Below are 140,697 nucleotides of genomic sequence, written 5' to 3' on the forward strand. Positions count from 1 at the left end.
TCGTATTGAGAAACAATATTTTAATAATGGTGATAGTCCAATTATTCCGTTTAAAAAGCAACCAAATGTTAGGATATGTAAGCAGGTTGCTGTTGGTATTTTTACTTAGTCTGATTTAGTCTGTCTTCCAAAAAATGACCTCCGTTTATGCACTGAGAAAAGAACCAACTCCCTCCCTCAAATAACAAGACCATACTCATAATTTGTTATTAATTTTCATAATTTTATTTAATATAATTGTTGAATTTAAGTTTTATTTAGATCTGTTTTTGGTTTTTGCTTCGGCTTAGTGTTCCTGATCCTCAAATAAAATGTTTAATTACATTTATTTATTTTATTACAAAGAACTCTCATTGGTTGTTTTTGTTTTTAATATTGCACAAAATGTTGGTTTAATTTCTATATATTTGAAATATGCGGGGATCTTGGCTAAATTATACACATAGTTTCGGTAATTCTTTGTGTTTTTTTTTTTTATTTCCTGTGGTATACATCAATTACATTTTACTTCGATCCTGTTAGTTAGCATGTGTATATTATATATATACTATATATAATATATATAAATATATATATTAAAGAATGTGCTATCTTGGACATGTCTAAACGATTCCTTAACTCTAGTTACCGTTCGCGTAGTATAGTGTTTAATTTGCTGCTGCCTTTTACCACTTACGAGCTAACAAAAAAAAGAATTACAATATAAGTTTCAAGTGTCATAGATTGCGGTTGCGGGTGTGCGGTCTACCATTTAGTATACAGATATCTCGTTATATATGCATATATATATATTTATATATTAGTGTTTTTTTTATGGTTAGCTTAGATTGCACATGTTTATACACATTCAAAGGACACGCAGATCGAAGCACATGAAATGAACAGTAAACAAATTCACGAACATGGATTACGGCTTAGGAACTCAGACATACATCGGCTCTACGACCCGCCCAATTAAAATATATCCCGCCCCCGGAATTACAATACCCCCTTTTCCATCCACTTACCATTCCCAACACTCATATCCTACACAAAAAACAGGAAAAATCACTAAAAATCAACTTGACTTTGGCTTCACAATGTTTACGACTAGTTTAAAGTTTCTATGTATTTCCATGAATTTTTGGTATTTTTGGTATTTCGGTAATTACTTATCGCTAATATGACTAGTTTTATGGCTCGGGCTTACCACGGGCCTGGAAAAAATACAAAAAAAAAAAGAGTAACTTGATACAATGCTGTTTAAAATTTACGTTTATTTCTTGTGTTCTTCTTTTTTTATATCTTAAAAACTCACAGAAACGTGTTCAAAGGGGCTGGCCTTTCTGCCCTCAAATTTGCTAAGTATTTCTGCCTTAATCCCTAGATTATATTCTTGGCTCTGTATTTAACTATATGCTATATGGAGGGCCTTGAAGCTCTCCAACAAATTCTACTAAAAGTTGATCGTTTTGGTTTCGTTTATATGCTCATAGGGTTATGAAAAAAAAACACACACACACATGCACTCGCAAAATTCTAGAGATTTAAAAACAATGCTTTAGATGCCTATTAGTGAGTTATGCAATATCTTATCTCCCCCAAAACTATGTACAAGATTAATATTCTCATCGAATTGCAGATTTCTAATATTTCACTTCTGGACATCCAAGCTGGTTTATTTAAACTCGAAAGGTTTCTGGTTTGCCCCAGGTATATACAATATCTTGACAAACTTCCTATCTTCTCATCTTCCAGTTGTCGATAACCGATTGATATTTTCTAAATTAAAAATTAACTTGAAGGAATCTTCTGCATTATTATTCCTGAAAAACTTTGTAGAAACAACACTTCATGTTTTAGTAAGCCCTCTCTCCCATTGCACTTGAAATCTTCTATCGATAACTTGTTTATAAGATGCCTTCATTAGTTTGATAACTTCGATAACATATTATAAACTTGAAACTTCTGAAGGGAATTTTTATACACAATAATTATAAATTTTCGAAGTCAAGGTCACAAGATTTTTCTAATCCTTTATCGCTTGAAATATCAATGGTATGGAATCACCCTCAGTTAATCGATTATCTCCAACTGAAACTAGCTCTTACACCCCCTTCTATGTACAGATTAGAAGCCCCCAAAGCAATTCATGCCCCCACCCATGCCCATGCCCAGACCCATTCCCGCACCCATTCCCACGCCCACCCCCGCCTCGTGCTGCGGCCCGCCCCCCTCGCACTATAGAACCGCCGAGCCGCACCACAGAACCTGACCTCAATAGGGCCTCCAAACGCTGCCCCCATTGTCGGTGGGATTGTGGTGGCCGCGATGGGCAGCTAAGGCGGCCACCTGCCGATTGCTATTCCCGTCCTCGATATTTCTCACAGAGGCGCCACAGTTGCCGATCAGGGTCAGATCACCCGGATGGGTTACGCCCCCGCCGGCCATTATGTTGTGCTGCTGCCGTACGCCCACATTGCTGATATGATCCATGACACTCTGGAGTTCCCCGTGAACGGAGGAGTTCGGCGAAGCGTGGGCGGGCAAAGTGTGCGAATGGAATCCATGGGCGGACTGATTGGCAGCGGTATAGAGTTGGGAGTACAACAGACTGGCGGGCAGTACGGGATACAGCGAGCCATTGCATCCGGCGGCAGCGGCGGCGGCACTGCCATGACCTCCTCCTACCACTCCGGAACCACCACCATAGGCCGAGGCAGCCGAATGCTGCGCCTGGTTGACAATGCCCGGGAAATTCTGATTGGCACCCAGCATCGAGGGATTACCCACCGCCGAAGAGGCACCGGCTCCTCCGGCACCACTGCCCGCCGCTCCACTTCCCGCATTTGCGCCCGCACCATTGGCCGCTCCACCGCCCGCCGTGCTGCCAAGGTTTGGTGTATTGGTGGTCAGCAGATCCTCCTGCACCGGCGATTCCGCTTGGGAACTATCCGATAAGCTTCGCGGTCCATTCTGACTTGAGTGCACATTGTACTCGTTGCTGGCATTCGTGTGATAACGCGGCACCAGGATGGAGTTCCCGCCGGCACCACCGCCTGCACCACCACCGCTGCCCGCACCACCGCCGGCGGCTCCGGCTCCGGCACTTCCGCCTCCGCTCGCCCCGTTCACGGTGGAAGAGATCGAGGTCTGGCCGCCGGCGCCCAGCAGGCTGTGGTGCGTCATCTGGCCACTGGTCGAACCCACCAGGCTGCTTAGGTGCTGATCGAGATCGCTAGCCGTCGAGTCGGGCAGCACTGCAAGAAAAAAGTGCGTTGAAGGATTGTTATTTAATAAAATCAAAATAAAATGCATTTTAGCTTTCTTATTACATATATATGTATGTATTTGTGTACTTAACTTTACTTTGTTTACTTATGGTTTTGAGATGAGTGGCAACGACAGACTCTACGATTGTTATGAATACGATGGAAAGTAATCGATAGGAAGCTAGGCAGTCAACCAGGGAGGGAGATCATGTGTTGCCAACTGCATTCAATTTTCAATAAAGCTTTAAATTAAGCAAACTTTAAGAATAAAATTCAAACTTCTTCGTTTTCCATTATACTGGATTAATCGATTATAACACGGTATAGACATGTTTAAGTATAAATATTATCTTTTAGACTTTAGTAAGATCGCATGATTCCTTAGGATTAAGCCATAAAAATAGTTTAAACTACCTGCAACTCTATTATTAACTCTGGTTTGTATATATTCATATATAAATTTTTAAACTAATCTTTAACACTTGACAAAACATTTACCTAAATTTGTTATCATATTAAAACTCATTCTTAGTCCTTAAGTTTGTTAAGTAACAAAGACTTACTCGGCACGCAGTCGCGATTGGTGGCTCCTCCGAAGTCCTGGTTGTTGGTCTGATCGTTCGAGGAGCAGGTGAAGCCCAGGGCTGGATTGTTGAACTGGGCGGAAGTGGGCGTGGTGCAAGATGATAGTCCGCTACTAGCCAAGTACGGCGAATACGCTGAGGCCGCTGATCCATAGCCCCAGTGAGTGTTGCTGGCACCTGAAAGTGATGTAAAATATTAAAGAAAATTTATCAGAATATTTTTAAAATTTATAGTAAATAGAGAGTAAGAGAGTAAATCTAAAAATAAACTTTAAAAATCTAGAAACCCTAGAAAAAGATATATCTTAATCGTATTTAAACCCAAAATAAATACTAGATAATTGGGGATTAGCCCCGATAGAAGGTCTTGTCCAGTCGAATTTATGTCCATGTGGGCCGCTAATTGGAGGTCACCTCATCATCCACCGATTTGCCCACATTATGCGGGACCTTTGCCGCCATTTTGCGGAGACAGGATGTGGAACAAAAAATATAAACGACAAACAAATCAATGGAATGGACCGGACCCCTTAGACCCCATTGCCGAAAAACCAGCTCAGTTTGGTCCATTTGGACAGCGGGGCTGTCGGGGGTTAAACAGAAGCCGGGGGAGGAGGGAGGAAAGGAGAGGCAACATTTTGCGGGTCGCCGGGACCCATGCACAGATAATTAGGCTTAATTAATAGCCCATTCGGAAATTATTAATTAGTTTTTATAGGCGACGGGCGCGTTTTCGTAGCCGGATATTGATTTTGTGGTGGCTTTATTAATGCTATTGGCTTAAATGTTTCTACCTCCATTAATTACGTGGCTTTTTGTGTACAATTTTCTCTGTGGGATGTGGGCTACTCTACACGGTGTCTGTCATTATTCGCGCCAGTGTGCGTGTGGCTGTCCTTGTATCTGTGTGGCTGTATCTGTGTGCGAGAGTGGTTAGTCCTGCCTGTTTGTTGTCACACTGATTGACTTTATTTGCGCATATTTTCGGGCCCTGAATTATTAACAAGGCACCGGACGGCCGACCATTTTCGGACCATTTTCCATTTTCCGCTAGGAGATGGAATGGGGATGGGGCAAAATAAATGCAAATATTTTATTAACAAAGCTTTTTACAACAACAACAACAACAACCAAATAACAAGATATACAAGTTTAAACTTAAGTTAAAAATTTCCATTTAATGCCACCCGTTTTACTACAACAATACAAACTAATTTTCACGCTCCTCTTAACCCTAGATAAATCCTTTAAATCCCTTAAAAATTCACATCAAGCCCTTGCCCCTCGTCTTTCCGGTTGGGTTTCATGATTTCATTTTTTGTGTGTGTGTTTTTTTTTTTTTTTTTTTGCGAAATTAATAAAATATATGCCAGTAATTAAGTCAAGCAGCGACTGTCAATAAAATTTGTTAATAAATAATTCAGGATACTTTGCTTTTTGCATATTTACAATTAATTTATGGGTAATCAGTATCAACAGACGCTTTCAGTAATCATTATTTACTTGTATGGCTCGGCTCGGCTCCCCTGTTCCCCTGTTCTCCTGTTCTCCGCATACTCGCACATATTTATGTGTGTTATATAATGTGGATTGCCTTTTCAGAATCCTGTAAATCGTGCAATTTGCATTTTGATTTGTGCACTGGGCTAGACGGTAAAATATTGACACAAAGTGGGCGAGTCGGGCGTAGGAGAAATGCTCGAAATTGGCAGGCAATTTGCGCATTGATTGAGTTGCATTTTATATTTATGGCGGCTTTTTTTATTCGCATACCGGATTTTAAGTTCACCGGAATCACTCTGGTCAGGTGCGGTAATGAAGGATAAGTGGCAAGTGCAACGATTAATGAATTGCTAAAATACTTACATTAAAAGCCAAGCAAGAAGTGATTAGAGTTCTTAGAAGCCAAGCCAAGTGGTTTTCACATCAATGGCACTCTGCTCGGCTTTTTATGTAAATTAAAATTGCATTTTAACAGCAAAGAATCACAGTTTTCAGTTTGACTTAAGCCCATATTAAATTTAAACACACTTCAGGGAGAAAAATTTATTAATTGATTACCAAAAAAAAAAAGAAAAAAAGAAAGGAAAAGCAAATATTTTTAATGCACTCGAGCCGAATTCTTTCATAATTATTTTCCACATCGAATATATACACTGCTTAAATATCGCCCAACTCTTTGTCTTTGCCTTTCTCTACTTTAACATTGTTAATATGTTAATTTCATTATTTTCAGCTTTTTTAATAGCATCAAGCTCTAAAGAGAAAATCACATTTGTAGCCGTTGCCGTTTTTGTGTGTTTTTTAGCCTCGGGCAGCTAGTTTTTCGGGGGGCGAAAGGGGACCATGTCTAGTCCGGCTTTTGTTGCTGATGTTGTTGTAATGCAATTAATTGTCAATTTAAATTGAAACATCAAATTTAATATAAATGCATTTTAAAATGTACAATTAAATTTATTTCACCTACGCGAGCGCATCAGCAAAAACAGCAAGAAAAATTTGTCTCCCGCAATATTAATTATTGATTTTGTTATGAATATTCTATGAATGGAGACTGGAGGGCGGATGGATATATAATAGGGAATAGAATACAAAATAATATGAAATTATAAAATATATAATGTAATATTTTAAGTACAATAACTATATCAACTTGAAAGTCCTCCATCAGTTTTAAATTTAAACTTTCCCTTAAGGGATATCAAAGCCTTCGAATCTTGCCTTAACACCATCTCACCCAGCCTAGTATTTGAGCTGTCAAAATTGGTTTATATTCGCTTCGTTAAATGCATTAAATTTATGTGACTGCGTAGTTTTTCATTTAAATCATAATTCGCATGCCAGCCTCTGATTTAAAAGCACTTTTTTAGGCGTTGACTTTTTTCACCCCTTCTGCCGCTTTTCCTCGGTTGCGTGTGGGTGTGCTTGTGTTTGACCAACGTTTATTTGTTTGTATAGTAAACTTTGGTTAAATAAAGTGGCCAACAGTTTAACAGCAACAATAACAACGAACCCACTTAGCCCAGAAAAAAAGCCTATATGGCAAGGTGACCCGCAATTTTACCACATTCAAATGGTTGTCCAGCGGCAATAATACGAAAAAAAAAAAAGTATGACAGAGCCAGTTTTTAAAGTTATTTTTTATCTCATTAATAGGCGACATATACGTTGCCATTTTTGTCCGTCACTTCGTGTATTTGCTGGCCAATAAAATTGTAAAATAATTAATTAGTGTCTTGGCTGGTTGAGAGGAAAAGGCTGACTTGAAATATTGCAGGAGAGAGAGAGGACTTTCCGAATGAGATTTGAGATTTGAGATTTCTATTGTTACTTAACCGCGTTTCTAAAGCTGCTTAAACAAATTGGAAATGGGATTTCCTTTTAAGAATATTTATTTATCATTTTTCCCCTCTAAAAAGTCTCCTATGTCAGCGACCTTATGGCTGTGGTTAAAGTACAAAAACAAACTAAAATTATTTAATAAATTTGATTAAGGATTAAGGATTAAGGATTACTTACTCTGACAATTGCCAATGGGCGGCATCCGGAAGCCGGAAAGTGGATCCGTGGAGAAGTGGAAGGGTCGTTGGCCAAAAGCGAAGTGGAACTGCTGTTGCTGTCCTAAAAGGGATAACACTAAGTTTTTTTCAGTTATATTTTTCTGTCCTTAACTAAATGGTTTCATTGCACTAGAACAGTGATCGATGGCACATTGCATAGACTTTTTGAGCAGTGTACTAAGTTCTTTTCTATTAAAAGCAATTATGTTTGTATTTTAAGGATAATTTTTAGCATATTTAAACCAAAAAGTCTTCAATTTACGATCGATCACTGTACTATTTAAGTGTCTTTGTGTAAATGACTGTAATCGTGTCTCTCTGTCTTAGTGAAAACTTGAATGGCAAACAGTAGATGAGTGACATTTTGTTGCTTTCGAATCACTTAAGATGTAAAGACGGGCTCTTCCCCCCGCCCAAGTTCCAAGACCACCAACAACGAACTATCGACAATGGATTTTGTGTGTATGTGAAAGTGAAATGACAATGGCCCAAAAAAGTTTCTGCCAACCGGCGACACTTTCAGCTAAATTTTTGGCCCGCACTAAAATCCTGCGGCGGTTGCAGTTATCTGCCAGCTTGTATTCATTATAAAATAATAACCTTTTGTCTGCAGCTTAAAGCTCCCCGTGTGCCGCCCTCTCCACCACCCCTTTCTCTCTTTTGGACCCTGTCTGGCGTTCGGGCATATAAATCATTTCATGGATTTGAATTCGGACCGAAGCCAGATTACACAGACCAGCAAAACTTTACGGCTCCACCTCTCTCGTATTGCCCGCTTGCCTCTGTCTGAATCCTGGAACATATGCAAAGTAAAATGTATTTGCATCCTTATAAATATGTAACTGGCAGGCAGGCGGCAGGCAGGCAGAGTGTGTGATAGAGCTGTCTAATGAATATTCCTTCAAGATATTCGGCATTCTGAAGTGAAGTGAAATGAAGTGAAGTATTAGCAAGGAAGTGTCCTTGCTGCATCTGCAAAATCCCCAGCAAGGACTTCGGCAGAGTGGGATTGTAATATTTCGGAAGTGTTCTTAAGTTTTCTTCTTTCAGTGATGAGCTTTCAGCTTTTTGTTTAAGGAATCTAAGGGTTATAAAATGTTTATAGATCTTTCTTTTTTGATATTTTAACGGTGAAACTTTAACATTTTAGGCAACTCTGTAATACAGTTTGCATTTCAGCTTATGAAACCTGAAAAATGTCCAAAAAAGGTAAACATTTTGGTTTATAAAAGTTTTATAACAAACACTAAAGATTTCTTAGTACTTCTAATGGTAAAAACTAACCGCATTTCAAGCATATTTCTCTCAAAAAATGAAGTTAAATGTCCAAGAACTTAACTTCCATTTCAGCCAACTTCCCCCAGCACTGACATTAATGAAATCCGAATGCCTGGACCCCGAAACTCCTTCCAGTCCTGGCAAAAATCTATCTCGTCTGCATCTCTGAGAGCTGCCTGCTGCTGCTGTAGAGCAATTTATCTATTTGGCAACTAATAAATTGTTATGCATTGTCCTGCAAATGAAATAGCCGAGAACCAAAGGGCTTCTGGTCTTGGAAACTGGGAGGGAAGCAACCCATCCTGCTCTAGATTTAGCATAGAATATAGACTATACTTACTTGTCTTGGAACGGGGTTCGCGTGGCCCATCGACAGTCACTTTGATCGCCTTGTTGTAGGTGGCTATGTGCGGTGGATTCGTTGACACGGTGATGGTTAGCGTGAAGCTTTTCCCTGCAAAGTGGAAAAACAAGGAAAATGAAATAAACAAATTTATGAGATTTTCTCAGCCTAATGTCTGCCAGTCATGCAAATCAATAAACATGTTTTTTTGGGGTTTTCTTTCGTTGTTTTTTGGGGGTATTGTCACATCGTAAATGTGTTGGCCATAAAAATATAATGGTATAGGAAGGGAGGAGGCTGAACTACTTTTGCAAAAGGAAAACATTTTGTTAATCGATTTCTATGGTTTCTATTTTTGTTACGCGATCTTAAAGTTAACTTTTAAGCATTTATTTCAAGTTCTGAATAGTCTTAAGTCTTCCCTGTGACATCCCTTGTTCAGATTCCCATTCACCTTCCGTTTCTCGAAATAAAGAATTAATTACAATTTAAACTGATTTAGTCTGCAGCCTCCCCCCCGAAAGAACCCTTCACATATGCCTCGTTCGCGCCCCAAGATTTATTTCGTTTGCGCCGCAGTTTTCTTTTAATTAACTTGTTTCAGCCAGTCATTGTCAAGTGTTGCCAAGGCCTTTTTGTCCGCAGCTCCTGCCATTTTTTGTCGCCCGGGATTCAATTAAAAGCATTTCAGGCTCCTTGAGCCGCGCCGCCTTCCTGCCTGTGTCTTCCTGCCTGTCTTGTCTATGACAACGCGGCGTATGTGCGACTTTCGTGGGGGGGGGCTGGAGGTTTGCTTTTTAAGTTGACAAACAAAGCGTAAATCATTTCGGCACATACAAATAAACCGCCGACGCCCCCAAACTCCATAACAGATATATATATATATGCGCTATGTATCAAGGCAGACGGAGAGGCTTACACATGTCCTGGGCACACTCCACTGAACCAGGACAATATCTTCCTCTCGACTTGCTTAAAAAATGAAGTCTCAAGTGGCAACCCGAAGATGGGAAAACACTTTTGTGTTCATTTGCCATCAAGTGCAGTTCATTGTTGGGCAATTTTTTGACACTTTTCGTGGTGTTTTCCTGGGCGAGAAGTGGGTTTGCCGGAAAAGTTCTGAGATTGCCAATGGATAATCGATCATTAAAGCGAGTAATTTGGGGGCGAATGGAGAGGGTGTAGTTTTTTTTGACCATGGGAAAAGCCAACTGCGGGATTTTTTAGATGCCTTTCTTTATATTTGTAGTTTAGATTATCTTATTAACTGTACTTTCTTCGCTGATTAAACTCTATTTTCTTAGCAGACTATCTGAAAATCTTCAAGTAACTTCGCATTTCAAGACTTTTAATGTTTACAGAATTTTAGGGGAAAATTCAACCCTTTTTCGAGGGGCAGGCAATTCAATTATAATCAGAGCACGCCGCCTTTGACCCAATTGATTGATAATCCCACAATAATTCCCACCCATCCGACCCAAAAGGCATTCATCTTAATCTCCGCCGAAAGTGCGACAAATGGGAATGTCAACACTTGAGGAGCAAAACATTTCCGTGTGGGTGTGGCGGCATTTAAAATCAAATCCTGTTGACAAATAACCTGAAATCCTAGCTGGCAAATCCCCGGCAATTTACCGTTGCACAGGCGTCATAAATCAATTTGGGGGTAATGAAAGCACACACACACACACACACAAACACAACCACACTCGTTCACTCCGCCCAAGGTACACAGATGCAAACGCACACACAAAGACGTTTGTCAATAGTCGAAGAAAAGGAAATGTATATTATTTAAAAGGATAATGGACAGGGAGACGTTCTCTGACACAAAAATTATATTTTAAAGCAGATTTTATAGATTTGAAAAAACATAAAAAAAGAAGTTTTATAATTTTATACCCCTAAAATTTGTAATATTCAGCTTAGATTGGGAAATAAAAGAATCATAAAAGGTTGAGCCTCTTTGTCTGAGATTTGGTAAGTTTTTCCCGCCCAAGTAGCTTTCCTCTAAGTCTTTCTTCCACTTCACTTCTTGGCCAAAAAATGGCTAAGCCCTTGAAAGCCCCGAAAGCCCGCCAGTAAGTCGCTCCAACACCAAAATAAAAACATTTTGCGGCTTCTTTGGTTTTCATCTTTTTTGTTTGCTTATTTTGATTGCTTGTTGATTTCTTGTTTGTGTTTACCTGAGGGTGGCCCTCTGCTCGAATGATTGATTGCAGGTGTGTGAAGTCTCATATAAGGAAAGGCCATATAAGGAAACAGGGTTATGTCTTATAGGGGAGGGGCGAAAATAAAATATATTTGTATTAGGGAGGATTAAAACCCGAAGAATTATTAAAAAATGTTGTGAAAGAAATATACCAATGGGAACTTATGTAAATTTTACAAATTTCAAGTTCGACTTTTTGTCATTCATTCAGAATGTCTCTAGAAAGGTTTCCATTACGAACATTCTGAGAGGTTTCACTTTTATCATTCGATCTGTTACTTTGCTAACCCATTTCCAACATTGATGACACGTGCACGTGTTTTACTCGCCATGTTAAGCCTTATTACCTTAACTTCTCAATAAAATATTATTGAAAAAGGTTTACTATATAGGTTTACCCCCAAACCAATTACAGTTTTTCCAAATTTTGTGGATAGAAGACTAGGCATCCCCATAGTACTCAAACTTTATACCAACTTTCTGGCTCTTACAGTTTCAGAGACCTAATAGCTCATGCGAACGGATGGGCAGACCTACAGATAAACAGACATGTCTAAACCTACTCAGCTATTGATCCTGATTAAGAACATATAATATATACCTTACAGTACCGAAGTCACTTCCTCCTCCCCGTTACATACTTCCCAACGAAACGGTATACCCCTTTACCCTTCCCCGTAGAGGGCATAATTATTGTTATATTTCGAAATAGTTTTCAGCACTTTGTAAGCGCATCGGAAATGGCCGTATGGGCCAAGTTTAATAGGTTTAATTGCATTTGGGCCCTGGCCTGGCTGCCTTTTTCCCGGTTCTAAGTTGTATTAAATCTGCACCTCACCCATGGGGCGTATGAGTGATTTACATTTCATTCGCCACCGTGGCCGTTGACGCCATTTTGTTTCGCTGCCAGTTTGCCGCTGCTTCTGTCTAATTACAATAACAAATGCATAGGCCATAGGTAGTTCGTCAGACCCCTCCACCATCCCCTCTTTTCAACGCCCCTTGCCCTCACGCCCTCACGCCCTCACGCCCTCACGCCCCTGTCATGCAATTTAATTACCCGGCCATCGATTTATTTGGCCCAACGCTAGGCTACACTTTTAATTAGCAAAGTGCCATGCACATGCACGCATGACGATGATGATGATGATGACGACAACGACGATGATGTTGATTGGAGGGGGTTAACACAGCGGACTTAAGGGGGGGCTTAAAGGGGTTAAAGTCGGTGCCAGTTTCCGCCAGTTACGAGAATAAAACACCCAGCCCCCTTTACCGTTCCGTTGTTCTTGGCCAGGAAAAAAGGCAAACCCTTAATCGAGCGCCATCCCCTTTGAGGTTTTTATTTACACAATTCTCGAGCCATTTAATACGGCCAAAAACAGCCGCAAAATGAACTGAGCCAAGAACTCCAGAAATCCCAAACCTCTTCACCTCCCGCCAAAGCAAAGATAAACATTCCCCAAAATCTTGGGGACAAAAGCGACAACAACCCCTGAAGCAAGGAGAATAAACCAAAAAAAAATATCCCCCTCAAAGATAAATGCCTAGCAGAAGTCGAGGCGTTAAAAAGGCAAAGAAAAAAGGCAACTTTCTGGCAGCAACTGACACCTTGCCCTGTGAAAAGGACACGCCTGTCTGTGGAAAAGGAAAAACAAGGAAATCCTCCGGAGCGGGGGAAGTCATGCCAAATTGTGCACAATTTGCTTTTGGCCTGCCTTCTGTTCTTTTCAATTTTTATCCCCACTTCCTCGATTGGGCTTTGTTTCTCGCCCGAACTTTGGTAATTGTGCGAGCCGAGGACGGAGATTTTCCCAGAGGCCTTGGGAAAGTGTCGGGCCAAGCAACAGGCTGACAATTGTCAACATTTTCAGTTATCATAATTTGAGTGCATGAGGCATGAGGCTTTTGATGGGTTAAATGAAAAATGACGGACACAAAGAGAGGGCTAAGTAGCAAGAACAAGCCTTGACATTTGTTTTCCTAAGTGGATAAGTTTGAAGTGAGAAGATTTCCCTTGCCTGCAGATGGATCTAAACTTAAAGTGCCTTGACAAACTGGTTAAAGAAAATCAGCGCGGAAAACGCATGTACGGCTTTCAATCTGCATTCCGCAGGCGGCCCAAATGAATGGGAAATTCCCAATTAAGGCGGCGCAAGGCAGGAAAACGCAGGGGCGGGAAATGTGCAGCGGGAAATGTTAAAGTGAAAGGCGAAAGGAAAGATGGAGCAGGAAACGACAGGGAATGGTAGACGAGAACGAGGACGCGGACACGCATCCATTTGGCATTGGCCGAATGATGACAATGAATGAATCCTCGGCGAGACACAGACACGCCCCCATACCATCGCCGCCGCCCCCAAAAACCGCTTATGTCCCCCTTTCGCTGGTCGAGGCTTTGGTTTTTGCGGTTCCACCGCAGCGGATGCGTAACGGCCGCACCCCCCACCCCCCTTTTTACAGACCAGGCCAAAATGACCAGCGGAATTGGGCTTAGTCCTTCCACGGCCGCAGAAAAACCTGCACCCAGGGCGAAAATCTTTTTTGGCCAGTCTTTGCTGATTGAATTATGGCTTGTGTGATTGATGGCAGGCCGTTGATTTTTATCGTGGCATGAGGCCAGCACTAAGAGCCTTTCTTTAATGATCATTTAAGGGGATTGCGATTAACAAAAATGTTCTTAAAAGGTTTCAGATTTAGCCATTAAATGTACAAAACTTAACTTAACTTAATAAGTTGAAAATAATTTAGCCCCCCCTTTAAGCACCCTTAAAAAGAACTCCCCATTTATGTCTGACAACCATGTCCGCCAGTTAACTTCACTTCCGTTTCGACAGTTTATTAAACACTTCAAGACAAAAAGCCCACACAAATGCTGACAGCAAAAAACGGCAAAACCTACCGAGTAATCCGCTTCTATTCGGTGAATGGAAGCGATGACGATGATGATGGTTACTGCTGATGAACTGCTGACAATTTGTGCAGCGCTTAACAAGCGGTTGAAAGGATACAAAAGGATTCGACTGGGCACCAAAAAAATGAACCGAAAAAAGGATGACAGCAATGCAAAAAGTTCCCCCCTTCAAAATAATACAAAGGCCAAACGGCCAAAGGGCTAAAGGGCTAAAGGGAACACGAGAAGAGCTGGCAAAACTTTTGGGCGATAATTGAACAAATTGTTTCGAGTGCAGTCGACGGTGTGAAAGTGGGAGGTCGTTGGGGCTTTTCAAGGGCCAATAAGAGGCGCCACTTGCCGGAGAAACTTTTAAGGACTGAGATTAACTGAAGATGGCCAGGGTCTCGCCGGGAATTCGACTTGATCGGGGTAAATATAAGACTACTTTTCCTAATTCAGAGTGTTTTACCTAAGCAACTTACAACTTTCTTTATGTTAACTAATATCTTTATCTTCGGAAAGCTGATTTTTATGCAAGTCAAGTAGTGCCTATCTAGGTCTGAACTCACCTCTGCCGCTCCTTCCAACGAACCGTAGATCATTGAACTTGGCCACCTGGTTCTTCATCACCGCCGTGCAGTTGCGCAGCTCCGCACAGTAGTTCTCATCGTTGCCCGCCCGCACGGTGACCATCGTTCCGTCCATGATGTCGCCCAGCGAGACGACCTTGAAGGCCACCGGCAGCGTCTTGTTGCTACGCCAGTGCGGCGGCAGGACTGTGCAGACGAAGAGCGGACTGCTGGTGCGGATCAGCTCGCCCGGATGTTCGGTGAGGAAGTCGCCCAGCGTTCGCTCAGCCAATATGTCAGAGGTCATCTTTGTGTATGCCTCATTTAAGAGTTGCGCGGGCGTTGGCGGTGTATTTTGCTCTGTGTTGTTGCTGTTGTTGTTGCCGCTGCTGTTGTTGTTGTTGCCGCTTGTGTTGTTGCTGCTGCCATTTGTGTTGCTTGAGTTGTTGTTGTTGTTGTTGCTGCTGGTGTTGTTGTTGTTGTTGTTGGTTGTGTTGTTGTTATTGTTATTGGCATTAGATGCCGTCGAATTGCTCGATGTGGTAGTTAAATGCATTTTGTAATTATTGCTATTGGCGCTGTAGTTGTGATAGTGTTGTTGTTGTTGTTGTTGTTGTTGTTGCTGATGTTGCAACAGTTGATGCTGTTGCTGCTGCTGCTGTTGTTGTTGTTGCAGATGAAGTTGTTGTTGCTCCTGCTGTGGCTGCTGCTCGAACTGCTCCAGTTGCCCTTGAGCGTGAGCCTGCACTTTTTTTAGCCGCACAATTTTGTCGTCCTTTAATCGCACCGCCTTGGAAAACAATCAAAAATCAGTTTGTACCCACAGCAGTACCAAATATCCTGTAAGCACAAATATTTAAAAACAAATTAGATACTTAAATCATTAATATTCGTAATTTTAAAGAACTTAAATTGTTATCTTATCTTATCTTTATATTAAAACAAAAACACCTTTAGAAGGGGTCACATAGGGAAAACCCCCATTAAATAAGAAACATTTTGAGCTTAAAAATTCCACTTAAATTCCAGCAAACTTGAGAAAGTATTCCTTTACGAACTGAATCACCCACTATCAAGTCCAGGCACCCGATTAGGTCATCAATCTGCTCCAGCTGAGGGCGGTAACTTCAATGGCAACCTTGCTCCGGCGACACCATAAAATTTCCCATTTGGCCTGGGCCTGTTAATGTCTTTAAATCACGGCCCCAAAATGGCATATTACATGGGTCCACCGAAATGGGGTGCAGTGAAATGCAGGACTGCAGTATGGCAGTATGGCAGGATGCAGGCATGTCCATGGGCATGGCCACCATAAACACAAATCAATTGTCAACCACTCGACGGGGGAAGGACTTCAGACGACTGGCAGGACTCGTATTGGTAGGGATTGGGGATGGTGATGTGAATGTGAATGTGAATGTGAACTCACATCCCAGCGGAACGCAATTTGCGTTGCACTTTTCAATTTCCGGCAAAGGACTTCATCGCCACCACTCTCGACGGCCATGCAACACTATCCAAATCTAGTCGCTGCTGTGCGGCATGTGCGAGGTATCCAGGACGATGGCTGGAGTATGGAGGACAGAGGACGAAGGACGAAGGACCCTGCACTCGTCACCGTAACCAGTGTCAAAATGATTGTGGACTCACGGGTGAGAATTTGTGGTTTGATACTTGCATATTTTGTCACTTGTCGACATTCGTGCAGCTTCCAAATATCACAAGGATCAGGGCCATATCCAGGATACAGACCCCTTTCAAAATAACCTAGTTCACCTGACTAGTTTTTTTTTTTAACATTTTTGTTCTAAGCAATTATTATTCAACTACTTTGATATTGTTACGGAATATTTAGTAGGGTAACTTGGTTTTTCTTTGACTTTTTCCGCACTTTTCAGCGATAGAATCTTAACAAAATGAGTCACAAAGCATTTGAAATCTAATGGAATGGACTTTCTCATACGTTATCCAGACCTTCTTTATAAAACATCGAATTTAAGTAAATTAAACAAATGTTATTCAAATAAGAGCTCCTTATAACATTTTCTAGGATGCGCTGAAACCCTTCACCAAAATCCGATACATTTTTACATTCTTAGGATAAAATTTGTAAGAAAATTAATACAGCGCCAAGCTGCCTGGGAAGAATGCCATCTGTACAGACTTCCTTTCCTCAGTTACCGTGATTCTTAACCACGATAACCATTCTCATTATCCACTTCCCAAAAATCAAACTTATCTGGATCCCCAGTCACACGGGCATTGCAGGTAACGAAAAAGCTGACTTTGCAGCAAAACACGCTGCCAAATTCCCCTTAACCTACACCCCTAACCTAAGCCCCAGTGATACATCCCGTTTCTTAAAATCTCTCCTACATGCAAAACAAACACAACTGCGTACCTTCGTTTGGTATCAAGAAATACTCAAGTTATCAACGTTTACCCAGCCCCTCAAAAACTCCCTCCTAAACAGAAGAGAACAAACCATCATCACCCGCCTCAGACTAGGACACTCATTCTTAACAAACGCCCACTACCTCGACAGAACAAGGAACAACGTGTGCCCATTATGCAACATCTCCCAGATTGACATCTACCACATTATTTGCTCCTGCCCCTCCCTTTCCACGCAAAGATCCTTATTCCTCAATAATCCCGATCCAATTACCACGATAGCTAACCCCAGAGATACAAACTCTTTAAACATCCTCAAATTCCTAAACAACTCCCAAATCACCTCCCAAATCTAACTAAATCAAAGTTTTTGTAAATAAAATGTAAAAAGTAATCCCTAGTAAGATCTTTTATATACTCATAAGCCAAACATTCACATTCAACATCCATATTCTAACTTAAGCCGAGCTGAAGGCCCTAGCTGCTAGCTGCTATTGCTCCTAGCCTAAGAGTTAGCTCTTAGTTTTAACTAATTGTTAGCCTTAGATAAATAAATAAATAAATAAAATAAATTAATACAAAATTTCCTGAAAAAAATGTTTAAAATTTTCTTAAATGTATGAGTTTGACCCTCCTTAAGAGGGGAATATCTGTGGACTTAACCATCTTGAAAATATGACAATCTGCCATGAAATAATAGGTTAATAGGAAATAATCCAATATCGATGGTTTTTGTGTCAATCAGACTGGTTTCTATTGAAATCAAAACTGACATTTTTTACAGATTTTATAAACATTTTTAGCTCTACTTTGTTGAAAAAATCTAAAAATTTTCCTACTCAAATTTAATTCAGAGAACTGATCGAAATGTATGAAAAAACTTCCATTAGATGGTTAATATAAACAGAAGAGCAGATCAATATTCTGTAAATTAAATCCATCAACTGGACTTTATTTCCAGTGTGAGACCCCATCGCGTGAGACCCGCATGGTCCTCTTCCCCACAATCCCCCCACATTGCTGACCGATAAAAATTACTTAAAAATGCCACAGCTCATGGGTTGACTTTTGGCCAACGAACAAAAAGGAAAAAAATGAACGCTGAACAGAAGAAAAGGCACGAAAAAATACTGTACACAAAATAACCGTCGACTGTCACACAAAGGGAAATGGTGGAAAATCTAGGGAAGTGGGAAAACGGGAAAATGGGAAAATGGGGCTGGGGGTTAACAAGCAGCAACGGCAACAACAACAAGGAGGCGCGATGCCAAAGAGGAAATCGCGGCAGAAATCCAACGGAAGCCAAACGTGTCGTCACGAGTCCAGACAACACACCAACACACACACACACACACTGGAAAATGGGCGGAGAAAAGCGCGGAAAATGCAAAAGCGGCATGGGTTAATGGTGCTTGTTTCAGTTCCAACGTCATTTGCCTTTCATTTCGTTGGCCTGCCTTTTATTGTAAATTTACTTTATAAAGGTTATTACCGAGCTCGAGATAAAAAACGAGAAGGAGCCAAGAAAAAACGGGAGGAAGTAGGTGAGATAAGCGGCAAAAGGGGGTTAAAACTGGGCCAGACCGGACTCTCAAATTAAGTTGAGGAGCCAGCTGTGGCGGGTTAATCGATGCCCTTTACTTTGCCACTTCGAGAAGCTTGCAGAAAGGCGGTTCCTTTGGTTTAAGTTTATAAAAAAAAGTAAGGAAAAACTTTTTAAACAAAAGAAAATGCAGAAGTGAAAGTCTTATTCAGTTTTGCTTTTATCTTAATGTACTAACATATATGATAATCTTATCATATTTAACCTTTTCTATCAACTTATAGAAAACTTTCAAGATTACAGGGTATTCGACAGCAGTGGCAGCTCAAGTGGAAAATATTGACGGCCAGAGAGGAGTGAAAAAATCAGCGACAAGTGCTCGACAAACGCGCCATAATCCGCGCTCGCCGTCACCGAAAGGTTGGCAGAACTGGCAGGACTCACAGGACTCACAGGACATGGACACGCGCGGTTTGTCACCTCGTTGTTGTTGTTGGAGAGATACACTTTTTTTTTTTTTGTGCTCACTACTATTGCTGCAGACTGAGAGCGGACGACGGAGGGGCTAAATCAAAATTCATGGTTGCTGTTAAAACCGGGTATCAATAGACGGGCGAGGACCCCTGGGTTACACGCAAGTTTAACCCTTTGATGGCTCGCGTTCACCCGTTGGACCCATTAACCACCCTGGGCACCCTGAACACCCTGAACACCCTGAACACCCTGGCCACCCATCACCCAGCCGACACATGTACGACATGTAAATTGTTTCAATTTGCGGCATTTGCCGTAAAGCTGCGCAATTTTCGACATGCCATGGATACCCATGGACCTGTCCATCCAGCAACAAACCCATTTTGTGTGCGTGAGTGGGTGGCTTTGACCATTTTTTGTATTTGCCATCCCACACCTCGCCTCTCCCCAAACGTTCAGTTTTTTCCACCCATAGTTTGCCACGTCCATCTGTTGGACTCCCATGGCGGAATGCCAGCGGAAGGGGCAGCAAAAAATGGCAAACCCAAATACTAAACTTGTTAAATGTTATAGCTATATATGTATGCTCAGATATATATATGTATATATAGATCGGGTGGTGTGCAGATGGGCTACTGGCGCTGCTACTTTGATGTAGTTAAATTTTAATTGGACTTTGGGTTTTTGCTGCCCCGTCTGTGGTATTTTAGCCAGCAGCAACAGCAGCATCAGCAGCAGCAACAATGTCAAGCATGTGTGTGTTAGTTGTTATTATGGCATTCGAATATTTCGCATGCTAAGTCCACAAAAAAGCTTCTGATCCGGCTAATAGGGGTTAAGAAAAGTCAATGGAATCTTTGGGGGACTTTTGCAAATGGGCTTAAAGAAGTGAGTGATTAGCCAAGGGCCTGTAGTTTCATCTTTCAAAAGCAAGATCTATCCAATCTCTGATTTAGCAACCATAATTCAGCTGGAAAGTAAGCCGCAAACACCTGTCTAATAAGAGCCTAGCTTACAAAGAGACCTACAGAGAGAGTGGCCAATAAATCCCCGTTTTAATTTCCCCACCTCACCAATCAATTTATCTTTTCCACTCGGTGCCAGCAGCAGCAGCAGCAGCAGCAGAGGGAACAGCAGAGGAAACAGCAGGGAACATGGCCAGAAATTAACAACATTTGCTAACTGAGAACAAATTAAGTCATACATTGTTTATAAGTGCTCAAAGTGCGGCACCACAGAAGCCCCAGGATTCGGGAATCTCGACTTCGGGTGTCTGTGTGTTCGCTTTAATGCCTAAATCAACTAAATTTGCGGGCAGCAAACTTATTTCCGGCATGCCCAGAACACTTACCCCAAACAAACCAGTCGCACCCAGACCCGGACCCGGACCCGGACCCGGAATCAAGAGTCCAAGAAGGAGTGGACACCAAAATTCAACCATAAATTGATGCAGTAACACGCCCTCCAGACCTCCACAGAACTCCACTCGGAGAACTGCAGTTCCCAGCCAAACAACAACTACAGCAGCAGTCAAACAAAAGAAAAAAAAAAAAGGAAAAAAAAAAGCAAAGGCTGCAGTCTTGCTGCAATCCAATGCAGTGCAATGCAATCCTTTCGTCCTGTTGGATCCTGTCCGTCCCAAGCCCCAAAAAGCGAGCAACCAACAATGCCAAGTTTTCGGTCAACTTTCGGCCAAAACAATGCCCAATCCTGTGTGTTAACCCCTTCCCCCTACCTTAACCCATGTCCGCAAAGGCCCCCCCCCTTCACACCGAAAAAACACACACGGGCCACGCATCTTGTGCTCGTCCTTGGTCCTGGCTCCTCACTTTTTCAGTGCGTGTGCACTGAGAGAAATTGACGGTTAAGGGATTCCAATCGAGAAACGATACAGTAATAGGCGCCCTGTTATTTCTGGCAGTGCAAGTGTGCAGGCTCCGGGTCCTTGCATCCTGCGAGTGCATCCTGCAACTGCAGCTGCAACTGGAGATGGAGAACTGGTGATGGCGATGGCGATGGTAATGGAGATACAGATGCAGGAGGAGATGGATGCAGAAACAGAGACAGAGACAGAGACGGAGCTGGAGCTGGAGAGCCTGGGACTTTCTCTGGTCAATTCGCGGTTTTGCTTGTCACTTAGCCGACGGCCGGCGGCGCAGCGTTGGCCATTTGATAAACGACAAACGACGAGGAGACGACAAGGACATTTCCCAGGGAAAAGCGGAAAAGCGGAGTGGGTGTCCTTTTGAGGCGACAATGTGACGACATTTGAGCCCAAACGCAAGGGGCGCTGCTAACGGAGTGATACTGTACTGCGGCCAGGGCGAACAGTACAGGGGGCACTCGACTGCCCAGCACCGCATTGAATTATCCCACCGAGGTGCGTGGCAGTTTGTCAGCCTGGGGTTAAACTTGCCCCGGGGCCAGGATTAAGTCGTGAATTTGCTTGGTGAGTTAGTAAGTTAGTTAGGACCCAGGAATGTTAGTGGTACTTTAAGGTGATGTTGGGAGCCAAGAAGCACAAATTCTAAAAGTAATAATAATTATATCAAACAGAGTTTATTAGGATTTTGGTATCTTCCTGGGAAAACTGATAACAAACTTATAATTTCATTGATTAGGAAACTAGAACTTAAAGACGGTAACTCAAGGTGTTTAGCTCATCAGGTCTTTAGTTAATACCTTAAGATATTTAGAATGCAATTAAGTTGTTTCCTAGGGTATTGTGAATTCGCCTTGGGATATCCAAGAGCTTCCTATGACTCCTGCTCTCCATTTGCGGACGTCTGCCTGTGTGTTATGCTTAAGCTTTAAGTGGCGTAATAAGTCCAGATTGCAGCCTGTTCTGGCCGTTGTCCTGAGGTCCCCGGGTCCTCAACTCAACATCCTTGGCCTGCCGGTTGTCCTTGTTTGTTTGCCTGTGCCCGCAGAGCTGGCCGTTGGCTTTTGCTTTTAAGCCAGAAAGGACTAGGCCCGAAAATGGGTGGCCAGAAACTGTTGGAGGCGTTTAACATTTTTGAGGCTTGATTGGATTTGGCACTGGCCTGTGCGTAAAGTGAAAAATTGCATTTTGAGCAGCTGCTGATGCTGCTGCTGCTGTAGTTGCACTTGCAACATGCAGCAAGTGTTGCAAGTTGCTGGCGCTTTTGCTTTTGTTTTTATTGTTGATGAAGTCGGCTTTGGTTTTGGTTTCATTTGGTTTTGCTGGTCAGCCCCGGCTGCGGCTGTCTGTTATTTTGAAATACTCGTTGAGTGGCTCGTTTGCGGTGAAATGCATGTGGCCACGCCCCCCCATTACACCCGAGCCCCCACCCTGGCCGCCTATTTTCACTATTTCCAACACCCCCAAAGAGTTAACACAATTGTTTTTGTACTCATCCTTCGATTTTCTTGGGCACTTTAAGCCGCTTTAAGTCGCCGTCAGCGGACCTTCGGTCACGCTTTATTCGGCACCGCCTTAAGTGCAATATTGCATTTCAACGGCAATTAAAATGCATTTTCCGGTTACTTGACACATAACATAATTTGCATTTCCGTAGGCATGCATTTAACCCCTCGTTGCCGCCCGGGGCGTTAGATTGTTTAAATGCAGAACCGATGCCAGGGGCAGATATTGTAATTGCAAAACAGCAGCAGCAGGAGCAGCAGCAGCAGTAACCGCAGACGCAGCCTCATCGACCATCACCCTAGCAACTTGCAACATGCAACATACAACTTGCAAGGCTGCCAGCCGGATGACGTTCCCCATCCACCATCCTCTTGTCCTCCTGTCTGAGTGTCACCTTCAGACAACACTGTCCATCCGGCGATTCTCCAATTCGATTGTCAGCTCTGTCAGAAATTGTCATCGCATTGCCCAGGATTTTTAAGAATTTCATCGTGATCATAAATTATTTTAAAATATTTTTTTATTCCAAAAATATTATCCCGAATGGTTTTTATTATTCTTATTAGCAAACTTGGAAATTTATTTTCCCAAAAATATATCATCTTATTTCTTGAGTTAGGTTTCCAACCGGTCAAGATCAGATCATTCAAATGCTGCTCTTAAAATGTTTGAATTTATTAAATGCTTTAAAACAATATTTAAATAATAAAAAAAAGACTAAAAAGTTTTTATCAGAATGATAGCTCAGCTGGGTTACATCTCTATAAATGATATATCGATATATCGCCGCACTAATACTCAAGTCAACTCACCGAAAGAACTAATGTCAGCTTGAAATCTGTCTGAAAATTGCACTTTCACTATTCATTTGGCATTCATCCTTATAAGTCAGAAGAAAAAATTTTTAGAATGAATAACCAGTCTGAAAATAAGGGTTCGGGGTCTCCAGTGGCCGAGGGTGCCTCCACATTGTCGAATGACTTGATTGTTACCGCTCCCTCTGGTGACCACGTGGCAGGAACTTCCTCACATGGACGCATTAGCCTTGGAGGATCTGGTGATCAGGCTGAAGACCCTAAGCCTCATATCACTGAGTTGTTTGAGACTATTGAATGTGAGTCAACGGTTTTTTTCCATAAAGATGATGTATCTAACGGTGGAGATTCCAAAGATGTTCCACCTAAGTTGCACAACAATGCTAATGTTGAGACCTCCAAAGACGTTGTTCCTAAGAGTACAGTTTTTTTGTTTACAGATGATGATTCTACCGACGATGATGATTTTATAGATGTTCCGAAGACTGCTGATCCTAAGACTAGTAAATCTGAAGGTGTCGATCCCGAAGCAGGGAAATCTACTGGGAATAGGGCTTGCCGCAGAGCACACTCCGAAGATGGACATTACAATCCGTACTCCGTGAAGAGGGCCTGTCAAGTTCTCTCACCTGAAGCTTTTGAACAGCTTTTGAGGTGCCTAGTATATACTCCTGAGAAAGAAGAGGATGCTCAAGAAGAAACCGATGCAAATCGCGGTGCTGAAGTTGACAATAAGGAGAATGCTCCCCCGACTGAAGTCGAGCAACGCGAGGAAGATGAAGTCGGTGAGGACCAGAAGAAGAGTGATTAACGTGAGCCCTAAAAACCCGATTAAGGGGTTCGAAACCAACTATGAACACCTACGAATATTAAATTGAACACAAATTTAATATAATATAGTTGGTTCCGAATAATTCAAAAACATACAAAATAAATATAAAATATTCACATATTATGACCGTGTACCGAGCTAAAGAGGAGAATGATCTAGCCGGTGAATGAGTTCCAATTCATATCCAAAATATGTAAAATAAAAATAAAGAAAAATTTGAACCTAAAATGTTTCAATTTTTATTCATTTAAAATCAATATAAAAGTTCTCTTGCCGGCTGGCTAGTGAAATATGTTAACGCCAATGTATGGCATGTTTCACATTCAACAAACGTAAAAGCTTTATTAAAATATTGTTGGTAAAATATCGATTACAATGTTGATATCAAACTTACAACTCTGCTGAGTTAGTCCTTTAACAGCGATATATCGATATATCACCGGAAAATAATGTCATATCTGCCTGAAAAGTGCAGACTCACTATATATTCGGAATTCATTCTTATAGGACATAAAAACGAATTTCAGGATGAATAATAAGTGTGAAAATAATGATTCGGGATCTCTAGTGCCCGAGGATGCCTCCGAATTAGTAGAAAGTTCCTCACATGGACGCATTAGCCCTGGAGGATCTGGTGGTCAGACGGAAGACCCTAAGCTTCACGACCCTGAGACCAACGACACCAAACTAGGTGAGACCACGGTGTTTGTGCATTAAGATGATGATTATAACTTTGGTGATTTGAAAGATGTACCGAAGAGTGAAGCTTCTAATGGCAGTGACTCTGCAAGGGAAGATGCTTCTAACGTTGGTGACTCCAAAGATGTTGTACCTAAGAGCGATGCTTCTAACGGCGGTGGGTCTACAGTTGTTTTGCCTAAAAATTATGATTCTAACGATTGTGATTTTATAGATGTACCGAAGACTGGTGATCCTAAGACTTGTGGATCTAAAGGTGGCGACCCCGAGGTAGAGAAACCTACTGCTCAGCCAAGGAGCGGGGAAGGGGTTTTGCGTAGCACCCAAAACCAAACTGGAAATTACGATCCGTATCGGGAACCTCCACCAGCAAAGAGGGCCCGTCGTGATCTCCCACCTAGAGCTATCGAACAGATTTTGAAGAACCTAGCCAACGACACTCCTGCTCAAGGGGAAACCGATGTAATTCGTGGTGCTGAAGTTGACAATAAGGAGAATGCTCCGCCGACTGAAGTCGAGCAACGCAATGAAGGAGAAGTCGGTGAGGATCAGAAGAAGAGTGATTAACGCGAACTCTAAAAACCCGATTGAGGGGTTCGAAACCAACTATGAATACCTAAGAATATTAAATTCAATTTAATATAGTTGGTTCCGAATAATTCAGAAAACATACAAAGCAAACATAAACTGTACACATATTATGACCGTGTACCGAGCAATAAAAACTGCTAAGGTGGAGCAGCCGATTCTGCGCTTCAAATCCTTCCATTATTAAACACAATATTTCAAGAAAGTTCTTGCCTGCTGACCAGTGTAATATGTTATCGCCAATGTATGGCATGTGTCGCATTCAGCAAACATCGCACAGCCACCCTGCTACCTTAACCCTTTGGCAAAACAATTGACAAGCCAGCACTCAGGGCGGGTGAGAGGCGGTTGTAGGTGATAAGAAAGAGAGGGCTGTATGTCCCCCCCTTTGCACAGAGTTTGTCCAAATCACCGAGTTTAACAAATTAAATGACTTCTAGTGCGTACATTGTTTTGACACGGATGTGACCCAAGGACCCCCCTTAAGCCCCAGCCCCCTCGATTTTCCGAAAACCCCCTTGAATCCCACATTTGCCCCTTTGGCAAAAGGGGTGTTAAGCCAGCGTCTGGACTTTGCCAAATTGCTGTTGATTGCTCGACACTCTTGGGAGTGCGAAAAACCCACCTGCAATGTGAAGCATTTGACAAGCCTCCGCCCACACCCTCACTCCCGGAATGATGGGGGGAAATTGCACTTTGCATGACATCTTGTCAACTGCAGTCAACAGTCCGGTTAGCTACGGCTTTCGGTTCGTTTTCGGTTTAATTATGGCGCAAACTGGAGCCTCAAATATGTATGTTTCCCTTCCTCTATTTTGAAGCAAAAAAAAAACAGAAGATGATGGAAAATACGAAATAGATGTTTCTTAAATAAAGGAGGGGCCTGTTTTCTGGGTGGTCTCTGTCGCCGCCTTTGATACATTTCATATTTTTAACGATCTCCACGCTTTATGTCTTTATAAATACACAAAATTATGAGCAATGATCTCTGGCCGCTGCGCTTGTTTTGTTTATAAGTTTATGGCAATTAAATTCCCTGCAATAACAAACAACAAATGCACTTGATCGTCGTGGAAAACTGGGGATGTTTCTGGAGGTAGGAAATTGTTTATGCCTTTGTTTTGTTGCCCCAACCAGATCGGCCATAAAAAGTGTGGCACAACAGCCGTGGAGTCGGAGATTACTCATGGGCTCAATGATAAATTGTCGGGGCAGAATGGGATATGTCATAGGGTTGGGTTAGGCAATATTTTAGAGGGTTAAATAGTTGTAAAATTGGAAAACTTAAAAAACAAAGAATGAAGATTTGGATATGTCATGGATTTAAGCAATATTTTAAAGGGTCAAATAGGGATTAAGAATATTATTAAATCAAAGTAAACTGAGCTATTGGAAATGCAATTGGCAACACATTGGTCTCCCTCCCTGGTAGACTGCATAACTACCTATCGATTACTTAATATCGCAAGTCACTAGCAAGTCCCTTCTCAGTCAGTCCTTGCCACACATCTCTATTGTCAAGAATGAAAATATGCTTTTATCTTTGTAAACAATATTCTTAAATAAAACTATTCGCGTTATCCAACCTAAAACTCCAAAAGGTTATGGGCCCTGCTCTCTTCCACTGCTTTCACTCCAAGATAAGGATCTTATATATATATAATTTGTGTCTTAGATTGTAAATTTAAATATTTTTAATATTTATAATGAGGAGGTTTATTAAAGATCATATGTACATACATATGTAAAATACCGTATGTGTGGCTTATTCACTTTTTTCACTTATTTTTTAGAATATTAATATTACAATTTACCTTGGACAGTAAATAATATTTTTTATATTATGATAAAATCATTTCTGTGTTTACTTTGAATTATTTTGCATTTTCTTTTTATACACTTTATTTTTCTCCTCCCAGGAATAATCACTTTGAATAAATCGCAGATGATATTTAAAACACTTTAAAAAAATTTTAAATATATATTTAATCTACTTTGACTTTGATTCTGCCTCTGTCTTTTTTAATAAATATATGTTCAGAGGGAGGAGCCTTTGAAAGGGGGGTTTTGAGGGGCGACCGCAGTGTCTGAGTCGGAATCTTCGACTAATTCCGAGTTGAGTTGAGAAACGCTGAGACATTTCGGTTGCCGTGGCTAAGCAAATCCCATTGGATCCCATTTCAGGCAGAGGAACATCCCAGGGGTGGTGTTGGGGTGAGTGCTCCTTCATTTGCCGCCTTTGATGATGTTAAAAATAAAATAAAACCGAATTAAGTCGCCCCCTTTTTTTGTGCTGTTTTTTTTCTTTGTTGAGTTACTTTGGCGTTGCCACATTTTGCACTCAACTCGACCGGCTGAGTTCCCACTCAGCTTGCCACTTTGTCCTCAGTGTAATGCGCCGTTGCAGGCTCTCAATTAGCAAATTAAGGACTCGCACTCGCACTCGCACACATGGAGCCCACCCACACGAACAGAAACTCAGGGGAACTCACTCAACAACACACACACACACTCGCACGTGCAGGCGACAAGGGTTGAACTCCGTGTGGAGCCTTGTTCTCTCGCAAAAAGTCCTTTCTCCACTCGAAAGTCCTTTCTGCAGCGACCCCGCCCCCCAAATAAAATGCAGGCCATTGCAGTCCAGCATTTCGATGTGTTTGTTCGGGTGGGGGTGTGTGGATGGTGTCTGTGTGTGAGTGTATGGGTGTGGGTGTGTATGAGTGAGTGGTCAGTTGTTGCTATTCCTGGATGGGGGATGGTCTGGCTATTCAGTTCTATTTAGATAATTCCAATCCTTAGCTTGATAACCATAATAGAACAAGGTAGAACTTTTATATTGAAAGTTTATTTATTTAATTTAATTTAAAAATTTTTAATTTATTTATATTATATATTAATTTTGTATTCTATAAATATTTTATTTTATGTACATAGGTATTTTATCTTATCGAAAAATAAGTATTTTTGGTATGAATTCATAACGAAATCGAAATAATAATAAAGGTCTGTATTAACTGTTCTATATACTGTTTTCTTTTTTATCTGTATAAATATTTTTACCATGAGAAACTATAATTTGTTGATGGTAATGATAATAATAATAATCATAATAATAATTAATACTAAGTGCTAATAATTATAACTTTTTCAAAAGCTAAAATATCGATTACAATGTTGGTTACAACTCTGCTAAGTTAATCTTTAAATGATATATCGATATATCGCCGCACTAATACTTAAGTCAATTCACCGAAAGAACTAATGTGAGCTTGTAATCTGCCTGAAAATTTCATTTTCACTATTCATTTGGCATTCATCCTTATAAGTCAGAAGAAAAAATTTTTAGAATGAATAACCAGTCTGAAAATAATGATTCGGGGTCTCCAGTGGCCGAGGGTGCCTCCACATTGTCGAATGACTTGATTATTACCGCTCCCTCTGGTGACCACGTGGCAGGAACTTCCTCACATGGACGCATTAGCCTTGGAGGATCTGGTGATCAGGCTGAAGACCCTAAGCCTCATATCACTGAGTTGTTTGAGACTATTGAATGTGAGTCAACGGTTTTTTTCCATAAAGATGATGTATCTAACGGTGGAGATTCCAAAGATGTTCCACCTAAGTTGCCCAACAATGCTAATGTTGAGACCTCCAAACACATTGTTCCTAAGAGTACAGTTTTTTTGTTTACAGATGATGATTCTACCGACGATGATGATTTCATAGATGTTCCGAAGACTGCTGATCCTAAGACTAGTAAATCTGAAGGTGTCGATCCCGAAGCAGGGAAACCTACTGCCCAGCCAAAGAACAAGAATAGGGCTTGCCGCAGAGCACACTCCGAAGATGGATATTACAATCCGCACTTCCAACCTCCTCCAGCAAGGAGGGCATGTCGAGTTTTCCCACCTGAATCTTTAGAACGGCTTTTGAGGTGCGTTGAAGATACTCCTGAGAAAGAAGAGGCTGCTCAAGGAGAAACCAATGTAAATCGCGGTGCTAAAGTTGACAATAAGGAGAATTGCTCCCCCGACTGAAGTCGAGCAACGCGAGGAAGATGAAGTCGTTGAGGACCAGAAGAAGAGTGATTAACGCGAACCCTAAAAACCCGATTAAGGGGTTCGAAACCAACTATGAATACATAAGAATATTAAATTGAATACAAATTGAATATAATATAGTTGGTTCCGAATAATTCAAACACATTTAAAATAAATATAAAATATTCACATATTATGACCGTGCACCGAGCTAAACAGGAGAATGATCTAGCCGGTGAATGAGTTCCAATTCATATCGAAAATATGTAAAATAAAAATAAAGAAAAATTTTAACCTAAAATGTTTCAATTTTTATTCATAAAAAACAATATAAAAGCCTTGCCTGCTGGCCAATGAAACATGTTAACGCCAATGTATGGCTTGTTTCACATTCAACAAACGTAAAAGCTTTATTAAAATATTGTTGGTAAAATATCGATTAAAATATTGATATCAAACTTACAACTCTGCTGAGTTAATCCTTTAACAGCGATATATCGATATATGACCGGAAAATAATGTCATATCTGCCTGAAAAGTGCAGACTCACTATACATTCGGAAATCATTCTTATAGGACATAAAAACGAATTTCAGGATGAATAATAAATGTGAAAATAATGATTTGGGATCTCCAGTGGCCGAGGATGCCTCCGAATTAGTAGGAAGTTCCTCACATGGACGCATTAGCCCTGGAGGATCTGGTGGTCAGACGGAAGACCCTAAGCCTGATATCACTGAGTCGAATGGCACTAATGAAGGTGAGTTATTGTACCTAAAGATGTTGATTCTAACGGTGGAGATTCCAAAGATGTTCCACCTGTTCCAGATGATGATTCTAACGATGATGATTTTATAGATGTTCCTAAGACTGCTGATCCTAATACTAGTAAATCTGAAGGTGTCGATCCCGAAGCAGGGAAATTTACTGCCCAGCCAAGGAACGAGAATAGAGCTCGCCGCAGAGCACACTCCGAAGATCTAAATTACGATCCGTACCCCATGAGGAGGGCCTGTCAAGATCTCCCACCTGAAGCTTTTGAACAGCTTTTGAGGCATTTAGAAAATTATCTTAAGAAAGAAGAGGCTGCTCAAGAAGAAACCGATGTAAATCGCGGTGCTGAAGTTGACAATAAGGAGAATGCTCCCCCGACTGAAGTCGAGCAACGCGAGGAAGATGAAGTCGATGAGGATCCGAAGACGAGTGATTAACGCGAACCCCAAAAACCCGATTAAGGGGTTCGAAACCAACTATGAATACCTACGAATATTAAATTGAATACAAATTTGATATAAAATAGTTGGTTCCGAATGATAACTTACAAAATATACACATGCCATGACTATGCACCAAGCAATAAAATCGTCCTTTCTATGTTTGGGCGTCTATAAAATTCCCTTTTCACATGAATTTTTATGTAAGAAACAAAATATGTATGCGGAAAAGCAATGCAAAATATCAATTGGGATCTTAATTAATTAGTAACCAATTTGAATTTTCCAAAGTATTTTTCCGGGGCCTGCACACATTTTGCTCCCTTGTTGCACATTTTTGCGGCCCTGATTTTATTAGGCCTGCGTTATATTTTACGCACCTCTGGATGTTGGGAGGCGCAGCCCCGCCCACACACACACAAACATTTTGCGGTGACTGTGTGTGAGGGATATTTGTGTGCAATTTTTAGTTAAATTATTTTTACACCCCGAATGGCAGACCAGAAACCAAAACACAAAAAAAAAAAAAAAAATCAGGAAAACCTGAACGCAAAATTCGATGCCATTTGAAATTTTTAGGGCCCGTGGGAGGCCTTCTGTGTGGCTATATATCCATATATGGGTATATATATATGCGTTGCACTTTGGGGATAGAACTGCACCCACATTTCTGCCGCCCACCCATTTTCCACACACACAAAGTGGCAAGTGCAGATTTGAAGTTATTACGAAAAACTAACCAACATTTTGTGGGTTTGAAGTTGTGTGGAATAATATTGGTAGACCCAAAAAGCCTTTGCTATGATTGTTGTTGTAAATATTTTTATTGCCCAGTCTACGGCAGATATATGTGTGTGCATTCTATATATATATATATATACAAATATCAGATGATGGAGTTGCAGCTGCAATGGCAATTGATGTATTGAGTTTTGTTGCAGGGAAAAACTAACCATTTGACAGGAAATAATTAACTGGCAGACCGGGGCAGGAACTCTATTTGAAAATGACACATGTATAGAGAGGCTTTCTTGGCCGGAACTTTAGCAATTACATTTTTTGTTTTTATATTTTACTAGAACTTCAAACATGTCGAAGGATACATTTATGATATGGGGTTGGGAAAGACTTCTGTTGGGAAAAGATAAGTTTTATTCACATTTCAAGGGTTCAAGTGTTAAAGGGTTTTATAAAGAGTTCATTATTTAATAAATGTATATAATTATTATCAAAAATGCGCACCTCTTTCCTTTTAGTTTTAAGTCGCTTAAAGTTAAGCAACTTAAAGAAGAACCTTTATTATTAGTTCACTTTTCCCTATTTACTGGCCATAATAAAGGTTCTTTAAGTATTTTAACAATCTCCCTTCAAGCTATATGAACTCAACCCTCTGCAATTTATGGCCATTGAAAATCGCAACCAATCAACAGCCAAAAACCGAAAAAAAAGCGTAAAAGGAAACTCGGGCTTAAACAACTCGCTATAATTTGTAGAGCCGAAACGAGAGGGGGGAAAAATGGCGAAAAAGAAGAAGGTGAAAAACCGCCAAACACACACGCAAACAAAAACAAGGTCCAAACAAATGCAACAACAATTGCCGCTGTTGCATTGTGGGTAGGAAAAATTACGAAACCAAAAATCAGCAACCAAATATGTGGTTGCCACCAACAAAAGGCCCAAAACAGAGAAAACATACAGCCCCCAGGGAACAGGGCGGGGCGGGACGGTGGGGCAGGTGAGTTGTTTGGTGGTCAATTTCTCTTTTTCCCCCCCACTGTCTGTCTGTCTGTCTGTCTGTCAAAGAAGCGAATGCAACAATGCAACAATTGTGAGGGGGTTAAGGGGTCCTTTTTTTCGTAACCCCCCTCGCACCACTATCAATTTGTTGCTGCAATAATAAACATGAGAGAACACGCGTGTTCCGTCCGCTTTTCCCTCCTTTTTTTTTCGGGATTTTTCCTGTTTTTTATATTTATTTTTTACACATATATATTTCGCCGTGAAGAGTGACTCTTTTATTATGCCTTTTTGGGCAACAACCCATTGCAACCAGAGGTTGTCTGACAGCTGTACAAACGCAGACCGACAAACAAGGGTTAAGGGGTCGGGCACAGTGCGAGGGGCAAGAGGTGGTCTCTGCTTTTCAGGACGCGTTTGGTCAGTTGGCTGGTTTCCGTTGCACACGCGGCGTATGCGTAATATGCGCACATGCAAAAAAGCAGGCAAAGGAAAATCAATATAAAAAAAATCGAGTAGAGAAGCGGAAAGGCAAACAAACTGCAAGGTCCATCTTGTGGACCTCCCCTGCTACTTCTTCCCACCCTGGTTTTTCCAAGCCATTGCAGTCAAACTTGTTGACAATCACGTGCAAGGCTTTTCCACTCTTGCACTTTGCTCCTTTTTGGGGTTTTGCATTTTGAGGCCAACATTGAGGCCACGAACTGCGGAATGGGTGCCACCTCATCCCCTGGTTTTCCCACTCACACACACACACACGCACTTCATCTCCATCTCCTTGGCTTTCCTTCCTTCGCCCCATGGCCATTGGGCTCTTAATTTTTTTGGGGGGCTTGTTTGTTCGGCTGGCGTGTAAATTTATGACGCTGGTTAAGTAGTTGCATGATAAAGCGATACCCTCGATGCGGTCAGGGATCTGGCTGTTTTCCCATAGATCTTACGGGGTATGATCAAGAATTAACTTTCTTATTAAAAGGAAATATTTTTTGAAAATGCCTCATTTTATAAGAAAAACTGAGAAATAAAGCTCAATTAACAAACTTAAAAATAACAAAACTTACATATTTTGAAGTACAGACATTGAGCTTTCTTTTCATTTGACATAATCATAGTTATTTTGGAAAATAGTTGGGAAAATATCACCTTCTTTTAAAGGTATAAAATATTCTACAAACATAGCAGACTTCCCAAAAGTAACTTAAGAACAAATGCCGAAACCATTCTGTATACCTTACTCATCATAATTAGCAAAATTTTTGTAAACATTTCAGAAACATTTCCGATCAATCCGATTTCCCCATTTCCTATCCATCTGCAGGTCATTCCACAGTCGGTGCTCCTTGCTCGCAGGATCCTCATTTACTTTTGGCCTGCTGTCCGAACTCGTTTGGTTTATCGGCCGTTCGGGAAGGTGGAGAAAGTGGTTGAGAAAGGGGGGAGAGCGGTAAAGCGGTGGCTGAGGTGTGTTGAGGGCCTTTCTCTGGTTACGCATTCTGGCCTGTTTGCCAATTTTTCAACAGCTTGTTAACATTTTGTCGCCCATCAATGCGAAATGTGCAGGACACACATGCACTCATCGAAAAAAAGGAGTGTAACTTATCTTGACAGGGAAATTAAAGGGGTGGGGAAAATGTGAAAATGGTAAATGGGGAGGCGAAGAAAACGCGTTAATGAAGTGTTGCTTGAGAGCTCATTATGCATTTTGCTCACGTTTTTAATTTTTAATTGCATTGCAGGCCGGCCGAACGCGAGTGTGTCCTGGTTTTCGTCCTTTCATTAAACGGCACCGCACGACGGCAAACGATTAAAATGACCGCCGAGCAGCAAATCGAATTAATTTTTGTAACGTGCAAATGGCCGGACAGCAAAAGTTTCCCGCACAAGGGAAAATCGCCGGAAAAGTGAAGGGTACAGCGGGGTAAGCTGGGCAAAATGAACAGGAAGGTGGCTGAAAGGGGGGGTATGCATTAAATCCTTGCTGCCACACGACACATTTAAGTTGCTGATTAAGCTTATGTACTCCGCACATTATGTACTCAAGCACATAAAGATGTAATGAGACGGGACCATGTTGCACCTGGCCCTTGGCCACAGAAACCAGCAGCAACATCGCATCTGCACGGCAGCGAAAATGTTCTGGCTTCGCTTTTAAATGGCTTTAATTGAAAATAATACACACATTACGGGGCACGGCAGTAATGAAATCACTAGGATCCCTTTAAAAACTTATTAAAACTTTCGAAAGAAATATGTAATCTTTAAGCTATAAGTCAGTCTGTAAGAGAAAACTAATTTTAAATACGCAAACTTAACTTTTTTAGAAGCAAGTATTTGTATTCAAAGTGGGCATCACCGGAATATACCTATATTTTGTCATAGCTTCCAAGATCACAACTTGCTTATAAGCAGATCGCCATTAAAAGACAGAACTCAGCTAGTCATGAGTATAGAGGGATGTCCTTATATGCAATGTAGAGTAGCAAGTATTGTTATTAACCTCAAAGAATATATTTGAAATATTTTAATATATTCTGTAAAAAGTTCCTTAAACCTTTTGCAAGTATTAAAAATATATCAAACTAATGTAGAAAGTTGAAATAAAATGAAGATTTTCAGAATGTCTTTGAAAATATAGCCAAATATTTTTTATAATAAGTTTAATATTATAAAACCAGGAATATTTCGAGTTCTTTTTGCAAGTAACTAGTAATGAATATTAATACAGCCAGCTGCAGCACGAAGACTTAACAAGAAAAGCCAGATCAGCAGCAACTTCGGCCAATGCAACGGCAACATCAATAACACGGCAGCAACATCATGAGGTCGGCTCATATTTTTTAATGAATATTGAGGATTAAAGGAATTTCAGCAGGATTTTCATTGAATTATGCATTTATTTTTTTTTTTTTTTTTTTTTTGTCGATTTTTTGGTCCAATCACAACCTCAGCAATGCCCAAACCATCGGCTCTTCCTGGCTGCGGTTGTTGATGCTGGGGAGCGAGCGACCGACCAGGAACATATATCCCATATATTTCTTTGTCGCACGCGATGATTTATTAAGTCATTAGCACTTGTGCGGCTGTTGTTGCTGTTGCTGATGTTGTTGCTGTTGCTGATGTTGTTGCTGTTGCTGATGTTGCTGCTGCCACGCCCCCACATGCAGGATGCAGGATTCAGGATGCAGGATGCGGATAAGCCCGCACAAACAGACGCACGCACACACAAGAGAACATACACACACACACACACACACCATACACTGGGCAGGACAGGACGGGCCAGCCAACCAACCAACCAACCAACCAGCCACCCCCTCATCATCATACAACTTGTAATTCTTATTAATTGTGTGCGCTGTTGCCGCTCATATATAAATATACACATGCCCGCACATACTTATGTATTTTTCAGGAGCCCTCCTGCAATGGCGGCCAGGACATTAATGCATTCGATCCAGGACATAGCATTAACTCTTTCAGTTTGCGCATTTTTAAATAGAACATCACAGATTGCAGGTCGCCCTGAATGTTTAATGCCGCCGATATCGACGGTGGATGTTTTGGATATAGCTACCTATATTATCCACGAACACAAGGGATAAAGTTGTTTTCTAAAATCATGGCATCTTGGCTAATCAAACTAAAAGAAAATCCTTCATCTGAGGAGAAAAACGAAACGAACTTTATAACGCGATTTCAGAACTATTAGACAAACATATTCTGTTCTGTGAATGATTTATAAGCTAGCTATATCACAGCAATATCATCTTTATGTTTGTAAATATTATTTAAAGGTTTCCCATTCACTGAAACACTTTGCCGAGACACCGTGGCGTATACGCAACACCTCGCAGCACTTCATAAAATGCCAACGGAAGTAAATCAAATAAGAAAAGCCGAGTTCTCATCGAAGTGGTCCTTTATTCGATGCGATGCAACACGACCGCAGATCGAACGACTTTAAGCCAATTTGCGTGAGATGCCGAAGAATTGGCCAGAATGGCTGAATGGCAGAATGGCAGAGCGGGAGAGCGGGAGAACGGCAGTCTTCGATGGATTCTTCGCTCTCGAAGGACCAAGGATGGGCCGTCGGGGGATGTCAGAAATGCGTGTGAAAAATAAACGAGATTTTCGCGACGCGCTTTTGATATTTTTGCCTGACAGAAGCCAAATGAGAAAATGCGATTTTCCGCATTGCCCCGGCCAATGACATGGACATGGACATGGACGTGGCCGTGGACATGGCGGTGTGGAAAGGGGTTTTGGGGCTGGGGCCAGGGACAGGGACAGGATGCTGTCCAACAACACGGCCTACCAACTTAATGTGCCGGCGCTTCCTGGCACACAAACACACACACACGCGCACACACACACGCTCACACACAAACAGGCAGGACGATGGGGAAAATGCAGCGAGACAGACAGTCGGAAAATCGGACAGACGCACACAATAATTTTTACAATTTGCAGCAATGCGTTTTTAATTTAAATCGATAAAAGTTGCACTTGCACAAAAACAAAAACAAAAAATAGCCCGGCGTCCAGACGAAGGACAACAACAGCACAATGCACAATATAATTGCAAGCAACCCTCATAAATATATACATATATCTCGCCGATCCTACAGATTCCACACCCTCGCGCTGATTTCACCGTTTTTTAAAATGGTCGGCACTTTTTAATTAAGACACAGCACTGGCTATAGTAAAGGTTAATGTTGAAGGGAAGGAAAAGGAAAGGATATTAGAAGGAGTAATATTTTGATATTCATTTTTCTTAATTTATTTCTGGAATTTTTGTAAGAAGATAAGGCTAAGATTATCATTATTAATAAAATTACTAACAAAAATGGCAAATAAAGTTAGAATGAAAGGGAATTTAGCTTCTTGGCACTTTTATAATTCCGTTTAAATTACAGAAATCAAAGTTTTTAGCATTCTATTTCAACCCAACGACCAACCAAATATTTGAATAAAATTGCAATTTATTTCACTTTTCCCTACTGGAACTTATACTTTTATCATAAATTCCCTTAAGCCTGCTTATTAAATATTTCGCCAACAGCAGGCCAATCGGAATGTTCAATTTAGTCGCTTATTTTGTCAAGCTGTCAATAATTCCGGCAAATTAAAATAAATCATTAACTTTGGCAAAAAATTGGCGACTTTCAAATTGGCCAATCGCCGCGGCGACTGGAAAAAACTAAACATTTTCCAATAAATATAAATTAAATTAAACATTATAAAATGAAACGTTCAACTGTCGCATTGCATTAGCAGAGCCAAGCAAAAAAAAACAAAAAAATAGTTAAACAAAATGCAAACAGGAAAATATGAAAGGTGGGGGGTAGAAATAATTCCATTGCCTACATTTGAGCGCCGGCTGTAGGAATTATTGTTGGCATTGTTGTTTGTTTTGTTTGTGATTTGACTGCCAGGCCGCATATATACATTTACATATCTCCGTATATGTATTCTCGCTTCACATATGCATTTATCTGTCCTATCTGTCTGCGTGTGTTTATTTCATTTTATTATTTTTTCTCTTTTGCGGTCAACGAGTTGGTTGACCACTTTCAAATACCGCCCACCTCCAACCCTTTTAGTACCTCAGTGCCTGCCTGCCCAGCGCCTGACCCTTGACTTGACCGCCTGCCATGCCATGCCACGCCCACCAGACCCATATTCCGGGGCAGTCTGAATCCGAATCTCTGTTGATTATGCACAATATTTGTTGTCTGCTATTTTTATATATTTTTCTATCCCCTCAAAAGGGGTTTGTTTTTGGCTGGGATTTGGCTGCATCTTGGTGGATTGTTGCATATTTCTATATAATTTTTAATAATATTTTATTCGTTATTTTAAGTACTTCTTTAAGCTAAGTAAATTATTCCAAACATAAGGTTTTTAGACAACCTTCTTCTTGTTAAAAGCAGTTTCCTATAGCAATCAGGAATGTGTAACCCTGGACAAGTTGCATAATTTACATATATTTTACCACATTTTTTGTACTATTTGTTATATTAGGAATACATGTATTTGTTTCTAAGATAAAACATTTTGTAAATTAAGTCCAACAACGCTTAAGGTAAGGCTAAAGGTAATTAGAAACTTAAAATTTTACTTTTTCAGTGAAATCAATTTAAAACTAAGGTAAGTGACTGCCAAAAAGGCAGTTCCTTAGTCATGTTTCTAAAAACTCTAACAAAATAATAGCCTTTCTCAGCCATTTTCCTAGTGCATCCAAAGTCCTCAACTTGCCGCCCTGCGATTTCAATTTTTGTTTACATTTCTGCCCAGTCTGTGGGTAGTTTTTTTCACCAGATTCCCACTGTTAAGTTGATTTAAAGCGTTTAACACTCGCTGGAGCACGGCTCGTGCTTTTTTTTACCCCAGTTTGCCTTGTTTTTTGTTTTAACTTTATTTTTTGTTAGTTGTTGGCCCGTTTGGTTAACCGTTGAATTATCAATTTCGCGGTAGAACTTGTGGTACATAAGTGCGGTTCGCCAATGAGTTTTCCAAGGTATCATATTATACGCACTCGCGTATGTGGACACAGCCATGGCTGTCTTTGTTCGCACTTCCACAATGACATTTGTCCAGCTCGGAATTAATACGTTAAATTTTAATTAATTACATTAAGTAAAAATTGCTCACTGCCCGTTTTTGACACGTCAAGTGGGTCATTAAATTCTCTTTGCATGGATTTCTCTTCTTTTTTTATGTTTAACAGGAATTGCTTTTACTTTTTGAAGACTATAAAGATATATCCAAAAGGCTGTGCAAGATCGCTTTATTGCAGATGAAATTCCTTTACTTGATTAAGGAATGATTTTAGATTGCATAAAACCATATTGCTGAGACATTAGTCCTAGATTGAATGTGATATCCTAACACCATGACTTTTTAAGAACATTTCTTAAATGGGAAAGCCAACCATATAACCATATAAGTCAGATGTTAAACCTATCAGTATAAGCTTAAGATAGATTAAAATAGATTCCAAATTCTTAACAATTTCCATTCTTTATTAAACTATCTTTTGATCTCTGGGAAATCAGTAAGAACTAACTTAGTGAAATGCCTGACTTGGGCAACTGTTTCTGGTCAAGCTCTTCCGAATTAAAAGACTTTCAAGAAGCTAAGAAACATTTTAATGTTCTAATTTAGAAAAAGTATACTAAGGAGCTTATTGTCTTTTTAGTTTCCATATATCCCTTTGCTTACTAAGCAGTCTGTTTAGGAATCTCTCATTTTGTAAGGATATTTCAGTCATAAACCAACTCACCTTTCCAATCTGTTGGATGCAGCTCGTGCACTTTGTCGACTGATGATGTCCCAAATGTATTTAGCTTGTGCACTTTCTATATATATATATATCTTAGATCTCTTCACTGTTTGCAAACTTTCGATCTTTTATAGCCCGACTGAGGCACACTCAAAAAAACAAATAACTTGCACGAATGCTGGCGCCAACATTGTACCAACGATCTTTGTGTTTGAGAAACTTGGTTTCGGGATCTCTATTTATAGGCCAGATAGCAGCCAGCGGTTATCTCTAAAGACAGTTTTGAAGATCTTTTTGTTGTTTTACGGTTTTATGATGATTACGGATTAAGCTGACCGAAAGTCAGCCACGATTATTGCCACGATTTTGGCCACGTAACGATTAATACGGTTTAACGGATAAACAGAACGTAACGACGTAACGGATCGAATCGAATCGTATGGGATCACAACGGAACGCAACGGAAGCACAGCCGGCGCGTTAGTGGTCAAAATGCAGAGTGACACATTCGGGGGCACCTGACCAGCTCCAGAGCTGCCTTCTCTGCCTCGCTGCCTGGCTGCGATATTGCTGCCGGGATGCAATTCGGTTTTTGGCCCGAACACGGACGATTATTGGGGCCCGAGAGCCTTTGAGCGCACCCGATTTGCAGTTTGCACTTGCCGAGCACACCGAGGGGTCTTACGAATCGCAATCGGAATGGCAATCGAAGGGTCGACGAGTGCGTTGCGACTCGGATGTTGACGCTGCTGTGCTGCTGTTGTGCTGTTGTGCTGCTGCTGAACCGGTTAACGGCACAATTGCAAATGATAACAACGCACACGAATTTTCGAAATTTTCACACAAAAAACTTTTCAAATTTCAAACGAGTGGGCATACATATGAGCGACGACACCGACACGAGGCGAGACGAAACGCCGCCGCCGCCGCCGTTGCCGTTGCCGTTGCCGTTGCCGTTGCCGCTCTCCAAAAAACACACACATGTGTGTGCGGCCTGGCCTTAAATAACTCAAACGGAAATTGAGTTTCGGCTCAAAAGCGGCGACGCCGCCGCAGCAGCAGCAGCAACAGCAGCAGGAGCAGCAACAATTAAAAGCGAAGAAGAGCTCAGCAGAGTCTGTGGAAATGGGCAAGTGGGCAAGTGGGGAACTGGGAAATTAAACCATCCACCCCATTCCTCTTTGGGGGCGCCACAAGTTTAGTAGAAAATGACCCACCCCCATGGGCCAATACCCCGCCGAATGGTCAGTCTCCGTCCGTACTTTTCACTCGTTTGGAAATCAGGTTTTATTTCTACACAAAATACATAAATTTAGCATCATTATCTGAACGGGTTTTCAACCCTTTTGGGGGTCTCTTTTCCTCCCATATACATATATATATATATATATATATATATATGTGTGAGTGTGTGTATGCATGTCCTACGTACACATGAGCGAAATGCTCATTATCATAAACAACAACAAGTTGGTGGGGGTGGTGTTTTTTGAGCAGGAAAATGCAACATTTTACATAATATACACTAGATTTATACATATGCCGTACATATAATATATGGTTAGAGTTCGCTCACAATTATATGTACGGCTCAACTGGGTGGAGGTGGGGGGGGGTTTACCGTCGAGTGCCAGAGCGAGATGGTTAACAGAATGAGCAAAAGGGATAGCCAAACAGCCAGTTGAGTAGTTTTCACTCGTTTCATATACATATATAATGAATTTTAAACTATTTTCCTTTGACGGGGGCAACTATCGTTAGTTTGTTGCTGACTTCGAATCCGATTCTCTCTGCCGTGCCCAAAGTCGTCTTCCTCTTTTTCTTTCTTCTTCTTCTTCTTCTCCGTTTGGCAAACAAAAGTTTTCCAAAGGGGGGGCACGCATTAGTGTCTAACTGTAAATTAGTGTGGGTTTCCCAGCGGGACTGTACTTGCTATAAACTTCCACTTCGAATTGATTGTTTTTTATACACTTTTTTACACACATTACAAATAAGACAAGGCACAGTGGTAACACAGCTGCGATTGAAAATGTTTTTTAAAATTTAACTTATTTTTATAAGTTAAAATAATTCAAAATTTACCACAAATAAATCATGAATAAAGTTAAACGTACAGTAGAGTAATTATTTTTACAAAACATTGAAATCTTTAAGATGTTTCAATGACTTTCGAAATTGTTTTTTACAAATATCTATTAAAAATGCGTTAGTTAACCAATCTAAGGGTTAAAATAGCAAATTAGGGAAAGTTTGTTAATATTACTCTCATAATAAAAGGCTGTTAACCTTATTTGCTAAGCAGCTTTAAGAACTTTTCAACTATTTTGTATCCTAAATTTAAAAATCTACCTTAAAGTGGTTATACCATAGTTTATCATAACCTAACCTATGACACCTGATAATACCTTTCATATAGAACGATAGAAAGTCACCTAAGAACACTCTTTTTCAAGCTTTTCAAGCTTCTTAGCTTATAACCTTTAACCCCCTTTTGATCAACTCTTGACCCACTGTGCAGCTTGTGAGTGCTCGCATGTGCAGTTTTTGTGTCGCTTTCTCCTCGCCAGGACATCATCGGCATTATCCTTACAACGGCCATCTGAGCGACCTTTTGCAACTTGTCTGCATGGGGCGTGGCATGTGGGCGGCAGGCAGTAGGCGGGGCATTTGACGGACATTTCTAATTTGCAAATGTGTGTGCGTGTGTGTGTGTGTGTGTGTGTGTGTGTGTAATGGCAGGCAAACAAAACAAACTCGATGGCGATGGCAACTGTGTTAATGATTAGAAAAACCTTTGGCCCGGGCTACCCCCATTTTGCAAAGAGACCGCCGGCCCCTGCCCCCCCCTGCTCCCACAGTTTTCTCCTTTCTGCACAACGCCCATCCACCCACAACGTATCTACTTCCTGGCAATTAATGTGTGCAACATACGCGTTTTAATTTAACGCAACGCAACGCAACGCAAACGCGACTTTCCCCCAGCCAGTATTCCTTTCACCCCCACACCCGACTTTCATCCTTCAGTTGGAAAACTTTTGTTGCTTTTTTGCCGTAATTTTAAATGGTTTTCCACGCACACACACACATGCATTACCATTCACACACATGCGAGGCGGAGGAAAAGGAGTGAGAGTGAGTGGGAGTGGGGATGGGGCGAAAGGACGTCCCGTTTTGAAAACTAAACCAACCAGTTTGGCAAGTTCCAAAAGGATTCACTTTGGGCCAGAAGTTGGCAAGGAACAGGGGGCGGGAGTCCTTGTGCGTGCGCGAATATGCGTGGCAAGGATTGCACTGGGATGAGAATGGAATGGCGATGGTGATGAGTTGTCCTCCAGCACATGCACTGCAAGGAAAATTGGAAGTGGTTTCCCTTTAAACTTAGCAAAAAATTCAATGGGAAACGTTTTTAGAAGGAATTCAATGAAGAAGATCCTCCGTGGGCGTCACATATATAGAACTTGTGAGGGATCTGCAAGGAACTTGGTGGTGGAACGTGGTTCTCAGTCTTTCCTTTTTAGACGACCATGCAGAACTTAACTTAGTAATCAGCTTGAGTTGATAAGATTAGAAAATATCTTTAAATTAGTATCTAAAAGTCATGGAAACTAAAAGTAAAAACAATATTTCTTAACATCATTTCGAGCAGTGCCTTCGCACACACATCGCGCGGCGTTCAATAGCGGACTCAACCTGCGATGGTTAATGATGGACCCGGAACCAAGTCCGGGTTACGGGCACCGAGCAACGGGTTACGGGCAAGACCGGGTCCGGATTCCCCGTCCTGGGGCCGCTTATGCAAATGGCAATGCAGCGCGCGGATTTGCATGAACATTTTGCTAAACAAAAGTAAACCAATGCACACGCAATCCGAGCGGAGAGGCGGCCATTTTGCATGGAATAAGCCGGAGGATCGGAACGAGTCCCGGACTCGAGGCAGGTGCGATGTTCAGTGGGTGTGGGCGGGCGTCATCTCAACCCCGTTGCCAAGTGCGTAATAGCGTAGCGGTCAGTGCTAGCCTGATTAGACAACAAGGCAGCAGCATCACTTTTTTTCTCAATAATAAAGAAGCATTAATAAAGAAAAGATAAAGCTAAGATTGTGATAGATAATCATGTTAATTAGTTTAAGATTTCTGGATTCTTGATGTATATTTTCAGAGTACAATATTGAGGGATAAAGTTGATAAGAATTGGTATTATTTTAGCATTCAAAGTGATATTTTCCATACTTATTTTGATATTAATTTTGTAATTTTTGCTTCATTTCTTAATACTATTTGCCAAACTAATTTCCTTTTTAGTTCAAAATTAAACACAAATGAAAGGAAACAAGAAACATGATCAGAATTAACTTTTCCATCAATTGAATATTTGCGGAAGGAAGTCCCTAAATGGGAAGCAAATATCTACTGATTCTGCTCTTCATCTGCTTACCGCAGGACTCTAATCCTAGACACATTTGCATCTCTTAACACCCCTCGGCCTCTGGCGCTCTTTCGGACCCCCATCCAGTTTTATTCCCTTCGTGGACCTCCCACGCGCTTCACTTTTGCGGCTTGTTTACATTTTGTGTGCCACGTGCCACGACAGAAAGCAATAAAAACAAAAGGAAAAGAATCACAGCCTGCCTCCAGTGCCACACTGCTTAACCCCTCAACGCCACAACGTCGCCGCCCCCTCCCTCCTTAACCCCTGAAACTCCAGCACACTGGGGAAACGAGCCTTACCCAATTGCAATTTCAGTGCGAAAAACGAAAGGGAAAAAATTGTGCACTCAATTCGCACTGCCAGCAGGGTTGTCAACTTGGATGAGAATGGCAAGGAAAATAACGAACTTTTCTTGTTAAACTTATCTTATCTTATCAAAAAATATTTAAAAATACTTACTTAAAACATTGTTACCAATAAAGACTTGTAAAATATTTCAAAGTTGTAACAGATAATAAGTAAGGAAAAATTAAGTCTTTAAGTTAATTAAGTTAAAATCTTTTTCATAGTGAAAAATGCGTTAAAAATCAGCTTGCAATTCTGAGGGTGGAATGAAAAATTTCAAAAATTTATATTTAACTAAATTTATTTAACAAATTTATAGAATAATCATATTTATAAATACTTCTTTTTAATTTTTAATGATTTTTATAATCCGAATTTACTCTTAAAGAAACGCTTCTTATTACTTAGTTGGGATGCTTCGATCTGTTTATTTCTTTACATTAATATTCTTTTTCTTTTTGTTTTCCTTATTTTCTTTTATATTTCAAGTCAGCATAAGTTTTATGTTAAGACAATAAGACCATGAGACTATCATATATATAGAAACTAAAAATAAAACAATCTAAAAAAGAAATCTAACTTAAAATATCCTTTTTTAGAAATTTTTATTTAAATTTATTACTATATAAAAACATATATTAATCTCTCCAACTATTAAATAGTAAAAAAATAAATCAATTTTGCAAAGAGTTTATTAATTTAATATCTAAAAAATGTTCAAAAGCTTTTCAGTACCTGGCAACTCTGCCATAGATGATAGAGTCGAGCCAAAAGCCAACTGAGCTCCAAGTTTAGTTCACTCGGTCGCAGTTTTCACTCGAAAGCGGAGGCCAATACCACACCACCGCCCCCCAGTTTTCCCTTTTTGCGCCAACAACACGACCCATACCCCAGCCCCCTCGGTTTTTCGTCACCCCCTTCCGCATTTTCCATGAGCACTCCTCCATGAATTGCATTGGCAGCAGCAGGCGGAGCCGTCGCTTTTCTAGTTTATTTCTGTGCTCGGATTTTCCACTTGTTTTTTTGCTGTTGTTTTCCCTTTTGCGATTTTTCCTCGTTTTTCCCCGGCATGTTTGTGTTTTTTGTTGTGAGACGAGAAAAATGCGCAGCCATCGGATCCGCTGATTGGAAGAGGACCGACGACTCGACTCTACTCGACTCGACTCGATGCTTTAATAGTTTCTAGGGTTGCACTCGCTCACTCCTCTCTGTGCTTTGTTTTTCCTCCTTCTTGTTCTTCTTCTTTTTTTTTTGTTAAAGGAAAAATCGCCCAACTCCTCGACTGCACTCGACCCCCCCCTCATCATGCTGCACTTTGCGGCCGTGCGCCACTGGCTGGTTGCATGGCAGATTGTGGGTGACAATTTCGTTTTATTTTGCCACCTTTTGTCCGGGCAAAACTCAGGTTTTTCGGGTCACTTGAAAGGGTGGTATGGATTATGATATTTAAGAATATTTAGCTAATAGTATATAGTAGTTAATAGTTAATAATAGTTAATAATAATTCTTTAGTTCGAAGGCTGAACAAAGCTACAGAAAAAGTTTCCCAATCACATGACTTGGTATCCAAGCCAAAAATATATGAAAATTCTTTAGGAAATTAAAAATTATTCAGAGAAAACTCTTAAGAACTGGAAACCATTTTACTTAGTTCTTTATTTAAATGTTAATTCTGCAATAATTAATACTTAACCCTTTAAAGAACCAAAAACGAGCTAGTTTGACATATTAACTTATTAACTATTAATATTTTAAGCTAAGTTACCTACGAAAGTGCATTACTAGGTCGCCGCTAGGATATTCCCGATTTTCCTCCGCCATTTTGGTCTATGCCGAATGCTGCTCCACTAACCTTCTCCCCGGAAAATTGCCATTCATCCAATGCATTCGCTTTTTCTAGTTTTTTGCTTCCTTTTTGGATAGGGAACATGCGCACAATTTTTTAGCCCCTTTAAACAAAATTGCAAAGTGCAAAGGGACAACACCCCTCAGTCCCCCAGTCCCCCAGCCCCCCTTTGCCGCATTTAATTTTCCACCCATTTTCCGACCGTTTTTCCTGGCGAAAAATGCTAAACGAATGCCAGACAAGGTGACGCTGAGGGGGAAAAGAAAATAAATGCAATGCAATGAACATTTTCTCCCTGTTCTCTCTGTGTGCGGGTGTATGTGTGTGTGAGTCTGCTTGGGAAAAATAGAAAAACGAAAGTTTTCGTGATTCCCATTTGCTGTTGGCTGCTGTTCTAAGTGGCGCCCCCTGGCGGGTGGTTCGGGTTTCGGGTTGGCGGTGCGGCAGTGGTTCGGTTTCCAGCATGGCTGTGGTTGGCTGTCTCGTGCCTCCCGAGAACCCCCAACCCCCCTCTCATATGGCCCCCCCAAGACATCTCCGAGAGACATGCCGAATAAAAAAAAGAAGGCAGCCAACAAAAACACAGATTATATATGCATATATATATATATATATATATATATAGATGGATTGTACATATTTGAAAGGGGAGATATAGAAAAAGGGGCCTTAGGTGTCGACTGCGGTGGGCGTGGCAGTGGCAGAGTGCCGGGGTACGCCATCACTATTAGTACGGCATTAATTAGTTATGGCAGACGATTTTGAGGTTGCCGCGCTGCTGAAAGCTTTTTACTGTCGGTGGGAAAAATAAAGGAAAGAAGAAAGAAGAAGGAAAATCTGGGCAAAAGAAAAGCACTGGGCGGGCCGGGTACATGTGTGCCCGCCAAAGTAAACAAAGGAAATGGAAAACCAAAAAGAAAATCTATGCGCAGCGAAAGTTTTTAGCATGCAAATTCCAATGAAAAAGACGGCAAGCAGTCGCTTTATTGATCAGCTCATTAAAACTTAACTTTTAAGCTAAAAACTATAATAAATATATTTTATTTAATTTTAAAAATTCAGAGATTTAAGTGATTGAAGTTTTTTAAAGTTTTGTGTAGTTAAGAGAAAGCCTTCTTTAGATTTACTCTTCTTTTTTTTAGAAGACTTCTTAAAGAAGTCTTAGAAAAATCTTAAATAATTTTTATTACAGTCTCAAATTCTGGAGAAAACCTTTTTAAAATATCTTTAAAATTTATGAACTTTATATTAAAATGAAGATTGAAAATAGTTACCGAGGGTAATCCTTTCCATATCCTTTCGATTTTCGCCCCAACTCAACTTGCAAGTCATGGAAAATCTGCTTCGACTGCTTTCTAATTTTTCTGTTTTTGGAAATATTTTAATTAAATATTTATCTACCCCCCCGTTTCGCTGTCCTTCTCACACTTGAGTGACTTTCAATTAGTTGCGCCACAACTAAGCAGGCTAGCACCACCCCACCCCCCACCCCCTCTTAACCCCTTAATTTCTGCACTTTATTTGCTCGTTTATTTATTTAAAAAGCAATAAATTCATGGCAAGTTTTATGCGCAAATATCTGAAAATTAAATGAGCATTTCCGGAGGGTTGGTCGAAAGATCCCCTGTTTTTTCTCCCCTTTCTGGGGGAAGGGGTTAAGACCCCGGTGGTCAGTGGTAAAGGAGTTCTCAAAAATGAAGGTCCTTCGTCCTCTTGGTGGAGGGGGAGGGAGAGGGGGGAGGTTGAAAACTGGGGCGGGACTTTCCACTGACCGTCCTCCGTTCATTATCAACACCAAAAACTAAACAAAATTATTCGCCTTTGCCGGAAGTTGGCAATAAATTAGTTGGGTTCCCTGCCCACCCAGCCCATCGCCCACATATGTACGCACACTCACTTACACACGATTTTCCACACACACATACACACACACACACACTTTCCCCATGAAAATCGCTCTACAACTTGTCCAGACAAGCCGCCATAAAGCATTCATAAATCCCAAAGTAAACTAGAGTGAACCACCCAAAAAACACACACACACATATGCAAAGCGTACAGCGGAGGTTAAGGAAATAGGAACGCATCTCTCTAAAGGCAATTAAAGAAGTTACTTTTATTTTGTTAACTTTTTTTTTAACTTTTTATGTATAAATAAAATAACTTTTTAAATAAATTTGTAAGCAATTTCTAAGCTCTGACGAAACTCACAGAAATTGCGCCACCCTCATCTTCTATTCTAAGAAAAATATTCGAAAATGTTCTTCATTAAAACTTATTTCAGTACTGCCTTATAATCTCACCTTACAGTGCCATCTAGTTATACTAATCTCACCGCAGGTGTACGTGCTGTACTGTGGAAAAGAGGCAGACTCTTGTGTAACATGCGGTGGCCTTTATCCATTCATCCGTTCATTCATTTAACCTCCTCCGGTTGACCATACGCCCCGCTGTCCCCCTTGCTCTGTCTCACTTTTTGTGTGTGAACCACCGCCCACCACTTCCACCCAGAGAACACCCCCCATGACCCCCCACCACTGGGGCCACATAGTTTCACTTTTGTTTTCGTTTCAACTCTTTGGGGGCTGCTTTCCATGTGTCTGGACTTCAGGTCCACAATCAGATTCTTCCCTTTGTTTTTGCAGGGGTTGGGGGTGACAGGGTGGTGGATGGGGAAGGCGAAGGTCCTTGGTCCTGCGTCCTTTGTCCACTTCGTTAGTTGTATTAGAGAGTTTGCGTATTTGCGGGTCATTTCGGAGATCCCTCGATTGGGGGTTAAAATAAAAGAGAAGCCGTCCCCGGAATGCGGAAGCCAGGAGGACAGTGACTTAATGAGTTCGAGGATAAAAGGCTACTAAAAACTGCTTAATCGCAGCCAATTGCCAGTCAACGAAGAAGTCTGATGAGGAAGCACTCTGAATACCAGAATTATATCTGATATAACCAGCATTTTCCTTACTCACTCACTTATCATGTCTATGAAAAATGTTTCTCTTTCAGGAAATATCTTTAGTTATTTTTTCAAATTGCATCAAAGTTAAATCTATCGAAATAATATCGATTTTTAATGTTTACTTAACATTGTCGATCAGTTTGACATGAGTGCCTCCACCTTTTTCTTAAGCTGATCTCACCACCGCTGCCCAGAAGTATGCACTGCATGTAAGTCTGTTAACCTCACATCATGTTAATAAGAAATGTTACCTTGGTGTGATTTTGGATAGAGGGCTCACCTTTTAGAGGCCAGAACAATGGTGAACCAGTCAGTGCTTTTAAAGGCAGCAAGTACAGGTCTACAGCGTAGCGCCTAATTCGAACCTAAACAAAATACGTGTAGCGCAAAGGAAGATTATCAGATCGATTGTAATACCCCATGGTACTTGAGAACCAGAGACATAGAAAGAGATCTACAAATCGCAATGATATTCGATGTTTGTCAAAAGCATGCTGAAAGCTACTTCAGACGCCTTGGCAATCATCGTAACTCCCTGGCGAAGAGGCTAATTTGGAGGCCAAGAAGGAGAAGACTCAAAAGATACCACCCACATGATCTCCCAGTAAGATTTTTTTAACACCTTCGAAGTCTGCTGTAATTTAAACTGTAACTAAATAGAAATATTGTATTGTATTGTATTGTATTGTAACCTTTATACCAACACTTTGTTATCCCCTATACTTAAAACCTGCTCAAGCTGCCACATAGGTAGCAGTATACCTGTTAATTCTGAATAAATATCAACTGTTTTATAAAAAAAATATATAAGAAATGTTTCTTTTTAAACAAATATCAAAAAAATGTATTTAGAAATATCACTTGTTATTTATTTTTTAAATTACAACAATAATTATAGAATTATTTTAAATTTTTACTTAACATCGCCGATCTGTATATTTGACACGATTAAGTGGCTCCCCCTTTTTCTCAAGGCGATCTTACCAGCTCTTACCGTCGCTGCCCAGAAGTATGCACTGCTCTTTGAAGCCGCATCCCAACTTTAAAGTATTCCAAGCAATTCGTTCTGATTGGAACGATCTTAGATGTTCACTTTGGCTAATCAGAATGGATTTTCATATATTTTTGGTTTTTCCTTTAAAATGAATGTTAAGAATGTGCTCTGCTTATATTCGTGTCCAGCTTAGCATTAGTTACAAGTTTTGCCTTAAAATTTTGTTTGGTAGAAATTTAAATATAAAGTCACCTTAGAAAACAAACTCAAGTCAAACTGAAAGGTATAGTCATCCCTTTCTACAGGAATATTTTATTTAAACTTTTCATTTCAATAAGAAGCAAAAATTATATTTAAAAATGGAGTAAGTGAGAACAATATAGGCATTCGTGGTTAAGGAACAGATCGGAGTTACAAGTGATTAAATGTGGACTTTTGTCACAGGTCGCAAGGTGTTCGCTTTTCCAATGATGTCCCGGAGACAAGTGTTGACGATTCTTCGGACACTTACCTTACTCTCCATTTCCCTGTGGCCGATGTTTGCAAGGTCATGTCTGAAATCGGAGGACCAGTCCTGTTGAGCAAGTTGGTGGCCCACTTCGAGGTAAGGATTCACTCCGAAGTGGCTCTTTTTTCTAAAATTCATAAATGTATGTTAACGCAGGGTAAGATGGCAGTTGGAGTTAGGCACAAGGCGTCGAAGTTTGTATGCCAGTCGCTCGTAGAGGGCCTTAATCAAAAGAAAATAGGAAAGCGAAATGGAAAGTTCGTGCTTCCAGAGTTATTCAAAGAGGAAGAGAGCGCGGAGGACATACTGTACATAGCTGAAGAACAACCAGCACCAACTTCAGGACAAGGGAAGAGCGAGCTCTCAAAGATGTTTTCGAAAATGTATGAGGTTGATCGCACTTACAAAAAGGGTCAAGAACGGATTAAGATGTACGAGTTCCTTAAGGAGGAAATTAAGTCTGTCGAAGAACTGATGGCCGCATCTCCAGAAGCTCATAGGAAATTTTCCATGGCACTGGATTGGATGATTCGCATGAAAGCAAGTGAGAAAGAAGAAGCTTTAGAGCTCGCTAGAAAGTTTATGACTCTAATGGAAGATTAGTCGCCGTAAAGGAAGATGACGGCCGACTTGTTAATCAGTTTGGGATTTGGCCACTTGAAAAGTTCCGTTACAACCTAGTTGAGTGATCTGACCCGATTCGATATCCACTCCTAGAAGATTGAAACGTCAGGCTGGGGGCAATGACGAAGTAAACAAACGCTGGAATGAAGTTTATTAATATAAGAATTTGAAGGGAACATCTCACCTGATCAGTGGACAGATCAACTCGGTTGTTGGGCGTAATGAGGAATACACGAACCTTCTTTATGGGATGGGAATACTTCCTATTCCTTCTCCACTTTATATTCATTTTATTCAAAATTCTTCATATTATATTATATTAATTAATAAATTGTGCCACATTCCCAATCGTAATTTATGTCTCGCAGCGTGCATACGGGCAGACGGACATGTCAATCGACTCGGCTACTGATCCTGACCAGTAATATATACATCATAACCATTTGTTATTCTTAATCATTACAAAATTTAACTAATTTATATCTGCTGGACGACAACTAAATCAATTTCAAATCACATAAAATTTCACATAAGAGCCGCAGACTCTCGAGCCCGGGACTTGATAATCTTCTTCCCGTCTTTTGCCATCTTCAAAGACTGCAGAGTCGGCTTGGCTTTATACATCTGGGAAAGCAGCTTGGAATCCTTTCCCTGGCGCTTTTCAGCGGAGAGTATTCTCGACCTTGGAGCTCTTTTTTGAATTTCCAGAGTTGCTTCCACAATGACTAAATCCTTCATTTTAACACCACTCGTGGTGTTTTCGGTTGGAGACACAAATTTAAATAAAATATTTCCTGATTCCAGTTTTTCTCTAAAATTGGGGCGTTACTCGTGTAAAATCTAGGAAATTTATGAGGCTTTTGCTTGTTTCAACATGAAGTCTCGCCTAAGCCTGTTTGCTAACTGTTAGCAGCTGGAAAGTACGGACAGACGGGCTTGGATTAATCGACTTCGCTATTGATCCTGATCAAGAATATATATATATACTTCTAGAATACCCTCTAACTCCACGAGTAACGCTTAAAAATATATCCTTCAGATCATAAAAATAGTCCTAAAAACAGTTCACCCCACCGTCAAATTGAGAAAACTAAAAAGTATCTTTATCCTAGCAGCCTAAAATAATATTTCCAAAGGATAAGCCTCGAGTTGGGGCAACAAACACAGACAGAGAGATCAGGAATTAACACCGGCACGTTCGCCCGTCTTCGTGTGTGGGTGCAGGATATCAGCGCCAGTTGTTGGACCTTGAAATGGGGATCATAAAAGCCGGGGACAAAGGCGTAAGCCGAGGCCAAAGATGCGTTAATTGGCCTCCAAACGCGTGCCATTTCCTGGGTTCCCTCCGCCGCCCCCCCACTCCCTCGATCTGCCCAGCCAGCCATACGATCCTTGTTACTTTCTGGCTGATCGCAATTGGGATCATGATCCCATCGCACGCTCGTCCAGCCGGAACTGTAAACAATAAATACCGCGCCGAGGGCGAACCTCCACTAATCCGGCAGACTCCTTCTTCTTGCTCGTTAATTGATTTATTATACGAATAGGCCTGGGCAGGCCATTGGCAACATCCTTCGAGGATCACGATCACGTGTGCCTTTGGCCTGTGCTCCTTTGAATGGCTTTATTGGTGTTATTAAATTTCATCCGCGATGCCCCTTGCGGGGGTTGTTTGCCCAACATTCCAGTCAGTTGTTACAAAACTATCCTTCTTCTTTGGCTGCCAACTCGCCGGTTCCTGGAACTTCCACAGAACAATAAAAAGAATTGGGTCCCTAAGCAGGATATGCCCAACACATCCCGGCGATTATTTACCAAGTATATATAGAGTGTGTGCAGTGTGGCAAATAAATAGCAAGCTGCAGTGCATGTCCTGGAAAACAACAATTCGAGTTTAGAAACTAAAATTTATCGGCCCTTTATTGGAATCTTCCACGTCCCATAAATTTATGGAAAAAATACGAACTTAATCATAAGATTCCCTCCATTTTAGCAATAACTTTAAATTCTACTTAATAATTATTAACCATTTTAAGTTTAAAATAAAGCAAAGCATAAATTATTTCAACTTAAAAGGGACTCCCCCCCCCACTTTCTTGCCCCTTTCTGTGGCAACATTTTTAATTAATTTCACGTCTGGCCAAACTATTGCATTAATCAGTTGGATAAACTTGCCGGCTTGAGGCGTGCCTTGGTAAAGCCTCGGGAAAGTGCCGCAGGAAAAGCCAAAACCGGGAAAACCCACCAGCTACAACAACAACAACAACAACAGCACGTCAAAGTCGCTGGCAATGACGTTTATAATTTGTCAAAAGTGACAGCGTGCGATGCGTCGTCCTTCTCAACCTGTCACTCAACGCCACACATGACTATCTCACGGCCCCGCCCACTTTTCACCCACCTACACCCTCCACCTCCACCCTTGCCTAAATGCCAGGCCAGCTGTTTATCTTGACTTAAGCCAAAAAACTATGCTTGTCTTTTAATCTCTGCAATTTAAAATAAGTTCTTCCAGCTGAATTTGACCGACATGTGAGGGGGAAATTGGGAAAACGAAAAGGCAAGCGCTTGGAAAAGCGGTTGGGGGGGAAATATAGAAGCGTGTGCTGGCTCATTAATTATGTTTGCCTTAGTGGATGGGTGGCTGTTAGACAAACTTAAGATTTGGGATCCAATTTGTTGGAGCTAGCTGCTAAATCCAATTAATGGAAAACTACACACGACATGGAAAATGCACGGGACTCGCCTCGAAGTATTTGCCTTTTACATGCCAGGGAAAGGGGCAAACAAAGGAGTTGCAAATGGAAAATGAAGAAAGGTGTCAGAAAGGGTTTACGAAACTTAAAAGTGTTTTCGAAATATATTTTTGGTTTTTTTTAGAAGAATAAACTTACCATTAAGCTCATATTAATATTATTTGTTAATTTTAAAGAAAGAAGAAGTATAATTTATATCATTCTAATTGCAATTGTTGTGAGTTTTCTAAATCAAAAACGCATTTAAATTTAACTGCATTAAGTAAATTATAAGCGAACTGCAATGTTTATTAATCTACAGAGTGGCCCACGGAAGTTTTGAGTTCTAAAATCGCTTTATAAATATTCATATTTCCCAATCTTCTTCGATCGTAAACTTAACCGCAAACCTTCTACTAAATATCTGACACATTGACAAAGACATTCGAAATGTCAAAGTCAAAATTATTGATAGTTCAAAAAGCAAACGCTAAATGGGCCACCCTCTCTACATATATATGTGATTTAAAATTTAAGTTACCTTTAATTTTTTCCAAGCCTGGGAAACTCTACTGGCTGCTTAAGCCAACGAGCAAGCTTAGCTTAGCTAACAAAGTGCTGCTGTATAAATCAATTGTGGTGTCCTCGAAGATGTACTCCATCCAACTATGGGGCTTGGCTTAGGACTCTAACGTCATGAAAGTACAAAGGGTTCAAAACTGTGCCTTGGTACGTTAGAAACAAAGCCCTAGAAGATGACCTCCACATTCCCTCTATTAAAGAACAGATAAACAGGCACTCAAGTCGGTACAACGATCGTCTCACAGCTCACACCAACCACTTAGCTTCTTCGCTGGCTAATGCAAATATCAGAAGACGTCAAAAGCGAAGGCATCCAGCCGATCTCTGGACAAGAGGATGGCAAATTTGTCGAGTCCTAAAGCAGTAATCTAGCATTAGTATTAATAGTATTAGTATTTAGCATTGATCTCTAGTTATCTAGTTATAAAAATTTGTTAATTTCCTTCCTGCTATGTATTTATGTTATTGGTTCATTCTTGTTCCCAGTGTATTATAGCCAAAAGTCTTGCGGTATCAAATTGGTTATAATAATGCGATTCAAGTAAAATCTGCGCCGTTTTGTTCGATGACGCGTTCCCAACGAGATGCCAACTTCATGATGCCCCTCTCATAGAAGCTCGCTTCCCTATTGGCAAGAAACTCGGAGCGTGGCACACCAGAACGAAAACGTTGATACCATCGTGGTGCGGTGGAAATGGAAACTGCATCGGGTCCATAAACTGCACAAATTCTATTGGCGGCTTGAGAGGCATTTTTGCCTTTATCGTAGTAGTACTGTAAAATATGCCGTTTTTTCTCTTTATTTTGCTCCATGATTGCGACGCTTTAACTCACGAACGACTTAAAAGAAAAGTCGGGTTAGCGCGTGAAATGAGCTTTCTAAAAAGGTATCATTTATGACCTGATGCGACGAATAAATCAAGAACTACGCGCTTTCAGCGCCAACTAGCGAAAATACCGCAAGACTTTTTTGACAATCTAATATAAGACGCTTTTTTATATAAAAAATATTATATAAAAATGTAATATAACATAAGATTTTCTGAGTGTAAGATTGATAGAAAGAGTTTATCTTAACTTAACTTAAAATGCAAAAATTTATTTAGAAACTTAATCCTAGAAACTTGCGAGAGAGTTACTTTCTTACTAGAGAGGAAATAATATTTAAGAAGCTAATTTTCTAAAACAAAAATAATAAAAAATGTATGTTATATATATATATGTGGGATATGGGTATATTAAGGTATTAAGCAGCCTAATTAATTTCATATGGGGACACACTGTTCGGAATTCCACAACCTCGTAGCTTTTTTCCATCAGCCAAAACGCCATATAGAACTGTCTCTTTTCATCAAAGAATGTATATACCCATCACCCTCTTCCTAATAGAAATTGCGCCTTACTAATTTAAGTTGAAGTCAGCCGATTGCGAATATTGAAGAGAGCAAGTGTCATCCATAGAGTGAGGAAGTCGTGAAGTTTAATACCAAAACCTTTGTTTCTTTAATTTACTTTTATATACATATCCAAAATAAACATTATCAATTTGTACTACCTCACATATATATATATATATTTAATATTTAAGTAAATAAAAGTGTGTTTAAAAGTAAGTTAAAGTAACAATGTGTGAAATATTATAAATAAACACGAACTGCTAGATGAAGTCTTCCTAAACTTGCTATACTTGTTAAACTTGCTAGATGAAGTCTTTTCATTGAAGAGAAAGTTATATATATATAAGAACCTATCTTTCAGAAACAATAAAAACTAAACCAACTAACATCCATAACTAGACAGCATCACAAGTGCTAACTTACAAGGGTATGTGGTATGGTAAGCCAGATCATTAGAGCTCCCAGCCGGAATTCCATCAATCAGCGGAATGTCTTTCGTGCCCCTCCGATCACAACATTTAACGATCCGGGTCAGAAATAACAAATCATTAATTATCTGTGGGACGTGTCGCCGGTGTTTGATATTCTATATCCAGAGTTCCGATGGAGGCTGCGCCATGTCCTTGGTCAAGTGTCCCGGGATGTCCTGGGATGTCCTGGGATCTGCGGGACATTTTGGTCGGTTGACCGCCGCTGCCGTTTGCCTCTCTCTCCGCTCTGTGCCCTTCAAGTGCCGGAAGCTACAAGACATTTGTGTCAGCCCAGGACCAGACTGCTTGGCGGCCTCAAGTGGACTGGCGGCCACTTGAGCTGCAACAACAAACAAGGACCAGTCAAGGTTGCAGATACATTTTAAGCCATAGATACTAGAGAGCGACCACACAGGCGGATATTTCGGAAGTCCCGAAAAGATTCTTTGAAGTCGCAACAAGGAAAAGAGGGAAAACCCTGTCAATTTGCATATGTTTCCGTTGGCGGGATAAAGGATGTAGGAAAAATATATAAATTATGTGTTACTTTCAAAAGATAAACTAAATTTATTGGAAAAATAAAACTCTCTAACCAACCGGAATAAGGAAAGGAAGAAGAACTTGGCTTAAATACCAAGTCAAAGTTTATGAAGGATCTCTATTTATTTGCCCACCATTTTCCCCAGTTTACAGCCTTAAAAAATATAAAAAATACGTAAGAAATATCTGCATAAAAACTACAAATATTAAAACCTAGATATTTAATAAAGTAACGAAAATAAAACACAATTTAATTTTATTTTTAAAACAGAAATAAATGCGATTAAGATGATGCTTGTCCTTAATCTTTCCAGTAAATAAAATATATTAAATAAAAATCTTTGGGTATCTCAGCAACATTAATAAACATTGTTAAGACCTTAAATTTCAATACCTTACCAACTTTGATGACTTGCCCATCCTTAAACTAGATTAAAAAATATGATTTTAAAAGTTTAATTAACAAAGACAAGTCTTAAAAATAAAAGCCATTAAATAATGAGAAAGCTAAAGCTCCTTAAATTTCTTAATAAACATCACTTAGCTGATTTCAGTTCTTAAAAAATAATAAACTAATTAATTAAGTAAAATTAAATTAAAAATTTACATAAATCCTTGCAAGATGAAAATCCCTTCGGATGGAATCGAAAAAGCCAAGCAGCTGGAAAACCCAACCAAGCTCCCCACAAAGTAGCGCCAAGTCGTTGGGGGTAGAACTTTTTAACGCCCCCCGGGCGCAACCCTTTCGCTTTTTAAGCCAAAGCGATGGCGCCAAAGCTTTCGCCATTTTAAATAAAAATGCGCAGCTTCGGCAGCAGGGCGATAGATGGCGCCGCCTGTACTTTTGGCTTACATGATAGGAAAATTCTATTAAATGTTATAAAAAAAGGAAATTTATATAAAATAAAAAGAGAAAATAAAAAACAACAACAACAGCAAGCTATATATTACTATTTATTTAAGTTATTATTTTAATGAGATATTCTAATTAATTTTTATATTATTAAAGTCTCCTCTGACAAAGGCTAAACTGTTTAAGTTAACTTCTTGACTTTTAATAAGTTTTACTGTAAGTAAGACTAAGTAGTAGTCTTTTGAATTAAAGCCCAACGTGGTCATTATCTCTCCCTAATCAAGCTTTAAATCAGAGTGGAAGTCCCGGACAGAAGGCCTCCGAAAAACAAGAAGAACCACACACGGCGGCCACCGCAAAAGTATATGTCGAAATGTGCGTCCGAAAGAGGTTGAGGTACGCACATCCACAAAACGAGCCCCAAACTCCGCTTTTCCACTTTTCCACTTTTCCACAGCCGACACCCACTGAAAAGCCTCCCTCCATTTTGCCATGATTTTGTGCGTGCAATTTTTGATTGCAATGGCCCAGACTTCGACTGAAGTTCCGAGGGGGACTTAAACTACTCCGACGCTTGTCTGTTCGCTTTTCCAGAGAGTGAGTGGGGGGGAGTTGGCCGGGGGATAGGCTCACTGAACCGGAAATTGGAGGTGTGCGGCAAAACACGACGTGACGTGACATTTCCTCTTCGTCAAAATGTCAAAATGCAGCCCAACGGCAGCCGAGCGGCGACATGAATGCAAACAAAGGGCCAACTGCAACAACACGGCCATGCCATACCATATTAATGAGCATTTTAATGGTCAAATCTCTGTGCTGCAAGGCTGTGGGCCAACAGTCAGTTGCCAAGGCCTTAAAGGACACGTTTCGGGGGCTTTAAGTTTATGGGGTGATGCATAGGATGGGCTAGTGTTCGATTTAAGAGTAAGTAATGCATGCAATTATGATACTGAAATTGATGGAAGCTTATGAATGGGAATCTTTGGGGTTATTACTTAAGAAAGTGTTTAAAAGCTAAGACCACATTAAATACTAATGAATTTTCCGAAACTAAGCCTAAAAAACCAAGAGATATAGAACTTTAAATTCGAAATAAGAGGGGCCAAGCTGTGAGGTCTAGGAATGCAGTTTCAGGTCGTCTTTCTGCCAGTCTGCTTTAGCTAACAGCTAAGAAAAGCTAATATTAAGGAGAAGATGGGTAAGTTTTCTTGATTAAAAACAGGTTTAAAATTATATAATACATATATTAATAAGGAATACTTAAAGATTGGCCCTTTAGAAGTGCATTTTTGTTTCTCCTTGCCGGAAGTCATTTCATTTTTACAAATCAAACTTATGTCCAAAGTTATTCACCGTTTTGGTGGTCTGTTGACGCCAACCCACACACATTTTGATTCCCATTTGAGAGGTTTAAATATTTCCCCACCTCGTAGGCGATCAACACATTTATGGTCTATCCGAAATGGCACTGCCAAGCCATAACCATAACCATAAGTGAATCTTCCGCTCCCATGGCCACCTTAAACACACCCATTTAGGGGCCTGGTCACACTAAGCAGTTCATTTCGGTTGAACGCGCTTTCGGTTGAATCATCGGCATGGGATTTTGTGCCACCATAATTCGGACCATGGTTGGCTAAACTTCGGGCTCTTAGGGAGCCCAAGATGGCCAAGAAGCCCAGCCAAAGGCGGCGAATTTCGGTTCCATGTGAGTAAGCAGCGGGCTTGGTCAACCGCAACGGAGCAACAACAAATTGATTAGCCCAGTCACGGTTGTTATTGCCGTTCCTGGTGTCTTTTTTTTAGATTTTAGCCGGTTGACGCCTGGCACGGCCAAAAACGGAAAGAAACAACAAGAAACTGAAGTGAAATAAAAAGGAAACAAGGCGAAACCCTTTGACAGCATAATTACATAATTAGCTACCAGCGGAGCCTGTTTGAGGGTGCCACTACACCTACACCTTCTGGCCATTCCCGCTTGGTTTAGTTTGGCACTGCGAGAAATTAACCAACTTGAGACTGAAGAGCTGCTTGAGTTATTAAAGTTAATCAGTAATTGCTAATCAGCCTACAAACTCACATTTAGATCACAGATTATAATAGATGGCCCACATAGCGTTTGCTTTTTGAACTATCAATAATTTTGACTTTGATATTTCGAATGACATTGTCAATGTGTCAGATATTTAGTACAAGATTGGCGGTTTACGAAATAGTTAAGTTTACGCTCGAAGGAAAATAGGAAATATTGATATTTTCAACGCAAATCTTCCATGGGCCACCCTATATTTACACTGAGAGTTTCCATTCAAGAACCCTGTGAATTTCCCACCAATCTTTTCCCCCAGTGCACTGATCCTTGTCAGCTGGGCTCTGGGCCAAGGATCGCGGGATGATTGAACGTCGGTGTTGATGACTCCAAAGACGCCAAGCAAAAAGATCGAGACGACGAGGGAGGATCATCTGTCAAGCGCATTTGGCTAAAATGCATTTAACCAAACAGAAGCAGCAAGACGTCCCGTCCAAAGGACAATGCCCTGAGGAACCCAAGAACAGGAGCCAAATCGGAGCCGAAGGATCAATGGGAGGACACTTGGGCTAAGCGGCTTAACCCACGACATTCCCATCTCGACTCGGAAGTGCCTAATGCATCATCTTGCATATAACGACTAAGGGACTAAAGGCCGAAGACTTGCGACAGGAGAATCGGAAAAAAAAGGACAATGCAGCTAACCGTGCGCAAGCGGATCAGCTGCGATAACGGCGGCAAAAAGGACATGGGAAAATTCATAATCCCAGCAACCTGTGGCAATGTCCCCGACATCAAGTTGCACTCACATCCAGCAAAGCAAACAACTTGCAGGATTGATTACTCAGCCGATTAAGAGCCGATTACGAGTGACATTCGTTCCCATGAATGAAACGTAAGGCAGGGCAGGTCCTTGGAGCGGCGAAAGATCTGAGGAGTGTGGGATCCGCAGATTCCTATGCCTAAGCTGGCCACAAGCGGGAAAACAATGCAGAAACCCTGCAGAAGCCCCTGGGGCGTAGTCGGTGTCTTAAAGGGGTTACTATGCGAGTTTTTATAAATTGGAAGCTTAGAATTTGAATTAGAGGTTGCTTAAGATTATTAATTACTAAATGTGTTTCAAGATAAACAAATAAAATGATAAATTATTAAGTAAATTTTAAGGAGATTAATTCTGATAACATTTCTGCAATCATTGGGTTAGTTTCTAAATCAAATCTCTTAGATTTTTCCAGATCTTAGCACTTCAACGGCAAAGCTGGCAGACTAACAGACATCAAATCGATTTGTCTTTTATTCTAGATCAGGAATATATATACCTTAACTCTGTAACATGAATAAAATATGCCCAACTGGTTAAAAAATACAAAAAGAAATACCTTTTTTAAATGCCAAATTCCTAATAGCAACTCAAGAAGTAACTTAACATTAATCCCCTACATTTTCCAATATAAAATTTTCAAAAATAACCAAGAAATATATATGAAACCCTTTTATCTTCCTGATGAAAAACTGCTGTAATAAATTTTAATTAAATTTAATTAACAATGAACCGCAGCTCTTCTTCAAGTTTTTCGGCTCTAAACTTTCCTTTCCTCGTTCTTTTCATGATAATTTACGACTTTCGTCTTAAGGGGTTAAACCTTTTTCCACGCGTAAATTGTGATGAAAATCGCTGAAACGCCATTTAACCGCGACGACCTGGCCATTTCCCCCAGTTCTTCCACCCCCCCACAACTCCTCAACCATTTCGCCGTTTTATGGCCCTCTGCCGCGCTTGACAAAAGGCCCAGAAGCCAAATTGAAAGAAAAGTTTTAATTATTTTTAATTTTCATGATTAGTACTTTGCGTTTACACCGCGCCCACCCCCCCTCGTTCCACTTCCCTTCCCTGGGAATTTTCACTCGGCTTGCGCTTGTTAATTAAGCCCAACAATAGTGGGCGGCCTTCGGGGTGATAATGATAATTTTCACACTTTCTCCGGGGGTTGCTAAGTGGGCGGGGGGCATGCCGTGGCATGGCATAGCAGGGGCAAAATTGGTGGAGCTGCGGCATCTTCTGCTTTTGACACAAGTTAATGAGTTTCGCGCTTTTGCGCCTGCCAAATGCCACCAGCGGGTGTACTTAAAACTCAAGCCAAGTGCACTGAGGGAAAAGGGTATGAAATGTTAAAGGGATTGTTTATAATTTTAAGTAATAAACATTAAATTTTAAAGATTTAAGCATTTTTTAGATATTTTTTATGTTATAAATAAGATTAACAGGGCTTGAAAAGCATTCCCAGAGGAATCTCTCTCTCAAAGTTTAACTTTCTTTCAAGATATGAAATGTAACCGAAAATGTTCTTAAATTTTTAAGAAGATACTTAAAAACATAAAGTTAAATATAAAATAATTTATTTAAAATACTTACAAAAGTAAAATATAAATTGCAAACTTTAAATATCAAAATAAGTCCCTTAAAAGCTTTCAAAAAATGTATAAAAAAGAGTTTTAAGTCCACAAGAAGACTACTTGCTAGAGCCTTTCTTTCAGTGCCCCATCTCTTTCGCTGCGCATCCATCTATCTCTGTCTTTGTGCGGCTACCCCCAAAAAAGACGTTTTGGCTTTTTGGCAATTTTTTAATTGTTTCTTTATGCAAAGTGACAACCTGGGAGACCGAAGAGCCCAGGGAAAGCAGCTCGAGGGGGGTTGGAAAAGCAGCTGTGGGAGGAGGGCTCATTAATACCACTTGCCGAAGGAGAGATATATATACCTGGTAAGTCGAACAACAGCCTCCCCCTCATAAATCAGCAAATACTTAAAGCCTTTTTCGGATAACCAGATGACTGGCCATTTCTCAATGACAAAAGGTGAATGGGAGGAAGGGATTTTCACTAGGCTGAAGACGAAAATAGCAAGGAAAGCGGGAAAAGTGAGCGATGAAAATGCCAGGGAAAACTAATTGAGATGACAAATTGATTAAAAGGCAATGATTTCTGTCAAAAATCAAACAAAACAAGAAATTTAAGACAACTTTTGAGTTTCTTCAAGGAAAAGCCTAAAAAAAAAACTCTTTAAAAATCAATAAAAAATGGAAAAATCTTGCTGTTTCGCTTGTAGTATAAACATAATGATTTATTTTATACAATAGTTTGACTCTTTTCATTAGGGATTCTTTCCAAAAACCAGCTCCCTTCGTACAAACTCCATTCACATTAGCCTAGTTTAGCGTCCTGTCATCGGCAAATTCCCAATAATTCCCGTAAATCTAACGCCGATTGTCCCGACGACAATTTGTTGGCCCGACACCAGCCAGAAAAATGAGTAAATAAATGAAATGAAAATTGAATCGAGGAAAGTTCTGAGGGCGTTGCCGCCGCCTCCTCACAAAGGCTAAACAAAACCGAAATACCAAGGTACTGAAAGAAAATGAAAATAAATTAGTTAGATGCCTCTCGATCTAACCGAGTGACGGACAAAAAATAGGTGTGATTCCGTTGAAATTGAGGGGCACAATAGCAGAGAGGCAGGAAAATTGTAACAAGTCAATTTCCCAGTGCCGAAACGAGATGAAAAGGCCGAAGAAAACTGACCGGCCAGACAATGCGTCTGCTTTTATTTTTTTTTTTTTTTGCCAGGTCAAAAAGTGGCAGCAGCGGGCGATAATAATGTCCGGCACATAGTGGGACTTGTTTTTGGAAAAATGTTTACAAAACACACTACCGCCTCGGTCCTCCCTCAATTTAAACCAAATCAAAAAGCATTGTCCTCGGCTTGGCCAAAATATTTAAGGTTTGCCTGGTTGGGGCGTGGGAAATGGCTTGCGAAATTCTACGGACTGCCTTTAAGGGAATCAAGGGGAGTTTTCATTTAGATTTTCCTTGGTTAGCTAAGTATTAGATATAGTATATATATATTAAAGTGGAGTTTTATGAAGATATTTCTGCTTTATAAAAGAGGTTTTGTGGAAAGATTGTCTTCTAAGCCTGAAAATATGAAAAAATCATTTTGCAGATTTTCTTAATTTAAATTTACAATAAAATTAAACAATAAAAAATCATTAAAAAATCTATGATTTTTCAACAACTGCTACTCTTAAAATGTATTAAAAAATCTCACTCTCATTAACAGATCAAAGTGAAAATCAAAGCAGGCCATTTTCTTCATAAATTATCATTCATAATATATATTGCGGCTGGCCACAAGCCACAAATCTCGGCAAAAAGCAGGCACTATATCTCAATATTATAAACCAGTTTTTCCACCTATATTTAGCGTATGTATATGCGTAAATAAATGGCAGACAGAATCGCCGAATGCATAAATCTTGAGTAAATAATTTTCACCAACCGCCGGCGGCATCGCCGAAAATGACAAAGTTTATTTGGTGGTTTTTCGTGTGCGGTGGCCGAGGGATTTACTCTATATATACTCGTATATTATATATACTATACTATACTATATATATATGTATATACACTTTTTGTGGTGGTGTATATTTTTCGTGTTTTTGCGGATCCACGCAGATGGGCGGTTTTGGGCGGTCGTGCCAAAAGTTTGCCTATATTTATTTATATTTATATCACTCGGCCATTGTGCTCACAATTTAAACTCGCTGACCAACGGCACATAAATTTGCCAACTTGCCGACTTGGCTGAAGATGTAGAGCGGAATATGGCAGGTGTATTGTTTGGAAATTTACTTGGATTTTACTTAAAAAATATCTAAGTTTAAGTTATTATATAAAATGCAGTAAAGCAGAATATAAACTTACTTGGCTGAAGCTGAGAAAATCACACAATTTTCGAGAAGGGGTCTAACAGAAACTCAGTTTACATCTAGGCCATGATTAAATCAGGGTTAAACCAGCCCAATGTTAATCATCCTTATCTTAAGCCAAAGTTTAACATTTGATGAACAATTTTGTAATAAAAAGTTGCTTAGCTTCTTTCTTTCCAATCCCAGAGCCAGCTACACCCTTAAATTACTTACTTGAATTCCTTAAAAAACTGAACAAAATATTTATACATAGTTTATTATAGCTTAAAGAAACATAGTGATAAAATTGTGATTACTTATGAAATGTGTAAGATTGTCAAAACAGTCTTGCGGTATTTTCGCGAGTTGGCGCTGAAAGCGCGTAGTTCTTGTTTTATTCATCGGATCAGGTCATAAATGATACCTTTTTGGAAAGCTCATTTCACGCGCTAACACGAGTTTGATTGATTGTCTTTTCTTTTAAGTCGTTCGTGAGTTATTGCGTCGCAATCATGGAGCAAAATAAAGAGAAAATACGGCATATTTTACAGTACTACTACGATAAAGACAAAAATGCATCTCAAGCCGCCAATAAAGTTTGTGCAGTTTATGAACCCGATGCAGTTTCCATTTCCACCGCACAACGATGGTATCAACGTTTTCGTTCTGGTCTAGAGGTGGTCGAAGATGCGCCACGCTCCTAGTTTTTTGCCAATAGGGAAGCGAGCTTCTATGAGAGGGGCATCATGAAGTTGGCATCTCGTTGGGAACGCGTCATCGAACAAAACGGCGCAGATTTGACTTGAATCGCATTATTGTAACCAATTTGATACCGCAAGACTTTTTTGAGAACTTAATATTATTATATATGTATATATTAGATTTCGATTTATATAGATATAGATTTTAGCCGCAAGCAAAAGGCCTTAGCTGATATTGCTCCTGGCCCTATGTTACCTCTTAGTTTGAGGTCATTGTTAGCCTTTGACAAAAGTATAAATAAATAAATAATAAATACACAACGAAAGATGAAAACTTACAAAAAGTACTTTAAGCAGGCCTAAAGTCTAAGTGGCTATGACTGCCCCTTTCTGTGGCTTTAGTCCAGACTTTAAGGAGACAATTTCATATAAAAATAGTAAAAATAATAACTAATAATAATATTTAGTGATTATTTAAAGTAAGTCTGTTTTTTTCAGATATTTAAATAACTTTCCCTTTGCCTAAAAACATTCTCCTGCGCGTTAAGTTCCCAGCCTTCTGATCACTTTTCTCGCGGGAACCAAAATGAAAACCATTTTGGCCAAAGAATGCAACCCGCAGATTGCCAGCCCCTTCCCCCTTTTCTGGCCTGTTTTCTCCGCCATTTTGAACGCCCCGCCCCTGTGCTTGTGTATGCCATAATCTCACCCCGAAAAAAAAAAGAAACATTAAATTGAAAACAAGAAAAGTGAGCGCTACGCTTCGGTTGCATTTTCAAGTACTCCCCTCTCTCTGCCCTCCCAACAAATACAAAACCCCCCCACCCCTGCTCATCGTAACAAGCATAAACCACCATTCTCTATGTGTGCGTGTGTGTGTGTGTGTGCGCGTTTTTGGTTGGTGACCCAAAATGCCGCAGATGATGATCATCATCATAGCAATATCACGAGCCCAACATGCAACATGCCATACGCTGGCTCTCCCGGTGGTGAGTGGTGAGTGGTGAGTGGTGAGTCGAGTGCCGCGTGTCACTCACTCCCGAGTCTTCGATTCCCCGGCGATAGTTTCCCGACGATAATAATAGCCAGGAAAACTGAACAGCAGAAGAAGAAAAAATACGAAAATCCAACAGAGAAGTATCCATAAATAATGAGCAGGGAATTGAAAGTTTCGAGGGGAAGCACCGACCTACTAAATACCCTTCAGTCATGCAACGAGATATTTAAAAACTTGTTTAAATATTATATTTTATGTAAATAAAGTTTAAATTAAATAAGTTAATATGGAAATTATTAAAAAAAATATTTAAAAAAATAAAATATTTAGAAAACCATTTAAGCTTTCATTTTAATTGCCAACAAAATAATATTTAAAATTAATCAAAAATAAGATAAAACAATCATAAATATTAAATATTTTTCAAGTTATTTTTTATTTTATATTTTATATTTTATATTTTATATTTTATATTTTATTTTTACTTTCCACTTGAAAATTTCCCTTAAAAATTAGACATTTACCTTAACTTTAAATTTAATTACCATAAAAAAAGAGTATTAACCAAACGACCTCTTTCCTTTCCCTTTCTTTCACCCCCTCCATCACCAGTGTCACCGCCCCCGCCCACTGAGAGAGCCCGCCTTGGGCTGAAGTGCCTGGGCGTGCGTGGCCTTCGCTTTTCCCCCTTCTATTTTCCCATTTCCCCCTCCTCACTTCTTCTTCTGCTTTGGCTTTTTGTCTCACTTCAGCTGCCCAGCCTCCCTCCCTCCCGCCTCACCCACTCCCCAACCCGCTCAGAAAAAGTGAAACCCCGCTGGAAAATTGAATAAAACCGAGAGGTAAAAAGGGCGCGTTTACAAATATTTGTCGTTGCATCCTTTGCAATTACACACACACACGCACACACACTCCATCACACACACACACAGGCATGATTATAAAACGAGGAAAAAAGGACATTAATTTTATTTTATAGAATCTTTTTTGGTGCTGTCGCCGTGTCGAGGACAACATAATTCTTAGTAGCATTTGTGACAAAAGGATAACATTGCATTTGTTTGCCCGGCCAGAAGCTGTCACAGCCAGGGGATCGCATTTTCGGCATACATTTTCCGTTTCATTCAGAGTTTTTCATTGATCCTGCTGGCGAAGGACAAAGGATGCGTTCGCCTGGAAGGGAGGGAAAACGAGAAATTCGTGTGTCCCTTCTATACAATTTTTGTTGTTGCTTTTTTTTTTTTTTTTTTTGTTTTTCGAGTTTTGCTTCCAGCAGACAGTTTTCCAACACGATCAGCCCCCTTTTGTGGGCCCGCTTTTCCCCGACAGACAATGCGGAGACTTTGACAGCGATGTCTTCGTCTCAATGTCCCTTTTTCCAAGCCGATGTCCTTTTGTCGCCACACGGCAAAGTCAATAGATTTTCCACGGTTACAGCTTCTTTATTTGTTTATTTATTTACGACGTCATTGCCTCGAGGCTGACGTTTCAATCTACAGCGCCTTCCAGGGTTGAATATCGGATCGGATTGGATCGGATCGGATCACTCGAATGGGTAGTTACGAAACCTGCCAATATTTTCATTTGGCCAAATTCCTAATTAAGCGGGAGGAATCGACCGATGAAAGGACGGCGTCTAAACATCAATTAGCTCCACTCACTCTACCACTCTGATGAGATTTCGAAGAGTTAATACCTCGCAGTCTTTCAAGCGGCTTAGATCCTTCACCCATTTAGTTTTCTTGGACAGAAATTCGATCGTCTCCGGACTTCCTTTACCCATTCTCAAAGTGCGATCAGCGCTTCTAGTCTTTAACTCTTTCCCATAAAACTTTGACAGATCGCTACCGGGGACTAATCTTGTCGTTCGAGGAAGTTAGCAATCATCTGGAGAACTTGTGCGAGTCCTTGGAGCTATGCTTACGATGTCCGGGTTGGTCATTCTAACTGAAGTCCAATCCATTGTCGTAGAAAGACAACCGAGTTCAGCTCTGTCTCGCCCGTCATGGTTATCATGGAGTTTGGTTGCTCCTCAGCTGTGCAGACATCGGCTACTGGGATCTTGAGAGAATCTCGCTGCAACCTCACGATTAGAGGAGGAGGACGCTGCCTTGCATTTGTCTTTCTGTAAATGGAAATTCATTTCAAACTTCCGCAATTCTGCATATATTCATCGATGACGGACAGGGATAAGCCTGTTCTGTTATCAAGCTATGACTAAAGTCCACATTTTTCATAAATTTATACAACCGACCGAATCTCTTTAGTGACGAAGGCAGTTCTTTTACCACTCCGATCTGTTCCTCAACCACGAATGCCGATATTGATCTCACGTACCCCATTTGGATAATTAATTTGGGGTTCAAAAACAAAGGAATAAAAAACTCTTTCTTGAAATCAAAAATTTAAATAAGACTTCTAACTTTAAAAGATCTCAGTAAGGCGACTAGAAGTATAATGAGAGATATCTGAGAATTGCTATACCTTTCAGTTTGGCTTGAGTTTGATTTCTAAGGTGACATTATATTCAAATTTCTACCGAATCAATTTGTAAATCAAATCTTGTAATCTAATGGAAGATTAGTCACCGTGTGGGAGGATGACGGTCGATTGGGATTTGGCCACTTGAAATGATTGTTATACTAAGTTTCGTTACGACCCAGTTGACCTGATCCGATTCGATATCCACTCCTGGAAGATTAAAACGTCAGGCTGGGGGCAATGACAAAGTAAACAAACAAATACAAAAATGTTTTAGTAATTGTCTAGTAGGCGCCCCTTTTCGGTAGAATGAAGTTTATTAATATAGGAATTTGAAGGGAATACCCTTCACCTGACCAATGACAGATCGACTGGGTTATTGGGCGTGATCAGGAATACACGTACCTACTTTAAAAGGATGGAAATTTCTTTTCCATTTGGTATTAATTTTATCCAAAATTCTACAAATAAGACTTAAACTTAAACTTAAACTTAAAGAAAGAACTTCGAGGGACTTTCCCCCTGATTTTCCACAAAAAGAAGCACTTTGTCCAACAAATTGGCGTTCCGTGGAAAAAGGAAACTCCATTTACAACAATTGCCAGAAATTTGCACTTTCTGCGGATGGAAAACTTTCTCGTTTCTCCCCACCCAACAGCCCTTTTCATCATTTTCCTCGCTGGTTTCCCCTTCTCCTGGAAAAGGGTACAACACTTCCGGTTGTTTGTAGGTCGTAGTTTATTTCTCAGTTTCTGAGATCTCGACTCGTCTATTGATCCTCACCAGTAATATACACCATAACCATATGTTATATCTTTAATCATTAAAAAATATAACTTAGTTAAAATATTCTACGAGAATTTATATCTGGTGGACGACTACTTAATCAATTTTAAATCGCATCAAATTTCACAAGAGAGCCATCCAAGTACTCATTCCTTATTAGCCAGACCCAGTAGTTCCATCAGCTCGTTCTTCGTTGCACTTGCAGAACTTACTTTCAGTTTGGATATCCTTGGGGGACCTCTCCTTCTTTCCAGGTTTCTCAAACACCTTGCCTATAACCGAGATCTTCTTGGCTTTAACCATATTTAAGAGCTGGTTAGACTCCTCTTCTCCGCGAACCTCGACCAGGAGGCCTTTCAACGTAGCTGGCTCTTCAGTTCTGGGAGTAACCGAGGTCTTCTTGGCTTTAACCTTATTTAAGAGATTGGACTCCCTTTCTCGGCGAACCTCGTCAGGGCGGGCTTTCGAAGACGCTGGCACTTTAGTTTTGGAAGTTCTTGGCTTCTGGGAATCGGAGCCTGCAGCCTCTCGAGCACGGGACTTCAAATTCTTCTTCCTTTCTTTTGCCATCTTCACAGACTGCTGAGTCGGCTTGGCTTTAAACACCTTGGCAAGCAGTTGGGAAAACCTTCCTTGACGCTTTTTAACAGGGAGTATTTTTCTCGGAACTTTTTTTTGAGTCCCCGGAGTTGCTTCCGCAAAGACTATATCCTTCACACCACTCTTGGCCGCCTTTTCTGTGGTCTTAAAGGAACTCTTCTCCGGGCTCACCTCAATCATCTTTCCACGAGAAATCATCGTCTTCCCCAAGCGCCTTTTGAGTGTAATGCTCCGCTTACTCCTCTGTGATTGTACTTTAGCTATGCTCCTCTTTCGGGCACGTTTTGGCTCAGCTGCCTCTTCCTCTTTAGGGAACTCTGGGAGCAGGAACTTCCCATGCACCTTTTCTATTTTGTTTCGGAAAAGTCCCTTCATGACCGCAAGGTGTACAGACCTCGAAATGAGATCTCTAACTCTATCTTCCATGTTGTTCTGTGACAACTCGCATTAATGAAGTTGAGAAGGAACTACTTCCGAGTTAATTCTTACCTCGAAGTAGGTGATCAACTCCTTTATGTCTACTGATCCTCCGAAGACTGAGATCACCCGGCAGACCTCGGCCACTGGGATCTTGAGGTAGTCGTCACTACCCATGTATTCAATTACCTGGGCAACTCCGCTCTTATTTTCTTTCTTAGTCTCTGGGGCTCGCATTTTTTGCAGTTGGCCTCTTCTGGGAGAGAGGGTTGACTTAGAACTTTCGTATTTCTACTACATCGGTTGATAGGTGCTGATAGTCAGGGGTAGTTAGCAACCTATGACTAACGTCTCCATTTAATCACTGACTATAAACATACACAACCGACCGCAGCATTTAAGGAGAATCTTCCCCGAGGAAGACCTTCTGTTTCACAACCACTCACTTACCCCATTATGAAATACAATTTTTACAAATACTACTTCGAAATAAAAGTTTTAGTATACAATTTGTGGATTATAAAAGTTTTCGATTGTAGATAAAAATTTAAAAAAAAATATTTTTCCAAATCGAGTTTTTCTTTAAAATTGAGGTGTTACTTCTATAAAAGCCAGAAAAGTTCTGAGATATCATAAGTATGGTTGTCTATGACGTTGAGTTTCGTTTGAGTTTGATTTCTAAGGAGACTATGTTTCATATTAAAGTTATGTACGAACGAAAAAATTTGTAAATCAAAGAAGTAGGCTTAGCTGAATACGAAGGCAGAAATAAGACCTTCCTCACACTCCAAAGCTGAGTTGCTTTTGTTTTAAATATTGTTGTCAATATCTTTGCTCTACTAAATCAGACAATCTATTTACTCAAACTCATCTTACGGCAGAGCTTTTACTAACACAAAATAAAAAAGCGTGCACATACAGTGGATCCAAGCTTATTTCGTGCAAGAAAAAATCGAATTTTTAATTTGATACTGCTACTAAACCAGCAGAGATATCAAAAAAATTTAAATGCAGTAATGTTAAGAATGTCACATATTATTAAAATAATAAAAAAAAATTTTACTAATTTAAAAAACAAAAGAATTTTTCATACAAAAACTAAAAAATAGGGCAACTCCGACGCACAAGCTTATTTCGTGCAAGCACTTTAACGGTTAATAACTCTAAACTAGGACTTTTAAATCCATTTTTTTTCCTAATACTAGTAAAAATATATTAACAAAAGCATATTTATAAGTTTTCGAGGCTGGGGGCACCCAAAAATTACGGATTAACGAGGATTTTCAAACTATTGCGCCACGAATAATAGTCAATAGTTATTGAGCAAAGCGAATTAGTCCTTAAACATTTTAAGGATGGGAAACCCCAGGAAATGGTTGCCTCAAGCCCTAGTACAAGCCGATACATAACCCAAACGCTTTTTTGCGAAAATCGGGTAGCAGATAAGGGCGGTAATGCAAAAGTGAATTAAAAACAAGCGCCATAATCAAGTACTACGTCTATCAGTTATCTTCTATTGCGAACAGACGGCAGATGAGTTCGAGAACTTGTTCGCAATTTGTGAATGCAAAGAATGTGCTCTGCTTATATTCGTGTCCAGCTTAGCATTAGTTACAAGTTTTGACTTACAAATTTGTTTGGTAGACATTTAAATATAAAGTCACCTTAGAAAACAAACTCAAGTCAAACTGAAAGGTATAGTCATCCCTTTCTACAACAAGTAAATTTGGAACGAATACAGGAATATTTTGTTTAAACTTTTCATTTCAATAAGAAGCTAAAATTATATTTAAAAATGGAGTAAGTGAGAACAATATAGGCATTCGTGGTTAAGAAACAGATCGGAGTTACAAGTGATTAAATGTGGACTTTTGTCACAGGTCGCAAGGTGTTCGCTTTTCCAATGATGTCCCGGAGACAAGTGTTGACGATTCTTCGGACACTTACCTTACTCTCCATTTCCCTGTGGCCGATGTTTGCAAGGTCATGTCTGAAATCGGAGGACCAGTCCTGTTGAGCAAGTTGGTGGCCCACTTCGAGGTAAGGATTCACTCCGAAGTGGCTCTTTTTTCTAAAATTCATAAATGTATGTTAACGCAGGGTAAGATGGCAGTTGGAGTTAGGCACAAGGCGTCGAAGTTTGTATGCCAGTCGCTCGTAGAGGGCCTTAATCAAAAGAAAATAGGAAAGCGAAATGGAAAGTTCGTGCTTCCAGAGTTATTCAAAGAGGAAGAGAGCGCGGAGGACATACTGTACATAGCTGAAGAACAACCAGCACCAACTTCAGGACAAGGGAAGAGCGAGCTCTCAAAGATGTTTTCGAAAATGTATGAGGTTGATCGCACTTACAAAAAGGGTCAAGAACGGATTAAGATGTACGAGTTCCTTAAGAAGGAAATTAAGTTTGTCGAAGAACTGATGGCCGCATCTCCAGAAGATCATAGGAAATTTTCCATGGCACTGGATTGGATGATTCGCATGGAAGCAAGTGAGAAAGAAGAAGCTTTAGAGCTCGCTAGAAAGTTTATGACTCTAATGGAAGATTAGTCGCCGTAAAGGAAGATGACGGCCGACTTGTTAATCAGTTTGGGATTTGGCCACTTGAAAAGTTCCGTTACAACCTAGTTGAGTGATCTGACCCGATTCGATATCCACTCCTAGAAGATTGAAACGTCAGGCTGGGGGCAATGACGAAGTAAACAAACGCTGGAATGAAGTTTATTAATATAAGAATTTGAAGGGAATATCTCACCTAATCAGTGGACAGATCAACTCGGTTGTTGGGCGTAATGAGGAATACACGAACCTTCCTTATGGGATGGGAATACTTCCTATTCCTTCTCAACTTTATATTCATTTTATTCAAAATTCTTCATATTGTATTATATTAATTAATAAATTGTGCCACATTCCCAATCGTAATTTATGTCTCGCAGCGTGCATACGGGCAGACGGACATGACAATCGACTCGGCTACTGATCCTGACCAGTAATATTTACATCATAACCATTTGTTATTCTTAATCATTAAAAAATGTAACTAATTTATATTTGCTGGACGACTACTAAATCTATTTCAAATCACATAAAATTTCACATAAGAGCCGCAGACTCTCGAGCCTGGGACTTGATAATCTTCTTCCTGTCTTTTGCCATCTTCAACGACTGCAGAGTCGGCTTGGCTTTTATACACCTTCCTTCACTTTTCGGACAATACGTCTCTCCTCGTGGTCATTAAAAATTGTGTTTGGAGCTTCACGGCCCTTATCTGCTACCCGATTTTCGCAAAAAAGCGTTTGGGTTATGTATCGGCTTGTACTAGGGCTTGAGGCAACCATTTCCTGGGGTTTCCCATCCTTAAAATGTTTAAGGACTAATTCGCTTTGCTCAATAACTATTGACTATTATTCGTGGCGCAATAGTTTGAAAATCCTCGTTAATCCGTAATTTTTGGGTGCCCCCAGCCTCGAAAACTTATAAATATGCTTTTGTTAATATATTTTTACTAGTATTAAGAAAAAAAAATGGATTTAAAAGTCCTAGTTTAGAGTTGTTAACCGTTAAAGTGCTTGCACGAAATAAGCTTGTGCGTCGGAGTTGCCCTATTTTTTAGTTTTTGTATGAAAAATTCTTTTATTTTTTAAATTAATAAAAACTTTCGTTATTATTTTAATAATATGCGACATTCTTAACATTCTTACATTAGCAGTATCAAATTAAAAATTCGATTTTTTCTTGCACGAAATAAGCTTGGATCCACTGTATTTAGTGACGCTTTTGTGTTGGTTTGCAGCTGTGCACTGAGAGAAAGGAAAGAGAGAAAGAATTCATCACTCATTTCAACACTCGCGTCGAAGGTCCCCACTGCGAAGTAAACTCGAAAGTACAAACAGAAGTTACAAGGAATGATTTCCAGTGCAAGTGTCCAAGGATGATCGAGGAAGAAACAAGAACAGTTAGCGACGGAATGAGGCGGAAAGAGGAAAACTAAAAATTGTTGTTGGAATAGCAATGAGTTCGAGGATGATCCAGGAAGGAACAAAAACAAATTGCATTGAAGTTGGCGACGGAATGAGGTAGAAGGAGGAAAACTAAAAATTGTTGGTGGAATAGCAAGGAGTTTGAAGATGATCGAGGACAAAACAAGAACAAGTTACATTGTAGTTGGCGACAGAATGAGGCGGAAAAAGGAAACGAAAAATTGTTGGTGGAATAGCGTAGCGAGCGCTGAAAGATCATGGACAAGCAAGGCGTTCCGCTAACTAAACTAAGCTTTTCTCACTAAAATGAGTTAAAATGTCATTCTTAAAGATAAATAGCCGATGTAAAACCGAAATTATAATAATAAGCTTCCTTTTAAAGCGTATTTTCTTAGACTTTATCAATCTTTCGGATTTGTCATCGATCCCAGGATGTCTATATATAATTCCACCAAAATCCCAAATTGAAATCCCCGCTGCCGAAAAGAAAATCCACCGAAGGGGAGCTTAGTAGCTACTTACAAGTATCCAAATAAACAAGCAGCCTTAGCCGCAACCACCGAATCAATTGTTTCGAGACCCCAAAAGGAAAATGAAAGAAGGCAGGGATATATACATATATCTGGTTCAGGGGAACCCCCTTGCCATTTTGGGCTATAAATCTAAGCGTCAAACAGAAGCGCGACGGAATAATCAGAAATCAATACAATCTGCGTAATATGTTTTATGCGCCCTTTGGCTTTGGCTTGGGCTTGGGCTTGGGCCTGGGCTTCTTTGCCATTTTTCCAAGCAATTGAGTTTGATGATGCCGCAGCTCCACCAAAACCCTCTAAAAGAAAGCCCCCAGCACAGAGCCCCCTCCTCCAAGCTGATTAAGCCACAGCCTGAGGGCCATGACGTGACTTTTGGCTTTTCTTTTTCGATAATCAAAAATCACGCACACAATGGATCCTGTAATAGTTGAATTGAATTGCCCAAAGGAGCGGAGGGTGTTTTCAGTGCCCCCCCACCTCGGCTTTATTGGCCTCATTGAGAGGCCAAGCTACACCCACTTGCTTGGCTCTATGACATGCTTTGACATCGCAGAACTCATCCCTGATCCCACAGAGCACAGAGCACAGAGCACAGAGCCCAGAGCCCGACAAAACCCCCATCCAACCCCTAGGAACATGGCATCATTACACGGCCGCGTCGCACGCAAAATTGTGCGAAATTTGGTGAGCCGCGTGTGGCAAGTCGTGTGGCGGATTCAATTCGCAAACTTTTCAGCCCCCACAAAACGAACACACACGAGATACGCTTCGAAATGAAGCCAACCCCCTTGGTCTGAATAACCTACCGAAACAGCCAGACACCCAACTACCCAACCACCCATTTCCACCCACCTTGTACACTTTGAAGTCCTGAGGAGAAGGACGCTTAAATAGCGATTGCCGAACAGAAGCAGATGGTAAGTGGAAATTTTCAAGGGAAACTGAACTTCACTTCGTTGACAAAATGCATAACTTATAACCATCCAGAATGTATTTCCACAGCTTTAAATTCAAACGAGGCACATTTTCCGGTGCATTAGCCTTCTGTGCCGAATATTTTCAGTTTCAAATTAGAAATAAAATTTTAAAATTAAATTTAAAAAGTTGCTTGCTAACCAAACTCCTTGCAGTGTACTTAGTTTCTGTTTTATACAAAATAAATTAAATTTTAACTTAAAAGACAAATCAAATAGAAAATGCACATTTTCCAACTGGTTTTTCCAACTTTCAGCATTACCCTGAAAGTGCCACCGAAAATCAATTGTGGAAAAGAGGAATTCATTTCAGGTTATCCGCGAATTTCCAAAGCAGGCAGATGGAAATCGAGGGCGACATAAAAATAAATACAAAGGGATGGGAGATGGGGGTAGAGGACAGGAAAACAGAGAAAACATGGGTCTTCGGTGAGAAATTGCTGGAGGAAAATCCACTTAAGCAGCTTTGACAAAACTACGAAAAGAAGCTGCCAGCCGGGAAATCGACTCCGGAGATATAGAATATACAGCTGGCAGCGCCGAGTTGGCCAAGATTTATGGGATCTTTTAGGAAAGAGTTGCGCCAGCGGCCCCAGGAAAAATCTCATCAAATTTGTTTAAATGCCCATAAATCTCGCGGGGCAGCTGAAGGGAGAATGCAGCTTAAGCTTCGTGTAAACAATCATTAAAAATCATTAACCATTGGCGCCACTTTCTCATAATAAACACCCAACTCCGCAACTCCGCAACTCTGCAACTTGGCAACTTGGCAACTTAGCAACTACAGTCGAGAGATACTTTTGTATCTGAACATGCTAGTTTTATATTTTGTTTACGCAATGGCAGCGTGAGAAATTCGCCACGCCCCCGATTGGAAACCATAAAACCGCTTTGGCCATAAACAAAATCAAAAACAAAGAAAAAAAAGCCAGCCAAATCCCGGCAAACAAACAGAAATATTTGGTTTTCTGGTCATGCCCAAATGAGCTGGGCGCCAGCTACGTAGCTGCAAGTATACTCGTACCCAGATACTCCTCGCACTCTTCCGATATACTCGTATATATCCCCCATCTCTAACCCAGAGATCCAAGGCAGAGCAGTCAGTGTTTTTATTGGAAACGTTTTTACGGCTCGCCGTTTTTATGGCGACGTATAAAAAAAAGGAGCAACACGAAAACCATCGCGTAACTAAATAGCAAATCGAAAACATCCAAAATAATTAAACAACAAATTGCGCACAGCACAAATAAACAAAATCGAAACGAAACGGGATGTTCTTCTTTTCAAAATGAGCCAAGATAATCAATCAATTTACAGGGTTCTCGAAGACCATCTAAGGGGCCTACAATTATAGTTAAATTTCCCTTTTCGTTTTCTGGGGACAAATACTATTAATATTATACATAGTACAGGAGTGCTCAACGCCAATGGTCTGAGACCTCATTTGTTTTTGTAAATGCTCGCTGCATATGGGCTTTTAGCGCTCGCTTCGCTATTCCACCAACAATTTTTTGCTTTCCTCTTTCCGCCTTATTCCGTCACCAACTGCATTGTATTTTGTTGTTGTTTTTTCCTGGATCATACTCGAACTCCTTGTTATTCCACCATCCTCTTTCCTACTCATTCCGTCGCTAACTGTTCTTTTTTCTTCCTCGATCATCCTTGGACACTTGCACTGGAAATCATTCCTTGTAACTTCTGTTTGCACTTTGGAGTTTATTTCGCAGTGGGGACCTTCGACGCGTGTGTTAAAATGAGTGATGAATTCTTTCTCTCTTTCCTTTCTCTCAGTGCACAGCTGCAAACTAACACAAAAGCGTCACTAAATATGTGCACGTTTTCTTATATTTGTGTTAGTAAATGCTCTACCGTAAGACGAATATATACTTTACAGCTTTAATTTCCTTTTTTAAAAGTAATAAACTTAATTTATTTTTCTTACAATCTTAAATTAGTATTAATTATTTAATAAAGATCATTTTGTAGGTCTTCACACTGCATCATCTTTAAGATAATTCCTGCTATTTGAACCTTTAAACTACAGTTGACTTTCGCATTCCTGGGAAAACTTCTTAGTGCCTGCAAGCTTTTGGCAATTTAGTTGCCGGCCGAGATTAGTTTGGCCAATTTATCGTTTATTTTGCCATTTTCATGGATGGAGGGCTGAATAAAAAGGAGGCAAGGGATGGAATCCGAGGCGCGAAATTGCGAAATTAAATTTGCAGTTATTGCGCAACCATGGAAAATTGGTTAGCGCCGGCTGTCTATTTTTGTATCTGTATCTGTGGATCTGAAGCCATCTCCTTGGTAATTGCCGCGAAGTGAGACATCCGCAAAAGGATGGGAATAAATCTGTAAGAGGAGGAGCAGCAGATGTATCTGTATCTGAAACTCAATCCTGCACCTCTGACACTTTTATGGCCTCTCTAACTGAATCTGCATGCAAATGGCGGAATTCGGTTAACCCCAAAAAACGAACAAAAGCCATTTGATGAGCTCCAACGTTTAGATAGTAAAGGATTAAGCTAAGTAAACTATTTTATTGGCTTGTGAAAATGTATTTTACTTTTGGAGGTTAGTTTTCCACGGATTCTAAAACCATTTCTTACAAAAATCCCAAATATATTTTCCGCTTTGCTTGCCCATCTTTGCATTTTCATTTTGCCCCAAACTTAAGCAGAAATACGAGTATGTTTATCTGCGATTAAAAAAGATAGTACAGATACTTAAATATTTGTAATCTAATTAGTAATACTTAACCCACTTGGCCGCCCTAATATTATTAATTTTCGGTAACCCTTTCTGAATGTGAAAAGCGTAGCCATTTCCATGTTCTCGACGATGCATTCATTGCATTCCCCCAATTTTCGCCACACACATATTTCAATTTTGCCCGCTCTAAGCTGCCTTTTCGCCGCGTTCCGCATTTTCACCATTCACTCGCAGAAATTTCCACCGGGCAAGGGGGTGAAAGGGTGTGAAAAGCCCCCCACCAACCGATTTCCCCCAACGACGGCGACTGCAGGCCGAAATAATTATGCGTGTGCATTCCGTGGCCACACCGAAATGAGCTGCGATTTATGAATGCCAGGACCGAAAAACCCAGGAGCCGAAAACCAGGAGCCAGCGGAAATGCAGGACCTCAGGTCGGGAAACTGAAAACGGAAAACTGAAACATTCCTGCCCAACCCCCTCCCCCTCCCTGGGGCACCCAAAAAAAGGATCAGGATCCCAACCGTCGAACGACAAGCGCAGACATTATAATTATTAATAAATGCAGCAATGCAGGCGTCGAAAATTTTTGGGGCTGGGGGGAAAATGCAAGGCGTGGGGAAAATCGTGGACAGCGGCAACAACTATTTACGGCATTTCCATGCGAGCACGAAAAGTGCGAAACTGGAATTAATATGTGGCGCCCAAATGATGGAGCTGCCTTGATTTCGCCACCCTCTACCCTCTCGATGAAATCGCTTGTGCGGCATTTTTAAATTTATGATACGAAATTGATTTTATTAAATAAAGTCCTCGGTGCAGCGAGTGCATTAAAAACGCAGCCTTAATTAAGAAGCGTAACGGCACTGGCCAACAAAACTCAGGCTCTGTTCCATACAGATTGAAGTGTCATTTCACAATTTTTCGAGATTCTTACTTAAACTTTTCTTGATTTCTTCTCAAGACTTTCTTGTTATCTACTCTTTTCTTTAGCAAACTTAGTATTGACTTTTCCAGTTGAGAATTTTAATACCTCACAACAACCATCATTCATGTTTATCAACTTACACCCCCGCAAAGTTCGCTTATGATCTTTATTTTATTTATTTATTTATCTAAGGCTAACAATTAGTTAAAACCAAGAGCTAACAAATGGCTAGGAGCAATAGCAGCATGGCCCTTCAGCTCGGCTTAAGTTAGAATATGGCTGGTGAATTTTTGGCTTATGAGTATATACAAGATATTGCTAGGGATTACTTTTTACATTTTATTTACAAAAACTTTGATTTAGTTAGATTTGGGAGGTGATATGGGAGTTGTTTAGGAATTTGAGGATGTTTAAAGAGTTTGTATCTGTGGGGTTAGCTATGGTGCTGATTGGATCTGGATTATTAAGGAATAAGGATCTTTGCGTGGAAAGGGAGGGGCAGGAGCAGATAATGTGGTGGATGTCAATCTGGGAGATGTTTGTTAAGAATGAGTGTCCTAGTCTGAGGCGGGTGATGATGATTTGTTCTCTTCTGTTTAGGAGTTTTTGAGGGGCTGGGTAAACGTTGATAACTTGAGTATTTCTTGATACCAAACGGAGGTACGCAGTTATGTTTGTTTTGCATGTAGGAGATATTTTAAGAAGAGGCTTAGGTTAGGGGTGTAGGTTAAGGGGAATTCGGCAGCGTGTTTTGCTGCAAAGTCAGCTTTTTCGTTACCTGCAATGCCCATGTGACTGGGGATCCAGATTAGTTTGATTTTTGGGAAGTGTTGGGTGATCATATTGCGAGCTAGGGTTGGATAGTGAGAATGGTTATCGTGGTTAAGAATCGCGGTAACTGAGGACAGGGAGTCTGTACAGATGGCATGCTTGCCTGGCAGCTTGACGCAGATGACTAAGGCTTCCTGGATGGCTATAATCTCGCTCGATAGTACTGAGGAGAAATAGTAGTCAAACTGAAAGGTATAGTCATCCCTTTCTACAACAAGTAAATTTGGAACGAATACAGGAATATTTTATTAAAACTTTTCATTTCAATAAGAAGCAAAAATTATATTTAAAAATGGAGTAAGTGAGAACAATATAGGCATTCGTGGTTAAGAAACAGATCGGAGTTACAAGTGATTAAATGTGGACTTTTGTCTCAGGTCGCAAGGTGTTCGCTTTTCCAATGATGTCCCGGAGACAAGTGTTGACGATTCTTCGGACACTTACCTTACTCTCCATTTCCCTGTGGCCGATGTTTGCAAGGTCATGTCTGAAATCGGAGGACCAGTCCTGTTGAGCAAGTTGGTGGCCCACTTCGAGGTAAGGATTCACTCCGAAGTGGCTCTTTTTTCTAAAATTCATAAATGTATGTTAACGCAGGGTAAGATGGCAGTTGGAGTTAGGCATAAGGCGCCGAAGTTTGTATGCCAGTCGCTCGTAGAGCCTTAATCAAAAGAAAATAGGAAAGCGAAATGGAAAGTTCGTGCTTCCAGAGTTATTCAAAGAGGAAGAGAGTGCGGAGGACATACTGTACATAGCTGAAGAACAACCAGCACCAACTTCAGGACAAGGGAAGAGCGAGCTCTCAAAGATGTTTTCGAAAATGTATGAGGTTGATCGCACTTACAAAAAGGGTCAAGAACGGATTAGGATGTACGAGTTCCTTAAGAAGGAAATTAAGTTTGTCGAAGAACTGATGGTCGCATCTCCAGAAGATCATAGGAAATTTTCCATGGCACTGGATTGGATGATTCGCATGAAAGCAAGTGAGAAAGAAGAAGCTTTAGAGCTCGCTAGAAAGTTTATGACTCTAATGGAAGATTAGTCGCCGTAAAGGAAGATGACGGCCGACTTGTTAATCAGTTTGGGATTTGGCCACTTGAAAAGTTCCGTTACAACCTAGTTGAGTGATCTGACCCGATTCGATATCCACTCCTAGAAGATTGAAACGTCAGGCTGGGGGCAATGACGAAGTAAACAAACGCTGGAATGAAGTTTATTAATATAAGAATTTGAAGGGAATATCTCACCTGATCAGTGGACAGATCAACTCGGTTGTTGGGCGTAATGAGGAATACACGAATGGGATGGGAATACTTCCTATTCCTTCTCCACTTTATATTCATTTTATTCAAAATTCTTCATATTATATAAGACTTAAAATTCTTAATTAATACATTTTAACCTGATAAGAAAGACCATCGTTAAATAACTTTCCCCCTGATTTTCCACAAAAAGAAGCACTTTGTCCAACAAATTGGCGCTCCGTGGAAAAAGGAAACTCCATTTACAACAATTGCCAGAAATTTGCACTTGCTGCGGATGGAAAACTTTCACGTTTCTCCCCACCCAACAGCCCTTTTCCTCATTTCCCTCGCTGGCTTCCCTCCTCCTGGAAAAGTGTGCTAAAGTTACAAATGTGCAACATTTCCGGTTGTTTGTATGTCGTCTACTTTTGGGACACCGAAAACTGTTGGCCACATTGATGGCTCACATGAGGGTTACGGGGGCTGATGGGGGTTAAGTCTTGCTTTGATTAAATTTCACGCACGACCGCACGGAAAGGGTTTTTCGCCAACTGTCGTGGAGGGGGCGTGGCTCTGGGTGGGCAATTCGATTTCGAGACTTTCCGGGCCTTACCTTTTCCGAAAATCACGCGCTGCACTTCGATTGCCATTTAGCTTGATGTGGGGAGTACAGTGTGACCTCTGTAAATGTAACTAAGGTTATTGGAAGTATAATTTACGATAAATTTAAGCTGTTCAAGTTTTTGATGAACTCTTTGGTGTATCTTTTCTTTTTTTAATATCATATTGGGCTTAAGGAGAGAATAATTGGTGGCGAGGGTTCACTGTAGCTGCGGCATCGCATGGCGGTGTGTCAATAATCGCCGTTGCTTATGCACACAATGGCTCTGCAAACACCAGCGCACTTGTCTTAACCCACCCACCCCTCTTAACCCACGACACCCCCTCTTGGCCGCCCATCAAAATCAGCTCAGCGCAAATCAAAGCCGTCTCAATCAACAAACAAACAAACAAACAAATAGACAGGCAAACAGACAAACAGACAAACATTTGCGTGCGCATTTCAAGGCGCTGGCTGCAGTGGGCTAAGCGGTGGGCGTGCCAGGTTGCTGGGTGGCTGCGGGAGGGTGGCAACATTTGCTTTTGCTATTAGTTTTCGGCCTGCGACCTTGTTTTCATTCCATTTGCGCTGTTTGCATTGGAGATCTTTTAATTATTGTCACGCATCCACGCCTTCGGAAAAGTAGTTTTCCCTTCCCTGGCTTTCCACTTGTGGGAGTTGCGGCAGGTGGCGGGCTTTTGTCGGGGGTTCATTTTGGCATTTGGTCTTTGGGGAACTTTTCGATTTATCTTGGCGAAGTTTTAACTTGGTTTTTTACCCAAACCTTACTTTTTGTAAGCATTACCTTTACTATTTTTTCGAGATTTTTGCATAATTTTTCCGAATCTCCGCCGAGATTTCCCAGATCTTGGCATGAATGCCTCATTAGCCAAAGCAATTCCACACATCGGTGGGCTACCGTATTTGTATTTGAATCTATACAAGAATCTGCAAGATACACATCCCTCCACCTGCCCACATTCGACTTAAGATGCTGCACTGACCATCAAAATAAGATAGGAGGAGGCGGAGGAGGCGGATGAGGAGCACACACACATGGTCCAGCAATCGTAATCCCAGGGGTTAATCCCCCTTGTTTTTTGATGTTCCACCGCTTTTTATGGGATATGTGGCATGTAGAGAGATCGAGATAAAGTGCGCAAAATAGATGCGTAATTTGACGTTAATGTTGCGCTAATAATAATCTGCACAAGGAAGAAGAGGAGGAGGCAGCTGATCCTTAAGATACCTATTCGGACTCGGATCAAGATACAGATACAGATGCAGATACAGATACAGATACACATGTGAACATCTCCGGCGATCGTGTAATGTGCTTAAGGACCTTTCCTCCTTTTCAGCTCGTTTCTAAGACGCATTGTTGTGTTTGCCATTTTGACGGGTTTCGATTACTCCTCAGGTTAACCCTCCCCAGTTTTCCGTTTTCCACCGAGAAAAGATACAGATACGAAGTATCTTTTTGTATGCCCTTTCATGTGTGTAATCCACTCTGCTCGTTCCTGCTCAAAGTTAAATGATGCACGGCTAAGTTGAGCAAATTTCCCCGGCACTGTTTTGATTTTATTCGAGACAGACGGCTGATGAAAGTGAATTGCACAACAGGAAAATCGGAAAAGGGGCGCACTGAGCACACAACAAAAAAGGAAAGCAAACAAACAAATGAGATACAACGGTTTTGTTCTATTTTTTAGACACTCTCCCAAGTTGAAAATGATTTAATTTGAATAGCAGGGAGGATCTAATGATAATGAGTTGATTGAAAGATCGAAAATGTATTTCAGATATTTCAATATATATAAAAAAAACTATTTAATGTTGTAAAGACTTAGAAAAGTTGCAACTTCGTGTAGGATAACAGATGGGTGGGGTGCCTCAGCCTCGACCTTGAGCCTCTCTCTAGAGTCCAGACCTTGACTGAGGCTCAACCGAAAACCTGGTCGTAAAGTCAAACCCAACAAATGCAAAGTCAAAACGCAGTGGCTGAAAATCATCCTGAGAAGCCCATGAAAAATCCCAAAAAATTAAAAATAACTTAGAGAAAGGATTCGCTTCCGCGAAATGCTAAAAATGTGAATCATAAAAGTAAAAAAAAAAAAAGACAAAAAATTAAGTGAAAACTCGGAACTCGAAATGAACTGCACTAGAAACCTACAAACCTAAATAGATCGGGTCAAGTTCTGGGTAAAGAGCTGACCGCCTATCCTAAAAAACAACCGAAAATCGCAGAAGTGCCACAAAAAACGACCCTAAAACGCGATTCTCGGTAGTTTAGGTAAAACGGTCAGCGAAACTTGCCCGCCTTAACCCCTTTTCGCCAGCGCGAACAATTGTAATTGTATTTCTAGATCAGAAAGGGGTTAAAAAATAAGGGGCGCAAAAAGAGACTCAGGCAGAGAACCTCAGTTCGAGTCCAGCCTGTGCGTTTTTTTTTTTTTTTACAACTTTTACCGCTATGGCAATGCCGAGTTAAGGTCATATGACACGGCATCGAAAATGTCTATGGAGAAAATACATATATGAAAATATTGAAAATTTAAGATTACTCTATCTTTGAGTTTCCATTTAGCTTAGTCTTTAATCTAAGTAATGATTTTAAATTATTTTAAGTTTCATTGTCATAACCGCCTATTCCACATTATCCTTCCATTCTCTACTTCTTTGCTGTAGAAATTTGTGCTAGCTTTCCGCTTCTTCCACTGCTTTGCTTCTACCGTTATGGCAAAGCTGAGTTAAAGTCATATGACATGGCATCGAAAATGTGTATTGAGAAAACATATGAAAATTTAAGATTACTTTTATTCTTAAGTTTCCATTTAACTTAGTTTTTATGAACTTCTCAGTTTAAAAATTTAGTAAAATTACTAAATAAAATGAATTTAAATTATTGAAAGTTTCAGTGTCATAGCTGCCTACTTCTTATTCTCCTTCCATTCTCAACTCCTTCGCTGGTGCAATCTGTGCTAGCTTTCAGCTCCTTCCACTGCTTTACTTCTGCCGTTATGGCAGAGCTGAGTTAAAGTCCTATGACACGTCATCGAAAATGTGTATTGCATTTAACTTAATTTCTATGATCTTCTCAGTTAAAAAACTATTTTGCTGCCATATCTAGTAAGATTACTCTAAAAAACGACTTTAAATTATATTAAGTTTCAGTGTCATAGCTGCATACTGCATATTCTCCTTAGCACTTCTTAGTTGTTGAAATCAGTGCCGGCCCGCAGCTTCTTCCACTGCTCTGCTTAACCTTTATCCTGCTGTTTTTTCGCTCTGCTTTTTTAGCTAGATCGTAAAGTAATAAAACCATAAAAAGAGGACAAGCGAGCGAGACATAAATTAGAGATAAAGGAGTGAAATGTGGAACGGGAACAGGACACGGTTTCGTTTTCGTTTTCATTATCATTTTCCGGCAAAAGGGCGAAGGGTTAAAAAATACGTGCACATTTTTTGTGTGAGATTCCTTTTATGACTTGGTCAGCGAATGGGTTAAGCAATGCCCAAATGACAATAAATTTTTCTGGTTAATTTTTTGCCCGGTCCTTAACTAATTTTCTCACCGCGACTACGCGGAACTAGTAAAAATCGAGCGAAAACTACAATGGGGGATTTTGTGTCTTGACTTTCGATAGTTCGTTTTTCTGTTTTTTTTTTTTTCGAGGCAATAGAGATGCCTTTTCCCGCTTAACATAAAGGCATAATTAACATTAACCCCTTTGTGGCCCTCGGGCGCGGGTTTGACTTTCCAAGATGCCGACGCCCAATAAAACTGTCGCATAAGTCAACTCCGCTCCGCTCGAGAACAATACCAAAAATTATAAATATTAATATTTTCCCATTCCGTTAATATCTTAACCTGCTGTCCATCGCTTTGATGATCCACCGTACACGGGAAGAAACTTAACTTAACTTAATATTCTAATATTTGTAATATTATTTTCCATTTCTTAAGATTGATTAGGGTAAGTAGTGAAAGTATTGAAAAAATCTTAAAAATTAAGAGAATTAAAATAACATATTTGTTATGTAAATTCAAGGATCAGGTCAATCTTATTTCTTTCCGTGTACTCATCGTGTGAGTTTAATATTTCAATTAATTTCGGTTCTCAGGCTGTGCGCCATGTGTTTGTCCCTGGAGAATATAAAAAAAGAGAGGCCCGGCATTTTTATGAGCCCTAACAAATTTGTACAAATTACTGCGGTGTCCGCTTCTCGGCCGTCTGTTGGCCAAGTCGAGATACCAAAATTGGGCCACAGTCAACGGCTCTCGGCTGCATGTGAAAATGAAGAGGCCTCCTCGATCTCAATCGGAAAATCACAAATGAATAAAGGGAAATGTGTAAGGGGAAAGGGGAAGGGTGAAGGGTAAGGGGAAAACAGAACTGGAAAATCGGTGAATGGCGCATGGAAAACCGATCGAAGTGGCTATGCTCTAATTGAGTTTATTCGATTCCTCGGCAAGTGGAAAATTGGAAAAGAAACTATGTTGGTTAGGGATCTGAAAAAAAAGTAAATTTTGAACAAGTGTTAACGATTAAGAAAACAAGTTAAATGATTTGCTAATATAGATATAGATATCTATAGTTTTATAGATACTTTACTTCACTATTTAATCTTTAGGAATTATTCTGCTCTTCCATTCGATGCTGGCTAATTTTCTTTGCTGGCTCAACGAACCGTTTGTCTTGGTTTCCTGGTCAAACTTTGGGGCTCCACACAAAAGAGTTTCACACGCTGCTCCTCCGGGAAATCCCCTCCTCGGAACGCCTCAATCAACATGTCGTGGCCATGTTCTAAGCCGAGCCAAGCCATTTTGGCCAACATTTGGCCACAAGTGCAAGCCCACAAAATGCAGTTCATTTCTCCGTCCCTCCAGCTGACTGTGTGCAGTCGAAAAGTGCAACAAAGTGCCCTCGAAATCCACACATTTACCCTCGAAAGCCCCCTTTTCACCTGCCTAATCTGCACTGAGGGAAACGGGAAAGTGAAATCAACTTTTCATAGATTCGAATTCCGATTTAGTTATTTCGAAATTTTAGTTCCTACAAGTTTAAGCTGGCATAAGGTTTTATAATTTAAAGCTTATAATTAATAAATAAATATTTTAATAAATATTAAATACCTTCTTTATTAATAACATTTCTAAATGTTTTTGTGAAAAGGTAATAACAGAGTAAACCATTTCGATTGACCATTTTTGGCCAGTGTAAGCAAACAGTTTGAGGACGCAAATTGCCAACGGAATGCTGAAGAAGCTCCTAGAACAAAAGGTCCTGATGGTTGGTTGTTGGGTGTTAAATCTATCCTCCCACCTGAAATGACCTTGAGGCAGGGCTTTTGCCTGTGCAGCTATCTAAAATTTCCCTCATTCAGCTAAGGCATTCTAAGGACTGAAGTCCAAAACTAAAATTCTTAACCTTTGGCTAAAACAACTTTCTAAGTTTATTTACTTACAAACCAGGAATAGCTGGTAATATTATTATTAAAAATTATAAAAGGAGAATTTAACTAAAGAAAAAAGGGAAAAAAACGAATGCTGCTAATAATAATTCCCTAATTAGAGATCATGAAACGAAATGTCAACCATATCTTAGGCTCTTAATTAATTATTGGATCAATTTCATTTCTAATTTCTTAAGGAATGGCATTGAATTTGTTTATAAGTAACCTTAATTTGTAATGTCTAATAAAGGGAAGTCCCACCTAAAGAATTACCAATTTAAGGACCTTGAATGAGCGCTGCCTAAACTAGAATCTGCATGTTTACTCCCAACTTTCTAGCTGTTAATTCCAAATTATAGCAGGAATGTCAGAAGATGATTGACCGAAACAAAATCATAGAACACAGTCAGCTTACCAAACAAACTTACGCGAAACTTCACGGAATACTCCCCGCTAAAAAGCGCCAGGGAAAACATTCCAAGCTGCTTTCCCAGATGTATAAAGCCAAGCCGACTCTGCAGTCTTTGAAGATGGCAAAAGACGGGAAGAAGATTATCAAGTACCAGGATCGAAAGTCTGCCGCTCTTATGTGAAATTTTATGTGATTTGAAATTGATTTAGTAGTCGTCCAGCAGATATAAATTAGTTACATTTTTTAATGATTAAGAATAACAAATGGTTATGATGTATATATTACTGGTCAGGATCAGTAGCCGAGTCGATTGACATGTCCGTCTGCCCGTATGCACGCTGCGAGACATAAATTACGATTGGGAATGTGGCACAATTTATTAATTAATATAATATAATATGAAGAATTTTGAAAATGAATATAAAGTGGAGAAGGAATAGGAAGTATTCCCATCACATAAAGAAGGTTCGTGTATTCCTCATTACGCCCAACAACCGAGTTGATCTGTCCACTGATCAGGTGAGATATTCCCTTCAAATTCTTATATTAATAAACTTCATTCCAGCGTTTGTTTACTTCGTCATTGCCCCCAGCCTGACGTTTCAATCTTCTAGGAGTGGATATCGAATCGGGTCAGATCACTCAACTAGGTTGTAACGGAACTTTTCAAGTGGCCAAATCCCAAACTGATTAACAAGCCGGCCGTCATCTTCCTTTACGGCGACTAATCTTCCATTAGAGTCATAAACTTTCTAGCGAGATCTAAAACTTCTTCTTTCTCACTTGCTTTCATGCGAATCATCCAATCCAGTGCCATGGAAAATTTCCTATGATCTTCTGGAGATGCGGCCATCAGTTCTTCGACAAACTTAATTTCCTTCTTAAGGAACTCGTACATCCTAATCCGTTCTTGACCCTTTTTGTAAGTGCGATCAACCTCATACATTTTCGAAAACATCTTTGAGAGCTCGCTCTTCCCTTGTCCTGAAGTTGGTGCTGGTTGTTCTTCAGCTATGTACAGTATGTCCTCCGCGCTCTCTTCCTCTTTGAATAACTCTGGAAGCACGAACTTTCCATTTCGCTTTCCTATTTTCTTTTGATTAAGGCCCTCTACGAGCGACTGGCATACAAACTTCGACGCCTTGTGCCTAACTCCAACTGCCATCTTACCCTGCGTTAACATACATTTATGAATTTTAAAAAAAAGAGCCACTTCGGAGTGAATCCTTACCTCGAAGTGGGCCACCAACTTGCTCAACAGGACTGGTCCTCCGATTTCAGACATGACCTTGCAAACATCGGCCACAGGGAAATGGAGAGTAAGGTAAGTGTCCGAAGAATCGTCAACACTTGTCTCCGGGACATCATTGGAAAAGCGAACACCTTGCGACCTGTGACAAAAGTCCACATTTAATCACTTGTAACTCCGATCTGTTTCTTAACCACGAATGCCTATATTGTTCTCACTTACTCCATTTTTAAATATAATTTTTGCTTCTTATTGAAATGAAAAGTTTAAATAAAATATTCCTGTATTCGTTCCAAATTTACTTGTTGTAGAAAGGGATTGCTATACCTTTCAGTTTGACTTGAGTTTGTTTTCTAAGGTGACTTTATATTTAAATTTCTACCAAACAAATTTGTAAGTCAAAACTTGTAACTAATGCTAAGCTGGACACGAATATAAGCAGAGCACATTCTTTACATTCACAAATTGCGAACAAGTTCTCGAACTCATCGGCCGTCTGTTCGCAATAGAAGATAACTGATAGACGTAGTACTTGATTATGGCGCTTGTTTTTAATTCTCTTTTATACTTAAAATATTTACACATTTTCGTCAAGTTTTCTGTAAGCCTTTTCAATTTTGGCGCTCACTTTCTACCAGTGTTGCTTCCCTGGTTGGTTATCGATATTCTCTTTTAGCGAGCAAAAGAAGAGGCGAAAACAGAACAGCTGAACCGAAACAACAAAAAGCGCTTGGAAGAAGAAGCGAAAATCAGCAGCTACGATAAGCAGAGCATTCGAACGTTTATTTATAAATTCTCGCAGGCAAATATAGAAAAACGAAAAGAACACGAAAGCCAAAAAAAGCCTAATACGACTACGAAAACGAGTGACCATTGTCTTTTCCTTGCATCCAGCAACAAAAACAAATTTTCGCTCGCTCCGTTTGTTTTCATCGAAAGATTCGCGGTCGCCGTCACGTGGAGTGCCGGCAGCGGTGCCGGCAGTGGCAGCGACGCCAGCTAGCATTGTGTAGTTGCTATCGCAGTTTCGCTTTAAATCGTCACTTTTATTTGCGGTCTACTTTGTGCTTTGGCATCTTTTTATCCCCTACGGTGGGACAAATCGGAAATGTAGAGTTGGCTATTTAATAGGTCAATAAATGAATAACTACTTATTGGCATTACAAATAAGAAATTTTTGCAACAATAAAATAGTTCTGTTTAATAGTTACGTTGAATTGGAAAATACAAGGTATACAAAGTTTTATCCTAGAATAAATCAAAGAAAAGTTTTCAGTTTATAAAATGCATTTTTTGTCTTATAACAACAAACTAAATAATATACAGCATATATGCATTAATATGTAAAAATTTCATGTGTTTGCGTCCCACTGTTCGAACCAGAACATGTGCCAACATGACTATTCAAATTCTTCGGCAAGCTCTCATTTTGCGCTCTTTCCCTGTATCTCATTCAAAGATCTCTCTCTTTCAGCCCCTCTTTCAGTTGTTTGCGCTGCCTCCCGCAAACTTGCGGTTAATAAAGCAGGAAAAACAACAAGAAACAACAGTGATGGGGGCGTCGTCGCCGCTCTGTCAGCGTCGCTGCCTTCGTGGGGCTTTGCCCGTCGACGACGCGTCAGTTAAAAAGCGTCGCTTGGTGAAGCTAGCTAGCGATTTTATTTATATTTTTTTTTTGGTTAGATTTATTATTTGTAACTCGCAATTTGCAACTTATAGTTCGCGGTTTTTCGCCTTTCTTTCGCGAACCTGCTCTCTTTTTGCTCTCTTCCTTCTTCTCTGGGTGCTTTCTTCATCATGCGGTTCAGCGTGGCTGTTTCTTCTTCCTCTTCGACCATTTGTTGTTGACGTCGCGTTGTGCATTTAATTCTTAATTTTTCTCTATTCTTCGTGTTTTTAGTACACATTTTTTTTGTAGTTGTTCCAAATGTGATATAATTTGTTAAGTATTTATTTATAAAACACGCGGCGACGAGGAAAAGCAATAAAGTTTGATAAAAACGAGGATTGCCGACCAAACAACAACAAAAAAAGACAAAAAACAAAGAGCGAAATAAAAGGAGCTGCAGAAAACAGAGGCAAAGAGAAACAACAAATAACGGCAAAAGCATGGGCAAAAGGAGAGGAGCAGCATAAAAGAAATTACAAATAAAGGGAAAAGCAATAACAACCACCAAAAAAACGGAAAATACGCAAAATATGTATTAAAGCGATTAGATAAAATAGAATTTTTACAATTATACAAAAGCACTAAATAAAATATACATATAGGAAAAAGTAAAAAAAAAAGCTCAATGAAATTTAAAAAAAAAATCTTGATAAAAAAATAAAAGCAAAGTAACCAAAGTCGGACGATCTTTAAAACAAGGAAAGAAGAATAATATATGGAATAAAAAACCGAACTTTCGAGAAATAAAAGCAAAGGACAATCAAAGGATAATGAAGGAAGAACAAGACAAGAACTTAAAGCAGGAAGCAGATGAATTTAAGAAGATCTCTAAGCACTGAAAAAAACAAATCAATTAAATACATCACAGAAAAAAAACACCATTTGATGCGTAAAATAACATAAATTATCGTGTAATCAACTTGAATTTAAAGAATTAAATACAAAATCAATTAAAATTAAAGAGCAACTGAGTTGAGCTAAGAAAATCAACCAATTGCGAGTTAACAACAATTATAAAATAATTATAAATATCCAAAGGCATTGCATTTTCAAATTAATACCAAACACATTACAAAAATCGAAAGATCTTCGTGACAGACTTCAGAGAGTACTTTTCGAGCCTCCTGGAAATCAAAGCTTTAAGATTGGGGATATAAAGGCTATATCTGCATATCCTTATACGATATACCAGCCTGTGGACTTAATTTCGGACCCCGAATTCGAAATGGTTTACTCCACGAACATCCTGCTGGCGATTGTGACGATCCTAACGGGCGTCTTCATCTGGTCCCGTCGCACCTACGTTTATTGGCAGCGCCGCCGGGTGAAGTTCGTCCAGCCAACCCACCTGTTGGGCAATCTGAGCCGTGTTCTCCGACTAGAGGAGTCCTTTGCCCTCCAACTGCGCCGCTTCTACTTCGACGAGCGTTTCCGCAACGAGCCCGTGGTGGGAATCTATCTGTTTCACCAGCCAGCACTCCTCATCCGGGATCTTCAGCTGGTGCGTACCGTCCTGGTCGAGGATTTCGTCAGCTTCTCCAACCGTTTCGCCAAGTGCGATGGGCGCAGCGATAAAATGGGCGCCCTATCACTTTTCCTGGCCAAGCAACCCGAGTGGCGCGAGATCCGCACCCGTTTAGCACCAGCCTTCGCCGGCGCCAAGCTGAAACAGATGTTCTCGCTGATGGAGGAGGTGAGTCACCCAGAAAGTCAGCCGGTTCAAAAAGACCAGGTCCACGTCACATGTTCGAAACACCGACACCCAACTACACAAAGCATATATATTTTGAGCAGAAATTGGTTTCCGGCCTTAAATGCAGTTTTCTGTCCCAAAAAAAAAAATGCTAAAAATGCTAAATGTTAATGTTAATGTTAATGTTAAATATGAATCTATATTTGATGGACAGTTGGCTTTATTAAAATCAAAGGTTGCACTTAAATAAGACATGTGGAAGGCGGCTGATAAATGAAAGTCTTTTCGAACTGCTGCCTGGTTTTCTATTTGGCCTTATCAAATATAACTTGTTTGTGGTTACCGACTTATTACTGTGACAGGCTATCTTATCAAAGGTCAACAACTATCGCATTATTACCAAGAATACTATAAAAAAAATGATAGCTCAAACCTATTGGTTTTCCAGTTTTTGTTGCCTAGTCAAACCGAAAGTTGTATGCAAATTTAAGCCAAGAAATCGCAAACGCAAATCGTTTGCTGAAACAAAACAAAAATGACTAATCATTCTGATAATGCAAATTCTAATGACAAAGCCGAATCGTTTAGTTTACTTAAGTTCTCTATATATATATATTCTGGGAACCTAATCGAGAATCTAATTGCTATTTAAAGATTGACACACTTTTTTGTTGTAGAAAATTATGCACCTGCACTTGAATGCCATTTTAGTTATTGATTTGCGATCTTTTAAAGTTAGTTTCTGTACTCTTATTTCATCGAATATCACTCTCGGCTATATCCCCGTAGATCGGCTGCGATCTGGAGTGGTATCTGAAGCGGCTAACACGAGATTTGCGACGCGGCGATGCCGAACGTGGAGCCATTGTGAGCATCAAGGATGTCTGTGATCTCTACAACACCGACATGATAGCCAGCATCGCTTTCGGGCTGAGATCCTACAGCCTTAGGAACACGCAGTCGCAGATCGGATCACATTGTCAGGACCTGTTTCGACCGAATGTCCGTCGAATATTCGATTTATTTGTGATCTTTTACCTGCCAAGACTGGTGCCGTTGCTGCGGCCCAAACTATTCACGGAGGCGCATGCAGAGTTCCTGCGCCGGGTCATCCAGCTGGTGATCGAGGAGCGGGAACGTGGTGGCGATCTGCGCAACGATCTCATCGAGATGCTGCTGACGCTCAAAAAAGAGGCCGATCTGCAGCAGGACAAGTCGCACTTTACGCACCATCGCGACTTTCTGGCCGCCCAGGCGGCATCCTTTGAGGTGGCCGGCATTGAGACTTGCTCGGCGAGCATGTCCTTTGCCCTCTACGAGCTGGCCAAACAACCTCTGATGCAGTCCCGTTTGCGTCGCGAGATACGCGAGGCATTCGCGGAGAATCCCGATGGCAAGCTCACCTACGAGGCCATTGCCCGGATGAAGTTTCTTGACATGGTCGTGGAGGAAACACTGCGGAAGTATCCAATTGTCCCGCTCTTGGAGCGCGAGTGCACGCCGATCAACAAGAAGCGATTCTACTCGCTGAGGCCACATGCCGAGTGCTACGCCCGCCGTGGGATGCCCGTGTTTATATCGAATCTGGCCATTCACCACGATCCTAAGGTGAGTGGGCGGTGGTTTCGGGGGCATTCTATGAAATGTATAAGTTTATTTTGTTAACTTATTTAACGTTAGTAACGAAGGCAAGGAATTTGTATAATATTCTTAAGGAATATTCTTTTTTTAACTTTGCAGTATTGGCCGGATCCGGAACGCTTCGATCCGGAACGCTTCAGTGCGGCCAACAAGGCTCAGCAGGCGCCCATGTCGTATCTGCCCTTTGGGGCGGGGCCACACAACTGCATCGGAATGCAAATCGGACTGCTGCAGATTAAGCTGGGCCTCGTTTACTTCTTGCACCGCCACCGCGTGGAGATTTGCGACCGCACCGTGGAGCGGATTCGCTTTGACGCCAAGTTCGCGCTGCTGGCCAGTGAACAACGCATTTACCTCAAGGTCGACTGTTTTTAGCCAACGCTCCCATCACGCCCATCCGCCCATTTCACGCCTCGCCAGCCCATATCAGTAACATTACTTTATCAGTCTTATGGGCCGGGAGCAGGAGGGACCCGCCATCGTCATCGCTTTGTAAATACTTCGCCTGCCTCAAATAAACTTTGCTACGATCTTTTTTTTTCTAAATATTAATTCAAAGACTTTGTTTATTGATCTATCTTTGGATTTGGTATATAGGAATGTAAGATATATCATATATATATCAGTTATAAAGTCTTGGTAGCTCTTAGTACAGTCTTAATAATGGCTTTATGCAGTACCATTACCTTTTTATGATAAACATTCCAAAATCTAAGTGGTTTTACCATCAAAACCAATAGTATCCCACATTTCAGGGGTTAATTTCTGAGAGTTCTGGTCTGAGAGTCCAATAAAGCGAGGGTTTATCGTACCGAGCGGGTGCAGTGCCCCCAATCTTCTTGTAGACACTTCTTGGGCTTTATTCTCCACATGCCACCTCAGCGAACTTCAATTTAATATTTATTTTTTTATTGACAGGGGGTCGACCGGGGGGAGGGTCCACTGGGTTGTTTCGTTTGCTGATAAGTTATCAGTCGGCCGGGGCTCGGAGGCCTTTGCCCGGTGGCCTGATCATTTCGATTCGGATTCGGATTCGGTTTCGCATTTCGGTCTCGGATCCGATGGGCCGGCCAGCTGGCTACGTCATCGTCATCGCCATCGCCCACCGGAGAGCTTTGCAAACAAAGTTCAGGTTTCGGGGCGTCTAGAGTTCTCGTGGATTAGGGTGGACCACTAAAGGGTTAGTTATGTTTGGTAATTTGAAAAGACTAAGTGACGAAACTGCCATTTTCTATGATTTTTAAAGCATTTGCTTAGGAAGTTGTTAAGTTTTTGTGGTTAGCTTAATGAATAAATAATAATACCAAATTCTAAGACCAAACAAGGAATCAAAAGATCAAAACGAGGTCCAGCCAGCTGCCCGTAAAGCGCAGCTTAAAGTTCAAGTTCAAACCTCATACGATCTTTCGATATTAGCGCGAAAACCGGTTGCAAGTAGCTAATTTGTGGCCAATTAAAATTAGCATAAGTCCGAGCTACGGAATTGGGTAAGCAGCGTCTGGTCTGGACTCGGCGATAATGAAAATGAAAATGAAATGGAAAACACTTGACAGCTGTCATTCGATTAACAAGAATTCCTCAAATATTAATCTTTGTTTTTACACTAAAGAAAACTTTGATTATAAAAGAAGATTAAAAATAAAAATATAGCAGATATCTGTCTTAAATATTTATTATATATTAAGCAAGGTAAGATCATATTTTACTCTTATAGAATATATTTAATGAACTCTGACTTAGTAATAGGATTTATAATAAAATTCCATCAGTGAATGACTTCAAAATTTGATAAAGAAAGGAGACCTTTTACCACTTTTTACTTCCATTTCAGCTGCCTTAAAAAATTACTTTTAATTATATTAAAAAATATCTAAAATAATATAAGATCCTCTGTCCATTTAGCATTATTTTTTAATTTCTTAAGTATTTATTTTAAACTTCTAGGGTAGAGATTTAATATTTGTATTACTTTTGTATGATTGATACTAACATGGAAAAGGTTTAAGGTGTTATTTTCCTTCGTGTACTCGTACCTAATTCTCCTTTAATGTTCCTTCTTTTCTATATAGTACACCGATACCGACATCGGCGTTGGCGGCGTTATGCAAATGCTCACACCCAAAGGAGGGAAAACAAGCGGAAAACCGAAGGGTTTTCGTGATTTCCTTGGAAAAGTGCGTGCGCAACTCTTTGAGGGGAAAACCCGCTCGTTTTTCTTCTTTCCACTGCGCTGGCCAGTTTTTATTAGACCGCGAAAAATCAACAGTGGCCGGCCAGCTCGTCCGGGTGGTCCGCACTCAGTTTTCCGCTTTTCCGATCGATCAGATCCTTTGCCAACGAGCCGCCTTCCTTTCAATGTTCTTGGTCCTTGCGCGCACGCCGCTAAAAGGGTTTTATTACAGCCTCCTGTAAAATGTAATGTCATAAAGTTTCCAGCGCAAATATTGCAGGGAGCTGCACGGTAAGAAAATGTGTGCAGGTTTTGGGGGAAAATAAGAAATGATTATGTGACTTCAAATAATCCTAAAAGTGGAAATAATGCAAGTTACATTAGTTAAGTTTTTTAGCCAAAACTCTCTCTCTTTAAGTTTGTAAATCAATTAATAAAATATCTTAAAATCAAAAGTAGGAGTTACAAATTTGTCCTTAACTAGTTAATTAGTTGGTATAAAATTCTTTATTTTTCATATTTTTATGTCTCCAGATTTATAGATTTATGTTAATATATCATCCAGCTAAGTTTAATTTACTTTTACTCTTTTTTATTAACATTTTTGCTGTTAAAAAAACAACAAAAAGACACCTTAAACCTTGTTAACTTTTTTGTTCATATTAATAGCTTTTAAATGAATAGTTTTTTCTATATGTAACCCTTTTTTCTCTTAGTGTACTTGCTGGTTTCTTCCATTTGCTTTTCGCGGCGAGTGAATGAAAGGGGAAAGAGTTGCGCTCAGCCTCTGCAGTTGCAGTTGCAGTTGCTGTTGCCTTCTGGGAATCATTTGCGCCCCCGACCTTCCGCTGACCCATCGACCTGGGCTAATTTACATAAACCTACGCAAACATCCCAAAAACAACAAACACTGCATTCCCGAAAGGGTGAACCAATATCCCAGATGTTCTTCTGCACCGAAAGAAATCATTCTCGAGTGGAAACTAAAGAGGGAAAATGTTTGAGGAGAGTTAGAAGGAGTTAGTAATAGGCATTTAATATAGTTTATGTTATTAAAAAATAAATTGCAAATAAAATAAGATATGCCTTAAAAGAAATCCAATTTACAAAATTTTAATTAAAACAAAAATAATATTTAAATTTATGCCCCAAAGAAAAGTTCAAACGCAAAAAGAAGTAAAGTTACTTACGGGGAAGATGTTTCATAAAATTAGATAAATTATAAATATTAAATTGTTAAATTATGAAAAAAAATAGTTTTTAAAATTTTTTAATCTTTTCTTAATGCTATTTTTTGCTTAGTTTTTAACTGAGTAACATAAAAAGTTGTTCAAAGTTGTTTTTTGGTTTTAAAGGCACTTAAAGTCATTCGGAAAATGAACTTTTAACTTTTTCATAACTTTAATTAATTTTTGAATTATTAAACTTTATTTTCTATAAGATTACAAGATTATTCTTAGAAATATAGAATTCTTTTAAATATTTATTATATATTTTAGCCATTTACATATTCTTTAAAATATTTTTAAAAATGAATATTAACAATAAATGAAAATCAAGTTCTGCGCCTTTTATTTTTGTCACGAAAAACTAAAATATTTTTTAATTACCTTTAAATACATTTGGTTACTTAGCATAAAGGTGTAATATATATGTATTTGTAGACCTTATAGCTTAGCAAATTGATTTTTTTTTCGAATGTTTTTCGTAGTTTTTGGACCCAATTAGAGCCCCGACTCCCACGCACGTGTTCTTGTTTTTCCTTGTTTTTTTTTTTGGCCCTGCACTTGTCGGCTGGCCTTCCCTAACTTTTTGTAGGGTTTTTTTTTTTTGAGAGGGTCGGTCGGAGGGATCCCTCTGACAGTTGCTGTTGTTACGGTTCACCATGACCAACGCCAACAATTACCGCCGCAATTCTATTGTCTCTCGATTTCCTGGGCCCCTGCACATGTGGATGGGTGTATATTTTTTATAGCTCATTTCCCACATGTCGCGGGGTCTTGCCCTCCGCGGGAATGACACTTCGGAACCATTTTAATGAGCCCAAATTACTCGCTTTGGATAGAAAGAGGAGGAGAGGAGGAGAGGAAAGGGAGAAAACACTGGATGCACATGTCCAGTCGATCGGCCGGAAGTTGCCATTAGCCGTTAACCATTATCCATTAACCATTAACCATTCAACATTCAAACTTCACCGTTCACCAGTTGGCACCGATCCTCGCGTTCCTCATCGATCTGCGAAGACAAAACCAATTAAGACTGTCAAACAAATTTTAAGCGCCATCGGAATTATGATTATTGATGAGGCTTCACGGTTTATGACTCAATTTTGGGAGAGTTCTGAGGATATGGGAAGAAGCATCATTAAGTTTCTACCTTTGACATCTATTTTAATGGCCAGAAATAGGGAAATGGATCCTCTAACTCTTTGTACGTGCAACAAAGTAGGGGTTACTTCTCTATTTGAATGCAGATCTTTGATGTTCTTTCCTCTTTCTTTTTAGTGTAATTTCCCTTACAAGTGGCCGGAATCCGTTTTACGAGCTCATCTGGCGGATCATTTCGCACATTTCGCACAATCTGTAACTCGATTTGTGTATCTGTGAGGTAAACAAACTCAAACTAAAACTCAAACTCAACGCAATGCAATCCATGAGATGCACAAAAGATGCGACAGATATTTATGAATGAATGCGGCAACTTGTGTGCCTCCCCGATGCTCCGATTTTCCGATTCGCATCTTAATTCGAACGGGGATGGCCATATGGATCACGGATAATGGATAATGGAAAATGGAAAACGGAATGTCGTGTAACCCAAGTAGCAGCCTCACTTCTCTACGCTTCGTTTATCAGTTACATTACCATGCGTATCTCTCGGATACTTCCGCCTTGGCTCTTTTTACCTGGCGCTACTTGGGATTTCCTTGAGGACTCGCCATCCTCATCTTCATCCTTGTCCTCATCATTATTTTCATCGCAGCTCCCAGAGGAAGTTCCAATTTGCTACGTCAATGAACCATGGCCCTGATTTGCTCATCAAGTGCCTGTCCTCTCCTGTTCCCAGTTCCCAGTTCCCTTGGCTCTCATCGTCCTTCGTCCTGGGCTTGTATCCTATTTTTTTTTTATATATTTCCTTCGTACCCCACCACCACCCCAGGACCTTGTTGGCATTTCTTTATTCCATTCGTTCGGTGGGTGCTTTTTTTGGGCCTGCGACTGTGATTTCTGACACGGCGCTGACTGTCGGCTGTCAGCAAAAATCATCTTTGAATACGGACAAGCGAGGGGTGCTCTTGGAGTTTCTATCAGAATTTATTAGAAATTAAAAAAAGTTATTTAATATTGATAATTGGTTACTTTAGAAGGTAAGAAATAATATTAAAATTATAGCATATTAAAAAAGATTTTAAATTTAATTAATCAGAAATTGCAGGGAATCCACTTGTCCGTTAAGGAGAATATTGCCAAAGTTAAAACAAAAAAAAAGATAAAATAATAAATAATTAAGTAAATACCAAAGGAAAGAGTGTTAAAGTTGCCGAATTATTTAATATTTCAAGCTTCTTAAACAATTTAAACAGACTGCTTGTCCGTTTAAGAGATTACCATCGGAAACATCTCAAGCCGCCCTCGTAACCTTATATCCTTGTTACTTGTCTTGGGGGCTCCTTCCTTGAAACTGCTCAAAAAGCTGCGCCAAATTGTCTGTTTACATTAAATGCATAAATTATGCAGCCTTCCATTCACTTATTTATGTTTGCCCTGCGAACAATCGCTTTGATTCCGCCACTTCAGCCAAAATGCCAAATGCATAAAATATGTCAGTCGGCCATGGGAATAAACATATATATACTACACTATATATATATACAGAGACAATTTCATTTTGTATGCATTTCACTGCTGATGATGATTTTTCACGGATATTCATGGTCGTTGCCTGGCTTTTGCCCATTTTGATGCCCTAATGATGATGTCTCTCAGTTTTGGGTCATTTGCCGGCGGCTCGAAAAACCTCCCTCTTCCGCCACTGTTTTCGGGTTTCGATTTAACCACCAGCCCGTTGGCAAATCTCGAAGAGCAACCCCCTGAAACGATAGTAAAAGTTGACAGTTATGTGTTGATGACAATGTCGACAACGCCCAGCCAAAAAAAAAATAGAAAAGAAAAACCCTCCATCCACATTTTATATCGCCTTCATCCCGCTGACTTTCCATCTCATCCCATCCTGGGTGGCGTGTTCTCGATGCTACTTAGTCGTGTAATGACCAACTTAGTAGGCACTGGAGCCCAGAAGGCCTCATCGAACATCATAAATTAAGGAATATGAAGAACTTAAGTAAGGGTTTGATTTTAATGTTCTACTTTTTAGGAACTACTTCAGTAATAGTGAACAAAATCGAAGGGGAACACCAATCATTGCACTTATAAAATGCATCTTGGAAGTAACTTTTTGATAAATTTATGTACCTTCAGGTCTACCTTCTTTGGATTGTCTTAAGCAGGAGTTCTCAAAATCATTTTACTGCAGAGCTTTTACCAACACAAAATCAGAAAGCGTGCACATATTTAGTGACGCTTTTGTGTTGGTTTGCAGCTGTGCACTGAGAGAAAGGAAAGAGAGACAGAATTCATCACTCATTTCAACACTCGCGTCAATGGTCCCCACTGCGAAGTAAACTCCAAAGTGCAAACAGAAGTTACAAGGAATGATTTACAGTGCATGTGTCCGAGGATGATCGAGGAAGAAAAAAGAACAGTTAGCGACGGAATGCGGCGGAAGGAGGAAAACGAAAAATAGTTATGGGAATAGCAAGGAGTTCGAGGATGATTGGGGAAGAAACAAGAACAAATTGTCTCGCAGTTGGAGACGGAATGAGGCGGAAAGAGTATAACGAAAAATTGTTGGTGGAATAGCGCTACGAACGCCACTCAGAGCATAGGCGTTGAGCAGCCTTGGTCTGAAGTATTCCACATTAGAAAATAACTGTTTTTAGTAATATAATATGATATAGACTAACATCTTAATACATATGTGAATATGCTTTGTATTTCCTTCTTTTCGGCAACTAGTAAAGTAAAAAAGGGAAACCCCTAGAACCAAAGAGAATTCTTAAACAAACCACCAAACAACCGTAAGTTTTGGCATCCTTCTTGTTCATTTTCCTTGAAATAAAATATAAAATATTCTTATTTCATAGGTAAAAAAATGTGTAAAAATAACGGTATACTCACCTGTTTTCACTGTCAACTTTTCCGTTTGTCGGCATGATTAGCGATTCTTTTCTGGTGTCGCAAATTTTCCAGCTAACATCTTCGCATTTTCCCGTGTGTGTGTGTTCCGCCGCCTTCAAAGGCTTGCCGACCCAAAATATTTTCATTAGGCGTTAATTATGCTCGAGCCAAAATATTTCCTTCGACTCCCGGGTTTCCGTGTAAGCCAAGCGAAAGGACATGCCAGGATATTTGTTCCTCAACATGATTGGCATTTTCGCACTGACCACGCCACTAATGACTGCATCTCATATGCGTTTTTTGGTTTTTTTGCCAATCATCATCAGGAGACTAAAGGGTGGAACCAAGACTAGAAACCAGAATCCCGAAAGGAAGTCGCCCGCCAAACGTAATTTATAACCAGGCGATGCCGAGGTCCTCTGACAATGCAACAGCAAAGTTGCAAGGCGGACTTTAAACATTATTTTTTCGTTGTTATTTTTGTTTGGTGGAGGGGGAGGAGGGGGAGGAGGGGAAGAGGAACAGAACAGAAGTTGGCACTGGAATTAAAACGAAAAACTGCAATCCACCCTGTCATTAGATGGCATCAATTGTTCTGTCCAGACTCGCACAAGGGACTCTATGCATGGCATAGCCAAAGGACCAAAGACTCTTTTGTCCTCGAATCGAACTGGCGAACGGTGGAAACGGGGAGCGGAGCTCGTTGACAGGGGGATATAAATGTTGTGATTTCTTAATTTTTGTTTGCATTTTTCTCGAATTTAGTAGGCTGTTGAGGTAATTACACTAATTATATGGCCCCGGGCCCAACTTAGGGGTAGTTCCCCATATCCACACCCCTGCGAAGGTCATCGAGAGCTGTGTCAAACGGCACTAGACCCCGGAATCAGTATCGCAGAGCGGGATCACTTGAGTGAGATGTTCCTATTACAGGCGGGTGTCACTTCTTCGACACCATATACACTCGAATATATATACATTATATAGTTCTTGACTAGTTCAGGGGTGGATTTCTCTTCGGAGTTGGTTAGTTTAACTAAGGGTTTCCCTTAAAATGGCTTCTCCATAGACTTGGCCATACTTTTAGGTACTTTTTCTTACATAAATATATATTTTATTTCAACTTAACTTTTGTTTTTGGAATTTCCATAATTCAGTTCACTTTTCCAACTCCCTAAAACTCAATTTTTCCGATCTAGTAATCGTCTGCCTTTAAGTCAGCTTACTTACTGCCTCTCGGCTAGGCGTTTCTCATTGAGTTTTTAGTTGGCCAACGAGTAAGACCTGTAAAAAACACAAAATTACAGTCGGTTAAATATAAACCTCTAAATTTTTGTTTCATTAATTCAAAGCAAAAATGCAGTCCCAAAAGAAATTGTACAACTACTTGGTTAATATGACGCGTTATGCGCAGCAAGGTAAGCGGTCCTTCGGCTTATCGGGAAGATTCCGCGTTCGAAAATAAGTTTTCTTGAAGGATAAGTGATTATCATTATCCTCTAACGAAGCTAATCGCATATTCATCGGTTGTCAAGTTCTTAAGTAAAACAGCTCGGGGAAGCATCTTTTCTTATTTGTTTCTAATACATAGAAAATGCGGATTTTCTACAGATTTATTTACAAATTACAATCCATTTGAAGTGTTTTCCATGGCTGCTAATAATAGTTTCCTAACCGGGTGATTTCCTTCCAGCTGGTTCCTATAGCACTCGTCCTACTGTGATGGCCATGCAGGCACTTCCCAATCGTCAAGTCCAGGAGCTCAACTTCCCCAAGACTGAGGTCAGTCGAAGTGGACTTAAGGCGGGCGACCGCCTTCCCACCGCCGTTAGTCTGCTCAGCCGAAGTATTCCGGCGAACCCCATGATATCCGAGGTCAAGACGGCTCACGTTCAGTATGAAAAGTCTTTGACCGATTTGGCCAAGAGTGCTCGCAGTTTATACAAGAATGCGCGTTTGAGGGACATATCCCCTCAAAAGTCCAAATTCCAAGGAGTTGGTTAGAATCTAATCAAAAATTCTTTTTTTTTCATATTATTAACTATATATTTATAGATACCCATGGCTTGGGAACTTCAGGAGCAAGGAAGCCAAGGGTTTGCCACATAACCGAGCGGCTTACCAAGCTATTTTTCTAAGAGCCATGGGATTTCCCGAAAGATAATGGGTCAACAAAGAAGTGAGCTTACGGAATATAAAAAAACGTGTAGGTTTATAGCTTTTGTAATGTTTTTTTTTTTTAATAAAATGTCAAAACCATAAACTTTTTGAATTATAAGATATTTAACCAACGACAGGTGTTACGAAACTATTACTATCCTTAGTTTTTCCTATTACTATCTTATTATTTCCTTAGTTTCCTTACAACGGGGCTGCTCAATGCTCATGCTCTGAGTGGACATACAGTGGATCCAATCTTATTTCGTGCACGAAAAAATCGAATTTTTAATTTGATACTGCTACTAAACCAGCAGAGATATCAAAAAAATTTAAACGCAGTAATGTTAAGAATGTCGCATATTATCAAAATAATAACAAAAGTTTTTACTAATTTAAAAAACAAAAGAATTTTTCATACAAAAACTAAAAAATAGGGCAACTCCGACGCACAAGCTTATTTCGTGCAAGCACTTTAACGGTTAATAACTCTAAACTAGGACTTTTAAATCCATATTTTTTTTTCTTAATACTAGTAAAAATATATTAACAAAAGCATATTTATAAGTTTTCGAGGCTGGGCGCACCCAAAAATTACGGATTCACGAGGATTTTCAAACTATGGCGCCACGAATAATAGTCAATAGTTATTGAGCAAAGCGAATTAGTCCTTAAACATTTTAAGGATGGGAAAACCCAGGAAATGGTTGCCTCAAGCCCTAGTACAAACCCATACATAACCCAAACTGTTTTTTGCGAAAATCGGGTGGCAGATAAGGGCCGTGAAGCTCCGAACACAATTTTGAATGACCACGAGGAGAGACGTATTGCCCGAAAAGTGAAGGAAGGTGTATAAAGCCAAGCCGACTCTGCAGTCGTTGAAGATGGCAAAAGACAGGAAGAAGATTATCAAGTCCCGGGCTCGAAAGTCTGCCGCTCTTATGTGAAATTTTATGTGATTTGAAATAGATTTAGTAGTCGTCCAGCAGATATAAATTAGTTACATTTTTTAATGATTAAGAATAACATATGGTTATGATGTATATATTACTGGTCAGGATCAGTAGCCGAGTCGATTGACATGTCCGTCTGCCCGTATGCACGCTGCGAGACATAAATTACGATTGGGAATGTGGCACAATTTATTAATTAATATAATATAATATGAAGAATTTTGAATAAAATGAATATAAAGTGGAGAAGGAATAGGAAGTATTCCCATCCCATAAAGAAGGTTCGAGTATTCCTCATTTCGCCCAACAACCGAGTTGATCTGTCCACTGATCAGGTGAGATATTCCCTTCAAATTCTTATATTAATAAACTTCATTCCAGCGTTTGTTTACTTCGTCATTGCCCCCAGCCTGACGTTTCAATCTTCTAGGAGTGGATATCGAATCGGGTCAGATCACTCAACTAGGTTGTAACGGAACTTTTCAAGTGGCCAAATCCCAAACGACATCTTCCTTTACGGCGACTAATCTTCCATTAGAGTCATAAACTTTCTAGCGAGCTCTAAAGCTTCTTCTTTCTCACTTGCTTTCATGCGAATCAGCCAATCCAGTGCCATGGAAAATTTCCTATGATCTTCTGGAGATGCGGCCATCAGTTCTTCGACAAACTTAATTTCCTTCTTAAGGAACTCGTACATCTTAATCCGTTCTTGACCCTTTTTGTAAGTGCGATCAACCTCATACATTTTGGAAAACATCTTTGAGAGCTCGCTCTTCCCTTGTCCTGAAGTTGGTGCTGGTTGTTCTTCAGCTATGTACAGTATGTCCTCCGCGCTCTCTTCCTCTTTGAATAACTCTGGAAGCACGAACTTTCCATTTCGCTTTCCGATTTTCTTTTGATTAAGGCCCTCTACGAGCGACTGGCATACAAACTTCGACGCCTTGTGCCTAACTCCAACTGCCATCTTACCCTGCGTTAACATACATTTATGAATTTTAGAAAAAAGAGCCACTTCGGAGTGAATCCTTACCTCGAAGTGGGCCACCAACTTGCTCAACAGGACTGGTCCTCCGATTTCAGACATGACCTTGCAAACATCGGCCACAGGGAAATGGAGAGTAAGGTAAGTGTCCGAAGAATCGTCAACACTTGTCTCCGGGACATCATTGGAAAAGCGAACACCTTGCGACCTGTGACAAAAGTCCACATTTAATCACTTGTAACTCCGATCTGTTTCTTAACCACGAATGCCTATATTGTTCTCACTTACTCCATTTTTAAATATAATTTTTGCTTCTTATTGAAATGAAAAGTTTAAATAAAATATTCCTGTATTCGTTCCAAATTTACTTGTTGTAGAAAGGGATGACTACACCTTTCAGTTTGACTTGAGTTTGTTTTCTAAGGTGACTTTATATTTAAATTTCTACCAAACAAATTTGTAAGTCAAAACTTGTAACTAATGCTAAGCTGGACACGAATATAAGCAGAGCACATTCTTTACATTCACAAATTGCGAAAAAGTTTTCGAACTCATCGGCCGTCTGTTCGCAATAGAAGATAACTGATAGACGTAGTACTTGATTATGGCGCTTGTTTTTAATTCACTTTTCCATTACCGCCCCTTTCTGCCACCCGATTTTCGCAAAAAAGCGTTTGGGTTATGTATGGGTTTGTACTAGGGCTTGAGGCAACCATTTCCTGGGTTTTCCCATCCTTAAAATGTTTAAGGACTAATTCGCTTTGCCCAATAACTGTTGACTATTATTCGTGGCGCCATAGTTTGAAAATCCTCGTTAATCCGTAATTTTTGGGTGCCCCCAGCCTCGAAAACTTATAAATATGCTTTTGTTAATATATTTTTACTAGTATTAAGAAAAAAAATGGATTTAAAAGTCCTAGTTTAGAGTTATTAACCCTTAAAGTGCTTGCACGAAATAAGCTTGTGCGTCGGAGTTGCCCTATTTTTTAGTTTTTGTATGAAAAATTCTTTTGTTTTTTAAATTAGTAAAATCTTTTGTTATTATTTTATTAATATGCGACATTCTTAACATTACTGCGTTTAATTTTTTTTGATATCTCTGCTGGTTTAGTAGCAGTATCAAATTAAAAATTCGAATTTTTCTTGCACGAAATAAGCTTGGATCCACTGTATGTATGTTTTTCGCTCGCTGCATACATATACATATGTACTTATGTATGCATGTAGGCTTGCTAAGCTTTGAGTGCTCGCGGCGCTATTCCACCAATACTTTTTGCTCTACTCTTTCCGCCTCATTCCGCCTCCAACTGCGATACAATTTTTTCTTGTTTCTTCCCCAATCATCCTCGAACTCCTTGCTATTCCACTAACTAATTTTCGGTCTCCTCCTTCCGCCTCATTCCGTCGCTAACTGTTCTTTTTTCTTCCTCGATCATCCTCCGACACTTGCACTGGAAATCATTCCTTGTAACTTCTGTTTGCACTTTGGAGTTTACTTTGCAGTGGGGACCATCGACGCGAGTGTTGAAATGAGAGATGAATTCTTTCTCTCTTTCCTTTCTCTCAGTGCACAGCTGCAAACCAACACAAAAGCGTCACTAAATATGTGCACGTTTTCTTGTATTTATGTTAGTATAAGCTCTGCCGTAAGACGAATTTGAGCAGCCCTTCTTCAAAATACATTAATAAATAGGCCAGAAAAGAAAACCTTTTTAAATACTGAAATGAAAGTAGCTGCTTTCTTTTATCCAAATACATTGTTTATAAAACTTGTCAAAAAATAAAATACAATTTTGTTAATCTCGCCAAAATGTAGCACTTAAGCGAGAATCCTGTAAGTAGTACAAGTTGTCGACTCGAAAAGTCCGCGGCCGACCAGGAGCTATATGGAGGTTACTCCAACTCCTGTTGATTAATCGGGCTCATGCGGATATTTTCGAAACGCTTCCTGGAAAGAATAAACTTATATTATATAAGGTAAAGGATCAGTGATCTATAAGACTTACTCTATAATTTTTGCTCCTCTTTTGCGATTAGTAATTTCTAATTTTGAATAGAGAGGAAAGATCACACAATTTCAGGCAGGCTGATTTGTTGCAGTATTTCTTCTGCCACCGGAGATTCTCCATCTTTTTGGCTTCGCTCTTCTGCAGTTCCAGGGTGGACTTGGCCCAGTCGTGGATGCCAGTCTTGGGCTGGTCGCTGCCGTCGGATGCCGAATCTGGTCTAGATGTGCTCTCAGGTTGGGCTTCGTTTTGGATTTTCTATTCAAATTTGATATTAAAAAGGATGATTAGATAAGATTTGAGATATGTTATGATCTCACCTGGACAGCATCGGTGTACATCCAAGCCGGCTGCTTTATGTAACGGTGGTGCTGCATTTTTCCCGTGACCGCCAAAACGGTCGCTGAAGCCCAGGAACCTGGCTTGCTGATCTCCGGATGACGATTAGGTGCATACTCCCTGGGAACGTCCCGTTGGGCCGGAGCGCGAACCATACGATCTTGCTCGTCCTGGATTCGCTCGTCGAGCTTTTGCTGCTCCTCCATGAGGTAGCGCAACCGGTTCTGAATCTTCCGGCGCTCCTCACTTTGCCGCACTTTCTCTATGGCGCTGACGGCTTCGTATGAGTTGAGGGAAACCTCGGAACTGGCTGGTTGATGGCTACGAAGGCTGTGCTGCTCTCGAGAAATAAGGGTTACCTGTAATAAGTTAATACAAATTAGAAGTTAAACAAACCTGCTCGTTGGCACCGCATCTATTTTGTTGCCACTTTTCGTGGATTCGAGTATTCTCAATGTGGAATTCGGAATAGGGCTTGTCATCCTTCTCGAAGACAGGCCTTTCAAGTGGGTACCTCTGGGGTGTTGGCCAGTTGAAGAGATTGCTCTTGGAGGCTATCGGAAGATACCTCACAAATTTCGGCTTTCTCCGGGAATTCCCAGAAAAGCTGCGAATCAGAAAACTGACAGACCTAGCTAAAGGTCGGAATCCTGCAGGAATTTTGAATGATTAGTTAGTTAATTATTAAGTATGATTTAATTTTGAGTGATGACCAAATTGTTTAGGCCACTTAGTTACTCACTTAATTTCTTTAAGCCTCGATGGAACATTTTGGAGGTGAGTAAAAAACAGATTAAGAAATTTAGTTTTTAGAAATAACCGAATGCTGTTGGCCTTGAAAATACTACACGTTACGAATGTAGAAAAGACTGAAAAGAAAGTCTGTGGTAACTTTGTCCATCTGACTCACTGAGACGTTTGATTGCATTTTCCAGGGTTACTAGATTTAGTTAGTGTCGTAATGAGACTGCTTGTATTTTCCACTAATAGCTATCGATAACTTCCCCTCGCTTTTCCAGTCAGCACCTCATTAGCAGCCGCACATTTTATGATATTCGCGATATTCGCCGGGGATCTTACGGTTACATCATCTAGGCCTGGGTCATAAATCCTGATCCCAGGATCAGTCATAAAAAATTTTGCGTTTTTTCTGCCAATTTTTTTCAAAGGAAATCGCAAAAAAAAAAAACTGCGCTACAGAACTAAAAAACTGAACTCAGGACTCACCGTAACCAAGGCAAGTTTCGTTATTTTTTTGTTCGTTCGTGGCGATTTTTTTATTATTTGATTTACAGTCTCGGTTCGCCGATTGCGTTTTGCGTAATGTTGTCGAGAGTTTTTCAATTTTTCACTGGAATTTTCGTGGCCTTTTTATGACGCGTGGATATATCCTTTTTGTGCCTTGCTTTTTTGTCTTCATTTTTTCCTCCAGTTGCGTGCAGTTTTAGTTTTTTAGGCTGACACGCGAGGATCCTCATTCGCAGAAGGATCTTAGCCTGGATTTTTATGGCTTACGCAATCCGAGATGCCGGTCCCAAACATTCTTAACCGTAAATCCAGGCAGAAGGCCAGCCAACAACAGCTGCCCGGAAAAGTGTGCGCAAAAAAACAGAAGACCTACTCGATATGTCGAAACAAATTGGCGAACAAAAATAATATCAAATATCAATTGTGTTTGAAAGTAAATGTTTGTTTATTGAATAACGAGGTTATGTAATGTACTTTTCAAAAGATATTCTTGTTTACTATATACTTACATACATATGTACTTGAAATATAGATTTATGTAAACGTTTTTATAGCTAAAAATAAACTTTCTGAGGTGAATTTAAGTTTATGCCTTCTAAGCCAGGGCTGCTCAAATTCGTCTTACGGCAGAGCTTACACTAACACAAAAGCATGACAACGTGCACATATTTAGGGACTTTTTTGTGTTGGTTTGCAACTGTGCACTGAGAGAAAGAAAAACACATTCTTTTTGCTAACCACTTCATCACTCATTTCAACACTCGCGTCAATGGTCCCCACTGCGAAATAAACTTGAAAGTGCAAACAGAAGTGACAAGAAGTGATTTCCAGTGCATGCGAGGATGATCGAGGAAGAATTAAGAACAGTTAGCGATGGAATGAGAGGAAAGAGGATGGTGGAACAACAAGGAGTTCGAGGATGATCCAGAAAGAAACAACAACAGATTACATTGCAGTCGGTGACGGAATGAGGTGGAAGGAGGAAAACGAAAAAATGTTGGTGGAATAGCGCCGCGAAAGCTGAAAGCTTATAAGGGCCGAGCAAGCCCATATGCAGGGAGTATTTACAAAAACAAATGAGCACTCTGAGAGGATAAACTTCTTGATTAGATTTTTAAATAATCATAAAAAGTCAACGTTAAACTCGGAAATAAAAGAACATCTATATCTGCTAGTTATATACCTACATATATGTAAGCATACATACATATATAGGGCTCCCCGTTGATCTGGCAAAACAATGCGGGGTCCTCGAGTTGGTCTGTGTTTGCCTTGGCTTCCGGGGTGGCTTCCTTGGATTCCGATTCGCAGCCGAGCTCATCCATTGACTTTTGTGTCAAATTGAGTTATTCACATTGCACATGGGCAGATTTCGATAATGCCTCACTGGATCGATATCCTGTTGCGTTGTTTGCACAAAAATATTTACCCAACTCATAATTGAAGTGTCTGCAATTTTTGCGCCATTTGTCCATGCATCTATGTCCTGGTGTTTCTCGTTCTCGTTCTCGTTCTCCTTCTCGTTCAGTTTCTGATGCCTTGGATTTTGGGCATTTGGCATTTGGGCACCCCACGTGGCAGTTGGCTGCCTGATTATGTTGTCGAGTGTCCTGCAGAAGTCCTGGGGAAATCTTGTTTAGTCATCGAGCGAATTCCTGCTGCCCTAATTGTTGTCATTAGGTGAGGTGTATCTTTGGGTCTTTTGTCTTCTGGTGCGTGTGTGGCCAATGGAGAAGAAGACTATAGTATCTGACTTTCATTCTTGGCCAGAACTGGACGAAAGAACTCAAAAGGGGCCACCTGCGTTGGCTTTGTTCTTGCAACTCTGGCCATTAGTTAATGGCCAAGTTGGTCACAAAAGAGTTTGGCCAATTTGGGTGGCATCTGCTGCCGATGAAGATGTCTCTCTTCTCCATGAATGGGCAACCACTTTCCCGTAGAGCGATCCCTTAAAGGTCAACAAACACTCGAAAATGCACTTGAAAAGTCCGGGAAAATGCACAGTAAATCATCGGGGAGCCATAAAACAAAATCTCAATGAAACAAACTTTTACAATTCAACGATTTCAATGGCAGTCTTGATTTATTAAACATTTAACAAAGTGCAGAAAGATTGATTTTTTTTTAGGAATAAACTGCAGATGAGTTTTCCTAAAGAAAAGCAAGACAACCTTAATAACTTCACTCAACTTTAAGTATTTATTAAATATTTAAATAAAATTAAAACTATACTTCACCTAACCAATCAAAATCACATTTATCAGCTACCCAACTTTGTATAATTTCATGAATTTTCCTTTAGTCACGCCCATTTGATATGGCTAATTTAAGGCAATCCTTCTGTCTGATGAAGATATGGTGTCGAGGCAACTCCGACTCGAATCATACATGATATATATATGTCTATATATCCAGCATATATCCCTGACTGCTTCCCATATCAGAGATGTCGCTCCGCTTATCTTGGACGATTTTTCCAGGACTTAGACTTGGCATATCTGAAAATCAAACAGATAAATTGCCGGCATTTTCCGCTCACGTGTGTGTGTGTGTGTATACGCCTTGCATAACTCCTTTTTGCAACCCCTTTCTTTTTTTTTTTGGTTTTTTGTGTTCCGATTTTGGTGGTGCTCCGGTTTTCTGCGCTTTTCTTTCCAGCCATGAAAATAAATTGGCATTATTAGGCGGAGCGGCTCAGCGAAAATTGATTATTGACAAGAGTCGCATTAAGCGGCGTTTTATGAGCGGAAAAAGGAGAAAAGTTCAGAAGCCTGGCATTACGGTTCGTAATGCGGTTCGGCCTGTCCTTGAAAAATCCCACGACATCCCCCCAGAAAAAAAAGTACATGAGACTTTGTCTGGCTTTTCATACCCTAGTCTGGTGATATATCGCGATTTTCTGTGGGAGTCGAAAAAGGGTTAAGGTCTTGGTGATGGGTTATTCTGGTTGATGTTGAGGGATATTCAAACTTGAATTAGCAGGAACTGGAATACGGAATAGGATATAGTTTTTAACTACAAATTTACTTGAAATAAACATTAGAACTTGAAGAAGAAAGTGCCTTACATAAACCTGAAGAATTCCTAACTAAATCCAAGTAACATTAAAGGAAAACCTTCTGAAAATCCATGGAAATATAACATTTTATGAAAATCGTTAAAATTTTGCATCAATTACTTGGATAAAAAGTGGAAATTTAACTCAAAAATAGAAAACTGCTTAGTCTGACTTGCTTTTTCCTTACTTTTTACTGGTTTTAAAGACAAAATCAAACCTAAAAACTCGCCCAAGTCTTTCCCCATTTAAAGAGCAAGAAGGGTATTGCCACTTTCGACTCCCTCAATTAATTTGCTTAACCCCTTTTACTTATCGCCTGCATTAATTATGAGAATCTGTCGCCTGTGCGACGGGAAAAAAAGGGGTGTGAAAAACTTCTTAAAGTTGCCGCTTGCATAATTGAGCAGGTTGTACTTACACTTAAGGGCCCCCGCATAATTAATTTCAATTACGCTTTTGAGCAGAGAGCTCAGTTGAGCTTCTCCAATCGACAAGAGCCTTTTGCACAAGAGAGAGATTTCCGCGAGTTTCCCGCCTGGGACTGACTACCTGCGTCTAATTTCGTTTTAATCCTTTCGCTAGCTGTACGCCACTAATCCGGCCGAGTTTTACGGGTGCCGGCGGCCGAGGGACAATGGCATCATCTATAAAGATGACAATTGCAAACAACAATGACGACAATCGCGGCAAGGACAAACAGTAGTGCCATACTCCTTTCGCTTCCCAAAATTTTCGGGTTAGTTTCCCTTTTCTATATCTGCTTTTCCCTTTTACCATAGTCCGTTTTCCCGGCTCTCACTCCTTTTGCCACTATTCATAATTAGTTGCAGGCAATTAAGGCAGCCCCCGCGGTCGCGAGCAAGGACACTCTCGTCCTCGCCCACCAGAAAATCGAAATCGATGTCTATATATGTACTATCCCACCATATCCCTTCGCAGGACATCTAGGTCAGCATCAACACCTCGGAATCCTGGGCGTTGCCCCTTGCACTTTTGCGAGTATTTTGTTTACGAGTATTTTGAAAACACAGCCGCACCCCTTTCGGCCAGATTGATCCTTCGGATTCAGGATCCGCATTCTTAATCCTTTGACTCCGAGTTTGACTTTCGCTCCCAAGGATCGCCGCTAGTCCGGCTTTCCGGAAAGTGTGGCTTACTTTGGTTCCGCTCGGCTCGGCTCTAGTTCGGCGTGCAAAAACTGCCTTCGAAGACTCCGGCAATTAACGCGGGTCCTTCGTCCGAATCCTAAATCCCGATGCGATTCGGTGGGTGGGTACAAAGCAAAAGGGTTTAGTTTTAATTAGCCGACTTCGGACGCGCCTCATTGCAATGGTCAGCGAGAATTTGGGAAACTATGAGTTACGGGGGCGGGGCCATTAGGGAGGGAAGTTTCAAAACATTCAAATCGCAGAGAAGTCAGTGAAAATGTTGGGGATTTTTCTGTCTTTCTAATGGGAAATACAAATAGTTTAAGGATTGAATAGATGAATAATGAAATATGTATTAAAATCAGGAAAATTATTTATACTTTCTAAGGATAAGTTAATGTAAAGTTTAAGTCTTGATAAATATTATTCAAACTGTCAATATAAACCAGGGATGCCCAAACTCTTTTTACGGCAGAGCATTTACTCACACAAATACAAGACAACGTCACTTTTTTGTGTTGGTTTGCAACTGTGCACTGAGAGAAAGAAAAACACATTCTTTTTGCTAACCAATTCATCACTCATTTTAACATTCGCGTCGATGCTCCCCACTGCGAAGTAAACTTGAAAGTGCAAACAGAAGTGACAAGGAATGATTTCCAGTGCAAGTGTCCGAGGATGATCGAGGAAATAAGAAAGAAGAAATAAGAACAGTTAGCGACGGAATGAGGAGGAAAGAGGATGGTGAAATAACGGGGAGCTCGAGGATGATTTGGGAAGAAACAAGAACAAATTGTATTGCAGTTGGCGACGGAATGAGGAGGAAAGAGAAAAACGAAAAATATTTGGTGGAATATCGCCGCTAACGCTTAAAGCTGATTAGCACTCAGAGCGTAGGCGTTGAGCAGCTCTGATATAAACCTACTTAAGGACGAAAATATCTTATACAATTATAGCTCTTATAAAATGAACTAAATTAATATACAATAACAAGTTATATACATTTAATTGCTTGCCAAAATAGTTTCCTTTAGTTAAATGATTTTCACTATTTTCGCCACATAAAATCCCCAGGAAAAACCTCTGAAAGTACGCCAAAACTGCCGGCGTTGTCATTTAATTTGGTGATTAAGTTTTATTAAATGTTGCAACTGGAAAACCCGGCAAATGCCGCGTAATCCCCCTTCGCCCAAAACAAAACAACAACAACAAAAAAAGTAAATAAAATAAAAAGATGAAACCGAAACGAAACCTCCGGACCGAGTGTCAAATTAATTAAAATGTCAGCGAAATATGTTCAATTGTCGGCTGGTCAGATGGATGGGATCGAAATCGGATTCAGGATTGGGAATCGGGCTTAACTTCGGCTGGCTGTCAAACAGTTTCTGGCAGGGCCGGAAGGAAGGAGGGTGGAGTGTTGGAAAATTGTGAAAGGGACGAGAGCGAGAGCGCCCTAAGCAGCGGGTTTTTCCCAAAAACGGGGATCCTCTGTTGTCATATTTTCAATTTTGCAATCTGCCTGTCACTCATTGTCCGACTTTGTCCGATTTTCCGGGTGTGTGTGCTGGTGTTTGGCAATCTCATGCTCATTGCCATTGCCATTGCCATTGGCATTTTCCCTTCCCCATTCCATTTTCCCATTTCCCTCAACCCCCATCACGGTGCGTGTGTGTTTTTGTGTGCCCGTTAATGTGCATTTGACATTTGGCGAAATGAGAATCTGGGCAAATGATACGGATTTATGGCAAATTTGTCGAGCGATTTGTGTCGATTTACATGAGTGCCAAAGCCAAGTGGCCACTCGAGGCTGCCACATGGGATATTGGCTACCGGAATTAGGGCCCAAGTCGGGCTGTTATGTTAATGATGCCCGGCTGGGCCTTTCTCAGGATCTGCTCCTGATGCTGATGGACAGTTGACAGCGGTCAGGATGGGTTGTCCTTCTGGCCTTAAGGTGATTTTCGGCCACCTTCTTAACGGACTTGTGGATAAGAATGTGGAATCTTTCTTACTTATAAGAAGATACCTTTATTTTTTTTAGACATTTTGATTATTATAACCTTTTCCTCTTTCCCTTTTTTCTTTTAGGAAACTAACAGTTATATACTTTTATTACTCCTTTAACAAAATGTTAAGAAAATACAAAGAAATCTTATCCCTTTTTTCTGGTTTTCATTGAAGCGAAGAAGCTAACATTACATGAACGCAAATTTCCGCGGAATATTCGAGTTAATTTTGCGACTTTCCTTGCAGTTTCTTTGGCATTTTGGCTAGCTTGCCATTTCTCCGAGTCAAGGACACTTTCCCGCTAACTCTTGCCAATCCCTTCTTCCATCTTCCATCCTTGCAATCCCTTCCCTTTATTTTTCCCTTCCTCTTTTCCGGCTAACTCCACTGCCGCTTATATAACGTTGCGTTTTGTTAAACAAACCATAAAAATTTGCAAAAAAAAAAAAGTGAAAAATAAAAAAAGAGTGAGGGGGTGTTCATGCTCGAGCAAATCCTTTTTTTGCCCTTTGTCCTTTTTGCCGGCGTTGCTGCTGCTGCTGTTGTTGTTGTTGTTGTTTGGTTTTGGCGAAAAATGTTCAACTGTCGCGGAGTTGAGAGTTGAGTTCTGAAGTCAACAACAATGGTAGGTACGTGTGTGTGTGCGGCTGTGGGAGTGGGTTGTGCGGCACTGAGAGGAAAGTTTATGCATTTTCCGGTATTAAATCTGAATTTTACATTTTAACTAAGATTTTTTACAGCTCAACTTAGATCGAGACAGATTAACTTTTTTGAAAATATTAACCTTTAGTGTAATATTGATAAAAGTTATAAATTTAGTATTATTTTTAAACTAATTAATTTTAATTTTTATAACTTTTATAACCATCATTAGAAAATTTTGCGAGTTTAAAAGTCACCCAACCTTCTTTTAAGGACTGTAAGTGATTAACAAAAATATTTAAAAAATACTTAAAAATTAGTGCTGCCTAAGAAAGTTAAGAAATTGATTCAAAAATGATTTTATTAGTAAATAAATACAAAGCAACCTTCTTTTCTTGCAGTGGCCGAAGGAGTTGCCTTCGAGTTTGGCAATTGTTTGGTTTACTGAATGCGCCATAAAAACGTCAACGGAATTCGCAATCGCAATCACCTTTTGTGCCGCTTGAGTGTTGCCAAAAGCCCAACCCCTCGGGAAGTGCCACCCCCCCCCAGTTTCCACTGCCTCCCCCTCTTCCCCCTCTTCCTCTCCTTTCCTTTTCGCCACTGCTCCTTGTGAATGCAAAATGGAATGACAGCCGGCAAGGACGTTGCTGACAAACCCGAAACGCGAAAATGTCAGCAAACAGGGCCAAGAAAGGTGAAAGGCGGGTAGTATTGGGAAATGCGAAGGGGCATGGGGAAATGGCAGTTGAGCACTTGCAGCCCCGGAAAGGATTACTTTGCAACGGGAGGCGCGAATAAATAAACAACAACCGAACACGAAACGTTTTGCATACGGAACTCGACTTTGGGGGTAGCCCAATGTAATCATGCTAAGCATACAAACGAGCTGGGGTATTATTTGGGGTAAATCTAAGGACCTCAAGGATACCCTGTATAGATTACATTTTAGGAATTTCAAATATATGTTTTTGAGTTTGCTAAATAAAAGAAGAGGTGGTAAGCAGAAGAAGTTGCTGGTAAAAAGGCTTAGAAACTACTTAATAGAAGTTATCAAAATATTTTTAATTTTATAAATAAATAATTTAAGCAGTTAAAAATATAATTTTTATTTTAAACCTTCCAAGAAACATAGAATAATGTGTAAATTCCTTTTATCCAACTTTCTTATATCGATTCTTAAACTAAATTTCACATTCAAATTGAAGTTCCCCTCATTATACCCTTAAATACCCTACAGCAAACCCCCACAGAAATCGCAGCCCCCGTCACCGGTGACTGGGTGAAGAGGGCCTTATGCAATCGGTGTCCATATATTATGACACCTCCCTTCCCCGAAACCAATCCCAATTCGTATGCCAAACAAATTACATGAACATGAGAATTTTTAGCGATTATGCGCTTTATCGGGGGAGTACTTTGATACCGTTTGGGGTTTTATTTCCAGCGGCCTGTGGGGAGCAGTTTGGGTTTCGGCTTCGGGGAAAGGGTCAATACAAAATGGCCGTAAAACTTCAACTTTACACGCCGATTTTCCCAACATCAAACTGCAATTTGTTTCGGTTAATCAGGCCTTCTGATTTCCCAATTTTATTTATAGATTTTTCAGTGATTTTCTTTGATTGAAAGGAAACTAATCTCTAATTTCTGCAAAATGATTTTAAATCTTGATTAAATACTTTTTAAAGGCTTAAAAATGTTGATTAAAATCCTGGTTGATTTTGCGTTTTGCTCAACTCTTGGCAAAATATTATGTGAATTTTCGCATTTCCCCCACTTGACTACTGTCATAAATCCCTTTGTGCAAACTTTTCACGCCGGCTGGAGGAAGCAGGGCTTTCCCTTTTCCATTTTCCATTTCCCGCTTACTCGCTTACTTGCTTTCCTTCAGCTTTGTTTATTTTTTTATAGCCCAAGTGTTGGCATTTTTGATTGTTTACCCCGCAGCTTTTTTCTTTTTGACAAATAAAATGTCAAATTATTAACACAACAAGAACTCCCCACTTCCTTCGTTGTTTCCTCCTCGGTTTTCCCTTTTTTTTTTCTCCCCTGCAAGCCCCCCTTCCACGGTTGGCATTAACGAGCAGCTCACTGTTTTTTTTTTTGGGGGGGTTAGAATGTAAACACCCACCCCCCCCGTTTTTTAACGTGTAGAACAGGAAAAAAAATCGCGACATGTTGGCAATAAACAGCAGGTGGCGCTGTCAGGGCAGGAGACAAAAAAGAGAGAAGAAAAACAAAGGTATGGCAATTTTCCTCTGGCTGCTCCAGTTTTCTGACCAGTTTTTAGTGTTCTATTTTTTTGGTCGAGCAACGTAAGTTGTTTATATTTTTTTTTGGAAATTTTTATGAGGTCAGTCGAGGGGCGATGAGAGTCGTTTAGGGATCAATCCATCATAAAGAGGCACTCACCACCCGCCTCAATTAGTTCGAATCTTCGGCTCCCTCGAATCTTTTTAGGGCGAAAAAAATTCGGAAAAATCCTCGACGACAGGATTTTTATTGCTCGAAAAACATGCAAAAAAGTAGAACATCGACACAGCAGGATGCCCGAGGGTCCTTTATGGCTGCTCTCGTTTTACACTTCTTAGGTAATTTTTAGGCCAATTTCATGGGCCCATGAATGAAGCAGCGCAAAAAGAGAGTGGAAGGCCCGCGGCTACAAACACAAAAAATTCCCTCTAAGAGGCGCAGAAAAAAATGCAAATTATTACGCAAGTCCGGCGGCTTCCGAGAATTTCGCCATTTGTAGGTCACAGTTTAGCAGATTTATGAGCTCCTTGCTCCTTGGACCTGATCTAGATCTGAATAATTTTTATGATTCTTTTTTAACAAGCCGGCCATAAAGCCGAACGAACACAGAGGTCGAACAGAGTCGAGAGAAAAAAAAAAAAAAAACTGTAGCAAAATTGAGAATTCCTGCTCTGCTTTTCCGCATAATTGCTGCACAGGATCCCGTGGTCCTTAGCTGGAAGAGATCCCTGCCTTTGTTGGCTAATAGAAAAAAACGATGGCCTCACAAAAAACTGCACTAAAAATTGGTCAAAAAACTGGAGCAAGCGTTTTATGGACACGGAACCATTGTCCTTTTGGCTTTGGCTTTTTAGCCACAATTTCGATCGTCCTTTGTCCTCGCTGATCGCCTTTTTTTTCGCCCAGTGTGTTCGCTTCTTTCTCTTTTTGTTTTTTTCTTTTTTTTTTGCGGTTGAGGTGTAAAAAAGTCGAGCAAGGCGCTGAATGGAAATTCAATGGGAAAGTAATTAAAGGTTGATTAGTTTATTGATGTAACAATGTGGAAATCTCACATATATGATCTATCTTTTAAGATTAATCCTTATCTTTATACTTACAAGGAAAACTCCTTCCTTTTCCCACTACTATGTGGGAAAAGGAAGGAGTTTTCCTTAACACATTCTTAAAAGGGGCCCTTTACTTGCCTTTTTGTAAGAAAACTTCTCCTAGAAACCCTGGTCTTTAAGCACTCAAGCTAAATGCTGATTAAAAATTAAGTTCATTATAATCTTAACTTCAAAAATTGTCATTTTTATTATACATATAACCAAGTTTCTTACGAAAGAGACTAAACTACACCCTTGCCATCCCAGTTATCCCTTTCCCTCCCACTTTATTAACCACTCCTCCACATATCCAAATCGATTATAACCATTGCGATTTCCCTTCATAACTTTTCATTTTCGCTTGTTTTTGTTGGCCATGCCAACTGCCATGGTTTGCCGGCTGATTTAATGTGCGTATTTAAATCGAGGCGCGAGTTAATCAAGCATTTTTGGTCAAGTCAATATTTTTTTAGCGGTTTACACCATTGACAAACTTTTCTCCCACTCGCCACCCCCCTCTCTCTCTCTCTCTCTCTTCCTCCTGCTCGTTAGCCCCATCTCTTTCTGTGTTGACCAATAACCAACCACGGTTAACCAGACAAAAGGCCACAAAAATACCACGAAAATCCCAAACTAAAATTGCACACAAACAACGGAACGGCAAACAAATGGCTTAACCCCACATTGCCCAGCAGGCCAAGCCCCAAGAGAGAGAGATGGCAACATGGGGGTGCGAAAGAGATAGTGCCAGCTCTAGCTTCAGCTCCACAGAGAGAGAGAGAGAGAAAGAGAGAGTGAGAGAGAGCGTAAAAAACTGCGCAAAGTTGGGCATAAAAATTCAAGGCAATTATGCATACAAGTTGACAACTTCCAGTGAGAGGGGTTAAGACTGCCATGTGGGGGTGCTGGGGGGTTAACAAAATACACTGCTCGAAATTTGGGAGTTCTTTTGATGGATCTGGAAACAGGTTGGTGGGATTAAGGCGTAGAAAGGGGGTTAAAGGGTTTAATTTATGTAAAAGTTTCACCAATTTTTGGATTTTTCGATATTGGTTGGATTTTTAAAGTAAAAAAAAGTTTAAAAAATATATTTAAAATATTTATTCTATTAATTCAAACATCTCAAAATGTTAAAGGTAAAAACCTTTAATTTTTTTAATTAAAAAAATATCAACTTATCCTTAAAAATTAATTAAAATTAAGAAAAAATGCATTTCATATTTTTCAAAAAAATTCTTTTCGGTGCACCGAAGTGTCAATAATGGCGCTGAGAACTCTTTAATGTCGAGCCTTCGTTCCTTGGCTTTATTTTGAGTCCCCCCGCCCCTGACTGGCTCGCTGGCTCGCTCGCACTTAGTCTGCCCATCTCTTTCCAGCGCGGAGATGCTTGAAAAGTTACGACGACTTTGGCCAGAAATACAAACCAGCAAACCGCGTTTTGATTTGCAACCCTTGGCGGGTTAAGACGGCCGACCAGAGGAAAAACCAGAAAAGTGGGTGGAAAATATGGTTTAACCCCCGCCCCGTTCGCCCACTCGCGCCATCTCGCTCTATTCGCCAAAGGACCCCTTGGCCAAGGACCAAGGACCGACGGACTCTCTCTTTCTGGCAAAGCCAAAGCCAAACTAGTTTTGTGGCCGCAGCTGCCGCAGCCCTTAACCCCCGCGCGCTCCCAAGTGCCGCGCCAAAGGACCACCCCTTTAACCCACTCGGTGTCTGGCTTTTTTCGGGGTGGAAAGGAAAAGGAAATGCCAAAGGATCGAAGGGGGGAAGGAAACAAAAAAAAAAAAAAAAAAAGAAATACAAAATTGAAACATGAAACGGTCGACGGCGGACAGGAGCATTTTCCAAGACGCGCTCTCCGTTTTTCCAGCAAGAAAGAGACGGGCCGAGCCGAAGGGACAGAGAGAGCGATATAAACTTGGTAAAAAAGAGTTGTCATGGAGCCGCGAACGAGGCAGGGGCGTTAGTTAGAAGGGGGTTAAGTTTTACAGAGGTTTTTAAGTGGCTTAAAATTTTAATTTAAAACTAAAATATTGCTAGAAATTGCTGTTAAGTTTTAAGTTTATATAATAAATGTATTTTCTATTTTTCTGAGGGGCTTAAAATCGATTTTAGGAGAATTTTATAAGAAAAGTTGCCAGTTTCCTGCGAAGTAAACCAAATTTAAAGCAAAAATGTAAAACAAAAACTTAAAAATATAATTAAAAATACCACAAAAAGTCTTTAAATTAGAACAAACTATCCAAAAGACAAAAACTAAACACTAAAAACTTTTAAATAAGAAGAAAGAAATCCCCCTTTTCGGCCTGTCCAGCCCCCTTATCAAGCTAAGCCCCTGCAGAAAAGCGAAAAAAGTAGAAGAGTAGCTGGAAAAAGTGGGGAAAATGGCAGAAAAAATGCAAAAAATGTGAAAAAAGAACAAGACAAGCCAGGAGAGCGGAGGCGGCAAGTCTCCGATGAGGCAAGCCAGCCCGATTCCATGCGATACCCTACAACCGAAAATCTGCGGCATATGCCACTTCAAAATGGCCGCCAATTATGCGAAATTCGATACCCAGCCGTAGTGAGTTTTTTACGTAGTTTTTTAACATATCAAAAATGGAAATAGATGTGGAAACTGGTTCCTGGCTTCCTGCCGGCTAGCCAAAAGGGGTCGCAATCGCATTAAGGACGCACTCGTCGGGCGGACTTAACGGATTTCCAGCTCTAATCTGCACATTGTCTGTCCATCAAAAACTCGAGGGCATGTGTGTGTGTGCGGAGCGTGCTATATATACGACAATGCCCTCGATTCCTATAACGTATATAGTATATATTTACAAAGCCAAAAGTTGCAGTTCATAAGTTAGCGCCGGGGAGACATGGGAAAGAGGTCCTTACAAAGGGTTGGGCGTAATGTAAAAAATGGACGATCGCTTGGTGGGAAAATGTTTTTAATAAAGGAGATATAGATATAGAAAAGGGGGTTGCCAGAACAACCATATCCACTGCTTAATTGCAAATGAGGAGAGTAAGGTTTAAGGTTATAAAATAAACTCATAAAACGATTATCTGTCAGTAAGGAAAACAAATCATAATTCCTTTCTATATAGCAAAGTTTCATAAATCAAATTCCCTTTGCTGATAATAGGAAAAATAGGAAAAGGTTTTCCTTTATAAATATAATATAAAAAACTACCATAAAGAGCTGCCGATGATCACGAAAAGTGTCCTTTGATCGAAAGCAGCCCGAAAACATAACCGAAGGTCCTTTGTTGTGCCAACAAATGAAAGCAACTTGCACACTCCTCCGACTTTTCTTTAGTGTTTTTTTCCTATTTTTTCCAAGTTCTTTTTTTTTATTTTGTAAACGATTTGTAGATGACATTTGTAACAATCGCCTCGGATCATTAGGATTTCAACGCCGATCGGCCAGCTGCACTTTCCCCGCCCCCCGTCTGTATATAAGAAGTTTTCCCCTCTTTCATTTTCCTTTGGCTAATTGTCGCGGGCCCGAAAGAAAATGGTTACGGGTCGCTACTGCCAAATATCCATTGTTGTAAAGTAAATAAACAGGGGGGAAATGAGGGAAAATGAGGGAAATATGTGCAAACACAAGGAGCATAAATGATCGGTGAAAATGCCGTGACATGTGTCCCAAGGAGGATTCGAGGATTCGAGGATCCGAGGACACGGCCAAGAAAGAGTACCGCACACGGGCCAAAGAACAGCTGGCAGCCGGAAAAACTGTGTGGAAAACGGTGGAAAGCCAGCCAATGCATGGCCACCTAACCAAAACACAATTTTGTGGGAGTGTCGCAAAGGCAAAGAAAAAAAGGAAAACCAAAAAAAAAAGAAAAGAAAAGAAAAAAACAAAAACAGAAGGAAACCCGAAACACACTCATTCCCCGTTTTCCACCACACGAAGGAAAATAACAAAAAAAAACCAACCCCAAAACGCAGAAAAAAATCACTCAAACAAGAGTTTTCCAATGGAAAGTGGTGAACCGGCTGTGGTGTAATTTTTTCCGAGGGTTGAAGGCCGTTGCCGCGAAGGCGGGGTGTCTGTGAGTGGGGCGGGGAAAACTGCTGCCAACGTCGCTGCCAGCAGCGCTGCCTGCGCCACAACCAAAACAACAAACCACAATTCACTTACACAACGCCGCAGCCGCAGTCGCAGTCGCTACGCTGCCGCCGCGCTGCCCGCTTTTCCGCTTTTTCACGGCTATTTTTTGTAAATATAAAAAAGAATGCAAAATGTAGGCGCAGATTTTTTAATACACTGAAGTTAAGGTATTTTTTAGTATTTTTTTTAAATATTTAAATTAATTTGAATTATTTTTTAATAATATTTTTTAATTTGTTGTTTTCTTCCGTAAATCTGAAATATTTTTACTTAATTTTCTCTTTTTTAAATCATATTTTATAACAAATTTAAGTCTTTATTTTTCTTGCTTTAAACTATAACATAAAATATATTAATTTAATAGATAAAATATAAAAAAAAATGTTTTTAAACTGCTTAAAGTTTGTTAAAAGATTTTAAAACCCACTTAGGCTTTCAGCAATTTTTAACAATATTTAATTTTTAACTTAACTAAAAAAGATAAGTTAACTTTTTACACCTATAAAATCTTAAATTCCTTAAATATTTTTTAATAAATTAAAAAGATTTTTAAAAGTCAAACAAACTGAACTTCTGAGAGTATAAAAATGTTTCTCGTTTGGCAGTTTGGCTTTTGTTTTCTTTTGGCTTTGCCTCTGCGAATTTCCCCTGCGCCACTGGAATTTCCATGGTGCTTGCGTTTTCCTCTCTTTCCTCGCTTCTGTGTTGGTTTTTTTAAGGACTCCCCAAGTTCTGGGATGCCTGTGAATTTAGTATTGCCTAGTTAACGGCTGAGCGCAGAGCTCCATGGCAAGAGGCGGAGCATCGATCGCTATAGCTGTCTCTGTTTCTCTAACTCTCCCGCTCTCTTTCGTTTCTACGGGCACGATCGCTCTATTAATAAATCATCCCCTCTTGGCTGGCTGCTACTTTTCGTACCATCTGCTCGGCAACGGTTGGCTGATCTCTGCGGTTGCCCCCAACCCTCGATCGTTGCTCCCTCTCTGTCGTTCGTTCCCTCCACTGCCGTCTCTTTCGTTCGAGAAGGGAGGGATCTTTAGTATCTGGTTGTGATCTGGGGGTTGGTGGCAATACTCGTTTGTACGCTACTCGAAAATCCAGATCCTCCAGCGATCGTAGTTTCGATAGGAATTTGCATAAGTGAGGTATTAGCTATGGCCTATTGGTTCCACAAGATACTGTATCTTTTATAGAGTGAATTTAAATCTAATAAAGATCGTTGAAGGGAAACTCAAATAGTTGGCTGATCAAGTTAAGGGGTAAGTACGGAATGTATTTCGTTTACTTTTAACTTGGTTCTGGAATTTTGGATTACTTTTATGACTTCTGATAGGAATTCACTCTCATAAGATAGATTCCCAGCCTAGTTATAGATACATCCATTATAAAGATAGATTCCTAGCACCTTAATCCCCATTCGGTTAATCCCACTAAAAAGTGAAATCCACTGAGTTTTTGGCCAACAGGTAGGCCATATCAGATGCTGGTAGTTAATTTTTTTTTTTGGGACCAAATTTTATGGCCCGTGGCGGCGGCTAATCGGCCAAAATATTTGCGGGGCGTGCTGGTTAATCCGGGCGATTGACTTTCATAAGCAAAGGATTAAGATTGCGCGGTTGGACTACCTGTTCCTGGTGAGGTGCCATATAGGCTGATACTTTAGAGGTTCAGGTACAGCGACGAGGCCATAGGTTTTCCATTTTTTTTGGGGGCCGCAAAAAAGCATTCGAAGGCCAATAAAAAAAGGGTTGATCCTTGGCTCCTGTGGGCCTGGCGAGGTACTGGCAGGTACTAACTACCTGATTTTCGTTATCCCGATGAGGAGGCAACGGCCAGTCCGGCGGATCCGGCGATGCGCGTGCTGCGGCAGCTTCTGTCGCAAATTGCCAAGGAATCGCAGCAGGATCCAAGGAGCGACGACAGGAGCGCTGATTTCGCAGGAATCGTCAATAGCGTCCTTGTCGCACGCCCGCCAAACCTGCGCGGCCCGGTCCCGGCAAAAATATATCCCGGGGATATATAGAATCGGTCGGTATAGGGACACGAGGTCCTTCGCAGCGAGCGGCCGCGCACGTACAAAAGGCAGCGCTGCCGATATGCTGGATTTACTGGAAGTGTGCGTCCATAATGTCCAGCTGAGAGCGGCGCGTTCTCGCGACATTTTGGTTGGTCTTGCCTCGTGGTTCCCCTCCCGAGATTTCCATTCCCCCCTCCCCTTGCTCTTTCTCCCCTTTAAGTCTGGAAAAGTCCACCCAACTGCCTCCCGCACTTCTTCACATTCGAGGTCCTGTGTGGCCTCGTTTTTAAGGTTGTTTTGGTGGGCCACAATTTTTTGGCCTGTCAGGCACTTGATTTCTGTTACACTGCGAGAAATGTCCGATTAAATGACTAAAGAAAAGTAATTTAAAATATAAAAATGGTTTTTAAAACTAAAATATTGAAATATTCAAATGCTAAACTTAAAACTAAATCTGTTTTTAAATTTGATTAATTTTTTAAAATCATTTTACGCCAGAGAGGAGCTGGAGAAATCTGATACTTTAGAGGCGTAGAGGAGCTACTAGTATACCCTTCCTAGTATAACACTTCCGGATCAGATTAAATCCGATCAGCTAGCTAAACCTGATCCAATCAAGGCTCGGCGATCGCAGGCAGCGAAGAGGATTGCGCCACACGAACTGAGAGGCGCACAAATATTTACATGACTAATCGCCAGATAATCGCCCCGATCAGCATTAGGATTAAGTCGAGCCTCGCAGAGATCGTTGGCAGTGAATCTTAGATAGTAACCGTTGCAGGCCAGACCTGACTGACAATGGGTGTTAGTTGGCTAGATCGGAGATCGAAGATCGGAGATGGCAGATCGCAGATCTGTGTTGATCAAGTTCCGAGATCGGAGTTCCTTCTTGAATGGAGTAAATTCTTGGGCGGAATCGAGGATAAACATGGGGATCAGTGTTTCGTAATATGATCAGCCAGGGATTTCTGATTACTTTCAATGGGCCACTAATTCCTGAGACATTAACAGACAATGGAATGATACTTTATGGATATGAGTTGGGATATTTCTATATTAGATTAAATTATTACAAAATATATAATCTGGATAGAAATTAAAGCAGATTAGATCTTAAAAATAGAGAAATTAATAGTTAACATGGGAGAGGTGTTAAGCCTGAAAGACTGCAATGAAAATGAGTTAAGCTAAAAGTAAGAGCAAGTGCTTAGATCAGGTTAGGTCAGGTTTCTTATGACTTGTAGACATTTTAAGATTTTTTAACACTCTTTCAAAGGGGAGTATGTTTAAGGCTGTTCAAAGGGGAGGATGTTTAAGGCTGTTCATTATAGGCAGAGATATGTTTTACTGCATTTACTGCAAATTCAATAATCCTGAAAATTACATAATTTCGTGATTAGATTCATAACATAATCATGATCATTCATCACCATTTTAGTAATATTGCCCTAATGAAGTCTTTAAAATCTCATCATACTATCATCATTATTGGTACTAAAAATCGTAGAAGATGCTTTTCTAAGTTCCGCTTGAGATCATTTTGTTTAAAAACAAGAAGTGGTTGAACTTTTCTTTCCTATATTTTAGCATAATGGAATATAATTTTTTTACAAAATTATCACAAAACATCTTCCTGTTTCAAGTTCCCAATACTATATTAATAACTTAAAGAATTCCTTCCCAAGTAACTCCCTCATTTCCCATAATAGAATAAGAAGAACCATAAGAATTTTGAACATGGCTTGTTAATAGATTTCCCGATCCCTTAGACCATGATAATATTTATGATAATTTCGCAACTTGATCCCTCCTCCCATCGGCTAATTGAGTCCTCATGTCCTGTCGGCAGGACGCCCCTGGGCATCCTAGCATTTTGGCAAAGGGAACCCCCCACCCGTTTAGCCGTGGGTGCCTACCTGTGCCGCCCCCGCCCCCTGCTACCGCCCCCCCCCCCTCGAGGACGACCCTCTGCAGGAGGGCCGGCAAAACACGCGCGCCGCTGGAAATGGAAAATGGGAAACTGTTGCACGGCCGTTTTCTTTTGGCGTGCGTGGCGAGAAAAAATCAAATTCAAAACGAAGAAAAGGAAAACGCACACATTTTCCAGACCGCCCGTGGGGAAAAGAGAGAGAGAGAGAGAGGGAGCAAGAGAGTGGCAGAGCCAGAAGCAGAGCGAGAGAGAGAGCGGAAAAGTCTCGGTGTATTTCTTTTTTGAGTTTTTCTTTGGTGCAATTTCCAGGCCATCCCTCTCGCTCTCGCCCGTGTGATTTTCCTTTTTTCCGCTTTTATTATGTGTTTTTTTTTTTTTTCCTTTTTGGCCACAAGTAACAAGCGACTTCTCTCTCACTTACGCCAGCACAGGCTCACTTATACACACACACAAACACACACTTACACAGAGAGACCGCAATGGAAAAATGGGAAATTTTTTGCTGTGGTTGTTGTTGCGGCGGCAATGGTGGTTGCTCGATATACCGATATATACCTGCCCCGGCACCCTTAAAAGCGCGCCTGTGTGCGTAGGTAGCCAACCACACCACCATACCGCCCAGGATAATGCGAGCAAGTGAGATAGCGTTAGCAGCGTGCGAGCGAGACATAACATAAACGCCGGCAGAGACGACAGCAGAGGCGGCGAGCAGCGCATTCCACTTTAAATACTGCCAACGATCGCAGCAGAGAATCAGTTCACTCAGCGACTTTAGCGTGTCGAGAACGCACAGAGAAATAATAATATCGATTCCGATTTCGATTTCGAGATACCTTACATCCAATCCATACCATTTAGATTCGAAACAAAATCGCGAAATTCAGAAAATCATATATTTAATACCCGAAAACCGAACACGAACGAATTTTTTCCAAGTGACCCCGAGAAAGTGAAGTGAAGAATAAATCATAGAAAGCTAAAGCCAAACGAGCACACACACACTCCAAGGATTACGATTACGATTTCGAGTTTCGGATACGAGATGCATCTGCCAGCGGGTCCCACAATGGTGGCCAACAACACACAGGTCCTGGCCGCCGCCGCTGCCGCCGCCGCCGCAGCCGCAGCAGCAGCAGCCGCTGTCCAGGTTCCTGTTCCCCAGCAGCAGGGCAACAACAGTTCCAATGCGAATCCCGGCCAGAGTCTGGCCAACACCAGCACTCATTCGGCCAGCAGCACTGGCAGCTCTACCCCGGATCTAAGCACGAACAACACCAGCTCCAGCAGCAATGCCACCACCAGTCCCCAGAACTCCGCCAAGATGCCCAGCTCGATGACTGATATGTTTGCCAGCCTGCACGAGATGCTCCAGGAATACCATGGCGAACTAGCCCAGACCGGCTCTCCCTCGATCCTCTGCAGTGCCCTGCCCAACCATTGGCGATCGAACAAGTCCCTGCCCGGTGCCTTCAAGGTGATCGCTCTTGATGATGTCCCCGATGGCACATTGGTGTCCATCAAATGCGGCAACGATGAGAACTACTGCGGCGAACTGAGAAACTGCACCACCACCATGAAGAACCAGGTGGCCAAGTTCAATGATCTGCGCTTCGTTGGCCGATCGGGACGCGGCAAATCCTTCACCCTGACCATCACCATCGCCACATACCCAGTGCAGATCGCCAGCTACAGCAAAGCCATCAAGGTGACCGTCGACGGGCCACGGGAGCCAAGAAGTAAGCAAAGTGAGTTTTTTAGTTTCCATTATGTTTTCAGTTCAAACCACTCCCAAACATCCCCCAAAAACTATCCTTTCCTCATCTTGAGATTAAAAACAAAAAGAAATTTAAATTTATTTTGTAAATATTTTATTATTTGATATGATCTTTGAACCTTAAAGATTCTTCAAATGCTTTAAAAAAAAAATATTCAAAAATATTTTACAAAGTTTCGATGCAATTTTCCCAACCACCCCAAAGCCCAATCCTCAACCCGTTTTTTAAAAAGAAAACCCTTTGAAAACCGAATTCGGCTTTACTAATTTCCCGCTCTCTTTCTTATCCTTCCAGGCTATGGCTATCCTCATCCCGGCGCGTTTAACCCCTTCATGCTGAATCCCGCTTGGTTGGATGCCGCGTACATGACCTACGGCTATGCGGACTACTTCCGCCATCAGGCAGCTGCCCAGGCGGCTCAGGTTCATCATCCTGCCCTGGCCAAGTCCTCGGCTTCCTCAGTGTCGCCCAATCCTAATCCATCTTCGGTAGCCACCAGCTCTTCATCGGCCGTTCAGCCTTCTGAATATCCTCATCCAGCGGCAGCTGCGGCGGCGGCGGCGGCGGCGGGACAACCTGCTGCTATGATGCCATCACCACCGGGAGCAGCTCCTGCCACGCCCTATGCCATGCCCCAGTTTCCTTTCAATCATGTGGCAGCAGCAGCCGCCGCCAAGGCAGCCACACCCCATGCCTTCCATCCGTACAACTTTGCGGCGGCAGCTGGCCTGAGGGCCCGCAATGCTGCACTGCATCACCAGAACGAGCCGGTCCATGTCAGCCCTGCCTCTTCGCGGCCATCCAGCTCCTCGCCCACCCAGCAACACGTCCTGCTGAAGCTCAACACCTCCATCGAAACGAGCTCCATCCACGAGCAGTCCGCCAGCGATGGCGACTCCGATGACGAGCAGATCGACGTGGTCAAGTCGGAGTTTGACTTGGACAAGAGCCTGGATGTGGCGCCCCTTCGCATGCGCTGCGACCTGAAGGCACCATCGGCCATGAAGCCGCTCTACCACGAAAGCGGTCCTGGAGCCGTGGCCAATAGCCGCCAGCCATCGCCGGAAACGACCACCAAGATCAAGAGCGCCGCCGTCCAGCAGAAGACCGTGTGGCGGCCGTACTAGGTCCCCGGAAGAAACTGGAGGAGAGGGTAAACGGAAGAGAAACAAAGTGATAAATCAGCGGCGGCGCAGAGCGGCAAGCGGGCAAAAATTATAATTGTGATATAGTGTTATAAGTTACGACGCCTCCGGCCGGCAAACGGAGCAGCCTCATCAGAGTGGGACGAAGAAGGATATTCAGCAGCAGCAGCAGCAGCAAGAAAAACTATGAAAAACCAAAAAAAAACAAGGATGCAAAAAGGATAAAGGAGCCAACTCCTCCTCCTGGACATCAGACTCCGGCGAAGTTTTATGCTCGGATTCATAAAATCGTGCGACGAGTTTGAAACACAGGCCCTCGATTTTCACCAGGATTTCAAACTGAAAAATCCCAGCAGAAAGCAAAAAACTAGAAAACCAGAAAATCAGAAAACAAAAACAAAAAACCAAGAAAATGAAAATGAAAACTCAACCCAAAAAGAAAATACCAAGGAAAAGCAACTTTAGTTCAATTTGATTTGGAAACACAAACACACATTTTGTACATAGCTAACTAGTTGGTAACACTCTTAACCCTTATTTTTTTTTTTTTTTTTTAGAACCTATTTTTTTTTCGATGGATAATATGCGAATTTAGCTATTTTTAATCTTTATGTTTAACTAGTCGTCTAAGCGAGAAATCAATTTTTTTGTCTAGAAATAAGTTTTAGCGCGAAAGGAAATCTAACACAAAAATCGAATTTGAAACAAAACCAAATAAAAAACAAAAATCACACGAAAAGTATTTACAAAAAAAAAACTTACCTTTTTGTATTCATTTCCCTGAGGGTTTTCTCGAGATTTCAGCCAACTTTTCTTTCAGGTAAAGATCATGAAAATGATCTTGAAAAACCACATTTTGAAAAAGAAAACTATTTTCTATGATAGTTGACTTTGTTTGTTAATAATTTCTTTTATAATTTAATAACTTCTCAAATATTTTTTTATTTCCACTTTGGAAATGCCATCTTAATAATCTCCCTAAAAATATTTACAAAAAATCTTACATTTCCCTGAGGGTTTTTTCGATATTTCAGCCAACTTTTCTTTCAGGTTAAGATCATGAAAATGATATTAAAAAACAACATTTTGAAAAAGAAAACTGTTTTATATGATAGTTGACTTTGGTTGTTAATAATTTCTTTAAGAAATTTTTATATTTTATTTCATTTCCACTTTGGAAATTCCATCTTAATAATCTCAAACTTAGATTTCTTACCTTTGTGTTTTCATTTCCCAACATTTCAGCGAACTTTTCTTACAGGTAAAGATCATGAAAAACGACATTCAAAACCAATATTTCGAAAAAGAAAACTATGTTCTATGATAGTTAATAATGTAATACAACTTATTATAAATCTCTTCAATAATTTCTCGTATATTTTTTTTCCATTTCCACTTTGGAAATTCCATCTTAACAATCTCAAAACTTAGATTTCCGCTCTAAAACACGTCGTCATCTTATCATAGATGGCCCGCAGACATCAACACAAAAGTTGAACGATAATAAAATTCTGGCAAGAATTACCCAAAAATTGAGAAATTCCGAAATCGTATTATCAAGGCAAAAAAATCGAATGGGAAAACCAACCGCGAATTAATATTTTCACTTGAACTTATCTCTCAAGGGGTTATCGATAACAACTATTTGTGGTTGTCAGCTGGGGGGGAAAATTCCAAGTGTCTGGCACTTTCATTAGGGAATCTCTGAGCTTATCAATCAACATGATTGAGAGTGAGAACGATAAGAGCTAAAAATGAGTAATAAGTAAGTAAAATGTTTAACATTTTATCATTAATATAAAATGAAAATAAGTTGAACTTAAATTTTAATAAATATTTTATTTGCCCTTTAAAGTTAAACCAAGAATGTGAAACAAGATTGTGATTTGTGAAACCCTGAAATTACTTTAGCACAGTGTGAGCTGTTGGTCCTCGAAAATCGAAGGACATCTGCTGACCGCAGGACATGGACATGGCCGAAGCCCAAATTGATGGCAATTAATGCGGATTATTGGTGATTAGGGAACCTCGTTGGATCCGCAGGAGCTCACTTTTCGACAATTGTCGCACTAATTGGCATAACTAACTCGATTTCGTAGCCAGGACTCGGATGGAGATATTGAGATGAAAATATATGTCCAGGCAGGGACATGCGGGATTTGCTGGATTTGCAGGCTACAGGACATGAAGTTGGCCAACCGCAGTGAAATTTGTCGAGGCCATTAACCGCACAGTCGCGTTGGGTTGTCTCCTTTTGCTGGTCAACACCTTGGTCCCTTTGGTTTTTGGTTTGTGTGGGCCATCAAGGTCGTTCCGGCCTTGGCTGGTCAAGGTTGGTCAAGGTCGCAGGAACTCGATTTGGTGACAGAACGATGGGGTTTCTCACTTGGCGGGTGACCTGTCAGTGGGAAACTATTTTTAAGGCTTTACTTTCAAAAAGAACTCTTTTCTTAATGGAGAAAAATATCCAAAAAAATATTTATAAATTTTATTTTATTTTTAATTTATAGAAAAATAAACTCTCTTTGCTTATTAATTATTTGATTTGTAATTTAAATCTTTGGAAATGAAACACAAATTTCCCTCATCGAAGTGAGTCCGATTGAAGCTGCGATTTTCGGATTTTTGCCCCTGGCATTTGCTCAAATATTTTCCCGAAAAATAGTTGCAGCCGTAATGATTCCTCTCCCAGCCCCATCGCTTTTTCACCACCCACCACTTGCATTTTCGCATTTAATCAATGGAAAATTTACATTTTCACAATGTGTTCTACACTTTTCCCCCATGTTTTTCCAGCCTCCACTTCTCTGCTCTCGTCTGTGTGTGCGTGCCGCCTCTTTTGTTCAAAAAAACAAAAAAACAAAAAAAATAATAATGGCCTTTTGTTGGTTTATTTTCGGCGTTGGTCTGTTTTTTGGGCTGAGTTTGCGTTTGATTTTGTTTGCCATTAATGCTGCATTTTTATTGCTTTTTAAAACGCAACAATTGCTGTTTTTCGTAGCTTAATTGTGTGTTTGTTGAATATTAAACTAAAGGGAAATATTTATACTTGAGAACTCCCCGTTTAACCCTGATCAGTACTTAGCTAAATGGTTTTTCCTGGGCCTAGTTTGGCCTTTCAAATTGTTGCTTTAATTGCTGTCGCTTCTGAGGTTGCTTGTGTGTGTGATTGCCGGCGGTTTGGAGCTTCAGTCGGAGAATGCCTACACACAGAGGCAGAAAACAGATGCAGTTACACATACACAGATACAGATACACATACACATACAGATATTGATGCAGAAAGAGATACGCGCCGGGTAAAGATACAAAGATACACGAAACCGCGCCACGCGAAACGTAACGAATCGCCAGCGAAACAAAACAAAACAAACAAGATGGGGAAAGTAAGTGATGGAAGGGGGGCTGGGGGTGACGGAAAATCGAGGGGGAGGGGCCAGCGAAATGAACCGAAAATATAAAAATGGCCAATGGAAAATGGTTGGCCAGAAATTACAAAGAGGCACAGGGCCACTCTCCACTCTCCATTCTCCGCAGAAAAGGTAAATGAACTGTTGTACTACCCCCAGCCCACCACCTACCACCCACCACTCCCCAATTTTCCCAGCCAATTTCACCCGAACAAATTACAAACGAAATGAGGCGAGTTCGTTGTGTTGTTCTTTATTTTTTGTATTTTGACCAAACGAAATGCAATTGCCTTTGAGGGGAGCACCCTTTATGCGGAGGCTGATCAACATTGCGCTCGAAAAGTGAACAGCAGAGTTCAAGTTTATAGGGAACTTTTTGATATTTTAGTGAAAGGGGAAACCTGCTTAACTATTTTGACATTTAACTTTGATTTTAAGACTGCAAAAATGAGAGAAAAGGCTTCTTAAATGCTTTAATCACCTTCACATTTTTAAGATGCATCTCTTAAGCAGTGAAAGTAAACATAAATAGGATTAAAATTATGCCAATTAGAAAGTTAAAAAACTTGACTTCCCCAGAACAATCACCTGTTAGTAAGATCACTCCTACCATCCTGACCACCGCTGTACTTTCCCTAAATAGTCGCCTCTTTTTTGTGCTTTTCCCTCCTTCTTTTTTTTGGTGATTTTTGCTTAATTTGGTGCTAATGAAATGCGTTGGTCAGCGCTGATTGCATGTGGCCATGGCCGTGGGTTTTAGGGGGGAGGGGGGGCGTTCAGAGCTGCCCACAAAATCCAAAGTGTCACGCGAGCGGAGTCAATTGTCTGGGAAAACTTTAAACGTTTTCCCTTTAAAAAGGCATTACAATTTAAAAGCCAATGTTGCAATTTGTTAGCTGTCACGGAAAGTGTATATACTCTACCAGGGGGGGGGGAGGTGAGATTCCCCGCCCAATGAAAAGGCCTAAAGGCCTTGGCGGTTAACCCGCAACGCAGACTGCTTTTCCTCTGCGTTTTCCTAATGCGCTTAGATTGAGCCGGCAAATGGAAGCCCGGGAAAACAACTCCAATTAGTCGCTGCTTCGACATAATCCCCAATAGCCGAGATTTCCTTAACTAAATCCAAGTCTGTCGAGTCTCTCTGGCCAGGGCTGGAGATTAGGTAACCCCTTCCTAGCCATAACCCCGATGATGATTTCGGACCCAGCCACTTAATTTGCAAAATTAAAATGGTGAGCACAAAATAATTCACGCTAATTAAATGTCCTTCAAAGGGGGCAGATTTAAGCAAAAGAAAGTCGAAGTCCGGATGTGCTTTCCTGTTAAACGAATGCTTTTCCAAGACTTTTCATTTAGAAAGCTTTTTTGTAATATTTTTTTATTAATTTTAACCCTTCTAAGGTGGTGAAGTAAAGGTAGTAAAGGCTTTGCTTGACTTGGTTAAACGCTATTAAACTTAACCACTCACAGATTAACTTAAATCTCTGTTAAGCTCTACATTTCCCTTCTTTCAGTCTGGACAAACTCTTTGAGATACCCAAAAAAAGAAAAGGGAACTTAAATATTTGAGAAGCTGAAGCTGGAGATGGAGCTATCGAATCCTTTCGACAGGATTTTTCCGAGTCTTTTGTTCATTGTCAGGCGCTTGAGTATTTTTGATTGACTGACGGCTGGAAGGGTTCGTGATTGAGGATGGTAGACAGATAGATAGAAGAGTGGGAGGAGATGTCCTTGTTGACGCTTAACCGCATTTAATTTTATTGAATTTATTAAGTGATTAAAAAGTTGTCAATATCAACGAGTCAGTGCGGCCGTTGTTCGCTTTTGTTAGCCACATTGTCACAACAATTGGCGACGCGTCCGCTTTACTGTCCGCTTTAATCCTGGCTGTGGTTGCACGGCAAAAACAAGGACGCCCCGCGGCAATAACAGCGCAAAAAGAATGCAAAAAAAAGGCCACCCACTTTATGGACAATTGTGTAGAGATCGCTTTTTCAATATTTTTCAGCTTTTTGCCAGAGCAAATTTATTAATGCGCCACCGTGTGGCCTTTGTGGTCGCTGTGGATTATGCGGTCGTCTCACTTGTTGCCGAATCACCTGCCTGCCTGCCTTTCAAGCGCTGCTGCAATTATAGTCCGCCGGCTTTTCCCGGGGTTTCCGCCCTCGCACCAGCGCAGCTCCTACGAAATTTGTCAGCTATTTGCCAAGGAAAATTCACTTGGGGAAACCCTAGTTAGCTCTTTCCTTCGCTTTCCCCACTTTCTCACACACACAGCTCGGCCCCCGCTCTGCGGTCAGTCAATGTCAACTGGGAAACTGTTCGTGGAAATTACTTAACTAGAGATGAAGGCAAACACAGAGTGTTAGAGGGTTGCCTGAGGAATTAGGAAATGGAAATTATTGGGGCTGGAAAATGTTGGATTTTTAACCTTTTTATTATAGTAACCTTTATATTATTTGAAAAGGAAAAATATAGTAAATATGAAAGACCTACCATTAGGAGATTTAAAAATTATTTAAAAAGTCCCAAAAGGTCATCTTAAAAACTCAAGCCAAAAGGTAAAGAACTCCACACCTTTATTAATGAGTTTAAAATCAGTTTTATAGTTGATTATAATTTAAATATTAACTTCCCTTCAATGGAACACATTTATCTACTCAAAATATAAAGCCAAGAATTTTGTGGCAGCCCCTTCATCAGCGATATGCTGCCATCTTGCCCCAGACTTCTTGCCTCACGACTCGTTGCATTTTTGGGCAATTCGTTAAAACCCCCGACGCCATTGTTTAACAAACCAATTAGCAATCAAAATGAACTAACACGTCCCTCTGTCCGTCGTGGCATCTCCGTCTCCGTCCGGATACAGATTCAGCTACATATTCAGATTCAGAGCCGGATTCAGATTCCCCGTCCGTTTGTCGCATCGGTGTGGAAACTGTTTTCGGCAGCCAATCCTTGGGATGGAGGGAGGCACTCTGTTGACATGTCGACGAGGAATTATGGCAGCAGCAATGGCCCCAAGCCCACCCCCCCTCGCCCGGAAAAAAGCGACGAGGCCAACGTTAAGAGTTAAATTTTCAGAATTCCCAATTTGAAAGACAGGAAAACCAAACCAAACCAAACCGAACCAAACTGAATTGGAAAAGGAGTGAAGAAGGCACAACTCCTACGGTAGCCATGTTAACAAGCAGAAATCATGACAACGTTGATGCCACTTGATGGCTGAAGTGCACTGGGAGAAAACTTGGCTTGGAAACTACAAAAATGCGAGGCAGAACTTGACTTGGAAAATCTTTTAATTAATAGTAATTATCACTTTAAGCTATATATATATTATTGTTATTACTAAGCTTACTTATTACTTATTTTCTAGCAGTGTAACAGATTCTCACCACCCCCTTTGGCCCCCCCCCTCAGAGCGAGTTCATTAGGAGACGAGTCCCGAAATAAAACAAAAAACCGAACGAGCTGTGCAAAAACAAAAGGCAAACTGCAGTCGGGAGTTCCGGGTGTACACTGTACAGGTGACTCCAGACAGATGGCCCTCCATCGCACCCTGATTGCACTTATTAGTGATCCCTGATCTGCCCCCCCTCTCCGCCCTCTTGAGCTGCATTAGGGTGTTTAAATTTCAGAGCATTACATTTTTAATTTGATGGATCAACAGAATAAACGAATCGTAAGCGAGGCAGTCGGAGTTTAGCACCGGGTAATTGGGGAATCTGCTTCAGTTTGGCTTTCGGAATTTCCCAGCTTACCCATTTTCCGATTTACCCCACCCCACCTACCAGTTCGATTGCCCATTGATTGGCTGGCAAGGAATGGGCAGGAGCTGGCAGAAGTCGGGAGTCAAGAGTTAAGAGCTCCTGTCTGAGTGTGTCATATTTGCGGAGACGCTTTATGGAGTTCCTGGGATGGCAGATTGAACTAATTGGGAGTCATTTGCATAGCGGAAATGTCTCAAATTTTATGGCTACCAAAGAGCTGCCTGGCACTGGGAAAGCTCTTCAAAATGGTAAACGAGACTGCAAAGAAATTTTGAATGCGTTTTGCAGGCAGAGGAGGCATTTTCAAAGGATTACCATGAACATTTTTATAATTTCAAAGTTTTCTGTGATTGAATAATGTTTAAGTCGATTAAAAAATGAACATAAATAAAGGAGAAACGAATGTGAGGTGGCCTTAAAGTGTCCTTAAAATGGAAAAATGGAATTATTTCCTATTTAAATTTTTTAAATTTATTTCGAAGCTATTTTTGATGCCATTAAGTGGCTGTGAATTTGTTAGAAATATTGTTTAATTTAGCAAGAATAGTTTTTTATAAGTTTTAATTTAAGATAGGAAAAGTTTCTTTGTAGGTGAAGTGAGGCTTGGAGCAGTTTTTAACGCTCAGTTTGACGAACTTTCGCTCCCAGTGCCTGAAAACCTTTTACTTTAACTTTGGTTTTAGTTTTAACTTGACTTCTTTTAATAATGATTTAATTTGTACTGTTTTTTAACATTTATATTTTCATGTTAGACATATAAAATCTATCATTATATAATATATTTTAATTTAGTGAAAAATGAAAGCTGAAAAACTTCTTCAGGGAGACTTTAGAATGCCACTTTTTGACTGATTTGATTAGCTTTTATTACAGATTTCTCCCTTCCTTCGATAATCCCAAGTTAATAGTGATAATATTTCTTTATAGCCCTTAGCTTCGCTTAAAGTTTTTTGTTTCGCTTGGTGGCTAGTGCACCCCCCTCTCTTCCCTTAAAATCGCCCCCTTTTCATGACAGTGGCAGCTGCTTTGATGCAACTTTCGATGACGATGGCAATGATGATGCTGATGGAGCTGCGTTTTAAATCCGCCTTCTGGTCAACATTTGCCGTCGTGTCCATTGTCCTGGTATTCTGAAACACCCCTTCACCCTCTACTCCCTCTACCCCTTACTCCCCCTTACACCCCCTCACCACGCCCTTGCTTCTTGCCGCTATTGGAGCCCATTAATCATGTCATGTAATGCCGCCATAAATCCAACAACAATTTTGCTCCCCAGCATTGTAATAAAGCAGTGGGTGGGGTATTGGGCTGTTCGTATTGCCTCATACGCCGTCACGCCCCTTTTATCAGTATCTCTTGTACGCCCCCTTTTTGTCCACATGGCGGCTGGGCATTGCATTTTATTAAATGACCAAATGAAAAGTCGCGCTTGTTGTCTGCCTTACTGACAGGCGGGGGAAATCGCCGAAGGGGCGGGTAAGGTGGGTTGGTGGAAAATTGGGCGGAAAGTGGGTCTCGGGAGGGGGCGGGGCGGCAGATTGGGTGGCCTTGCATATTTGCGGCGCGCATTAAATTTGGCTGACAACGGCGCATGAAACATGGCCATCAATACGCTCTTGTCAATGTGTGTGTGGTGGGTGGTGGGAAGGGGGAAGGGGAAAGAGGAGATGTTTGTATCTGTGTGAGGACATCGCTGTGTGTGTGTGTTTGGCATGTGGGCGTGTATGCAAACGCAATATGGCGACCGCAATGCTTCGGGTATTTCACAAACGAGCTGCAAAGGGGGAGGGGAGGGGTCGAAGTGCAACTGGCAGGGGCGGCATGGGCGGCAGTGGCGCGAAATTCAACGGGAGGCCTTTTTCATATTTTGCAATGTGCGAAAAACGAAAAACGCAGCCATATTCGGGGGCCAAAAGACAGGAAGCCCACAAATAAATATAAAAAAAAAAGAAAAATAAAAATCAACAACGAAGATATGCCATAATGCAAGGCTGTGCAGCGACCATAACAACAACAGCGAAAACAACAAACAACAAAATCAATTGAGTGCTAAAAACCAGCAACAACAACAACAACAAACAAACAAACCAACAACAATAACAACGGTTAAGAAGGAGTGGCATTGTCGTTAACGCTCAGACGGCCAAAAAATAAAAATCACTCACCGAAAAAGCATCAAAATAAAAATAACATTAAGAAATAAAAGGAAAAGGGGGGAAAACTTTAAAGGAACACCAAAAATGTTTTTGTATATTTAGAAATAATTTAAGATTATGTAGGAAAAAATCTAAATAAATTTACTTAATATTTTAGGGAGCTGAAAAAAGTTTGGCGAAGGCCTCTCTTCAGGAACTTCAGATTTTGAAAAATTAACAAGTTTTCTACTAACTATGATTATTATCATACAGAAAGGCATAATTTTTGTTAAATTATTAACATATTTTATGTTGCATTTTTATGTTTATTTCCCTCTTTGCAGCTGTTTTAAGTTCCTTTACATTTTATTTGTGGAAACATTAAATATATTCCTTAATTAATAATTTGCCTAAATCTCAAATATGTTTCTTTTCTGGCAAATTTTAAACAATTAAATTTAACTT

General features: G+C 40.5%; 14 protein-coding genes across 20 annotated transcripts; 9 read left to right on the forward strand and 5 right to left on the reverse strand.

Moving 5' to 3' along the window:
* Positions 1-2,243: 2,243 nt before the first annotated feature.
* LOC108109707 (runt-related transcription factor 3) lies at positions 2,244-15,484 on the reverse strand. Of its 2 annotated transcripts, none has more exons than XM_017218337.2 (5): positions 14,694-15,484; positions 9,014-9,127; positions 7,355-7,471; positions 3,815-4,012; positions 2,244-3,239 (listed from the first exon to the last, which is right to left on the reverse strand). In XM_017218337.2, exons 1-5 carry the CDS (start codon positions 15,247-15,249, stop codon positions 2,257-2,259), a joined length of 1,968 nt encoding a protein of 655 aa, XP_017073826.1. In that variant the 5' UTR covers positions 15,250-15,484; the 3' UTR covers positions 2,244-2,256. The 2 variants fall into 2 exon arrangements, with proteins under 2 accessions (XP_017073826.1, XP_017073825.1); XM_017218336.1 differs by having other exon boundaries at positions 7,355-7,456; positions 14,694-15,359.
* Positions 15,485-23,289: 7,805 nt separating this feature from the next.
* On the forward strand, positions 23,290-24,354 carry LOC108109709. The gene is made up of 2 exons (XM_017218340.1): positions 23,290-23,606; positions 23,748-24,354. The coding sequence occupies exons 1-2, from the start codon at positions 23,402-23,404 to the stop codon at positions 24,116-24,118; spliced, it is 576 nt and encodes a 191-aa protein (XP_017073829.1). The 5' UTR covers positions 23,290-23,401; the 3' UTR covers positions 24,119-24,354.
* Positions 24,355-24,638: 284 nt separating this feature from the next.
* Positions 24,639-25,589, forward strand: LOC108109708. Its single transcript, XM_017218339.1, has 3 exons — positions 24,639-24,830; positions 24,888-24,995; positions 25,053-25,589. Exons 1-3 carry the CDS (start codon positions 24,668-24,670, stop codon positions 25,403-25,405), a joined length of 624 nt encoding a protein of 207 aa, XP_017073828.1. The 5' UTR covers positions 24,639-24,667; the 3' UTR covers positions 25,406-25,589.
* Positions 25,590-28,690: 3,101 nt separating this feature from the next.
* On the forward strand, positions 28,691-29,766 carry LOC108109710. Its single transcript, XM_017218341.1, has 2 exons — positions 28,691-28,978; positions 29,120-29,766. Exons 1-2 carry the CDS (start codon positions 28,774-28,776, stop codon positions 29,461-29,463), a joined length of 549 nt encoding a protein of 182 aa, XP_017073830.1. The 5' UTR covers positions 28,691-28,773; the 3' UTR covers positions 29,464-29,766.
* A 154-nt stretch (positions 29,767-29,920) lies between these two features.
* On the forward strand, positions 29,921-30,916 carry LOC108109711. Its single transcript, XM_017218342.1, has 2 exons — positions 29,921-30,226; positions 30,325-30,916. The coding sequence occupies exons 1-2, from the start codon at positions 30,064-30,066 to the stop codon at positions 30,675-30,677; spliced, it is 516 nt and encodes a 171-aa protein (XP_017073831.1). The 5' UTR covers positions 29,921-30,063; the 3' UTR covers positions 30,678-30,916.
* A 19,625-nt stretch (positions 30,917-50,541) lies between these two features.
* Positions 50,542-51,757, forward strand: LOC108109647. The gene is made up of 3 exons (XM_017218224.1): positions 50,542-50,635; positions 50,716-50,875; positions 50,936-51,757. Exons 1-3 carry the CDS (start codon positions 50,631-50,633, stop codon positions 51,380-51,382), a joined length of 612 nt encoding a protein of 203 aa, XP_017073713.1. The 5' UTR covers positions 50,542-50,630; the 3' UTR covers positions 51,383-51,757.
* Positions 51,758-69,732: 17,975 nt separating this feature from the next.
* LOC108109645 (triadin-like) lies at positions 69,733-71,338 on the reverse strand. 2 transcript variants are annotated; one of them, XM_017218223.2, is made up of 3 exons: positions 71,184-71,338; positions 70,806-70,986; positions 69,733-70,748 (listed from the first exon to the last, which is right to left on the reverse strand). In XM_017218223.2, the coding sequence occupies exons 1-3, from the start codon at positions 71,186-71,188 to the stop codon at positions 69,873-69,875; spliced, it is 1,062 nt and encodes a 353-aa protein (XP_017073712.1). In that variant the 5' UTR covers positions 71,189-71,338; the 3' UTR covers positions 69,733-69,872. The 2 variants fall into 2 exon arrangements, with proteins under 2 accessions (XP_017073712.1, XP_017073711.1); XM_017218222.2 differs by having other exon boundaries at positions 70,806-70,989.
* Positions 71,339-72,423: 1,085 nt separating this feature from the next.
* LOC108109654 lies at positions 72,424-73,649 on the forward strand. Its single transcript, XM_017218232.2, has 3 exons — positions 72,424-72,533; positions 72,614-72,773; positions 72,834-73,649. Exons 1-3 carry the CDS (start codon positions 72,529-72,531, stop codon positions 73,278-73,280), a joined length of 612 nt encoding a protein of 203 aa, XP_017073721.1. The 5' UTR covers positions 72,424-72,528; the 3' UTR covers positions 73,281-73,649.
* Positions 73,650-88,640: 14,991 nt separating this feature from the next.
* Positions 88,641-90,009, reverse strand: LOC108109698. Its single transcript, XM_017218324.2, has 3 exons — positions 89,877-90,009; positions 89,637-89,796; positions 88,641-89,576 (listed from the first exon to the last, which is right to left on the reverse strand). The coding sequence occupies exons 1-3, from the start codon at positions 89,879-89,881 to the stop codon at positions 89,130-89,132; spliced, it is 612 nt and encodes a 203-aa protein (XP_017073813.1). The 5' UTR covers positions 89,882-90,009; the 3' UTR covers positions 88,641-89,129.
* A 389-nt stretch (positions 90,010-90,398) lies between these two features.
* LOC108109697 (probable cytochrome P450 6v1) lies at positions 90,399-95,209 on the forward strand. 3 transcript variants are annotated; one of them, XM_041819373.1, is made up of 5 exons: positions 90,399-90,885; positions 91,129-91,332; positions 91,555-93,016; positions 93,806-94,624; positions 94,757-95,209. In XM_041819373.1, exons 3-5 carry the CDS (start codon positions 92,549-92,551, stop codon positions 95,030-95,032), a joined length of 1,563 nt encoding a protein of 520 aa, XP_041675307.1. In that variant the 5' UTR covers positions 90,399-90,885; positions 91,129-91,332; positions 91,555-92,548; the 3' UTR covers positions 95,033-95,209. The 3 variants fall into 3 exon arrangements, with proteins under 3 accessions (XP_041675307.1, XP_041675308.1, XP_017073812.1); XM_041819374.1 differs by lacking the exon at positions 91,129-91,332 and having other exon boundaries at positions 90,401-90,885; XM_017218323.2 differs by lacking the exon at positions 90,399-90,885 and having other exon boundaries at positions 90,940-91,332.
* Positions 95,210-103,310: 8,101 nt separating this feature from the next.
* Positions 103,311-104,438, forward strand: LOC108109660. Of its 2 annotated transcripts, XR_001772525.2 has the most exons (4): positions 103,311-103,482; positions 103,758-104,063; positions 104,120-104,270; positions 104,421-104,438. XR_001772525.2 is itself a non-coding variant. In XM_017218239.2 (3 exons), the coding sequence occupies exons 1-3, from the start codon at positions 103,422-103,424 to the stop codon at positions 104,200-104,202; spliced, it is 450 nt and encodes a 149-aa protein (XP_017073728.1). In that variant the 5' UTR covers positions 103,312-103,421; the 3' UTR covers positions 104,203-104,307. The 2 variants fall into 2 exon arrangements, 1 of the variants encoding a protein (XP_017073728.1); XM_017218239.2 differs by lacking the exon at positions 104,421-104,438 and having other exon boundaries at positions 103,312-103,482; positions 104,120-104,307.
* Positions 104,439-105,339: 901 nt separating this feature from the next.
* On the reverse strand, positions 105,340-106,575 carry LOC108109648. The gene is made up of 3 exons (XM_017218225.1): positions 106,445-106,575; positions 106,205-106,364; positions 105,340-106,144 (listed from the first exon to the last, which is right to left on the reverse strand). The coding sequence occupies exons 1-3, from the start codon at positions 106,447-106,449 to the stop codon at positions 105,698-105,700; spliced, it is 612 nt and encodes a 203-aa protein (XP_017073714.1). The 5' UTR covers positions 106,450-106,575; the 3' UTR covers positions 105,340-105,697.
* A 1,305-nt stretch (positions 106,576-107,880) lies between these two features.
* On the reverse strand, positions 107,881-109,359 carry LOC108109655. Its single transcript, XM_017218234.1, has 5 exons — positions 109,244-109,359; positions 108,898-109,151; positions 108,483-108,836; positions 108,163-108,420; positions 107,881-108,104 (listed from the first exon to the last, which is right to left on the reverse strand). Exons 1-4 carry the CDS (start codon positions 109,269-109,271, stop codon positions 108,190-108,192), a joined length of 867 nt encoding a protein of 288 aa, XP_017073723.1. The 5' UTR covers positions 109,272-109,359; the 3' UTR covers positions 107,881-108,104; positions 108,163-108,189.
* Positions 109,360-128,188: 18,829 nt separating this feature from the next.
* On the forward strand, positions 128,189-131,612 carry LOC108109633 (segmentation protein Runt). Of its 2 annotated transcripts, none has more exons than XM_017218209.2 (2): positions 128,189-129,733; positions 130,067-131,612. In XM_017218209.2, exons 1-2 carry the CDS (start codon positions 129,040-129,042, stop codon positions 130,897-130,899), a joined length of 1,527 nt encoding a protein of 508 aa, XP_017073698.1. In that variant the 5' UTR covers positions 128,189-129,039; the 3' UTR covers positions 130,900-131,612. The 2 variants fall into 2 exon arrangements, with proteins under 2 accessions (XP_017073698.1, XP_017073697.1); XM_017218208.2 differs by having other exon boundaries at positions 128,190-129,742.
* The last annotated feature ends 9,085 nt before the right edge of the window (positions 131,613-140,697 follow it).

The sequence above is a fragment of the Drosophila eugracilis genome, unplaced genomic scaffold (genome assembly GCF_018153835.1).
Source record: "Drosophila eugracilis isolate 14026-0451.02 unplaced genomic scaffold, ASM1815383v1 contig_649, whole genome shotgun sequence".
Lineage (NCBI taxonomy): Eukaryota > Metazoa > Arthropoda > Insecta > Diptera > Drosophilidae > Drosophila > Drosophila eugracilis.

Coding starts and splice junctions, on each gene's coding strand:
- LOC108109707 (XM_017218337.2), bottom strand. CDS start 15,249: ATGCATTTAACTACCACATCGAGCAATTCGACGGCATCTAATGCCAAT. Junction 9,128..14,693: donor CGTTGGAAGGAGCGGCAGAG/GTGAGTTCAGAC, acceptor TCCACTTTGCAG/GGAAAAGCTTCACGCTAACC. Junction 3,240..3,814: donor CAATCGCGACTGCGTGCCGA/GTAAGTCTTTGT, acceptor TTTTTCTTGCAG/TGCTGCCCGACTCGACGGCT.
- LOC108109660 (XM_017218239.2), top strand. CDS start 103,422: ATGCAGTCCCAAAAGAAATTGTACAACTACTTGGTTAATATGACGCGT. Junction 103,483..103,757: donor GACGCGTTATGCGCAGCAAG/GTAAGCGGTCCT, acceptor ATTTCCTTCCAG/CTGGTTCCTATAGCACTCGT. Junction 104,064..104,119: donor GTCCAAATTCCAAGGAGTTG/GTTAGAATCTAA, acceptor ATATATTTATAG/ATACCCATGGCTTGGGAACT.
- LOC108109654 (XM_017218232.2), top strand. Junction 72,774..72,833: donor AGTTGGTGGCCCACTTCGAG/GTAAGGATTCAC, acceptor ATGTTAACGCAG/GGTAAGATGGCAGTTGGAGT.
- LOC108109710 (XM_017218341.1), top strand. CDS start 28,774: ATGAATAACCAGTCTGAAAATAATGATTCGGGGTCTCCAGTGGCCGAG. Junction 28,979..29,119: donor GTTGTTTGAGACTATTGAAT/GTGAGTCAACGG, acceptor TTTTGTTTACAG/ATGATGATTCTACCGACGAT.
- LOC108109645 (XM_017218222.2), bottom strand. Junction 70,749..70,805: donor AGTTGATCACCTACTTCGAG/GTAAGAATTAAC, acceptor GAGTTGTCACAG/AACAACATGGAAGATAGAGT.
- LOC108109698 (XM_017218324.2), bottom strand. Junction 89,577..89,636: donor AGTTGGTGGCCCACTTCGAG/GTAAGGATTCAC, acceptor ATGTTAACGCAG/GGTAAGATGGCAGTTGGAGT.
- LOC108109655 (XM_017218234.1), bottom strand. CDS start 109,271: ATGTTCCATCGAGGCTTAAAGAAATTAA. Junction 109,152..109,243: donor TCGAGGCTTAAAGAAATTAA/GTGAGTAACTAA, acceptor AAATTCCTGCAG/GATTCCGACCTTTAGCTAGG. Junction 108,421..108,482: donor TGTACACCGATGCTGTCCAG/GTGAGATCATAA, acceptor AAATTTGAATAG/AAAATCCAAAACGAAGCCCA.
- LOC108109709 (XM_017218340.1), top strand. CDS start 23,402: ATGAATAACCAGTCTGAAAATAAGGGTTCGGGGTCTCCAGTGGCCGAG. Junction 23,607..23,747: donor GTTGTTTGAGACTATTGAAT/GTGAGTCAACGG, acceptor TTTTGTTTACAG/ATGATGATTCTACCGACGAT.
- LOC108109708 (XM_017218339.1), top strand. CDS start 24,668: ATGAATAATAAGTGTGAAAATAATGATTCGGGATCTCTAGTGCCCGAG. Junction 24,831..24,887: donor GACCAACGACACCAAACTAG/GTGAGACCACGG, acceptor GTGATTTGAAAG/ATGTACCGAAGAGTGAAGCT. Junction 24,996..25,052: donor GAGCGATGCTTCTAACGGCG/GTGGGTCTACAG, acceptor GTGATTTTATAG/ATGTACCGAAGACTGGTGAT.
- LOC108109647 (XM_017218224.1), top strand. Junction 50,876..50,935: donor AGTTGGTGGCCCACTTCGAG/GTAAGGATTCAC, acceptor ATGTTAACGCAG/GGTAAGATGGCAGTTGGAGT.
- LOC108109633 (XM_017218208.2), top strand. CDS start 129,040: ATGCATCTGCCAGCGGGTCCCACAATGGTGGCCAACAACACACAGGTC. Junction 129,743..130,066: donor GGAGCCAAGAAGTAAGCAAA/GTGAGTTTTTTA, acceptor TTATCCTTCCAG/GCTATGGCTATCCTCATCCC.
- LOC108109697 (XM_041819373.1), top strand. CDS start 92,549: ATGGTTTACTCCACGAACATCCTGCTGGCGATTGTGACGATCCTAACG. Junction 93,017..93,805: donor TGTTCTCGCTGATGGAGGAG/GTGAGTCACCCA, acceptor ATATCCCCGTAG/ATCGGCTGCGATCTGGAGTG. Junction 94,625..94,756: donor CCATTCACCACGATCCTAAG/GTGAGTGGGCGG, acceptor TTAACTTTGCAG/TATTGGCCGGATCCGGAACG.
- LOC108109711 (XM_017218342.1), top strand. CDS start 30,064: ATGAATAATAAATGTGAAAATAATGATTTGGGATCTCCAGTGGCCGAG. Junction 30,227..30,324: donor GTCGAATGGCACTAATGAAG/GTGAGTTATTGT, acceptor ATGATTTTATAG/ATGTTCCTAAGACTGCTGAT.
- LOC108109648 (XM_017218225.1), bottom strand. Junction 106,145..106,204: donor AGTTGGTGGCCCACTTCGAG/GTAAGGATTCAC, acceptor ATGTTAACGCAG/GGTAAGATGGCAGTTGGAGT.